This window comes from Chelonia mydas, chromosome 1 (assembly GCF_015237465.2).
Source record: "Chelonia mydas isolate rCheMyd1 chromosome 1, rCheMyd1.pri.v2, whole genome shotgun sequence".
NCBI classification, from domain to species: Eukaryota; Metazoa; Chordata; order Testudines; family Cheloniidae; genus Chelonia; species Chelonia mydas.
Window position 1 is genome coordinate 152379916 of NC_057849.1, and position 144179 is coordinate 152524094.

At 42.3% G+C, this 144179-nt stretch overlaps 2 protein-coding genes and 2 long non-coding RNA genes across 21 annotated transcripts in view; 3 read left to right on the plus strand and 1 right to left on the minus strand.

The window, feature by feature from the left end:
• Nucleotides 1-6555: 6555 nt before the first annotated feature.
• FUNDC1 (FUN14 domain containing 1) lies at nucleotides 6556-20948 on the minus strand. Of its 4 annotated transcripts, none has more exons than XM_037902794.2 (6): nucleotides 19972-20196; nucleotides 18483-18639; nucleotides 16615-16690; nucleotides 16193-16210; nucleotides 9148-9276; nucleotides 6556-7212 (listed from the first exon to the last, which is right to left on the minus strand). In XM_037902794.2, the coding sequence occupies exons 1-6, from the start codon at nucleotides 20000-20002 to the stop codon at nucleotides 7135-7137; spliced, it is 489 nt and encodes a 162-aa protein (XP_037758722.1). In that variant the 5' UTR covers nucleotides 20003-20196; the 3' UTR covers nucleotides 6556-7134. The 4 variants fall into 4 exon arrangements, with proteins under 4 accessions (XP_037758722.1, XP_037758734.1, XP_037758726.1 ...); XM_037902806.2 differs by lacking the exon at nucleotides 19972-20196 and adding an exon at nucleotides 19525-19759; XM_037902798.2 differs by lacking the exon at nucleotides 16193-16210 and having other exon boundaries at nucleotides 19972-20948.
• An 8723-nt stretch (nucleotides 20949-29671) lies between these two features.
• Nucleotides 29672-41177, plus strand: LOC114020524. Its single transcript, XR_006287921.1, has 3 exons — nucleotides 29672-30903; nucleotides 31118-31212; nucleotides 39747-41177. It is a non-coding gene; the product is annotated as an uncharacterized LOC114020524 (long non-coding RNA).
• Nucleotides 41178-83090: 41913 nt separating this feature from the next.
• Nucleotides 83091-144179, plus strand: part of KDM6A (lysine demethylase 6A) — a 269102-nt gene continuing 208013 nt past the window's right edge. For 7 of the 15 annotated variants that reach the window (XM_037902830.2, XM_037902862.2, XM_037902872.2 and 4 more), the window contains exons 1-3: nucleotides 83166-83756; nucleotides 83965-84028; nucleotides 120777-120885. In XM_037902830.2, coding sequence (XP_037758758.1) covers nucleotides 83593-83756; nucleotides 83965-84028; nucleotides 120777-120885 — 337 coding nt within the window. In that variant the 5' untranslated portion in view covers nucleotides 83166-83592. Of the gene's footprint in view, nucleotides 83757-83964; nucleotides 84029-120776; nucleotides 120886-144179 lie in introns of all 15 variants that reach the window. The other 8 variants (XM_037902856.2, XM_037902899.2, XM_037902842.2 and 5 more) reach the window with 7 other exon arrangements.
• On the plus strand, nucleotides 127016-141736 carry LOC122464066. The gene is made up of 2 exons (XR_006287922.1): nucleotides 127016-129339; nucleotides 130389-141736. It is a non-coding gene; the product is annotated as an uncharacterized LOC122464066 (long non-coding RNA).

The following is a 144179-nucleotide window of genomic DNA, read 5'->3' on the forward strand; positions in this document are numbered from 1 at the left end:
TTGTCTCCTCATTGGTCATTTTGGTCAGGTGCCAGTGAGGTTATCTTAGCTTCTTAACCCTTTACAGGTGAAGGGATTTTGCCTCTGGCCAGGAGGGATTTTATAGCACTGTATACAAAAAGGTGGTTACCCTTCCCTTTATATTTATGACACCCTCTTTGACAGTCACTGAATTCTTGGCTTCAATGACTTTCTAGAGCAATGAGTTCCACAATCCAAATATGCACTGCATGAAAATGTATTTCCCTTTTCCAGTTCTGAATTTTTTACATTTCAATTTCTTTGAATATTCCTTTGTTGTTAAATTACATGAGGGAAAACAGAAAATCCTGAAATACCTTCTCTAGACCATGCATTATGTTACATAGTTTTATCCTGTCCCCTGCTATTGTTTCCTTTCTAAGGTGAACAATCCTAAATCTTTTCACTCTCTCTTTATATGAGTTTTCCCATCTCTTAACATTGTCACCTTTCTCTGGAGCCCCTCTAGTTCTGCAATATCCTTTTTGAGATGGGGTGACATATATGCACATTGTATTCTAAATGGTTGTATACTACTGATTTATATAATGACAATATATTTCTACATTATTCTCCATCCTGTTCCTGCAGCATCCTAACACCCTGTTTGCTTTTTCTGACCACAATTGCACATTGAGAGGACTTCGCTGAGCTGTCTACAGCAGTGGTCTCCAACCATTCGACGCACAAGATAACTTTTTGAATTTAAGTGCAACCCAGGATCTACCCAGCCCCTTCCCCACAGCCTTGCCCCACTCACTCCATCCCCCGCTCCTTCTGTCACTCACTCTCCCCTCACTCATTTTCACCAGGCTGGGGAGGGGGCGCGGGCTCGGGGCTGGGGCTGAGGGGTTTGGAGTGTGGGAGGGGGCTCCAGGCTGAGCCTGGGGCAGAGGGTTGCAGTGCAGGAGGGGGTGAGGGGTGCAAGTTCTGGGAGGAAGTTCAGGGTGCAGGAGAGGGTTCAGGGTGCAGGAAGGAGTATGGGGTGCTGGCTCCAGGAAGGGGCTTAGGGCTGGGGTGCGGGCTCCCGCCAGGCAGCACTCACCTCAGGCAGCTCCTGGGGGGCAGTGCAGCATAGCTAAGACAGGCACCCTGCTTGTCCCGCCCCATGCCACTCCCGAAAGGAGCAGACCTTGGGGGGAGTGCAGGGTTCTCTGCACGCTGCTCCTGCCTGCAAGCACTGCCCCTGCAGCTCCCATTTACCAGGAATTGGGAACTGCGGCTAATGGAAGCTGCAGGGGAGGTGCCTGCAGAGAGGGGCAGCTGGCAGAGCCACATGCCCCTTCCTCCCCAGAGCCACACTGGCCGCTTATGGGAGCGGTGTGGGGCCAGCACAGGCAGGGAACCTGCCTTAGTGGCAGCTCTGCTACACCACTGGACTTTTAGTGGCCGGAGATCATGATCGACTGGGAGAATCTCCAGGATCGACCAGTCAATCGCGATCAATGGGTTGGTGACCACTGGTCTACAGTAACGTCTGGATCCCTTTCCTTGGCTGCTACTGTTAATTTAAAATCCTATGTGATATATGAGTAGTTGAAATGTTTGCCTTCAGTGTGCAGTACTTTGTACTTATCAACACTGAACTCCATCTGACCTCATGTTGCCCATTCACCTAACTTTTTAGTCTCTCAAATTCCTCAGTTATCTCTGGACTTGACTAACTTTAGGTTGGTTGGTTGCAAATTTTGCTAACTGATTGATCACTCCCCTTTTCAGATCATTAATACATTAGTGCAAATTGTTGATGTAGCCCACTGTTCACCTTTTCCCATGACAAAATTTATTCTTACTCAGTTTCCTGCATGAGCCAGCTTTTGAGCCATGACAATGTTGCCTCTCATCCCATTGCTAATTAATTTCTGCAGTAGCCTCTTGCAAGGAACCTTGCCAAAGTCAATTTGGAAACCCAAATAACTTATGTCAACCATCTCTCCTTTTGACATTTCTTTATTGACATATTCAAATAATTTTAATAGCTTAGTCAGATACTGAAACTGTGCTGGTTAGACACTAACATATCACTATCTGGCAGGTGTTCTATTTTTAATTATAATTTCAACCACATTACCTAATATAAAACATAAAGCTATGTGGTATGTACTTTCATGACTTGCCCCTCCAGCCCTTTAAAAATATATGTACATTTGCTATCCTCAAAATCTTTCTGTAATGTAGCGATTAACAAAAAAACAAAAAACTCTCAGATGTATACCATCTAGGCCTTGTGACTTATTGCTTTTTAAAATTATCAGTTTGTTCCAATATCTTGTATTCTGACACCTCAGACTCAGATAGCACCTCATCTTTATTACTAGAAAGGAGGTCCAGTAGAGGAATCTTTCTAACGTCCTCTGGCGTGAAGATTAATACAAATAAATCATTTAGGGTCCTTATCCTCCTTAATTGCTCTTTAACCTCTAGTGATACTAAGGACCCACAGATGTTTTCATTCTAACAGAAGCAGGAAGCTAATATATTGTGTTCTATCTTTAGATATTTACTCTTCAAAATAAGAAAAGGAGGACTTGTGGCACCTTAGAGATTAACCAATTTATTTGAGCATGAGCTTTCGTGAGCTACAGCTCACTTCATCGGATGCACACTGTGGAAATTGCAGAAGACATTATATACACAGACACCATGAAACAATACCTCCTCCCACCCCACTCTCCTGCTGGTAATAGCTTATCTAAAATGATCATCAAGTTGGGCCATTTCCAGCACAAATCCAGGTTTTCTCACCCTCCGCCCCCCCACAGACAAACTCACTCTCTTGCTGGTAATAGCCCATCCAAAGTGACCACTGTCTTCACAATGTGCATGATAATCAAGGCGGGCCATTTCCTGCAGAAATCCAGGTTCTCTCACCCCCTCACCCCCCTCCAAAAACCACACACACAAACTCACTCTCCTGCTGGTAATAACCTATCCAAAGTGACCACTCTCCTTACAACCTGCATGAAAATCAAAGTTTGATGTCCTGAGGAAACTACAATCCATTGGTGATCTTCCTGATAACACCATCCTGGCCACAATGGATGTAGAAGCCCTCTACACCAACATTCCACACAAAGATGGACTACAAGCTGTCAAGAACACTATCCCCGATAATGTCACGGCTAACCTGGTGGCTGAACTTTGTGACTTTGTCCTTACCCATAACTATTTTACATTTGGGGACAATGTATACCTTCAGATCAGCGGCACTGCTATGGGTACCCGCATGGCCCCACAGTATGCCAACATTTTTATGGCTGATTTAGAACAACGCTTCCTCAGCTCTCGTCCCCTAACGCCCCTACTCTACTTGCGCTATATTGATGACATCTTCATCATCTGGATCCATGGAAAAGAAGCCCTTGAGGAATTCCACCATGATTTCAACAATTGCCATCCCACCATCAACCTCAGCCTGGTCCAGTCCACACAAGAGATCCACTTCCTGGACACTACAGTGCTAATAAACAATGGTCACATAAATACCACCCTATACCGCAAACCTACTGACCGCTATTCCTAACTACATGCCTCCAGCTTTCATCCTGACCACACCACACGATCCATCGTCTACAGCCAAGCTTTGCGATACAACCGCATTTGCTCCAACCCCTCAGACAGAGACAAACACCTACAAGATCTCTATCAAGCATTCTTACAACTACAATACCCACCTGCGGAAGTGAAGAAACAGATTGATAGAGCCAGAAGAGTTCCCAGAAGTCACCTACTACAGGACAGGCCTAACAAAGAAAATAACAGAACGCCACTAGCCGTCACCTTCAGCCCCCAACTAAAACCCCTCCAACGCATTATTAAGGATCTACAACCTATCCTGAAGGATGACCCAACACTCTCACAAATCTTGGGAGACAGGCCAGTCCTTGCCTACAGACAACCCCCCAACCTGAAGCGAATACTCACCAACAACCACATACCACACAACGGAACCACTAACCCAGGAACCTATCCTTGCAACAAAGCCCGTTGCCAACTGTGCCCACATATCTATTCAGGGGACACCATCACAGGGCCTAATAACATCAGCCACACTATCAGAGGCTCATTCACCTGCACATCCACCAATGTGATATATTCCATCATATGCCAGCAATGCCCCTCTGCCATGTACATTGGTCAAACTGGACAGTCTCTACGTAAAAGAATAAATGGACACAAATCAGATGTCAAGAATTATAACATTTATAAACCAGTCGGAGAACACTTCGATCTCTCTGGTCACGCAATCAGAGACATGAAGGTCGCTATCTTACAACAAAAAAACTTCAAATCCAGAATCCAGCGAGAAACTGCTGAATTGGAATTCATTTGCAAATTGGATACTATTAATTTAGGCTTAAATAGAGACTGGGAGTGGCTAAGTCATTATGCAAGGTAGCCTATTTCCCCTTGTTTTTTCCTTCCCCCCCCCCAGACGTTCTGGTTAAACTTGGATTTATGCTGGAAGTGGCCCACCTTGATTGTCATGCACAGTGTGGGGAGAGTGGTCAGTTTGGATGAGCTATTGCCAGCAGGAGAGTGAGTTTGTGTGTGTGTGTGGGGGGGGGGGGTGAGGTGAGAAAACCTGGATTTGTGCTGGAAATGGCCCACCTTGGATGAGCTATTACCAGCAGGAGAGTGAGTTTGTGTGTGTATGGGGGTGGGGGAGTGAGAAAACCTGGATTTGTGCTGGAAATGGCCCACTTTGATTTTCATGCAGGTTGTAAGGAGAGTGGTCACTTTGGATAGGCTATTACCAGCAGGAGAGTGAGTTTGTGTGTGTGGTTTTTGGAGGGGGGTGAGAGAACCTGGATTTCTGCAGGAAATGGCCCACCTTGATTATCATACACATTGTGAAGACAGTGGTCACTTTGGATGGGCTATTACCAGCAAGAGAGTGAGTTTGTCTGTGGGGGGGGCGGAGGGTGAGAAAACCTGGATTTGTGCTGGAAATGGCCCAACTTGATGATCACTTTAGATAAGCTATTACCAGCAGGAGAGTGGGGTGGGAGGAGGTATTGTTTCATGGTGTCTGTGTATATAATGTCTTCTGCAATTTCCACAGTGTGCATCCGATGAAGTGAGCTGTAGCTCACGAAAACTCATGCTCAAATAAATTGGTTAGTCTCTAAGGTGCCACAAGTCCTCCTTTTCTTTTTGCGAATACAGACTAACACGGCTGTTACTCTGAAACTCTTCAAAATCTATTTTGGCCCTCTTACATATTATCTGCTTTAATTTATGCTTCTAGTGATTGGTTTCTCTATGGTTAGATTTCTGCATTTTGAAGAGTCTCTGGCTCAGATAGCCTTCTAAGCTTGCCATGTAGTCATAGTTTACTTCCTACTTTCCTTGTTCCCTTGTATTCAGAAGCAAGCATACATAGCCCACATATCACACATGCTGTCCTACATGTGGGGTTCCCCACTGTGTATTCTAAAAATATATTGGGCCATTCAACATATTAGCAAAGGAAAATGGGTTACATGTTCAGGGCTGGTTCATCAGACATAAACCAGACACTGTGGCTGAACCTGGATGAGACAGACTCAATCCAAGAAATAAGTGAGGAAATGCTTGTCGGTATGGTAGGAAGCAGAGAGTAATTAGGAGAATTGGTAAATATGACATCTCCGTTGCTTGAAGGGATCTGCCTGCTCTTTGTGACACACGTTCACAAGTTTGAGGGCCAGAGCAGGTCCTGAAGTTGGTAGATCTGTTAGGGATAAAGAGATAACAGCAGACAAATACTTTTTTTTTTTTTTTTTTAAATCTCTGCTTGGGTGGAAGGTTGCAAATTCACTGTCAGATGTAAACCTCCCTCCCTTTAGAACTTGCTTCCTGCTTTGGTCTGACACAGCCTCAAGTGTGCTGACTTATGGAGCATGCTGTAAGACTCATTTTCTTTCCCAGACTTTTGAGATCAGGATGAGTGGGAATTTGGTGCTAATCGACTGGTGGTAAAAAAACAGGGATTCGCCTCCAATTTATAGTTTTTGATTACTTAATATTGGATGAGTACATTTCTACAAATCAAAGTAAGTGACTCGCCTTCTACTAAAAACCTCAGCTAGAACACACCAGCAATATAAGCTTTGTTTAGTTCCAGGGGTTAACATGGAAGTGAAGTGAATAATTATTGCCTACTGAAACTGACTGTGGCAAGTGGTTTTGGATTACTCAAATTACACTGTACTGACATGCTTTAAAGTTCAACTAAACATTTTCAATGTTAAACGGAAACCTCAACACTTGAGATTTCCAACAGGTGGATTAAATGAGCTGTTCTCCCTGGATTACAAAATATAAAAATGTAATTTTAAGTGTCAAAGGTTTAAAGAGTACATATTTACATAATAAATACGTGTATTTCAATTGTAACTATCTGCAAGTTTATGAATGATATGCATTTGATGAAATAATGTGTGGACTGTTTGTACAATACACTAATTTGTATGCAAATACCTGTGCCATATCCCTGAATGTTAAAAGATGTGGGAAGTTTATAGAATAAAGTACAAAAAGACCCCCATCAAGGTTTGATTTTCACCTTTAATATGATCATGATTCTTTGTTACTTCATACTTCTGTAAAAAGTTATTACAGGTTTATAGATTATTGCAGCAATTTCTACGGAAGATTGTCAGCCCTCCAGCTGAAGCTACATATTGTATACATTATTAGTAATTGGCACTATTTACTACAGCATGAAGGACAATACCTTTTAAATAAAGATAAAGCAACATTTATCTGGAAAACATTCAGATTGAAAATGGAGCTTTCCTTCTTACATTACCGTAGCATAGCGATATCCCACAAATTACATTTTAAAAATGCTATTTTCTGAATGGTCACAGAATAAAAAAGTCATGATGAAAATTAACCAGTTTTGTCCAAAAAATGCTATTATGAGCACACTGCAGTTTTTCAGCAAATCTTATGCCAAGCGTCAGAAGGCAAAAGCCTAAAACATGAAAGCTTCCAATTTGTCTGGCTAGTCCATTCTCCTTGCTGTGGAGTGATCAGTGACCCACACTGCTTTAAGACAGTGCACTAATCACTACTACTGTTCTTTGTTGTGGTTGATGCCATCAGGAAGACAAATTCAGGTCCTTAAGATGCAAGTCCTAACAAAAAGCCTCCAACAAATCCACTGGATACTACTATATTCTGTTTGATAAATTCTGTTGACTGAAAAAGAAAATAGTTTTTAGTGATCTGTGTAAAACCATTACACCTAATGGGAACATTTAGTATTTTTATCATGATTAAATAAGAACAGAGGTTTTTACTATTTTTAAAAAACTTCATTTTTCAAAACCTGTTAGTTTAGCAGATATAGCACATGCTGGAATCAGGTATAGTGCACGCTGACTCTGCAGACTTTAACAGCACACTTCATTCTTGACTTGTAGCATAGCTCTTATGCCAATACTGGCCTTCTTCTGTGCAGAAACTCTGCACTGTACACTTCCTTTGTAAAAATGTGAGAGCTAGGGTAACACCACTAAACTCACTTCTGTTTTAACCAGACACAGGGAATTAATTATAATTAGATTAATTATAATCTCAAGGTCACTTCTTTCTGATCCACACTTTTGTAATCTTTAATGCTGTAAATCATATACCAGAGGAAAGCATCGTACTATATCAACAGATGTTTGGATATAAGTAGTAACACAATATAATCTGTGGGTTATGACAGGTATGCAAAATAAATGTGATTTACATCTTTACTATGATGTAATCGGCATTTTGTAAACCAACAACATTAGATATTTCAGGCAACAGAGTAGTGTACAATTTTAAAATCAAAGTCATTTGAAAACTATTTTCAATTCCTCCCTGGTCCACCCCTCAGCCTGTCAAAAGAGACTGATTAAATTACATCTGATTTAGAGAGCTGTATACCAAGTTTCAGACTGGAATTAAAATTATAAAAACAATTTGGCAATGAAGGTATAATTCTATATAGGTTATGTTGGAGATACCAACATCTTTAACTACAGAGACACCAGTGTGGGCATTGCTATGATTCTCTGCAGCATAACAAAAGTCAGACTTCAAGACAAGTAGTCAGAAAAAGCCCATACATCTCCTGGCAAAAAAGACTCACTTTTTCTAATATTCTGTTGGTAAAGGGAAGTCCTCAAATGAGAAACTATTCCTAAAACTAAATGGGCCTCAGCTATATTAGAAAAGCGTTGGTAGTTCCTCTTCAGTGCATCAACATTATGCACACCACAGACACGTTTTGGAGAGGGACACTCGCTAAACTGGTTCAAGGAACGAGGTGGACAACTCCATGCAATCTAAAGCATAATTCCCATTACTTGTACACAGGCAAACGTATTCCTCATTTTAAAGTCAATATGAAAACACTTAGGGGTTAATTACTTTTAGTACAGTACTCCACCAGCAATTAGAGATTCTCTGCGCTTATTTGGTTGAGAGTATAGCAGGGGACAGTAAAGCCTTGTAGATGGATGTTTGCACCACCAGTCCGTTATCCAGATGTGACAAGAAGCTCAAAGATTACGAACACCTAAGGATTCAATACCAGCTCCAAAATGTTTTTACTTCATTCAAAAAGGGGGAAAGGGTAACTTTTTTCAAAATCATAATTTTGAGCTGCAACACCACCACCAAAAAGCAACTTTATTTTACTGAAGTAAAGTGATAAGCAACCAATATACTGGGATGTTAATTGGCCTTACAGTAGGATGCAAATTCCCAGAACTGGCACATGGCTTTTGTACCTCTCTATTTTATGAAGACAAGCTCTGAAGCCTGATCAGCATAAGGCAAGAAGTAATTGTTATGGTCTGGCATGAGAACAAAAAATCTCACCTGGAAGTGACCATTAATATAACAAATAGGTACTGGGCTGTCCTGCAGGACTGCTAACATTTATTAAAACATAGAACTATGTTCTGTTGATAAGATTGTGTAAGTCTTCCCGAAGAAGCGGGACTATGCTCGCGCAAGTTTTCAAATGCTGCCTAGAATTTTAATTATCAGGCATAACTATGATCAGTGGAAGGCCAGAAACCTCAATCAATGTAATCTTAACTGAAATGAAACAGCACACAGTTCAGAACAATTTATTTTTTAAAAACATCTTACCTCTTCAATGAGGGTGCTGATTTCAGGTGCTGCCCTGTTCGCACGTTTTTTTATCTGTCTTTTTGCTTTGTTTACATCTTTTTCAACTCTCTTCCAGTCAACTTGCACATACCCACTATGACTGGCAATCTAGGGCAATTAAAAAAGTATTAAGTAAGAATAATTACACTAACCAACATCCAAAGAGTCAAATCACAAGATGTTTGTGTCTACCCAATTTTAAAAACTGTTTCTCTAGAAAAAGCAAACCTGAAAGACAAACATAGAAGTTCAAGTACTTTAATTACAGATGCTACAGATATTGTGTTTTAACATGCCAGAAATTATTTCTGTAATAAATCAAAAATATACTTTGAAAAAGAACTGGCAAGGTTCAATAGATTCTCGTTTCTTTCCCTCCTTTTCTACTTTTTATTTTATACTATGCTTGAGATTAATTTACAGGTTAATTTATATAGGTCAATTTATATACTCAATATTTATTACTGCTTTACTTGCTGCAAAACAGAAACTGAAAGCACTTTTATCAAAGGACTAAAAGGCAGCTTTGTTTCATTTTAGTTTCTTTCAGCATCCCTGCTGAAATTTTAATTTAGGACAGGGTGGTCAGAGAATCTGTTATCTAAACCTCACACAGAAATAGAGAGAACTATCCTCTTGTCTTTAGTATTATAAACTGTTCAGCATAATAAGAACCTAATACTATAGGATTCTAGCCCTCTCCACATCACTAAGCCCCAAATAAATGGTATAAGTATCAGTGAATAACATGAACCACTTCTACCATAATGCCAACAAGATATTAGGCAACTAATTATGGGCAAATAGAGGAGCAGTTGCAGACAAGTTCATCCTAACTTTAAAAAACAATCCTCGAACAGCCCAAAAAAATCCCACATTTTTTACTATGAATGTTTTATCCCTTTCCCCCATATTTTTGTTATTAGGCACTGAACTGTAAACACTTACGCAGCTGTGTAACTTGACACACACAAATAGTCCCATTGAAGTCAATGGGACTACTCACATGAGTAAAGTAATGCACATTTAAGTGGCTGTAGGATGAGGGCCATAGATTGCAAAATTTTTAGGGCAGAGACTGCATTTTCTTGTAAGAGTGGAGAACACCTAACACATTGTGGACAATGACTTACTACAAATAATTCCTCTTAATTGGATAACACCACAATTAATCAAGAAAGGAAAATCAAGGCTACAAAGATCTGCGACTGTCTTTTAAACGTTGGGTAAGTCAGTCTATATATCCATTAATTATATATATTATCCATAAACTTTGTGGGTAAGTTTTGTTTTTAATATGAACTCAAAATCTGAGATTCATCTAGTGAGAAAGTCATACAATGGAACCCTGTTCACAATCTTAAGTATGGGGCCAGGAATAACTCCTCCATAATGTCTTGAACTTAACCACCACATTTTAATTTGCAGTCACTGGGTTCTGCTGAAGTCATTAACTCAAAAGAATCTTCTTAGCTAGATTACCTCACTGCAGTTACTCACATGGGCTGTGAACACCTTTGCTATGGAATACAATAAAGAAAATACAGAAGCAGATGGAATAGGAAGAGCGGACTAAAGAACCAACTTCTCCAACAGGAAGTTTCACCCACATTAAACCAACCAACATGAGGAAGTGCTTGTTACCATTAAATAGCATGCAGTTAGTTTTACAACAGACAATGCTTAAAGTTTACCCTGTTCCAGATTCATAAATCTGATACTTAAACAGGCAGCATTACCTATCACACACTTGTATACTTTAATAAGGTGTTTAAAGACACTAACTTTATCATACAGGAGTTAACAAATGAACTAAAAGAAACAGAGAAGGTAAATCTTCCTTTTGAAGACTTAAACTCTAGGGATTAGATCCTCAGATAGTGCCATTAAAAAAAAAAAATCACTAGTTTACACACGCTAAGGACCTGACCCAAAATATTTCTACTAAAACTTGTCAGACCTAATGCATTTGCTTAGAGGCAAATTTCCAATATAAAATTCTATTTGCTTTGGCAGTTCTGTTGAATGCCCCTCTCAAACGGTGCACAAAACTGTGAAGTCGGATATTCAACACAAGAATTTGAGAATTTGAGAAACCCTCACCTTTTTATCCCCCCTGTAGCCCTCTCCCAACTTCATTGAGATGTCCCAGCATGCATCATGCCGCAATATCATAGCTACCACAGAACCTCAGTGAAGTACATAGCCAGACCAGAGTAGGCCAGGTAAATCCTAGTGTTATTTTTGCACCTTGTATGATTTTCAAAGGTTCCATTTGTTACCGAATCATTTGAGTGAAAACATGAATCCATCAATGGTGTTTTAAATGGAATGAGTCCAAATATGGAAAAGAAATAATAAATAAATTACTACAGATAAAACCTATGATTAAATAATGGCTAACAAAAGATTGACTCTGACACAGACCTTAGTCTAACAGGAGCAAAGAGCAGTAAAAACATTTTGCCACTGAACTGAACAGATATGACTAATATACAGAAGTAAAGGGGCATGCTCCATCAACATCCTCAGATGCCCCAGGAACCTCTCAGACTCTCACTGCTAGGTGGCAACTTTGCATGATTTATTTACATTTCCATCACCACTACAGTCCCATGTAGCAATATTTTATATACAGTGATTCTCTACCTTTAGCCCTTTCCTGCAGGGCCAGGAAGAAACAGAGGTTTCCCTTCTTTGAGATCTTGGCACACATTGAGCTCAGCTAGTCCTAGTTACTCCCTTTCTATAGTTCCTTCCTATGTCCTCCTTACACCCCTCTATTAGTGGACAAATTGGCTCACCCAGCCTGATCAGCCAATTAGCTGACTGATGCCTAAGTGATCAGAGTGTTGGCTCACTTACTAGCTCCCAGCACTCTGTCTCAAGAAACAGATCTTTCAAGTGACAAAGTGCTTTAAAAAAAACCCCCAAAACAAACAAACAAAAAAACCTAACCCAAAGTCACTTTTCAGAGGGGAAGCACATTTTAAGGATTTGGCATGTTTCTCCATAGTTCTCCCTACTATAAGGAACCAGTTAATCTAAAGGCTATAAAACAGGGGTGGGCAAACTACAGCCCACGGGACCGTCCTGACGAGCCCCTGAGCTCCTGGCCAGGGAGGCTGGTCCCCAGCCTCTCACCTGCTGTCCCCCCTCCCCTGCAGCCATGCCACTGTGCGGGCTGTGCAGCTTGTGCCCACCCACCTCCCAGGCTTTCAAATAAGCCTGTCCTGCCGCTCTGAGTGGCATGGTAAGGGTGGGGGGGGGGGGGGGGCACGGTTGGATGGAGGTGGGGGGGGGGCGCGGTCAGGAGACAGGGAACAGTGGAGGTTGGATGGGAGGGGTCCGGGGAGGGGGAGCAGGGGGGTTGGATGGGGTCCTGGGGGGGGGGGAGGGGGCAGTTAGGGACGGGGGTCCTGGAAGGGGGCAGTCAGGGGACAAGGAGTGGGGGAGGGATGGATGGGTCAGGGGTCCCTGGGGGGCTGTGGATAGGGGGTCGGGGCAGTCAGGGGACATGGGGCAGGGGGTTTTGGATAGGGTGTGGGGTCCCGGGGGGGGGGGGGTTAGGGGTGGGGGGGTGCCAGGAGGGGGCGGTCAGGGGACAAGGAGCAGGGGTGGGGGCGTGGTTGAATGGGTCAGCGGTTTTGAGGGGGGCAGTCAGGGGGCGGGAAGTGGGAGGGGATGGGGCCAGGCTGTTTGGGGAGGCAGAGCCTTCCCTACCTGGCCCTCCATACCGTTTTGCAACCCCGATGTAGCCCTCGGGCCAAAAAGTTTGCCCACCCCTGCTATAAAAGGAAAGATGTTAAGTTTGTTACTGTTTGTTATGAGAAATGAATTATTTTTTATTAGTTGCTTTTATTTTTCCAGTGCCTATATATTACAGTGGACTTGAACTGGCCTTGTATCAGGCACATTAGGAGAATTTACTCTTTCTACAAAAAATGATACACAATCAAATTAAATTGTTCAAAATATCCAACTTCCATGATATTTGATGAGGATAATAAGGTCTTGACTTATAAAAGCCATGCCTATTCCTTAACGGATTCTTTTCCTTCTCTCTCCCCCACCCTACAAGACTACTTTTTAATAGGATCAGTTATAATGTTGCTAATTGAACTAGCCTGTTTTCAGAATTTGACTTACTATCTGCTACCTGCGACAAACCACGTAATATAACCAATATAATAAATTGGTTAGTCTCTAAGGTGCCACAAGTACTCCTTTTCTTTTTGTAATATATTTTGTTTTTAGTTTCCAACAGATCCCTTGAAATCAATTTAATATACACCAAAAGAAAAGTTAGGTTTTTCTCGAATTTCAAAAACTAAACAAATAGGACTCTACTTGAGTACCCTACCCAAGAAACAGGACCCCTTCTTGTTCCAGTGGATTCCTCTGTTACCTGTAACTTCTCAACATTTTGCATTAACAAAACTTGAAACTTCAAGGAAACTTGAAAAAAAGTTAATTTCTAATCACGTGCTGAAAACCCTTGAACCTGTTCGATGAATGCATTCAGCATATATTCCTGAATTAAAGTGAATTTACACTGTGTATTTACAGAGGATTTTTAAATGAAAATACTTTAAAGACTATAGAAATGTAATTAGACCACCATTCAATTTATGATTAATCTTTAATATGCGAAGTACCTAGAATTAAATGACTAAGACATTTACTTCTAGCAGAATCTGATCTGAATCAAAGATGGAGACAACTGAACCTAAATGTACAACTGAAGTATAATAGTTCTACCCTGTCCAACCCTCCCCTCATAAATTTCCTTATCAGATATTTTCCACAGGAAAGGGCAACACACACACAAAAATCAAGATATACATAAATGGATACAATAAGTCCTCACTTAACATTGTAGTTATGTTCCTGAAAAATGCAACTAAGTGAAACGATGTTAAGTGAATCCAATTTCCCCATACGAATTAATGTAAATAGGGGGGTTAGGTTCCAGGGAATTTTTTTTTTTTGCCAGACAAAAGGCATTATATACATTTTAAACAATTTTAAACAAGCCATTTAATACAGTAATTCCCCACTTAACGTCCTCTCACTTAACCTCCACCCCTTCGCCCAAGCCTCCACCCTTAACCCGCTTCTTCTCTACCTCCTCCCCCTTTACTCCGCACGCAGTGTCCTCGCTCCTCCCCCCCCTCCCAGCGGCAATCAGCTGGTTTGCGGCATTCAGGAGGCTGGGGAGGAATGGGGGAGGCTGCGCACTGCGTCCTCGCTCCTCCCCTCAGCCTCCTGAATGCTGCAAGACAGCTGATTGCCTTGGGCAGGAGGAGTAGGGGGAAGGCCCTGATCCGCAAGGTCCGCCAGCGGGTGGGAGGGCATAGGGCAGCTAATAGGGGGGCTGCCAGCTGTGAATAAAGCAGGAGGCCAAACGACATGATAGGAGAGCATTGCACAACTTTAAATGGGCATATTCTGTAATGGAGCAGGGACGTAACATCGAAACAACGTTAGGCGAGAGCACGTTAAGTGGGGAGTTACTGTGCAGCAAACCTGTTTTCCCCATTTGTATACAGGCTCTTTAGTGATTTACAAGCTTTTTGTTTCCTTTTTTAATTCAAAATTTGTGAGACACAAATTGATAAGGCTAGCCAAGTGGTAGAATGTTGTACTGCTAAGCAGGAAAAGCCAGTTCTGAAACCCAAACCCATGCTCTTCTGGACAAATGGAATTTAAATATTGAAGTACAATGAGCACTCCTAAACCCCACAGGTTGTGCCTACACAAAGAATTGAATCATTCCCAACTGATCCAGAGGTTGTACGGCACTGGTTTAAGGCAAAGAATTCAGTGTATCCATGCTAGTCAGATTGATTTGTGCACCATCTCCATATTTGGGTTATTCTAAACCATTTCGGATGCAACGCCCTTGGAATACATGTCCAAGGTACAACTCGCAGCAATAGTCAGTCTTAGATATTTCAAAAGGTCATCAGTAGCGAGAGAGACATTTTTGGGAAAACTATCAGAACCGTTTCAGTTTGACCCATTTCAGTGTTGTCCCCACCGGTGCTAAAATGGATCAGATTGAAACATTTCTCAGACCTGCTGAAAACCCACACCATTTTTGGAACACATATAAACTAACAAGTACCTATGTGTGAGAACACCACAACACTTAACAAGGATCTAGGGGAATCAAGTAAGAAGTAAAAGTTGCTAGTGGATGGAAGTGACCTCACAGCACAACAACATTTTGGCTAATTAAGGAGCAGCACTTACAGGTCCCATACTAATAAAAAAAGAAAAGTGGGAGAGGTTTTTCAGAAACTTCAAGGACTCTGTAAGTGAGAAGACTGTCCAGTCTTTAAAATGGTGGGTATAAATTTTGAATGAACCTACTGGTTCATTACTAGGCTCTCAGTTCACTTCCTCTGAAGTGACCTGGAGAAAATGGATTAGGCCACATGTCATTCTGAGATGGGGCGGGACAGTGACCATAATTAACCACTGGAACAGCTTTCCAAAGCATGTGGTAGATTTTCCACCACTCGAAGTCTTTAACTCAACATTTGAGGTCTTTCTAAAATGTATGTTCTTGTTCAATCCCAAATCATTGGATATAATGCAGGAGGTCAGACTAGGTGATAAAATTATTATTTTGTCCTCAAAAACTTATTAATCTGGCCTACAGTAGAGCTGAGGAGGTGAGAACAGTTGGGCAGGGAGAAAGGTGTGGAGCCAGGAGAGGTCAGAGGAAGCTGCTGCTGAGGAAAAGGTAATATAACTAGCAACACTAGTGCTAAGGGAAAGGCTACTCTCAAAAGTGGGCCAGAGAGCTGAGCTAGCAGCAGATGAAGAAAAGGAAACAAAATGTGGAAGGAGTCTCAAATAAATGCTGGAGGAGGCAACCTGTCCACAGTTATTCTTATATTAAGAACTTCTAATGCAATTATTTGTATCAATTTTTTACATCTTCAACATTACAATAATAATAAACTAGACACCTAGACTATGATTGTCAAAGGAGTCTAATTCACTTAGGTACCTTTGAGATTCCGTCCCCCTGTTAACAGAAAATAAACATTGCTTACATTCCTTGATCTCTGCAGCGGTAATTTTATAATCAATTTGCTAAGTCTGGCAATATCAACTCAAAAATAGTATTTCAATTTCTGCATTACGGTTTTCATTCTTTCAGCTCACTTGAAACTATTTTAAAATATTTGATTATTCCTGTTTGTTATAACATTTCTAATCAATAGCTTTAAAAAACTGAATGTAAAACTAAGTAAAAATATACCAGCACAGCAGCAGTATTTTTCTATTAAGTGCTAAGGCTAATATAAGAAATAGATATGGAACTCACCTTCCCCTTCCCAACCCAAGTATAAGCCAGTTGCTGAGTTTTTTCCATATAATTCAAATATAAAACATTCCCTAAATATTAAAATATGAAATTCTATATACCTGAAGTAGAAGAAATCCACCACCTACTGCAGTTGCTGCAAGTTTTCCAACTTTCTGGAACAAAAATCCTGCACACCTTAGAAAACCCAAAAAAACAATATTCCAATAAAGTTAAGTTTGTCTGGCCCACAGTGCCACTTTTCAGAATTTTCATATTAAACCCTACTAAAATTTTGGATTGCTAGAATGACAGAGTTTCACTTTCCTATTTCTTACTCTGTAGCCTGCAATTTATGAGAAATTATAGATTTATGTAATACAAACACTTTTTGGTGACTTAGATCAAGCACAAGTCTAGATCAGAAAGGGCGTTATCAACTAATGGTTATTTGATGTCCTCTGGAAATTGAGTTGGTGGCTTCAGGCCTTGTCTACACAAAATAATTTAATTAAATTGCACCACTTTAACTGATACAATCAGTTAAAACATTACAACCCCCTTAATGCCAACAATTATATCAGAATAAAGGTGCCTTTATAGATATATCTATTCTGGTAGGGAAGGAGAAATAAGCTATACTGGTTAAAGGGACTTTTGTACCAATATAACTGCATCCACAGTAGGGGCTATACCGATTTAACTATTTCAGTAAAAAAACAAGACCACCACACACACACCCCAACAAAATAGTTAAATCAGCACAAAAATTGCATGCAGACAAGGTCCTAGTCTATTTTCGAGTGGAGAAAAGCTTCCTTTCTATTTAACATTCTTGTTGGCACACTCTGAGATGAGTCTACCACCTTGTCAGTTCTAGCGCTGGCCTGTGTGTGCCGGGACTGAGGTATTTTTGTAGGGCTGTTATAAACAGGTTTCACTGCCACTCCACAAACTGCACCTGTTTTATAGAAAAGATACTTCCATTTCTAGATTCCTCGATTTGGCACTTTTCATGATTTTGGCACTAAACTCCCATTACACTTTGTTCTAAAAGCTCTAAAGGCTATTGTACATTTATCTATTATTTATAAAAACCGTAGGGAGACACAGACAGGTAAAAAATCATATTGAAACACTAATTCCCCAACTCTATTATTAAGCACCTCATATTATTTAAACAATTTTAAAATAATAATTGTCTTTTCACCATTTATGCTCTTTTGTTTGTTTTTACACTTCATTCAGCTTGTACAATAGAGATTCATTTCACTTTCATTTAGCCCATTTTACTTTCAGGTTCTCGTGTATTTGCATTGTCAACATAATAGCATTGTTTAAATCCAAAAATATCTGTTTTCATTAACTTAAAAAGTGTTGTCATATAATATTAATGTTTTACTATTAGAACTTAAGTTAATACTTTGTACCTATGGTTGTAAACTTTTTTTAAAACAGAATACTCAGATGAAATGTCTTTTTTAGCTGAGGTGATATAACAACTTCACATTTCACTATCTGTAAAAACTGCACAGAAGTTGTTCAATTTCAAGTGGCTTTTGCTTTTAAACAAAAAAACACCTTCACCAAAAAAAAAAAAAAAAAAAAAAATGTATCTGGGGCCCTTGACTAAGTCTGCCCCACATTTCTTCTGACCTGTTTTACGTGCAAGTCTTATTCACAGTAACAAAACAAACAGGCCTCATGTCTGTATTATAACAAATAAAATATGCTACTCATTAGTAACACTAGCATTATATACAATAATTTCCCATTTGTTTGTTAAAGAAATGATCTTAAGAGTTCTGTCACTTCTTCAAAGCTCTTTTGCAATAACTGGCAAGTTCTTTCCTTATCTCTTGAATTTACAGTTATTAATTAGGAAACCATGCAAGCTCAAACAGTTTATCACTTCAAATGATACAGAACAGTCAAGAATTTAAGAAAAGTCAAATGCATGGCGCAATAATCAAAAGTGATCCTCTCTCACCAACCAGTCACTCCGCCCATTACAATCTGAGTGGCTACAGAATACTTTTCTACAATTGGCCCAGAATTTCGGCCAAACACACGATTCCACCAATGGTGACGCCTTGCATAGTCTGTTAAATCCAATACTTCATACGAATCATCTTCACTGTCGTGCTCTTTAAAAAAATAAAAATAAAAATTAATATAGGTGATTCTCCTTTTAGTGAGTGTTCAAAGCAAGTTATAAAAGCATTAGTTCTGAGCTTCTTAACTGTAAGTAGTTCAGTACAAAAGTCTCAGCCATCTTTTTAAAATTTTGAGGTAAATACAGGTCAACAGGCTGGTAAATTAAGAAGATACACACATAAAACTATGGTATTATCACATTACTATCAGTTGCAATCAATACTTAATGGTCTTGACTACTTAAAATGGAGGGCAAGTGACTCAAACAACAGAAACAGCAACCCCAACAAGCTAGCACTGAACTTTCCTGTTACCAGGTCACTAGTAGTAAGTAGCTGCAACTACCAACTGTCCACTTTGTTTATTACAGAGGGGACAGAAACATCAAATAAGGATTATTTGTCTTAGGCCTGGTCTACACAGTTTTTGTACTAGTATTATGATGGTTAGGGGTATGATCATTTTTAACCCAAATAGTTATAGTTTTACACCCCCTACCGTGGATACAACTGTACCAGTATAAAGGTGTATAGTTTACTTCCCTTCTTGATCAGGAACACCTATACCAATATAAAGCACCTTTACATCGGTATAACTGTGTCCACACTAGAGAGAACTATATCAGCTAAAAGTTGTACCACCGTTGTGTTTAGACAAGCCTAAAGGGGAAGGAAGCAAGCTATGGAAATTTTTTCACCCTCGCCCCAACACTGCAAAGTACCTTGTAAATTTAATCTCTTGTCTTTAATGGCTTTGAATAAGGCCCTAAATGGCAAGTCTATTCATTCCTCTCCTTTCGTGACTGTGCTAGGATTTCCGGGGGCATTTGTTGAATACTTGACATTTCGGTGGCACACTTTATCTGAAGATCTGACCTTGCATTAAACACCATCATGCCCCGCAGCCCTGATCCTCCCAAGGAGCCGGGCTGCAGGGGACCTAAGGGCTGCTCCCATCCCACAGACGAGGAAGCGACGGGGGCCGCACACTGAGCCCCAGGGACTTCGCGAGCGACTCCGCTGTCGCAGCAAGGACAGAACCCAGGAGTCCCGGCCCCGAGCCCTGCCCGGCACCTTCCACCCCAGGGGCAGCCACTTCCCGGCAGGACGCGGCGGCGGCAGCGCATCCCCCGAGCCGGGCGCTTCCTCCCAACCCGCCCCCGCCCTGCAGCCACCAGGGGCCGCCCCCGCCAAGCCCCTCCCCGGCCGGGGCACGGGGGCGCTCGGGGCAGAGAAGCTCCCACTAGGGGGCCCGGCTGAGGCGGGAACGAGTCTCCCCGCGAGGGGACCAGGCCGGGCCGCGCCCCCGGGAGACTCACTCACCCGAGGCGGAGCGAGGCCTCCGAGCCGCCATGTTAGCGACTGTTTACTGGGGGCGGGCGGGGCGGGTGGAGTGGGGCGGAGCGGCGCCGCTCTGCGCCGCCAGACGCCGCGCTCTATGCTCCTGCCGCTCCGCTCGGCTGAGCGCGAGGCCGACGCAGACCCCTCCACGAATAGCGGCGCCGGGCCCCGGCGCCAGCCGGAGGGGTGCGGGGTGACGTCACCGCCACCTCTGCCCCGGGGGGTTGTGGGGATTGTAGTTCTGCTGGCTGGTCCTGTGCGCCGCTGCGGTGGTGAGGGGAGTTCACGGCTGTGGGCGCCTTGCAAGCCCCGCCCTGCGCGGGGGCGGACAACGCTGCGCCCAGTTCCGAGCCCTCTCGCGCCCTCCCCCAGCAGGGATACCAACAGCTGCGGGGGGTCCCTCCCAGCCGCCATGTCCCCGCGCGGCCAGCCCCAGGCACTCACAAGCGCTGGGGGCGGGCCCGCCCCCCCGCTCCGAGCCATGTCACGCGCCGCGCACGCTCGGGCTGCCTCGGGTGCGCCCGCTGGCGTTTGCTCCCTCGGGGCAGCCAGTCCCACAGGGAGGCGGCAGGGCGAGGTGCCAACTTTCTAACCCCGCGAAACCGAACAGCCCTGTCCCGCCCCTTTCCGGGGGCCCCGACCCCGCTCACGACATTCCCCCACCCGCCCTCGCTTTCACCGGGGTGGGGCTGGGGATAAAGGGGGCAGGAGGGGGCAGTGCGGGCGGGGGTAAGGGCTCTAAGTGAGGGTGTGGGCTCTGGGGTGGGGCCAGAAATGAGGGGTTCAGGGTGCAGGAGGGGGATCAGGCCTGGGGGTTGGGACGTGAGCTTATCTCGGGTGGCTCCCTGTCAGCAGTGCAGCGGGGAGTGGGGGCTAAGGCAGGCTCCATGCCTGTCCTGGCACCACGCTGAGCCCTGGAAACGGCCAGCTGCAAGTCCAGGTCCTAGGCCGGGGAAGTGGGGGCGGGGGGGCAGGAAGCTCCGTGTGCTGTTTCGGCCGCAGGCACTTCCCACTCCCCCCACCCCCATTGGCCGGTTCTCGGTCAATGGAAGGGCAGAGTCGATGCTTGTGGTGGGGGCAGCGCATGGAGCCCCGCGGACCCCCTGCCGTGGAGCCGCACCTACTGGCCGCTTCCACGGCGCAGCGCGTTGCCAGAACAGGTAGCAACTGCCCTGCCTTAGCCCAGCAGCACCACTGACCGGACTTTTAACGGCCCAGTCGGCAGTGCTGACCAGAGCCGCCAGGGTCCCCTTTTGACCAGCACCTGGTCACCCTAGGCAGGGTGGTTCTGGGTGGGTCACGGGCTCACTGCAGAGGGGGGGCCCTGGTGGTGGAGAATCAGCCGGCACCAAGCTGGGATTTGCAGGGCTAGGCTGGAGGGTGCCTGCCTAGGTGATCAGGTGGGCAGCCCCCTGGGTAGGGCAAGAAGGAGGAGGTAGTGGAGGAGAAAGAGGGTGGCCTATGATTTTGGCCTCTCCCCTGAATGAAATTGGACACTAGGTGAGTAATCTAAAAAAAAGACAAAATGCAGTTGATGGATCAAGGTAGTAAATAGTTTGGGACCTGCTGATCTAAGGTGACCGTGATCAGGCTTTCAAGCTTTACACCGTACAGTTGGTTTTTTTTTTAAGATGAAATTGCCTCATCACCAGAGCCCAGGATAAAATTTCCAAAGTTGGATTCTGGCAGCACCAAGGCCCAATCAAAAAAGCAGCATTGCCAACTCTCCCAGTTTTTTCCACAGGTGACAGGATTTTGGCTGGGGCAAAGATGCCAGAAGTTCCAGCACAGCCTTTAGCAAGTTTGAGCCCTGCCTGGGTAAAAACCCATCTGCTTGGCTGGTTCTCCAACCTGCCAGCCTCCTGGGGCAGAGCAACCAATCAGAGCTGCTGCAGGCAGAGTGCTCTGCCTCCCCTCTGCAAGGCCAAGCAAGCCATTCTCACTGGAGAGGAGGGAGCAGAAAGATTACAGTAGGTAGCTCTGCTCCCTCCCCTCCCATGAGCAATGAGACAGCTCTTCTGCTGCACACAGCCTGGGAAGGGGCAGAGGAGGGTGAACAGCCCCTGGAGATCCACCCCAGCCTGGGAAAAAGGGATCCTGCTGCAGCCCTCAAACCTGGGAGATAGGAATGGAGAAACAGAGGTGAGGCTGAATTGAAGGGGTGGGTGTTGGTGGTGTTGGACTGATGGGGTGTGGGAGATGAGCTGAACTGACATGGGGCCGGTTGGGGGGAAGCTCCTGTGGCAGGGGCCAAAATCACTTTCCCCAATACATTTGGAAGCATGGGGAACACTAAATCGTACCCTTACTTGCACAATGGGGATGGGCAGGGGAAATTCAAAACTCAAAAGACAGACCAAAATATCTTTTGATAAAAACCTCATGGTTTTGGGGGGTGGCAACATTTTTTAGCATCTGACTTACGATTTTTAATCTCTTGAGGTTGGCAATACTTATGGATAGTACCATGCCCAGTTGTCTGGGCTCCCGTGGCATAGAGGCCCATACCCCTTGAGTGCAGACAATTAATTTGCTGGTGACTGCCTTTATGATACAGTGCAATGGCTCACCATGGTCCATGCAAGAGGTAGAGACGCAGACACAATCTTAGCAGCTCCAGAAGCAAAACAATTGTGTTAGTTGCTGTTTTGATAAATAACCCTAGGAAGACAAAAATCAAACTTTTCATCTGTTTCTGTTGTTACTAGATTTGGAGGATTCATGCTGGAGGCAGTGTGGCCCAGGGGATAAAGTTGGAACTAAGAGCAGGAGCCCTGGTTTTAATCATGTCTCTGAGACTGACTCACTATATGACCTTGGGCTAATCACTTAACAGTAGGGCTGTCAATCGCAGTTAACTCATGCAATTAACTCAAAGTTAATCGCGATTAACCACAGTTTTAATCACACTGTTAAACAAGAAAATACCAATAGAAATGTATTAAATATTTTGGATGTTTTTCTACATTTTCATATATATCTTGTATTCTGTGTTGTAATTAAAATCAAAGCGTATATTTTGATTACAAATATTTGCACTGTAAAAATGATAAAAAGAAGAAATAGTATAGTTCATTTCACCTCATACAAGCACTGTAGTGCAATTTCTTTGTCCTGAAAGTGCAACTTACAAATGTAGAGGGTTTTTTTTTTTTTGTCACATAACTGCACTCAAAACAATATAAAACTTCAGAGGCTACAAGTCCACTCAGTCCTACTTCTTGTTCAGCCAATCGCTAAGACAAACAAGTTTGTTTACATTTACAGGAGATAATGCTGCCCTCTTCTTATTTATAATGGCACCAGAAAGTGAGAACAGGCATTTGCGTGGCACTTTTGTAGCCAGCATTGCAAGGTATTTAAGTTCCAGATATGCTAAACATTCGTATGCCCTTCATGCTTTGGCCACCATTCCAGAGGACATGCTGATGATGCTCGTTAAAAAAAATAATGCGCTAATTAAATTTGTGACTGAACTCCTTGGGGGAGAATTGTACGTCCCCTGCTCTGTTTTACCTGCATTCTGCCATATATTTCATGTTATGGCAGTCGGCAGTCTCGGATGATGACCCAGCACGTGTTGTTCGTTTTAAGAACACTTTCACTGCAGATTTGACAAAATGCAAAGAAGGTACTAATGTGAGATTTGTAAAGATAGCTACAGAACTCGACCCAAGATTTAAGAATCTGAAGTGCCTTCCAAAATCTGAGAGGGATGAGGAAGGGCTCATGCTTTCAGATGTCTTAAAAGAGCAACACTCCGATGTGGAAACTACAAAACCTGAACCACGAAAAAAGAAAATCAACCTTTTGCTGTTGGCATCTGACTCAGATAATGAAAATGAATATGCATCGGTCCACGCTGCTTTGGATGGTTTTCAAGCAGAAACCGTCATCAACATGGATGCATGTACCTTGGAATGGTGGTTGAAGCATGCACCTCTAGCATGTAAATATCTTGCAATGCCGGCTACAGCAGTGCCATGAGAATATCTGTTCTCACTTTCAGGAGACATTGTAAACAAGAAGCAGACAACATTAACTCCTGCAAATGTAAACAAACTTGTTTGTCTGAGCAATTGGCTGAACAAGAAGTAGGACTGAGTGGACTTGCAAGCTCTAAAATTTTACATTGTTTTATTTTTGAATGCAGTATTTTTGTACATAATTCTGTATATCAACTTTCATGATAAAGAGATTGCATTACAGTACTTGTATTAGGTGAATTGAAAAATACTATTTCTTTTGTCTTTTTACAGTGCAAACACTTGAAATCAAAAATAAATATAAAGTGAGTGCTGCACACTTTGTATTCTGTGTTGTAATTAAATCAATATATTTGAAATTGTAGAAAACATTCAAAATATTTAAATAAATGGTATTCTGTTATTGTTTAACAGTGCGATTAATCACGATTAATTTTTTAATCACCTGATTAATTGTGATTAATTTTAATTGCTTGACAGCCCTACTTAATAGCTCAATTTCCTAACTATAAAATTAGAATAATTAGCATGATGGACATGGAATTACTATGTAATAATCTAACAATATTGAAATATAATAATTTTATGAACAGCTTTACTTTCACCTCAGTGACTTGGTTCCATAATGTATACTAGGTTATAAGACTCTCCTGTATGAATGTATTGTTCTAGCTTAATAGAGAGTGTGGGAAAAACAAGCAAGGAAGCAACACAATAACTGTAGATAAGCAACCTCTGAACAAACACTGGGGAGGCAATTCCAAAATGATGGCTTACTTCCAGGCCCCAGAGCAAATTGACACAGCTTTTCTGCCAGTGCTGGAGCGGAAGAGATCAGGAGACCCCAAAATAGTTTCAAAGCCCTTTTCAGGGGGGGAGGAGGGTCATTTATCATCAGGGAGACAGGTTAATACAGAGAGATACTGTGGAAGGGGTCTAAAGAAGTGGGCCTTCCCCCAGATCCAGGGATTGGTAAGCGTTAGGAAAAGATAGACAAGCATGTGGACTGTTAATTGTTTTAACATCTATTTTCTGTGAAATATTTTAGTTATAAATAAATAATACTTTACTTTAAAAGGCAGGTAACCAGTGACCAAACTATCTCATAGCTATCGATGGAAACAAAGTACAGGTACTGAACAAAAGTCAAGCCTGCTGAGGTAATCATGGTTTATATCAGAGGACTGCAGCCCAAGGCCTTATCTGAGAGCAGGAGAGTTGCATGCTTCCACTCTGAGACAGGTGATGCCTAGAGGATCCAAGAGGCGTTGGGGAGTGCAGTGAGAGTAGTGCAGCCCACGAGTCACATGCATCCCGTCAGGGTAATCCACTGGCAGGCCACAAGACAGTTTGTTTACACTGACCGTCCGCAGGCACACACCGCTTCCCGCAACTCCCATTGGCCAGGAAAGGCGAACCACAGCCACTGGGAGCTGTGGGAGGCTGTGCCTGCGGATGGTCAATATAAACAAATTGTCTTGTGGCCCGCCAGCGGATTACCCTGACGGGCTGCATGCAGCCTGCAGGCCACAGGTTGCCCACCACTGAGTCAGACCAGGGAGATGAGAGAGATGCAGTTAGCCTGAAAACCATGACAACTACATTTATCTGTCTTTGTAAAGTTCTTTGAGAACTACAGATGAAAAGTGCCTGTAACGCGGCCTTTGCTTGCCCTCGCACAAATCAGTCAGAGACCTCCTCCACGTGCAATCACCCGTGCTTTTTTTTTTTTTTTTTTTTTTTAACAGTGTCAGCTCTCACCACCTTCTATTTACAGACAGTTGTAAACCAAAAACCTGGGGGACAGCTAGCTTCTCCAGCCAGCAGGGATGGTTAGGATGCCTCTTAATTGGAGCTGGGCTAACAGGGGCCTGGCTCAGGACCTCCTGGCCTGCACCTTGTTACAGTGCCCTATAAGGTCTAAGAATCATTATGGATCAGAGAGTGACAAATTAATACTGTTTATAATGGGCAACATAACGTTGTTGATTGCCATACATAGCACAGACATTGCACTCTTGTATACTTACACTACCGTTGCAAAATTCACTGCAGCAATTCTTTAAACATTCAGAAAAAGGAAATTCAGAGGCAAAGCTTATTACTCTGTCTTTAACTATCTCCCCCCTGCACCACAAAAGAGGGAGCTTTTTGTGTTGATTTGGTAAATTAAGGCACGCCCTTGATATACCTGATATTATTTTCATTAAGTTTCTCTTTTATTACATGTTTTGACGGTCTCTGTATTGGTAACATGAAAGTAGTTGGCATGACTTTAATATAACATCAGGAGCATTGTGGCAAAATAAACACTGGGAAAGCAAAACAGTTCAGATATGATAACTTTTAAATATTGATTAAACAAAAAAATTGAAACATTAGATCTAAATATTAAGAAGAGTAGAAACTTTTTTATTTTTTTTATTTTTACACTCCTACTTTGGTCTCCAGTGCTGCCAGTTACACAAGACACTTCTCAGAAATAGCAATTTTAATTAAAAAACAACTTTGTATTTCATATCAGTTTTTTATGTAGTGAGAAATACTTTAGCCCATGAAGTAAGCATTTAGAGGTCTCATTATCGCATCACGTATGTGTGCAATTTACACTGACTTCTGCACAGAGACATTTCTTACTGAAGACCTGATAATCAGGATCCAGAATGCCACACTGAGCAAAATGTCTGCAGCTTTTCTTAAGTTCATAAGAACCTAAGAGCAGGAGTGAAAACGTGTCATGGGTCCCCTAACTCATCACATACTTTATAGCTTTTGGTTTGTCTGATCAATACTCCAACCTAAGCCCCATAAAACTCCCCTTGATAAAGGTTGGATTTATTTATGACAGCCCAGGACCTTTTTGATTTTTTTTTCTATTCAGACATAGAGACTTTTTGGAATGTATTTGCCCTCCAGTAATCAAAAATTAGATTTTAAATTAGGAAAAAGCTGTTTTCTAATACATAGCATGTTGTTGGAAGAAAGAGTTTACCATCCTTATGATTAGTTTTTAAACTGATGTGTTCTTAAGGAACAGCGGGTTCCAGCAGCTCTTGAGAAAGCTGCTGTGCAGGCTTTTCCTAAGCAGCCAGTTGTAGGCTACTGATCTGTCTCCCCACTCCAGGAAGGATGGACACCGCAGCCAGAGTCTGGATCAGGCCTTTCTCCTCAAGACTTTATTTATTGGTGGCACCAGCAATCCTCAGCAAAAACCCCAAAATAAATAGTTCAACATAAATCCAACAGATACTGACCCAGTAGCTTCCTTGTCAGTGTCCCTGCTCTAGGCAGCTTCTCCTTAGTCCTCATACAGGACATCTGCTTAGGAGTCTTCCTCCCACTCCAAGGCCTGCTACAGGAGCTACCGTCCCTCATCTGAGGTCTTTCATACTTTATGAGAAACAGGTATTCATCAGGCATTCACCCAGCCCCTTGCAAACTATCAAACTCCAGCAGAGCTGTGCCTCAGAATAAGGCTGGCTGACCCCAGATCCTCTGGCCCTTAAAGAAGCAGATCACCTTGATACACCACAACTTGACACTGACAGTCTGGGTAACTATAATGCAGTATCTGATCTTCCATTTGTGGTTCAGAAGATTGTGGCAAGAAATCTCAGATGATGTAGATGCCTCAGGTCTCCTTGATTCTTGTCAATCTAGGTACAGAGCTGCGTACAGCACAAAGACTTTGGTTCCTTTGGTAGGTGATCTTCTAGTCCTGGGTAAAGATCAGGTGTCTGTGCTAATATTGTTAAGTATATTGGCTGCCTTCAATATCATTGATCGAGAGATGTTGACTTCATTGAGAATCCAGGCAGCAGTAGATGTGTGTACCTGCACTTCATTGGCTTTGTTCCTATCTCAGAGAAAGATCCCAGAGGATAGTTTTTTGTTAGTATTTGCTCTTCTGTCTCAAGGGCTCTTATGTAGGATTTCACAGGACTCCACCTTATCTTCCTTTCTTGTTCTGTGTGTGTGTGTGTGTGTGTGTGTGTGTGTGTGTGGGGTGCTGTTAGGACAGTTGGTAAACAGACAAGGGCTCTGGTGTTTTCAGTATGCTGATGATGTCCCACTCTGTCTGTTTTATCTGTCTCAACCAATGCTTTCAAATGCCTTACACAGTGTTTCATGCATGTAGCTATGTCTGTACCAGAATATTAGCGAGACAAGATGGGTGAGGTAATATCTTTTATTGGACCAACTTCTGCGGGTGAGTTTGGTAGAGATTGGATCATGAATAAGGGCTTCCTGGCTGAAATTTGATCTGGATAAGACAAAAATGATACTCGTAGGATGGGGAAGGCAGCCAGAATAAATAGTCTCTACCCTATTTTCCCCTTAATAGAAGTTGTGTCCCCTTTTTGTTGATCAAGTTCAAAATGGGAGGATGCTGTTACATCCCGGATGCTGTTAGATCAGTGGTTTTCAACCTATGGTCAGCGGACCCCTGGGGGTCATCAGACTATGTTTAAGATAGGGGTCCACTCCAAAGGGGTCCACACCTCCATTTGAAAATATTTAGGGGTCTGTAAATGAAAAAAGGTTGAACACCACTGTGTTAGATGCATGCAGCTGCAGTGTCCTGTCCGGGAAATCATACAGGAAGATTTGGATGACCTTGTAAACTGGAGTAATAGTAATAGGATGAAATTTAGTTGTGAGAAGTGTAAGGTCATGCATTTAGGGATTAATAACAAGAATTTTAGTTGTAAGCTGGGGACGCATCAATTAGAAGTAACGGAGGAGGAGAAGGACCTCAGAGTATTGGTTGATCATAAGATGACTATGAGCCGCCAATGTGATATGACCGTGAAAAAAGCTAATGCGGTCTTGGGATGCATCAGGCGAGGTATTTCCAGTAGAGATAAGGAGGTTTTAGTACCGTTATACGAGGCACTGGTGAGACCTCACCTGGAATACTGTGTGCAGTTCTGGTCTCCTATGTTTAAGAAGGATGAATTCAAACTGGAACAGGTACAGAGAAGGGCTACTAGGATGATCCGAGGAATGGAAAACCTGTCTTATGAAAGGAGACTCAAGGAGCTTGGCTTGTTTAGCCTGACTAAAAGAAGGGTGAGGGGAGATATGATTGCTCTCTATAAATATATCAGAGGGATAAATACCGGAGAGGGAGAGGAATTATTTAAGCTCAATACCAATGTGGACACAAGAACAAATGGATATAAACTGGTCTTTGGGAAGTTTAGACTTGAAATTAGACGAAGGTTTCTAACCATCAGAGGAGTGAAGTTTTGGAATAGCCTTCCAAGGGAAGCAGTGGGGGCAAAAGACCTATCTGGCTTTAAGATTAAACTCGATAAGTTTATGGAGGAGATGGTATGATGGGATAACATGATTTTGATAATTAAGTGATCTTTAAATATTCATGGTAAATAGGCCCAATGGCCTGTGATGTGATGTTAGATGGGGTGGGATCTGAGTTACTACAGAAAATTCTTTCCTGGGTATCTGGCTGGTGAATCTTGCCCATATGCTCAGGGTTTAGCTGATCGCCATATTTGGGGTCGGGAAGGAATTTTCCTCCAGGGCAGATTGGAAGAGGCCATGGAGGTTTTTCGCCTTCCTCTGTAGCATGGGGCACGGGTCACTTGCTGGAGGATTCTCTGCTCCTTGAAGTCTTTAAACCACGATTTGAGGACTTCAGTAGCTCAGACATAGATGAGAGGTTTATTGCAGGAGTGGGTGGGTGAGTTTCTGTGGCCTGTGTTGTGTAGCAGGTCAGACTAGATGATCATAATGGTCCCTTCTGACCTTAATATATATGAATCTATGAATCTGTCTGGCCATAGGGTTGCATCCATTTCCATCAGAAGCAGAAAAATTGCTATGATTCACACCCTTTTTAACACTGAGATTAGACTACTGCAAAGCTCTCTACGTGCAGCTACACCTTCAATCAGTTCAGAATCTGAAGCTAGTGCAGAAGGCAGAGGGTTGCTTCTTAAATGGTGTTTGTCACAAACACGTTGTCCATCACACCAACAACCAGAATTAGACCAAAGTATTACAGCCTGCCTTCACTCCCAGAGTCAGAGCTGAGGGTCTGCTCTCCTTCCCAGCCAGCCAGCAACTCTCCCTCTTTAGCTCCTCCCTCAAAATCTGACATCTGCTGCAGGTGCCATGGGACATGGCTGATTGGGCTCCCCAGCAGCCCATTAACCCTTTCTTGACTTGTGTGGGGTTTGTACACCCCATCACATCCATGCATCATTTATCTAGGCATTAACTGCTTACAAGTTTCAAAGCTACTTTTAGGGGCAGTAGTGTTATTGCAGGACACACCTCATCCACCCAAAACCTTAAAAGCAGGGAAATGAGTGAAGGGAAAGACTTGTGCATTCCTTTCCACCTTCATGCTGCCTCCATCACTCTTGATAATGCAATCCAAAGGGTAAACAGGAAGATGATTACGGTGCAGTGATAGCTTTTACTTCCATCTCCATTGATATACAAATGCAATATACCCCATCTTTGTCAAATTTGCACTCTAATACAAAACTTTAACAGTGACCTCGTGCTTTTATATCAACAGATTTGCATGCCTGACTGTCACATGCTCCATGCATCTGGGAAATTATTTTGGCTTAACACTGCTGAGGTCATTATTAAGAAGTGTGTTGGAGTGCAACTTTGAAGAAGTTGGGAATATGTATAGCTCTGGGGTAACAGTTGGAGATGAAAGTGAAAGCTATCACTGCACCATAATTCGGGGCTGGAAGCAGACTGAAAACTTGCTCGAGTTCTCTGACTCTCTTGGACAACTGAATAGCTTAGTAAAAGTTGGAGTGTTGAGCTCAATTTGAATCTTCCTGAGATTTTGTACACAAATAAAGGAGTAGGCATTGGACATTCTCCAAAGAGTCTAAACAGACAGTGAGGGAACATCTAAGTAAACAAAAGGCTGTTGGTGAGTGTTCTTGTTGAAATAGGTTTGTTCGTGGTTAATAAAATGAGTTCTCTTCTATGTGCAATGTGGTTTTACTTTTATTTTAATCATGTATTTTGTAATGCTTTGTGTTTCAGCTACATACTTAGTTTGTAGCTTTTGTTTGACTTAAAAATAAAACTTGTTTTATCTTTTCCCCCATGATCTGGTGTCTGCTTTATTTTTATTATTTTAGCTGGATTGTGCTGGCACTCATCATGTTCTAAATGGGTTCCAAACATAGAGGAAGACACAGTCCTTACCCTGAAGAATGTAAAAGCAAAGAAACAGGTAACAATTTGTTTTTCCAGTTTTTAGAAAGGATAAACAGATGACCTGGGTAATTATAGGCCTGACATTCATCCTGGGCCAGATAATGGAGTGGCTGAGATGGGACTTGATTCATATAGAATGAAAGAGGATAATGTGATTAATGCAAATTAACATGAATTTATGAAAAATAGATCCTGTCAAACTAACTTTAGCTCTTTTTGATGAGATAACAAGTTTGTTTGATAAAGGTAGTAGTGTAGACTTAATATAGTTAGACTTTGGTAAGGCATTTGACTTGGCATCGCACGACATCTTGATTAAAAAATGGAAAAATATAAAATTAACATGGCACACATTAAATGGATTAATAATTGGCTATTGGATAGGTCTTAAAAAGTAATTGTAAATGTACTACATCATTACAGAGGGGCCACTGAGAGAAGTCTTAGCCCTGAGGAAACATACACAATATTATTTTTGTGGCAGTATATATCCTTGTAGTGGGGCGGCTGCCCCACTCCTGGCAAACAGGGATTGAGAGAAACTGAGGGAGTGGCTGACCACAGGTGTGGCCAGCTCAATTAGGGCCCAGTTGGCCCTGATAAGAGGGCTGTGAGCCAGAAGCTGGGGGAGTCTCACTCTAGCCCTGGAGTGGGAAGGGCTAGCTGCTTGAGAGGGAGGTACCTGAAGTGGAGCAGTGCTGGGGAAGGGCAAAGAAAACTGGGGAGCTCCAGCCTGGTAAACCCCCAGACTGCAGGCCTTGTAGAAGGCTACAAAAGGTACTGGGGCTGCAGAGGGGCAGCCTGAGGATAGGTAAAGGCAGCAGGTCCTAACCCCTTGCCAATGATGAGTGGCCAGTACAGACTGCAGTCTGCCCCAGTGAGAGGGGGCTAGATGATGACTGGCAGTAGCATCTGAGGCAAGGTGGGTTTAGAGGGTTGGGGGTTCCCCTGGGAGGGGAGACCCAGACTGTGGGGGTACTGCTCGGGCACAACTCTGAGGCAAAGGGGCACTGGGGTGCCGGAGGGACACGGGGTCTGAGGCAGGCAAGAGACTGCCCACAGACGGCGCTCCGGGCTGGAATCGAGCTAATTCCCAAGATGACCAGCAGGAGGCGCCACACCAGTGAATCGTCACCGCACTACAGTCCTCTTTAATTTTATCCCTGAAGCTCAAATATCCTATTCCCTTGGTATGTTTGGCCTTTAAGTATGCAGGAGCTATCTCTGACCCTGAAATTTTCAGGTACTAGAGTCATGGGTATAAGAGGAGACCGCTCTCGCTCTCGCTCTCACTCTCGCTTGTAAACAGAATGTAGATAGTTACTTATGTAGAGAAGCAATGATCATAATCACACATACTATTTATACAGTTAACAGATGTTCTCATTAAGTTTATGTAGTATAAGTGCACTCAAACTATTCATCGAAAAAAAGAACAGTTTTGAATAACTTTTTAAACAACAGTAATAATGTAACAAATTGGTAGGGCAGATTTAAATCAGTCCACAGGAAATAAGGAGAAGGTTCTCCAGAAGCCCCTTTGAGAAGCAAAGAGCCAATATCTTATAGTTTTCTACACTCTCAGACACTCATTTTTATTCCTGATACCCTGGATCAGAGATATGTTAAAGAACTACAGTATAATAAAGGGTTTATTCATAATAAGGTTATTTCAGTTTCTCATAAGAAAAGAAAAACAATGCAGAATTCTAATCAGTAACACACTACTGTTAAACAGCATATAAAGGGGAAATTGTTCATCTGAGTCATAGTTGGCAAAGGGAAAACCTTCAATGGCTACAAATACTTAGTCATCGTGAAAATTCACTGCAGCACCTGGCTGTTCTCAGGTCATCTCTAGCTTATGGGAAAGTTCCTGAAAAGCTTCTTCTGTAGCTCCCTTTATATTGGCTGAAATAAAGCTCCACACACTTCCTCCAGGGATCTGAAAACATACACATGGCCAACACAGTCAACCCTGAGACTGTCGGGATTTAGGACTGCTGCCAACAGCCCCATTCCCTGTAGTTGTCTCTCCTTTCCATATGCAGATTTCAAAATAACATTTCTCTGTCCAAAAGACTTACATACCAAAACAGTCCTTGGATTAGTGGAATTGGATCTGTTCTTTGAGGGCAAAGTTCTTGCAGAGATTAAGGCCCCCCTGTAGCTTCAGAGACATTTAGCAAATCAGAAATCCATTTTCTTGCACATTGTTACAGGGCAAGAGTGCTTTAATAACCAGACGCTTATCTAACTTCGAAGCAGCAATATTTAATATGATTATAATATAAAGTAAGTTCTTCAAAAGACAGATTTAATTCACAATATATTCCCAGAAGAATCTGATCTGTGAGCAATCAGTTTATCTTGCTTTAAAAGCTGATTAATAATTAGGTATATTGTATTGTAGCTTTATGGTCTCAAGTAGAGCAGGTATAAATTTTCTGGATTTTAATTTTTGTATGAAATGTTCTTAGCATTTTGATTAAAAACCACATTTTGACTTTTTTTTTTGAGGGGGGTTGAGGGTTAAATAAAGCTGGTGAGAAACAGAAAATGTTTTTTTCTTTTGTTTTTCATCAAAACTTTGCTTCAGTGGGAACTTTTCAGCCAACTGTAGTCTCAAAATTAATAATCTTCAACTCTTATCACTACGTTTTCAAGAGCCTGATGTATCTATCCTCACTGGAGCACTGAAATCAGTGAGAGGTTTGCGTGCGTAAACGTGACTGGACACCAGGTTGTCATCCAAGAGGACAGAGAGAGAGGCTATTCTTCTCTTTCTCAAGCCACTTTGGAAGAAATGTAAAGTTTAAAATTTTTACCAACAGAAAAGTTCAGTTCAATAAAAGCAGGAGGTAGCATGACCAGTGATAAGAACAAGGGACTGTTTGTTTTCCTGACTGTCACTGACTCACTGCGTGACCATGAGCAAGTCACTGTCTGTATCCACACTGGACTTTTCCACGCTTGCTGTCACCAGTTCATCTCCCCTGGCTATTGCAGTGCTGGAAGCAGTAGTGTATACAGGGATCTGGACAGCCACCAGTGTTTCAACCACTTTGTGGTTTCAAGTTACTCAGAGCAGGCCAGCAGATTTTGGGGCTTTGCAGTGGGTCATCTTCCAGGTGGAAGAGAAATTAGTCACATAGGCCCAGCATAGTTTCTTCTAGTCTCTTTTGACTCACAGAATGTACACAAGACCTGTTTTCCCTGCCACAGAGATAGCAAAAAATAACCCCAGAACTGCACACAGACATGCTATTTGTAGAAATCCCACCTAGGACACCACTGTGTTCACTCTGATAGTCAGAAAACATCTTCCTTTCAAACCTCTGGGACCCTCCCACCCCGCAAGGTCCTAGACCCCAGGCTCCAGCCCAAGCCCCGAAGTCCTACACAGCAATGAAACAGCCCCACAAAGCCCTAGTCAGCTGGCATGGGCCAGCCGTAGTTGTCTAGTTGCTGTACAGGCATACCCTTAGTCTCTCTGTGCTACTTTCAGCACACTGGTCTTGTCCACACCAGGGAATCTTACCAAAAGATACTGCTTCCACTGATTCAGCTGTACCGGTGTTGGTGTTGGTGGATGCTATTGTGTAGAAAAGTCTTGGTGGCACTAAACCGTTTTAATTGACATGATAAAAATAGCGGTCTGGAGCCTTGTCTACACTCGGGATTCCACAGGTACTTCCACCAATTCAGCTGAACCAGTAGTAGCTCAGAGAGAATATTTGGAAATATTCCCTAGTGTAGACACGGCCCAACTAGATTCATAGATATTTAGGTCAGAAGGGACCATTATGATCATCTAGTCTGACCTCCTGCACAACGCAGGCCCCAGAATTTCACCCACCACTCCTGCAAAAAACCTCACACCTATATCTGTGCTATTGAAGTCCTCAAATCGTAGTTTAAAGACTTCAAGGAGCAGAGAATCCTCCAGCAAGTGACCCGTGCCCCATGCTACAGAGGAAGGCTCTCATTATATCCAGTAACACCAAAGGCGGCTGTTCAAAGGTAAATTAGTGGGAAACTAGAGCCAAAGATCATTACGTTGGGTATCGGTATCTTGAGTCTTTTGAAACACTGCTTCACTACAAGGAACGCCCACAAGCTATGCTTTATAATCTTCAGTAATATCCAGATTTGTCAGCATACAGCAGATTAGTTTTCTTTTATACATTTTAATGTGTTCAGTGCAGCTTGTACGATTGTTGGGTTGTTTTGTTTTATTTTTTCTCTTTTGATTTATCACTACCACCTAATAATTTGTAGAAGTATATTGTTTGTTCATGTCTTCTTCCTAAATCTGTTTAAGATGAGAGGATGATTTGTTTGTGCTGTCATTAAGAAAACCATATGTTAGTGTGGCCTTATGGGGAAGTGTTTTTATTTTTTTAAGCATTCAAGTAAGGTTGCCTCCAAAGGAGTCTGAGCTGCTCATCCAAGTACAGAGGCTGAACAATGGCTGGGCTGCAAGCAATGCCAAAAATCTGTTCAGCTCAGTCCAATTATTTCCAACATTAAAATCTGTTTTTAAAAAATGTCTTGATTCCACCTCTAAAATGTCTTGATGCACAAAGAAAAGTATGCACTCATAAGTTCTCTGCATCCTGTCAAGTGTCTGGGACTAAGCAAAATACACACTTTCATTTACAAGTCAGCACACGTACAAATATCATGGAATTGCCTTTTCATCCAATGATGGAATGATTAAGAATGGACTAGCAGAGTTTGCAGGATCAAGGTGGGGCTGGAGCCTGCAAACACTTGTGTATATGAGTAACTAACTCAGGTGAGTAGTCCCATTGAGATAAATGGCACTACTCCCTTCAGTAAAGTTCTTAATGTGTGTACTTGGTTGCAAGATCAACACCATGCTTTGTACTGTACATTTAGTGTTTATGGATTATGCAGCTAGCGAGGTTTGAAGTGGACTTAACTCAGCGTAACAAAACTTATTTGCGGCCCACTTGGGTCTTTCCATTGACTTCACTGGGAATTGGAATAGGCCTTTGGCTCTCAGCCTGATGAACCATCTATATTGCAGAATTTGGTTAAAAGAAAAGGATCAAGTCAAATACCAGTGCTTTTTTGCGATAGCATGGAGATAGGCACAGTACAGGAATCTAGACAAAACAGAATAGTGTTGGCTGGGAAATGGTTACCTTCTCCATGATTATTGAAACGGAAGGAACTGCTCTCTCAGCAGTGTATCAGTGACCAAGCAAACAGCCCATGGATACTGATGTGTACTTGGTGAGCTTTCATGAAAATATCTTTAGAGACTGTTGCTTTTGTACTGGAGGTGGGCAGGAGATAGCTGCTAAGGGCCAGACTTTGACACCCTCATTGACACAGAGTAGCAATTTACTCTATAAATGTAACAGACCCATTGAAATTGATGGAACGGTGTGCAGAGTGAGGAATGCATAACGTGAGTAATGGTGGCAGAATTGGGCCTTAAATTGGTTACCCTATGAAGCACTGAATATTGTTATGGATTGGTTTAAACCTCTTTGAAACAGCACTTTAAGAAAGATGTGAAGAAATTGGAGAAAGGCCAGAGGAGAACAAAAATGATGAAACGTTTAGAAAACATGACCTATAAGGAAAGGTTGAAAGAACTGGGCATGTTTCATTTAGAGAAGAGAAGTCTGGGAGGAGACATGATTGTGTCATATCAAAACTCCTTCAGAAGCAGAGATTATATATTAATAGATTAATTATTATTAGAGAGATATTAGATTTTTTCCCTTCAGATTCTACTAAGGTTAAAGAGGAAGGATGGTTTAGTCACATGGTTAGGGTTCAAGGCTTGGGTTCAATTCACTGCTCTGCCACAGACTTTCTGTGTGACCTTAAGCAAGACACTTAGTCTCTCTGTGCCTCAGTTTGCCATCTGCAGAATGGGGACAACAGCACTTCCCTACCTCACAGGGGCGTAGTGAGAATAAATACATTAAAGATTGTAAGGCAGTCAGATACGACAGTGATAGGGGCCATATAAGTACTTAGCATAGATAAGTTTGTGCTAGTGCTTAACTGACCCTGTAATTATTTATGTAGAGAGCTGATCTCATATTCCCCCTCCCCAGCCCTTCCAAAAATGAATTTATGCATTGCTGCTCTGTGACTTTAAGACTATTGTAAAATATTAGAACAATCCGAAAAAAAGATGACCATGAAAAATAGTCTGAGTCAATAATTTCCCTCTTGAGAATGGTGGTCTACTGCCATGAAGGGTTTGGGAGATCATATTCTGAATTTGCATTGGTCTTAATCAAGGAACATTTCAGTCATGTGGGAATGGAACTTGGCAATTAGGACACTTTGTGTTCAAATTTTAGAATATAGAAAGAGTACCAATGTGTCAGACTCACTAAGTTGTGACATGAGCAGAACTTCCAGGAAGGGCCAGGGCAACGCTACTTTCTGTTCTCACAGTGTCATACACCAGTCCCTTCCCAAACTGGTCCCAACATATTTTCCCAGGTTTAGAATTTAAAATAAACAAACAACTTTTCTGTTTCAGAAAATATGCTTTAGTCAGTCCGTTTTCCCTCAGTATTAAACAATATAGCCCCTTACTTAGGGGAATAAACACTATAGTTCCATGTCCATCAGAGAAAATAAGTAAATCTGGGCTCTGGTTTTGGCTGGCTCCATAAATACAAACAATTTCCCTTTTTGGCTTATCTTCAGGACTGAACCTTCCTGGTCCTTGGTTTCAGTGCTTAACAAAGACCTTTCCTAATCAGTGACCAGAGTCGTTGTGTGCTACTATATGGGGAAGGGCCAGCCAAAGATTCTGAGCGAGGTTCCTGGCCCTATTGCAGTCAATGGGAATTTTGCCATTGACTTCAATGGGGCCAGGATTTTACTCTCCCTCTTTTATCCTTGTTCTTTTACAGTTCCCAGCAGGAGGGCCTTCTCCCCAACATTAGCAGCTAAGGCAGTTTCTTCAGGCTTTCCCCATGCAAACTTATTACCTCTTCCTTGATTGGCAGCATGCTGTGGGATAAATTAATTGACATCACTCTCATAACTCCAAATTTCTAAACTGATTATAAGATCAGTGTCCATAGTAATGAATCTAGCAGTAAGAGCAGAAAATTTCTCTCCTAGCTGTCTGTGCCAAAGCAAAAACTGATGTTAAGCTTTTCATGAATATTTTCCTATGTGCTGTACTAGCAAGTGCACCAACTTGAAAGCACGGTAGAGCATCTGCTCACTTGTTTAAAGTAGTGGAGAGTTATGGATGGATTCTTTGTCAAAACTAAGTTGTATTTGCTGCAGACTGTGCATCCAACATGATACGTGGAAAAGCATGGACTGCAACTGTCTTGGCTTTGGGCTATCACAAAGTTTGCTATCTGACACAGTGCCAGTTATTGGCGATTTTGAAGTAGCTATTAGACAGGTGTGAGCTTTTTTGAATGAATGATAAACTGTGTTTTTTTTAAAGGCATTAAAGAACCATGCCTTAAGATTTGATGAGCCCTCATCTTCATTTGGAAGTAGAACAACTCTGGGCAGTACATTATTTGAATTCAGCATGAAGTCAGTGAAGGCCTTTTGGGAGAGCCATTCTGTACTCTGCTAAGGTTTGCATAAGCCACAAAAACAAACAAGAAAGAGGTAGCAGTTGTTGTTGTTTGAGGCAATGTCTCTCTTGGAACACTTTTGTTCCAATTCAGGGTAATGTACAGTAATACTGTCTTTTAGCTAGCACACTTTTATAACTCCAGAAATAATAGCACATCTAATACTCCCAATGTGTTCACATTTTAACAGGCAGAGAAAGGCTCTTGAATGAGTGGCTGGCTAACCTGCACAATTTCTTGAAGAGGTGAGAGTATAAAGCCATTCACTGTAACAAGAATTTCTAGGAACAAAACTGTGTGATGCTAAAACCAACATAAAACCACTCAGGGCCTCTCAATTCCTTTCCACTAGCCCTACTCAGCACAAGAAACAGTTGTTGCAGTCTGTAGGAGTCAAAGTAATAATGCCTTTTTATCTGGGAATTTGCCTTCTTTATTACTGTGACACTCTGTACCCCATGTTCACCACTTTTATATGGTTATGATATGTTTTGTACAAAGCATGCCTTGTGAGGTATCATTTGAAAACTCATAATGTTCTGAACATCATTGTCCTATTAAAATGTGTGTCACATCACTACATGTAAAAATATGAGATTTTGTTATATGATTGTTAGTGAAACATATTGTAGTTCTGGATAACACCCATAAACTAGTTTTTCAGAGATAAATACTCACTGAGGTATCAGCATAACCAAATAAACCATCAGGTACTATTACCTAGATAATTCGATATTCTTCAGCAATGGGGAGGTGTAAACAAAAAATTTACATTTCCTCCTAGATATGGTGTGAATTTCACATACACAGAGGACTGTTTATACTGCAGCAGGGTGAGGGGAGGTAATCCAAAAAGAGAGGTGGCGGGTGTAAAAATAAACGACAGTGACCTCCAGAGGACCCCTCTCTATTCCTTCTATCTCTCTGCTTATGACAGCAACAACTCTCAAAGAACAGAACAAAGGAAGGAGAGGTCACGGACTGGAAAGGGACACAGCCTGTGAAGTATATTGCAGCTCATGGTGAGACAAACCTTTTACTTTTAAGCCTATTAGCCTGATAAAGTTTAGGAATTAGCTTGCATGTTTATCCTTTTATTTCTTTTGCAACCAATTCTGACTTTTATGCCTTACTACTTATAATCACTTAAAATCTGTCTTTCTATAGTTAATAAACTTGTGTCATTGTTTTATCTAAATCAGTGTGTTTGGATTGAAGTGTTCGGGAAACCTCCACTTGAGACAACAAGGCTGGTGCATACAATTATTTCCTTTGTTGAAATGATGGACTATCTATGATCTTGCATTGTTCAGCAGTGCACTGGACAGTACAAGATGAAGATTTCAGGGATGCAAGTCTGGGGATATGCAAGTATCCCCTGTGTATAATTCCTGGATGGCTATGCATAGCATTCATATATTCAGCTGGGGGTGACTTTACATGGTAGGGGCTGTGTGTGAGCAGAGCCTGGAAGGGTTTGCTGTTCACCAGCAAAGCAGTGTGTGATGGGGCGCACTCGCCCTGCACTGGACAGGGAAGGGTTAACCCCTACATTGTGGGTTGAGGAAACCATGCCCCCTTTGCTCTACTGGGCATGCTCCAGGTGCACTGGTATAAAAGGGAGCAGCTCAGGTCAGTTGGGGCTGACCGCCAAGGAGGAAGGATGTGCTCCGCTGGCTCCAGCCAAGGATCAGCCGAAACCCGAGGTCGTGGAGGCCGGAGACACTGTAACTCAGGCAGACGCTAAGGTACCTACAGAGACCCTGCTGTGTCAGGAGTTGCTGGGGACAGTGCAAACCAGGGAACCCGGAGACAGCAGAGATGCCCAGACCATAGCAATGGGAACTATGGTAGGAAGCAGCCCAGGGGAATTAGATACAGGCCCGATTAGTGAACTGGAGTTTTGAGTCAGTGTGTTTCGGTCAGAAACCCCACCCCCATTGACTCAGTGGCATGCGCCCTTGCCACTACCAGGGCCCTGGGCTGGAGTCCAGTGGAGAGGGAGTGCCTGGACCCCTCTACCAGGGCCACCACCCCTCTTCTTGTGTGTGGCGGCCTCCTTCCTGACTGACTTTGGTCACTAAGCCTCACCGCCCTGCAGAGAAGGGTGAATCCATAGACTCTGACTGCTAGGCCTTACTGCCCTGTCTTCCTGGGGCGAATGTACTGATTGTGGTTACTGGGCCTTACTGCCCCGCTAAGAGGGGCGAACATATTGACTTTGGCCATTGGGCTGCATTGCCCTGTCTCATTAGGCCGAAGTTACTGACTGTAGCTGCTGGGACTTACTGCCGACTGGGGCCAATTTATTGACTCTGCCTATTGGGCCTGTCATAAATACAAAGGGAAGGGTAACTACCTTTCTGTATACAGAACTATAAAATCCCTCCTGGCCAGAGGCAAAACCCCTTCACCTGTAAAGGGTTAAGAAGCTAAGATAACCTCGCTGGCACCTGACCAAAATGACCAATGAGGAGACAAGATACTTTCAAAGCTGGAGGGGGGTGGGGAACAAAGGGTCTGTCTGTCTGTGTGATGCTTTTGCCGGGAACAGATCAGGAATGCTCTTCAGAACTCCTGTAAAAAGTTAGTAAGCAATCGAGCTAGAAATGCGTTAGATTTTCTTTTGTTAAATGGCTGGTAAAATAGGTTGTACTGAATGGAATGTATATTCCTGTTTTTGTGTCTTTTTGTAACTTAAGGTTTTGCCTAGAGGGATTCTCTAGGTTTTGAATCTGATTACCCTGTCAGGTATTTACCATCCTGATTTTACGGAGGTGATTCTTTTACTTTTTCTTCTATTAAAATTCTTCTTTTAAGATCCTGATTATTTTTTCATTGTTCTTAAGGTCCAAGGGTTTGGGTCTGTGTTCACCTATGCAAATTGGTGAGGATTTTTATCAAGGCTTCCCCAGGGAAGAGGGGGTAGGGCTTGGGGGGATATTTTGGGGGGAAGACGTCTCCAAGTGGGCTCTTTCCCTGTTCTTTGTTTAACACGCTTGGTGGTGGCAGCATAGGGTTCAAGGACAAGGCAAAGTTTGTACCTTGAGGAAGTTTTTAACCTAAGCTGGTAAGAATAAGCTTAGGGGGTCTTTCATGCAGGTCCTGACATCTGTACCCTAGAGTTCAGAATGGGGAAGGAACCTTGACAGGGCCGCACTCCCCTGCTAAGAAGGGCAAGTATATAGACTGGGGTTAAGAGTGCGACGGGACGCACTCGCCCTGCACTGGACAGGGTTTTCCCCAACCCTGTCACACACTGTAAAAAGCACTCCAGGTTGGAGAACTAAGGGGACACACCAGTCCCCACACTTGGGAGGATAGTTTAAGTTTTTTTATGAAACAGTGTTCAAGGCTTCAGGAAGTTCAAAGATACTTATGGCTCAACCATGACAAATAATGTGGAACAACTTAAGATGGCCACAAGTATTTCTGTTGTTTCTGCTGTAGGTTAGGATAGAGTATTTCGTGCAAGAGGGTCGTTGAACACTAAAACCTGGATCCAGGAAAGCACTTCAGCACATATGTAAATTTAAGCCTCTGAATACTCCCATTGAAGTGAAGTACTTTGAGCCTTCATCACAATACCCTGTCCATGAGTTGTAAGGAAGTGCTCTGCAATGCACAATACTCTGATAATGCACAATACTCTGGCACATTGCATATAGTCTGATTAACTGTTCATCTTGCATAACAATCCTGAATGTAAAATATGCTGATCTGTCATGTCCTCCAGACATTTTAAGATGTAAAGTGTGTGCATTTCTGAAGAGTGGGTATAGTGTTCTGTACTAGTGGATTCCAAGTTATCCACAGCAGGCACCAATTTTTCTTATGTTTTTGCACTGCACCTAACAAAATGGGTTACTGATCCTGACTGGAGCCTGTGGAATCTAACAAAGGGCAGATGGTGACCTATTCTTCGTGTCTGCACAGGGGAACAAGGGAATGTAAGGTCCCCCCTTTTATTCCCCTGCACCAACGATGTATACCACAGTTAGCTGCATAGAGAGGAGAGCAGCCCCCACTACACCCTTATCCCTGCTCATGTGGGTGGAGAGTGGGTGGGAGGGGACAGGGAAGGACTGGAGTCTTCCAATGATCTGACCAGCACAGCAGTGCTGATGCACCAGGAACATACGGTACACCAGGTATAAGGCTGGGATAGGGCACCTCCCTATTAGTGCAAGGGGGAACTGGGAGGCAGACTGTAACTCAGGGAGAGAATCTGGTTCCTGGTCTGCTCTTGGGGCAGCACAGCTCGGCACTGCCCTGTACATGGGACTTGTAGCCAAGCCACGATTTAGACCTAAATAATGAATTATAAGGCCTGATTCTGTCACCCTCACTCATGCTGAGTAGTATCTTATGCCACAGGTAGCCCACGGACTTCAGTTTATGAATGGGGGGGGCGGGGGAAGGGCCACTCACCAATGCCACTTACTATAGGACCCTGTACATCTGACAGTGTCTCACACATTATCAGTTTTTCAAGCACAGTGGTGTTCTTCAGGATGAAAGGGGCTATATAACTGTCATAAATATAAAGGGAAGGGTAAACACCTTTAAAATCTCTCCTGGCCAGAGGAAAAACCCTTTCACCTGTAAAGGGTTAAGAAGCTAGGATAACCTCACTGGCACCTGACCAAAATGACCAATGAGGAGACAAGATACTTTCAAAGCTGGAGGAGGGGGAGAAACAAAGGTTCTGTCGGTCTGTGTGAGGCTTTTGCAGGAACAGAGCAGTAATGGAATCTTAGAACTTAGTAAGTAATCTAGCTAGATATGCGTTAGATTCTGTTTTGTTTAAATGGCTGATAAAATAAGCTGTGCTGAATGGAATGTATATTCCTGTTTTTGTGTCTTTTTGTAACTTAAGGTTTTGCCTAGAGGGATTCTCTGTGTTTTGAATCTGATTACTCTGTAAGGTATTTACCATCCTGATTTTACAGAGGTGATTCTTTTACTTTTTCTTCTATTAAAATTCTTCTTCTAAGAACCTGATTGCTTTTTTCATTGTTCTTAAGGTCCAAGGGTTTGGATCTGTGTTCACCTATGCAAATTGGTGAGGATTTTTATCAAGCCTTACCTCAGGAAAGGGGGTGTAGGGTTTGGGGAGGATTTGGGGGGGGGGGAAGACATTTCCAAGCGGGTTCTTTCCCTGTTATATATCTGTTAGACACTTGGTGGTGGCAGCAATAAAGTCCAAGGGCAAAAGGTAAAATAGTTTGTACCTTGGGGAAGTTTTAAGCTAAGCTGGTAAAAATAAGCTTAGGGGGTTTTCATGCAGGTCCCCACATCTGTATCCTAGAGTTCAGAGTGGGGAAGGAACCTTGACAATAACTATAACTTATATTGTCTAGTATTAGTAAAAATAAAATGCTGTGTTACTCCAATAGGTGCAAAGAGTCAGCAACAGTCAACCTTATTGGCTGACAACAGCCTGAAGTGTTTTTATTTTACACGGGATGGTTTCCTAATTCTCCTGCACTCCAGTAATCTTAGGTCAGTGGTTTTCAACTTATGGTCTGCAGACCCCTGGGGATCCGCAGACTATGTCTAAGATTTCCAAAGGGGTCCGCACTTCCATTTGAAATATTTTAGGGGGCTGCAAATGAAAGAAGGTTGAAAAGCACTGTTAGGGTAGTGTCAGCCACCGCAGCAATCTTGAAACTATTTTAGCTTACGTTATTTGCTTTCCTGATTCTTTACAGCTTGGTGGACCTGGTGCTGTTAGCAGCACTGAAAGAAACTTATTCTTTGAACCATGAAGAGGTAGTAGCCTCTCCATAGTGAAAGTTGCAACTAACTTCTCTTACAAATCTCTGTTTGGGTCCCCCCTCCCCCCAAAAAAATGTTAGCTGGAAAACCAATAGCTGGAAAAGTGGTTTGGCCTGAAAAATTGCCATATTTACTTTGAAGGCCAAGAAGATTGTTTCTTCAAAGTCAGAAGAAAATTCATCATTTTTTGTAGGTTACATATGAAAAATTACCTTGATTTGAAGTTTTAACTTCTCTAATATTTCCCTTGGCCCCAACATAGTTTGTTAATACTTTCACATAAAGTTATATTTCCTTCCAAACTCATGTACTGGCTTATGGAAAGAGGCCATGTTGTCATTAAGGAAATGGATTAACAATTTTTGGTGTAGATAGTTTTGTATTCATTTCTGCTCTCATGAATGTCAGTGGGAGTTCTTACCTGTTGACTTCAGTGGGAGCATTATTGCCAGAATTTTTAAAACCTTGCACAGGAACAAGTGGTACAAGATTCCAGCTGGGAATTAGCACATGCAGAATTTGTAAGCCTGGACACTCTGGTTGCTGTACACTCGCCGCACTCAGGAACGCCACTCCACATTGATTTAAAAAAAAAAACAACCCAAACTCCCAAGGACATCATGAGAGAGACAGACACTCACATAGAGAAAATCAAATAAATATCACTAGTCTGAGAGAGACCAAGAACATAAGCAGTTGCTTTTGGGCTAGGGCAGGACTGGAGCATGGCAGAAGACTAGGAGATTGGTCCAAAGCCCATTTAAGTCAATGGAAAGGCTCTCATTGATCTCAGTGGTCTTTGGACAAGGCCTTAGCAGAGAGAGGACAGGACAGGGGGGGACAGGATATGTCTGAGGGAAGGTGTGCCAAGGTTTTTGCATTTCTGGAAAGAGGGCTGCACCAGTGACCAGCTGGAATACAAAAAAGAAGGCGGTGGGCAAGATTCGCCCTGGCTCTGGGGCAGAAGAATGCCATTAGCGTCCACACACGGCAGGATAGAGTACAAATGATTTTAAAAGCCTGAAATATTTCCTTGGCCTTGCACCTTGTGCAGCCATTTACACCTGTGCAAAGTGGATGTTAAGTGCTACCAAATCCAAAGCTTATGCAAGACCATGGAGACTGGACCCCTGTTGGCAGGGTCTGTCATTGCCCCACAGTGGAATTCCATTAGTTTAGAACTAAATGTTGGGGTTTAGCTGGCCAGTTGAACTACAATTATAATGCTGTTCCCTCTTTTGAGGGGTCAAAGAAGTGTGTTTAATACCCAGCTGGCAGGGACCGAGAGAGGATGCCAAGGTTTCATGGTGCAGGACTGCCTGTCAGGGAGCATTACATGGCTGTGTAGACTTGCTGAGAGGCTAGCTGGGAATGCGCCTGAGCAATGAGGCATCACATAGGGGATTTCCCCAGTTAGCAGGTGACAGGATTGCCAAATCCAAGAGTTCAAATATTAGAAGACAAACCATACTAAACCCAGGAGATTATTTTTCCCAACCTGAAAACCATTAGCACACTTATTTCCAATGCAGATGTCTCTGTCCTGTCCATGTGCATTATGGCAGCAGGTCCTGAAATGGCAGAAAATACACAAGGTAGGTAATGCTGTGCTACGTCTTAGCCAATTGGGGAGTGCTACTGTAACTCACACACCTTCTGGGTATGGTGTTGTGTCCCATCTAGCGGCACCAAGACCACTTAGCGAGAGAGAGTGATGAGTCTGCTCTATAGCCTTAGTTAAAAGGCAGTTGGCTTTTAGCTCATGTGGTAGAGGCTCATGCGCTAAGCTCCAGAGGTCCCAGTTTGATCCCACCCAGGGTCTGTCAGTGTTACACTACTTGGGACTCAAACATTTCACCATCCCCTATTCTGTAGTCCACCTGACCTCAGAGTTCTGTATCACTAGACAACCCAGTCTGCTTTTAGCCTGCCTGTTGGGAATGTGAAATGAGACCGAAATTAAGTTTTGGACTGGAATAAACATGATAATGATGTTCTTACAGTGAAATGTGAAGTGTATTAAAATTGACTCATTCATTAGTACTCCCATTGTGAACTTATTAGCTGTTCTTAGTTAATGCAATGCTTTTAAAGGAGCTTAAGAGGGTTTTTATTTTAATGTGAAATGTCCAATACATCTTGTTTCCATGTTTACAAAGCAAATGGCATTTTTCTTGGAATAAAAAATGACATAGGAATGATTATTTGTTTCCAGCTTAAACATTTAAAAATGTCCTGTGGCACATTACATGTGCTATGATGATTCATTTGTTGTGATTTCCTTATGTTCTCTGAAGGGGTAGTCTCAGATCAAAACTATTGCTAACATATGAAAGCATGTTTTATTCGCCTCTGCTGTATTTTTACATTGCTGCACATTGAAATTATTTGTATAATGTTTTGTAAGATACTGTTCCAGTCCACATCTTAATTCATGCTTTGTTTGCCGTCTGTATTTGGCACTAGCCTGGGACCCAAGTTATCGAAAGGAAAAAAAATGTATACACAGTTATGATGGGGGGATTGTTCATGCTAGTTACTAGAGTTATTCATCAATATTTGAATAGGGCACAGGTATTCTATTTTATTGATTTGGAATATTGGTAGGATCCCATGATTGAATTGGATAGTCCAAAGATATTCTTTTATACCCACAATGGGCCATATGTATTCAGCATTCTTACATACATTTGTAGTCTAATATATTCACTCACTTTTTAAGATTTAACAATAGCATTAAAGGCCATCCAGAACTGATTCTGTATATTTTACCTCTAATATACCACAAAGTCAGCTAAAGACAAAGCACATCTATAATATTTTGAGGTCCCTACTGAAAAATTACTTTATCTTAATGTAATTGGCAAATACAAAAAATGTGATTTACTCCTTGATCAAATAAAATTTCTGACATTGAATATCTAACACAGGAATCCTTGCAGAGCAAGAAATGTTAAATGTTATAACAGGTTTTTACTTTACCATGTAACTAAAGGCCATCCCAAATTTACTAACTTTAAGTGGAATGAGCAGTTCTTTCTGCAGCCCTTAAATACTGGCAAATCCTTTGTTAGAGGGTGATTCTTCAAACAATTTGTTCTTGGTTCAACTTGTAATCTTTATTTAAGCAAACTTCCCATTTATTTCAATGGAAGGTTCACCTGATTTAGGAGTATAGGACTACGTATCATGCTGTGTAGCACTGGTTATCTGTGCCAGTAGTTACATAGAGCTGGGTTGGAATCAGAGCATGGGATCCCACAGCAGACAGTTCTAGAGGAGGAGGAAAGACCTTCAGGACAGATTCCAAATCAACATTTAGAGCTACTCAACCATAGACTGAAGCATGCTAAATTGTTTACAAAGTTATAAAATTAAAAAGCAAAATTCTTTCTGCTCTGCAAGTGAAAAAAATTAAAGTAGGCAGCAAAGTACAGTAAGAGAGCGAGAAAGGCAGTAAAGTAAAGTGTGATGTAATTGATGGAGGCAAGTGCATTCAAAGGCTCAGCTAGGCACTCAGGAAAGTTGTGTGTTGAAAGGTGATTTGTCCATTATGTATACTTGCACGAAACAAGAGTCAGCAGCAAAACCAAACCTGTAAACAGCTGTGTTAAGCCTGGAGATTCCAGCAACTTCTTATTTGTTATTTTAAAAATATGTATTTATTTTTCATAATATAATACAGTATCCCAGAGAAATTGCTAAAAAGCACATGAGGTTGTGCTGGTATAACTGACGACAAATTATGGCCCACTCTGTATTGTTATTCCCATTTTCTCAAGGCATTGTGCTTTGTATTAATTGTTATGATGTAGTGGATAATACATCATTGCTGTATCAAGTCAGTGGGATTGCATGACTGTAAACGAGGGCAGAAGTTGGTCCACTGTGACAAATTAGACCAGCATAAATTATTATAGTGAAACCTGTAGGAGACCGTAGATTTATACCATATATAAATTTGAGGTATTTTATAATATATGGAAGCAAAGAAATAACTTTAAATAGACCTCCTAAAATACATGAATAGTAATTACTGATTATACTGTGGCTTAGCGGTATATAGTTAAAATATCTAGTACAGTTTTAAAGAGCTTTATCCCATGTTTTATAGGACAGTTTTGATCTAATTTACAGCACATTGCTGTTTTTTAATATTCAAGACTTCAGTCAGCATATTTTTCCATGCTGTTGGTACTGTAAATTCCATACAATTTCATTTAGAAAAAATAGCTTTTTTTGTGTAATGTTATGGCCACAGTCACAATTTATTTTGAACTAAATTTAATAATGCTTTCTCAGTATATTTTAAAATAACAAGATTTGTTGTAGGGCAATATTTAAGAATAGTATATTATTAACAGGGTGAAAGATTTGCATCTACTATTTCCCAATAGATGTATATCCTTCCATACTCTTGAGTGTCCCAATCCCATCCCCCATATTTAAATAACTACTTTGTCTTTGATGTAAGGATGAGTAGGCTAAACCTGGCTTCTGTAGGAGGCAACAGTTTGCTAAACCCCACCTTTAAAATACTACAAATGAAAATGTTGTCTGCAAAGGTCTGTGCTTTGAGGACAGTTCATCACAGGGAAGCAACACCTCAGGCCTTGATTTGGGAGAGTTAATTCAGTGTGCCTGGGAACTGATGTGAAGTGGTTGGATGAATCACAGTGAGAGGAAGGCAGCTTACAATATGGTATAGCTTTGGTGTGAGAAATGAGCAGAATGGAGCATCAAAAGAGGGATATTTTGCCTAAAAAAACACACCTCAGATCTGAAATTACACTTCTGTCTCCCCATCCACTTGTAGAATTCTTGTCGATGGGAATATTAACTCTCAGTGCCAAAACTCATGTACTTCTGTACCTTTTTGGAGGATTTGGCAGCTCCAAACCAAGCCCCTCCCTACATCATCAAAACAAGGCAAAATGCTCACATATAGGCCCTAATTTCTTGCTTGCTCTCTAATGAGCCTGCAACATTTTATACAAAGAACTGGCAATGTCCCATGGGCTATCAAATAATAAACAGAATATATTCATGAGTGGGGCAATGCCTAGTTAATAGTGTTACCATTGCTTGCTGTAGGTGTGAGCAGTAAGGTTGGTCTCCAGAGAGAACTGTTTTCTTTCCTGTAAACCTGGATTTTATGGGAATCAAATCCTTAGAGCCAACATGTGGATAAATACAGCCTTAATGCTAAACTCAAATAGATGACATAATTATGGGTGAGATGGGTAAGGTAATTTAGCAGGGTATGATGCTACTAAAATGTTTATTCTTTCCCATTCATCTCAAGTACAGTTTTTGTTTGTAGCCTTCCAGTCTCAAGCAGCACTCAAGCAGAACGTTTTAGTGACTGTTTTGCCAAAATGAAGGCACTGGATTATATCAAGGGTTCATAACATCATAGGGCCAAATTCTGCTCACTCTCTCCCCTTCTCTGCCACTCTTCCCCTGGCCCTCCCTGGGAGTTGTTTATGGATACCTAAGGGCATAATTCAGGTAGAAAGTTGAGATGTTAAAATCCTATTTGATCATTCAGTTGTTCTCCCCTCCACTCACCAATGCAGGATTGGTCACTACACTCCATTTTCTAATGTCTTGTCCAATCTAGTTTTAAATGTCCCAAGAAATCAGACATCCACTAGATTTCACCACTTCCGCAGCCTAATCGAACTTGCTGACTGAAGGTTTTCTGATATGTAACATAAATTTTCTGTTACTTAAATTCATCCTATTAAGTCTTATTTGTTGTACCCTACTTTCCTCCTTGATGTTATCCGCTCCCTCACATTGTTCTTTAGTCAAATGTATATTAATTCTGATTATCCAAAATTCTTGGGGCGGGGGGGTGACACCTAAACATTCTGATAACTTGAGAAGCCAGGATAGGGAGCTTGCATAACTTACAAATTCTGCATGCCCTTTTTTGTTGCATTAATAAGCTCTGGAGACTTCAGAGTTTAAAGAGTTCAGCACATACATTTTCTGTATAAAATACGTCATGTACTGAAGTCAAACCTTGAGTCTGAAATCTTAGGGAACATATTACATAACAGAGACTGAATAAATTAGGGTCTGGCAACATGGTTAAATTTTTTATCTTATCTGTTTTTTAAATCTTGCTTCATAAGGCCGAACCTTTAACTTCTGTCATTTTTCTGCTGTTCTCTGAACTTCCTCCAATTACTCAATAGCTGGAGCACGGGGCAGGGAAGAGCAGAGGGACTGCAGGTGGAAAAGGTGGGGAGGTGTTCCCACTTGCTCTGGCCCAGGGCCCCACAAAACCCTAATCTGCCTCTGGGTGGGGCACGGCTTAGGTGAGTAGGGTAAAGACATGCCAAAAGGGTGAGTATGTACTCAAGTACGTGCCTTATACAACTCTTTACTTACCCAAGCTGAGCCTCCCCAGCTACACTGATATTTTTAGCAGTGTAGTGTCCTGCTGCCTCCCCGCTGCCAGAGTTTTTCCCTAGAAAACACCCCAGCAATGGGGAAAGGCTCTAACAGGGGTGAAGCAGTGGGGAAAGGCTCCATTGCTGGAGCCCTTCCCACCTCAGTGAAAGACTCCAAACAGCAGGGAAAGCTTCAGTCTTTCCCCACTGCTCGAGCCCTTCCCCAGCTGCACGGAAAGACTCTGGCAGCATGGACCAGCTGGCAGAGCCTTTCCTTGCAGATGGAGCCCTTTTCCACTGCAGGGAAAGACTCCAGCAGTGAGGAAAGGCTCTGGCAGTGGGGAGGCAGTGGGGAAAGGTTGCCTCCCCCCTGCCAGAGCTTTTCCTCACTGCAGTGAAAGGCTCTGGCAGTGGGGAGCTGCTGAAGCCTTTCCCTGCTGCCTTACCTCTGCCAGAGTCTTTCCCTGACATGTATAGCTACACATCGCAGCGTGGACGCCGTATGCTTTCCACTGTGAGGATAGCTACATGTACACTACATGCTGCTGAAAGTGGTATGTAGTATAGATGTAGCCTTAGCATGTGGCAGGTTAGTGTGCTGTAGATTCACACCCTGGCTTGCCAGGCACTAACTTGCTGTGTAGACAAGCCCTAATACATTATCATCTATCATAACCTTTTGTTTATGGTTCTCCATCTGACAATGTCAGCGTTCCAGATCATCTTAGCTCTGAGTGTAAAATAGAAAAACTGTGCGAAATCCTTTACTAAAATCCAATTGTCTTATGTCTGCCATCTTCCCTTTAGCTACTAATTGAAATCAGTATAAAAAACAGTCACATGACTAGCAAGATTTATTGAAGGTTTCCAGGGTTTTTTTTAAATTCTTTCAAAATGATTACAAACAAATTAGTCAAAAGATAAGTAGCTGGGATTATGAAATTACATAAAAAAGCTGTTTAAACAATTAAATAAATAAATCTCTGTGAGAAGTCCATAAAAAGATGCCAAAGAGATAGCCAGATAAAAACATAACAAATGTGTCAACAACAAAAGATTTCTGAGCGAAATAAAACGTTGGGCTTCTTGGCATATAAAATGAAGACACCAAGGAGCGTATAAAACAGAAAAGGAGAAAACCAGTACAGCATTTGTTATAAAAATGTTTGAAGTAAAGAAATTTGGGAAATATCAGAATCTGAGTTTTAGCCTTCAGCCTAGATGATGTCTGTTTTTTATCACATAGCTGAGATAGCAAAAAAGACTTACCTTGTAATTAAATGAGATCTCTATGAATTTGGATACTTTGTTAGTCTGTATTTGGTTGGAAATAACACAGAGGTCTGGAAATGCAAGAAAGCAAATTCAGAAGATCACGTTAATACATTTGTATGACTGTTGTGAGTTTTCAGGGAATTTCTGGAAAAAACAAGCTTTTATTCTAATCACAAAACTGAGAAGTGCCATACTGACACAGGTGGGGCAGCTCTATGCCACTCCCAAGCACAGTACTGCAGGTGCTTCCTGCCTTAGTCCACAAGCATGGGCCTCCTGCTTGGAGTAGGATGGCCTGTTCCGTAAACTCAGCAGCAGTCTCTACAGTTAAATAAAAATAACAAACTCAGAATCTTACTGTTTGTGCCTTTCAGTAAACAAACAAAACCGCAAAGGCAAATGCTTTGTTGCAGTGCTTGAAGGCAAGGCCCTCACCTGGCCCCTGGGTTCTGGACTGGCACTGCGGAGCTCCGCCTCCTCCTCTCAGTCAGAGTCTCTGACCCTGAGAAGAAGCAGGCAAGCCTTCTTAACTGGCCTGCTGGCTCCAAACTGGTCCGTGTCACCTCCTGGCCCTTTTAGGCTTCTGGAGGACTAAATCTTGTTGGTATCCTGGCCTTTAGCAGAGGGGGTGTCAGGATGCTGATGCCTGCAGCATGGGGCAGAGAAAGCCTGCTACACCCCATTACACATATCTTTTGAAATGTCATTAATCAGCTCAAGACTTTGTCATATGGAGCTGCACCAGATTCCACAGTAACAAGTGATGGGATGTTAGATGGGGTGGGATCTGAGTTAGCCAAGAAAGAATTTTCTGTAGTATCTGGCTGGTGAATCTTGCCCATATGCTCAGGGTTTATCTGATCGCTATATTTGGGGTCGGGAAGGAATTTTCCTCCAGGGCAGATTGGAAGAGGCCCTGGAGGTTTTTCGCCTTCCTCTGTAGCATGGGGCACGGGTCACTTGCTGGAGGATTCTCTGCTCCTTGAAGTCTTTAAACCACGATTTGAGGACTTCAGTAGCTCAGACATAGGTGAGAGGTTTATTGCAGGAGTGGGTGAGTAAGATTCTGTGGCCTGCGTTGTGCAGGAGGTCGGACTAGATGATCATAATGGTCCTTCTGACCTTAGTATCCAGGAATCTATAAAACCTAGATATATGGACCTAGAAATGTGACAGTGTTAAATTCTATTAGCAGTCATAGTGGAACAATGAAAAATTTTAAAGTGTACACAATACTTTATTATATTAAGAGGACTGGAAATAAAGATGACATGAAATCTTACCAAACAAATCTTCAGAAATTACTGCTTTGTTTAGAATCAAAATACTAATGTTTATGGGGTTTAGAACGTGTTATAAAATCCAATTTATGCTGCATTAACATGGTGGACAAGATCCTCAACTCTATGCTGGACCCTTTGTAGTGTAATGCTTGTTTAAACAGACTTCCGTCCCAAAAACACATCTTGTTCTTTGCATTTCTCCTCCCCCACCCCCACTTCCCCATTGTCTGATGTGACCTCATTATGGCATCTTTTAGAATTTTCCAGTTTCCTTCCTAGATTTTCAAGGTTTCTGCCATTACATCTTATCCACAAGGTTCTCCAAAATGTGCTTTTCTGAAATCAGATACCCTTGTGCCACTGCATTTTGAGATCCCTCTTCTTGCTATGGTGATTGTAAGTATTTTTTGGATACTGATTCACCCCCTGGGATCCACACCATAGGAATGACAGGGACTGGAACAACAGCAGACAACAAAACTTTCAGAACCGCAAGTGAAATAAAAAAGCATCTGTCTGCCCTGGTATTTCTCACAAAATGCTAGTTTCTCGGTGAGGGGCCAATCAATGCTTCAATTAAAATCAGTGGCAAAATTTCCATTGACTTCAGTGGGATCAGGATTCGGCCCTTATAGAATACAACTATGTGGTATGGAAAAGATATCTTTCAATTTTGTTGGAAGTCAAAGACACAAAACATCCATGTCAGTTTTTAAAAATCACTTTGATGGGAAGACTGGTCTGTAGTAAAATATTTTAATCTCACATCATATTTATTTTGAAGCATACCATATTGGAGTAGGAACTTAGGCGATTCGTAGTATATATCACTGTGAAATGACTATATGTTTTGTGATCTAGCAAACAAACTTATTTTGATGGTTTTATTTGAAAATGTATATAGAATGAAAACCAAATAATAAATAGATGGTTCTCTGTGTCTCATTTCACACTATCAAATGTGAAGTATGCAGTATCAACATTATATTTTTGTTACAAGTTTTCATGTGGAAAAGAAGATTATTGAGACAGTAGTGTCCAGTATGTATTTGGCATGTAGGAAGTTTGATTTGCGAGACTGAAGACAATGGCCTGTGTTTGTTTTGTATTAAACAGGAAATTCACTTTGGTTGCAAATAAAATTGTGCAAAATATTCAAACAAAATTCAAAATAAGTTTTGAAAGTTCTGTTGCAAATTAGAAATTGGTTGTGGATTGTTTTTTGCTAAAATGGGACAAAATCATCACTTATTTATCATTTGTACAAAAATTAAATGTGCTGGTTGCTTTACAGAAGAAAAAGAAAGACCCTACAGCCTAATTGTAGGTGTGATGCAATAAATGTGGCTAAAAAGCACTAGGGAAGAGATAAGGTGAAGAAAGACAGGGCTACAGCCACATGAGCACTTGGTGACTCAGACAGCGTCTGAACATCTGCATGGTTCAGCTGAGGTAATTTAACTATATCAATTATGGGCCAGATTCACATCTGTGATAAATTTGCATAGCTTCATTGACCTCAGTTGACTTCAATGGAGTTACATTGATTTACTTTTGAACAGGTAGATTTTTTTTTTTAATTTTAAACTTGTTTTCATTCCATGGGTTTTGAAAAGGATCAATTTTTGTTTATTTAAACTTTTGTATGACAATATAGAAGTGTTTTGCTTTTAAAAAATTTTTCTTTTAATTTTTCTTTGTTTGCTTTTTGTTTTCCTTCCCTCCCCTTCCTTCTTTAACACTTCTCTCTCCCTCCTTTTTACTTTTTTCTTCTTCCCCCCCAAAAAGGAGAAAGGGGAAAGTTAGAAGGGGACAAAAAGGAAAAGAAGAAAATCAGTATACCAAAAATTAAAACAAATATTTTTTCATTTTCTAGTTTCATTACAAAAACCCTGAAAATTAAAAACAAAAAGGCTGTTACCATAATTTCCAGTTTCAGAAAAAGGTAATTTTTCAAACAAAAAAGATCTGGCCCTAGAATTTTTATACTTTCACTTCTTGTAGAGGATGCAGAAGACGTTAACCTTAGGAGGGATGTGAATAAAATGAGGCTAATGGCTTGGCACTGCAGAATGGAAAGGCATTCCATGCATTGGGAGGAGCATTGGAAAAAAACCAGACAGGGTTTGGGGAGAAGCAGACAAATGGAACACTGATGTTGGAATAATTAGTAATGCAAAGAAGGAGGAGGTATATGTGATGAGTCTAGGTTGATTATGTAAACAGGGTGAATGGGGCTTTGTAGATGAGGTGTTTTTTTTAATTGAGGCCAGAGTCAGGAACCCCATTTCCTGCAGCACCGAATAGTCCTTGGAATTCCCCGATCCAAGTCCTGATGTGACCTGATGCTGCTGACCTGATCCTGCTGAGTTTGGGAGGGACAGCTCCAGGAAACACCAAATAACAGATTTTTCATTACTAATTACATGATACAGTGTGTGAAATGAGTGTCCAGCTAAACTCGTTTTTTTCTTAGAAGTGCTTAGAAGTCCTTAAAGAAGATTTTAGAAAGTTGAACATTAATTTTCTGGAAGCTATCATTATAAAATTAACTTCGATGTGAGTCAGCATGTTGCATTCTGTATTACACTGGACTAAAATTTGTCACATTGTGTGCCATCAGACTGACATGATGTAACAGAAATCTGCAAGCTGACATGGCCCTGGTCATTGCCCTTTGAATGTTCTGAAAACAAATAAAATTTATGTTTAACCCTAGTGCTCGAAAAGAATATTTTATTCAGGCATTTCTTTAAGGAAAAACTAATTGCAAAAATACTTGAGATCAAATATTTGGTAGAGTAGAGATTGGATGGGAATCAAATCATTTACTGCCCACGGGTAACAAGCAAACCACCTGCATAACTGACAGCAGCAGATGTTCTAAAAAGTGGAGCAATGGCATCATTCCAGGATACACCTCCATCAGAAAGTGGTCCAGTACTTCCAGACATAACACCATGGCATTCTCCAAAAAGCTTGTCCAATTCTGTAACCTCACAAGTGGAAATATTTCATCCAAGGCAAAAAAACAAGGAGGCATTTGTTGCATATCCCCTTCTTCATGCCTCATTGGCCTCTTTTGATAGGTGGTGCCATTCCAGATGCCCCTTTGCTTTTCTCTGTGCTTCTACTCAGTTAATGTTGACTTCCTTCAGAGTTGTGATAGTGGGGCTGTTTAAATGCATTTGAATGTACCGTTATTTGTAAGTACACACGTTTTTCTGATGTTGTCTGGCCCACTCTTGTTTTCTATGATTTTGTTGCCAGAGAATGAGCCAGGTACTAAAGCTAACACTTCTGCTGCTAACAGACTGATGTTTGGGAAGCAAACTTCTCCAGTATCCAGCAAGATTTTTCCAGTAAATTACTCTAGAAAGTTACCATTTCTCTCACTGAATGGCATAACTGTTACTGACAGATTATATGACAGCCTAGATGTCAAAATGTTTTCCTTAAATGTGTACTTGCAGATGTTACAGCTGACAGTCAAGATTTTGAGCTCGGAATAAGTTTGCTTGATTTCTGAAAAATCATTGATCATTTAAGATTAGATTCAGTTATCTTTGAGCAAAAATTGAATCCGAAACAAAGGAAAAGCAAGGCTGTTTACATACATATTGTGCACCCCTTCTTTACATGGAAGACTTTTGAACAATATTTTATTTAAAAAAATAGCAACAAGCAGTCACAGAATAGGCTGTCCCCTTAATGGCAAGTCTGAGTCCAACCTATCCCTGCTACAAATTCTGACTCTTTATGCAAGTTGTAATCCCTAGAGGGGTCACATGACTGAGAGGTTCATGTGATAGAAGGAGTTTATAAGGCTCCTCCTGCTCAGAGAGAAGAGAGATGCAGGATGTGCTTTGGAGACTCCCCAGAGTGGGTCAGGAAGGCGGTCCAGAGGGACAGCTGAAGAGCTGGAAAATGCCCTCCAAGGAGGGAGTGATATTTGGGCTGGAAAGCCAAAGGCTGGGAGGGAGAACTAGAACTATCTGAAGGTCTCCACCAGGGGGCTGTGGAAGAAGCCCAGGAATTACTTGTGAGCACCAGGACCAAGAAGGAGCAAGTTCTTCATTGGGAGGTGAAGGATTATTTCGCTAAATATTTATAGCTGTGAGGAGCAGAGTTAGCACTCATTAGCTACAAGGCACTGTCTTGGGACAGCTGGAGTGGTGTTGGCTTGTGGCCTGGTCTATAACTGTGCTTCTTTTAGAAGACCCAGGCTGAACATTTCTTGAGAGGGTGGCAGGAAGCTCCCGCTTAGCCCAGTGAGGGCTGAAGGACCATTTGTTTTGGACTGTGCTTACCACAGAAGGGGAGGACTCTTGTTTTGTGTAATAATCTTACACAAAAACGGTTGGGCCACAGATGCACACACAAATGTATATAGGTGTGACTGTGCTCTTCAGGGTCCAAGACAAACTACAAAGCAGACTCAAGTGGGGTGAAAAGGTCCACAGAGTTTACTGAAGCAGTTCCCCGTATCCAATACCCCCTCCCAGTCAGGAGTTCCCTCCAACAGTCTCATTAAGCCCCTCAGGCCTGTCCCAGGCAGCTCAGACAGACCAATAGTCTTTAGGCACCACAGGCCTGTCCCAAACGGCCCAATAGTCTTTTTGGAGTAAAGCAAAGAAATAGTCCCAAAAACAAAATCAGTAGTCTCCTGTGCCAGGCTAACCTTCCTCCAGAGGAGCTATGGCAGTCAGCCGTCCTTGCAGAAGTTCTAGGCTGGACTTTTCCTCACAAAGCAAGGGATAAGCAGTCTGGTTAGCCAGGTACTGAGCTGTCTTCTTCCTTTTTCAACTGTCCCTTCATTACATGATATCAAGGGCAGGAATAGCTGGGTGAGGCTGACTGGGCCTACAGCAGCTCATTAACCCTTGCTGGCTCTGTGTGGGCGTTGGCATACCCCATAACAGTAAGGTATCCAATTTATAGATAGTGCGGGCATAGGCAACTCCAGAGAATTGGACTCAACATCGGTGTTACATGGTGCCAAAGTTTTGATTGACTATATTGGCTGTGTCTGCAGTTCAGGGTCTTGAGTATGTTCTAGACTTTGCTGTATCCACAACAGAAGTTATCAAGAGATGTACCAAGAACACTTGAATGATCTACTGTAAAAACGGACTGAACATAGCTTGACAGCGCTGATGTCTCTTCACAACTCAACATTTTTTTGTAATTGTTGGAGTCTCTCCTGACTAGCTTTGACTTGCTAGAGAATTGTTTTTGTGAGCTGTTTGGTTAAAATATGTTGTTCTGCTCTGTTGACTTTCAGGTGTTCTATGGCTAACATTGTTATTAAGTTTACTTTTTGTTGTTTGTTCAGCATGCTATTTCCATGGTGTTGATTCAAATAAGTCATAGCTAATATAAACATACAATCAAAATGTCCACATCATTGAAGATAGATTACAACAGGGAGTAATGTTAAAAACATCTTCAACTGACAGTCTCTAAATAACATGCAAATTATTTCTAAAAAACTGTGAAACAAATTCAACCCTGGTGTAAGCAACCACACATCCCCTAATTTCAAAAGAGAGCTGCATTTGGCTCTGTACAGCAGGGCTCCATTTGTTTCTAAATCTTTTCACTTACCCTCTTTAGAAGATCTCTTCAATTCACAAGAGTTTTACTATAAATTATAGCTAGTATATTATAACCTTCTGAGATCACACGCACACAGAAAAAAGTACAAAATTCTGATCTTCTGTTGATCTGGAATTTTCTGATTTTTTTTGTAATGAAATGTTGAAATCCATTATGCTAAACTTCACACCTTTAAGATAAAGACTTTATTTTAACAATGATGTTGTCATGATGGAGAGTGGGTGAAACCTTATTGAAGATGGTGAGCATGTTAGCGCCCTTCACTCAGGATAAATGTAAGAGGCAGTTAAGCCCCTTTTGGAATAAAATAGCTGAAACACTAGGATTGATCATTCAAAGCACAGGCCATATGCAAGGTTGGTCAGAAGAGGAGCTATATGGGTAGAGGGGTGTTCACTGATGACTGAATGCAAATGCAGGGAACTGGGTATTGTTTGGTGGAGGTGTGTGTGTGTGAGAGAGCAGAAGCAGGCAGAGAAGGCAGCCAGAAAAGCATAGGGAGCCAAAGAGACAGCCAGAAAAGCACAGAGTGCATGCCCCTCAGAGAAAGCCAAGAGAGTGAGCTTTTGAGGTCGTGTGCTGTTTGGAAGGAGGCATGGAACTGTGAGCAAAGAAATTGCCTCTTGTTGTTTGATTCCTGCTGTGTTCAGGGAAACAAGACTTTGTGATATTATTTGTAAATAAACAAGATTGCATTTAAAAAGGGAAGAAGGAGGATCCTGGGAACTACAGGCCAGTCAGCCTCACCTCAGTCCCTGGAAAAATCATGGAGCAGGTCCTCAAGGAATCAATCCTGAAGCACTTACACGAGAGGAAAGTGATCGGGAACAGTCAGCATGGATTCACCAAGGGTAGGTCATGCCTGACTAATCTAATAGCCTTCTATGATGAGATTACTGATTCTGTGGATGAAGGGAAAGCAGTGGATGTATTGTTTCTTGACTTTAGCAAAGCTTTTGACACGGTCTCCCACAGTATTCTTGTCAGCAAGTTAAGGAAGTATGGGCTGGATGAATGCACTATAAGGTGGGTAGAAAGTTGGCTAGATTGTCGGGCTCAACGGGTAGTGATCAATGGCTCCATGTCTAGTTGGCAGCCGGTGTCAAGTGGAGTGCCCCAGGGGTCGGTCCTGGGGCCGGTTTTGTTTAATATCTTCATAAATGATCTGGAGGATGGTGTGGATTGCACTCTCAGCAAATTTGCGGATGATACTAAACTGGGAGGAGTGGTAGATACGCTGGAGGGCAGGGATAGGATACAGAGGGACCTAGACAAATTGGAGGATTGGGCCAAAAGAAACCTGATGCGGTTCAATAAGGATAAGTGCAGGGTCCTGCACTTAGGATGGAAGAACCCAATGCACAGCTACAGACTAGGGACCGAATGGCTAGGCAGCAGTTCTGCGGAAAAGGACCTAGCGGTTACAGTGGACGAGAAGCTGGATATGAGTCAGCAGTGTGCCCTTGTTGCCAAGAAGGCCAATGGCATTTTGGGATGCATAAGTAGGGGCATAGCGAGCAGATCGAGGGACGTGATCGTTCCCCTCTATTCGACATTGGTGAGGCCTCATCTGGAGTACTGTGTCCAGTTTTGGGCCCCACACTACAAGAAGGACGTGGATAAATTGGAGAGAGTCCAGCGAAGGGCAACAAAAATGATTAGGGGTCTGGAACACATGACTTATGAGGAGAGGCTGAGGGAACTGGGATTGTTTAGTCTGCGGAAGAGAAGAATGAGGGGGGATTTGATAGCTGCTTTCAACTACCTGAGAGGTGGTTCCAGAGAGGATGGTTCTAGACTATTCTCAGTGGTAGAAGAGGACAGGACAAGGAGTAATGGTCTCAAGTTGCAGTGGGGGAGGTTTAGGTTGGATATTAGGAAAAACTTTTTCACTAGGAGGGTGGTGAAACACTGGAATGCGTTACCTAGGGAGGTGGTAGAATCTCCTTCCTTGGAAGTTTTTGAGGTCAGGCTTGACAAAGCCTTGGCTGGGATGATTTGATTGGGGATTGGTCCTGCTTTGAGCAGGGGGTTGGACTAGATGACCTCCTGAGGTCCCTTCCAACCCTGATATTCTATGATTCTATGAAAAAAAAACAGACAAACAAAAACAACCCTGATTCCACCATCAATTTTTGTCTCCTAATGGAAACAATGCACAAGACCCCTGAGGCTAGCTACTCAGGTGAAAAGGGATAAAAAGTATGTTACGAAAAAAGATCAGATGTTTTCATAAACAAAACTTAGTTCATGCTAAAAAAATCTCAAATAAAAACAGTTCACCAACCTCTACAACTTTGAAACCGATTTCCCTTTCCATTTTTGTAAGCAGGATGTGAATGAGCTCTCTCCGGACATCTAGTGATGAGCTAGGGGGAAAGACTTCAAGAACAAGCTTCAGAGGGCAAGACGTTTTAGTCTGGATCTGTAAAAGCAGCAAAGAGTCCAAGACTCTTTGCCACTTCAAGAACAGACTGTGTTTGCATAGACACACCTACTCGGCCTAGGTGCACAGCATGATGGAGCTGCTTTGCCATAATGATTGCTTTTGGCTGGTGTAGGGTTACAAATCTCTTTATCTGAGTGCAGGGATAATGAAATATTGTTATCCTTCCTGTGTGAATACAGGGCAGAAGAACTGTATTTATCCTGCCCTGATAGAGGGGGTCACCCTAATCTGAACCTTACTCACTAAACGGGGTAGGGATGCCAAATCCCAGTAAAAGAAAGCAGAGGTGGGGAAAGATGTTCCTACGTGGTGCTGTGAATTCTGTCCAAAGACCTTCCTTTCTCCAGTGTTTAAAGACAGTTAATTAGTCAGTTAAGAGTCATTGTTTCTGTTTAGGGACTGCTAGAGCAGAATGGCTGATAAGCAGGTCTAAGGGCTATGCCTTAGACCTGGAGTCAGGACACTAGTGGAAAAAAAAGAGAGAATGCAGAGGCGGTACTGGCAGTGAGGTTCTCTGCTGCCCCATGAAATCACTAAAAGCTGAAATTACTGAAGACCTGGGTTAAGCGGTGGAACCTCCGAACTTGGCATTGCAGAAGTGGCAGAGAGCATCTAATAGTGGCAATAGCGTATTGCCAGCAACAGCAGAGAAAATCAGCAGCAGTACGCAACCAGTGGGTGGCAGAAAAAACCAGTGGAGGCCGTGGCAAACGGCCAGTTTCAGAAGCGCAAAGTGACCACAGAGACATTGCTCAACACCTGTCCTCCCTCTCTTTCTGGGGTGGGAGGTGAAGGCCTGTGAGCGCACCTCTGAACTCTGGGTCTCTGCTAGCCAACTGTGAGTGGGGTGCAGCAGAGGGAGAGGGGACTGATGTGTTAAAGGGACATTCATTTGTCGGACTTTCCCTCTGCAAGGTGGGAAACAGGCAAAGGACACTGCCCAACGCACTGTGGGGTTGGGTTTGCTTATGGTTGCATGCTTTTGAATGTGGTTGTGGTATCTCCCCAAACTAATGCTTGGTTCCCTTTCCCTTGTATTAAAAGTTCTCTTTTGTTACACACAAACTCAGTGCTTGCGAGAGGGGAAGTACTGCCTCTTAGGAGTGCACAGAGGTGTTGTTAAATTTTCCCAGATAAATTGGTGTGGGCTCAAGGTGGTTCTGTTTTGTATTGTTAAGAGGAACCTCTAGATATTGAACCCAGACCCTTGTTGCTGCCAACTCCACCTGGGACAAGGGTTATCTTTTTATTTCCTGAACTTATTTAGTTTCATTTTATTTAGTGACTTGCAAGATATTAAGTAATATATTATTCATATCAATCTAAATTTGGCCAATCTAGGAAACCTTAAATGTTTTCCCAGATGTAATTCCACTGATTACCTATGAGGCATTAGATTGTATTCTCCTTTTATTTTATATATCGTTGGGGCTGATTCTGATCCCCAAACAGAGTTAATCAGAAGTAATATTGCTAATGTGAACTGAGTTACTCTAGTTTAAGGCTGTGCCTGCACTTAAACCATTACAGTGGCACAGCTGCCCCTCTGCAGGTAACATTTCAGTGTAGATATTCACTATAGCGACATGAGGGGTTCTCCCATCACTGTAGTTAGTCCACTTTCCTGAGAGGTAGTAGCAAGGTCGACAGAACATTTCTTCCATCAGCCTAGCACTGTCTAAACTGGGGGTTAGGTCGGTTTAATTGTAGCACTCAGAGGGTGTAGATTTTTCACACTCTTGAGTTATGTAGCTGGGTCGACCTAACGTTTTAGTGTAGAACTGGCCTAGAACTGTTGTCACATCTTAGTGTAGGGTGGAAATCACAATCTACTTACTACGGTAGTATAGGAAAATAGAAAGTTATCTATGTAATGAGAGTTTACGGTTTTAAGCTCCTGATAGTTACTATCTGTACACTTTTGAATATTTGAACTAATGACCTTTAGAACACAGTAAATAATACAGAAAAGTTGTTAATTTGGGTGACTTCTGAGCGAGATGAAAATGTTTTTAGGGGGTGAAGCCAAAAAAAAAGTAACCTCACACTTCAGGAGAGCAGTAAGGAAACCATAAAATGATGGATAAGGGATGGCCTCCAGGAAACTTGCAGTTTTCAGCACTTTGCCCCCAGTTCAGGAAAGCACTTAAGTATATATGCAAGTGTTTTCCTGAGGTGGGACCTTTGCCAGTATGTTCCCAGGACTGTGAACAGGCACAGTGGAAGTGTTTCAGTTGTGTTCAGGAGGGAATGGCTTGTTAGACATGTACTTCTGAACACAAGAATGAAGGGAAGACTGACTTTTCCCCTAGTTTTCTTTGGAAGAGTTGTTAGATGCCAACTGTTCGGGCATAAACAGGATTTAAATGTGAGGGCGAGACCTGAGTAGTATAAGCACTTTTTAAAAGATATAGTGAAGGTGAGTCTTCTAAATAGTACAAAAGTATACACTTTAAGTGGCATTGCCTAATTCCACTCTAAGTACTCTCCATCAAAAAAGTGCCATTTATATGAATAATGTAGTATATCAACATTTTATTTTACAAAAGAAAATGGTGCTCCTACACATCTATGGCTAAGGGGTTTGGAACCCTACCACCAACTGCAGCATCAGGATGGGAGCAGAACCTCAGCGTGGAGCTTGATTCTGCAAAGTGCTAAGCACTCTTGCTTGGAACCAGTGAAGCACTTAACGGCGTGTTTCACTATAAACAGATCATATGCTTAAAATGAAGCATGTGCTTAAATGCTTTTCCGGATCAGAGAGACAAGGTGGATGAGGTAATATCTTTTTATTGGACCGACTTCTGTTGGTTAACAAAACTAGCTTGCGAGCTACACGGAACTCTTCTTCAGGTCTGGATGGAAACAAAGAAGCTAGAAGTATCATTTCCCTTGAGGAAGAGTGTGATCACGGTGCTCTTGAAGCCATACACTAAGTTGGAGTCGCACAATGTCCACTTCAGAGAGATGTCAAAATTTCCCCCAGAGAAAGAAAGACACATACAAAAGCTGGAGCTAATTATAAAACAGCAATAGCAACTCAGCCAATTTTAATGATCTAACCACAGAATCCTGACTAATTGGTGCACAAATCAATGATAATTATTTAACAGGGAGTAGGGGGCCAGGTATAGCTAATTCTCAGGGTTCATGTGCTTTCAAAGGCTTCAGGCTCCCATAAGAACATTATTTAAAAGAAAAAAAGATCTTGTGCTAGGAAGTCCTCCCCAATCTGGCAGCAATGTAGGGTGCGATCTTCATGTTATTCTCTGCAACCGTGCCTCAGCTCTGGAGGCACTCTTTATAGTGAAGCTTGACTTACACCTTACAAAAAGATCCTGACATTTGGGGGTATTTCTACACTGCAGCTCGGAGGTGTAATTTCCAGTCTGGGTAGATAGACTCATGCTAGCTTTGCTCTAGTTAGCATGCTCAAAAGAGCAGTGTGGTCTTGCAGCATGAGCATGGGCAATGGCTCAGGCTGCCCACCTGAGTCCAATCCCATCCAACCCCATGGGTCTGAGGTTGAGTGGCTAGCCTGAACTGCTGCCCATATCACAATGTCCACACTCCTATTTTTAGTGTACTAGCTCCAGCAGAGCTAGTGCCAGTCTTTCTACCTGTGCTGGGAATCACACCTCCCAGCTGCAATGTAGACACCCAACGCTGAGTTCTTCCAGTGCAGCACAGTGGTGACTCTGCAGCAGTTTCAGATCAATTTTAAAAAGGGAGGCTTATACTGAATAAAATATGCTAATGAATAGTACAATCAGTACAACATCTCTAGTGTTATTTAATTTTATGTTAAATTCAAATTATTTTACACTACCCCAAACTTGCAATTGTGAGGCAGAAAAATGAAGTGAATAACTATTAGAGAAGTTGCCCAAGGAAGATGCAGTTTTTGCACTTGAGCACTGGGACAGTTGAGGTTTTTGACATCTGAGGAGGTTGGGGAGGAAATTTGAGTTTGTGGAAGAAGCATATTAGATGGGTGTTAAAATAATCAGCAGTGAAATAGTTTACAATGTATAAGCAGGGTCTGAAAGAGCTCTCCCCTGACATCTAGTGATGAGCTGGGGGAGAAGACTTCAGGAACTGCCCCCTTGATTTGCATAGACCCCCCAGTATGCCTAGGTGTGCAGCATGTTGGAGCTGCTTTGCCCAAATGATCACTTTTGGGTGGTGTTGGATTGCAAGTCAGTTTGTTATTGGGGGGCAGCAGTAATAAAGTATTGTTACACTTGCTGTGTGAATAAAGGGCAACGGAACTGTGCTTGGTATGCCCTGATTGAGGGATTCATCCTCAACTGAACTGCACTCACTAGGCAGGGGTGCCAAAGCCCAGTGGAAAGGAGAGAGGGTGGGGACAGGTGTTTGTACCTGCTAGTGGGAGCTCTGCCTAAGGGTCCTAGACACCATTTGACCCTTCTCCTCCTCTCCACTATGTCATGACAGAGCTGATTAAGACCCAGATGAGAGTCTTTTGTTGCAGATGAATACAGCTAATATCATCAATGTCTCTGGTGAAAGAGACTGTCCATCCTGCACTAGCAGTGGGGCTTTCCCACTAGCAGCTGAAATCACTGAAACCTGTATTAAGTGCTGGGACCTCAAGACATACCAGAGGTTGCAGTAGAGCGAGTGGCTGACCAGTGGGACGAGCATCTGACTGCAGAGTGGCCAACTGGTGTGGCAAGTTGCAGATGACAGAGTTAGTGGCCAATAGAACAGCTGGTGAAGCGAGCAGGCAGTGGTGAGGATCAAAGAGGAGTGAGCAGGCGGTGGAGCAGCCGACAGTGGAGCGAGTGGCTGATAGGCCGAGTGGCAGACCGGTTGGGTGAGCAGCCAACCAATGGAGGAAGCAAGGTGCCTTCCGCTCTCGGGGTGGGAGGTGAACTCACACGAATGCAACTCTGAACTCTGGGTCTTCACTGACCGAGGACCACAATTGTGAGTGGGGTGTGGGAGAGGGCGAGGGGAGGGGCATGTTATAGGAACTTTTGGTTGTTGGACTTTCTCATCAGAAGGTGAGAACCTGGGGAAGAGGACACTGCCCAAAGTACTCTGGGATGGGTCTTTTGCTCATGGTCTTACGATTATGAATTGTGCTTGAGTCATTTTCCCAAGTTACTGCCAGGTTACTTTCCCCTTTTTATTAAAAGTTTATTTTCTACACCCAGACTTAGGGCTTGTGAGAGGGGAAGTATTGCCTCTTAGATGCACCCAGCGGTGTAATTTTCCAAAGTTACTGAGTGGGGGCTTAAGCCAGTTTTGTGTTGTGTTGTCAAAAAGGAACCCCTAGATGTTGAATCTGGCCCTTGTTGCCAACTCCGCCTGGCAGAAGGGTTACAATGTTGACAATAAAGTCTACAGTATTACATTTTGAAGTTAGAATCATAGAACTGGAAGGGAGCATGAGAGGTCATCTAGTCCAGTCCCCTGCACTCAAGACAGGACTAACTATTATCTAGATCATCCTGGCAGGTGTTTGTCCAACCTGCTCTTAAGAATCCCCAATGATGGATATTCCACAATCTCCCTAGGCAATTTATTCCAGTGCTTAACCACACTGACAGTGAGGACGTTTTTCCTAATGTCCAACCTAAACCGCCCTTGCTGCAATTTAAGCCCATTGCTTCTTGTCCTATCCTCAGAAGTTAGGAAGAACAATTTTTCTCCCTCCTCCTTGTAGCAACCTTTTATGTACTTGAAAACTGTTATCATGTCCCCTCTGTCTTCTCTTCTCCAGACTAAACAAATCCAGTGTTTTCAATCTTCCCTCGTAGGTCATGGTTTCTAGACCTTTAATCATTTTTGTTGCTCTTCTCTGGACTTTCTCCAATTTATCCACATCTTTCCTGAAATGTGGCGCCCACAACTAGACACAATACTGCAGTTGAGACCTAATCAGCGCAGAGTAGAGCAGAAGAATTACTTCTTGTGTCTTGCTTACAATACTCCTGCTAATACATCCCAGAATGATGTTTGCTTTTTTTGCAACAGCGTTACACTGTTGACTCATATTTAGCTTGTGATCCACTATGACCCCCCAGATCCCTTTCCACAGTACTCCTTCCTAGGCAGTCATTTCCCATTTTGTACCTGTGCAACTGGTTGTTCCTTCCTAAGTAGAGTACTTTGCATTTGTCCTTATTGAATTTCATCCTATTTACTTCAGACCATTTCTCCAGTTTGTCCAGATCATTTTGAATTTTAATCTTATCCTCCAAAGCACTTGCAACCGCTCCCATCTTGGTATCGTCCGCAAACTTTATAAGTGTACTCTCTATGCCATTATCTAAATCATTGATGAAGATATTGAACAGAACCAGACCCAGAACCGATCCCTGCAGGACCCCACTCATTATGCCCTTCCTGCATGACTGTGACATGATAAACAACAAAGATGAATAGGACAGTTTGCAATTCTCTGAGCTATTGCTTCATCTTTGGACGTTCATCTTCCCCAGGCCCACCCCTGTTTCACCCAGGGTCCTCCCCATTCTGTGGCCCCCACTGCAGCCCTGCAATCTCTTTTGCTCCTTTCTGCCCTCGCCACTGTGGCCCCAAGATCAGAGAAGCTCTGTCTGCACCACAGCCCCGGGCCGCAACAGAGAGGTTGAGGTCCTCCAGTCTCAGGGTTGCAGCCAGAGTTTGGGCACTGGGGCTTCCCCCGCCAACCCCCGCGCTTCTGCAGTGGACCAGGGTCGGGGTGCTGGAGCGTCTCCTGCTCACCCGGTGCTTCTGCTGGAGAGCAGGGTCGGGCATGGGGACTTCCCTTGCTGCCTCATGGCTTTTTCTGGGGACGGGGTGTGTGTGTGCTGGGGCTTCTCCCGCATGGCAGCTTCTGCCAGGGATGGGGTCCGCTGGAGAGCTGCTGGGGGCGGGTACCCCATCCAGCAGCTGCTACCATGGAGTGGCGTTGGGGCACAGGGGCTCTGGGCTTCTGCCTCAGCTGTGGATTTTTTCCAGTGCTTCTCCAGTTGGCTTGGGCCCCTGGGCGCAGGCCCTGTCAGCCCAGTGGCTATTCCGCCACTGGCAATTTATTCCGCCACCTAGCTATTTAAAAAACAGGAATTAAATCCTCAACTGACTCCAGTGATATTTTTGATTTTGTAATGAGTTTGGTACTTTGTCCTCTGTTTATCCACAGAACACATACATGAACAGTGGCAGTGTAAACTTCTCCATGCTGACTGCTAATATGCCTTGGTCTTTTTGTAGATGCACCAACTATAGGAAAGGAGGAACAGTTCAGTATCCATACCCACTCAAATCTCAGACGTTTCTACTTACCCCACTGACAATGGTGCCAGATGTACCCATGGTTTTTGTGATGTCGATACTTATCTATTAAGGCCCCAGTCCAGCAAAGCAGCTAAGCACATGCTTAACTTTAAGCACATGAAGTCAGTGGGACTAGCATAAGTGATTTCCTGGATCAGGTGTTAAAACATCAGATTGGGACCTTCAACACATTTCATTATATACTACCAAATAGCCATTAGTTAATAACAAACTTTAGTTCTAGTGACCTGAGGTGGATTCAGACTACTGACTGAGAAGTGAAAAGCTCTCTACTCCCTTTACAAATACCATACCCTACTGGTCTCTTGACTCAGATAAGAAATCAGTGAAGAAACTGCTCCCTTCAACATTTAAGTCATGGCTGAGGGAGCTCTGGAAAATTCTGACCACTTCTTGGGAAGCAGCTTCCCAAAATTTTCTCCCAGAGTCCTAGTGCTAATTTGCCATCATATAGCTTTCAATTTGGGACTACATTTCCACAGAAGTATTGCACTTGATCTTCCCTCAACCATGTAAAAAAGCATGAGGGCTTCTCTTTTGAATGAAGGAAATTGCTAAAAAAGAAATATCTGCATACTAACTTTGTGTATTAGTGAATTTATATTCAAACAAATTAACAAAACTAAATCCCATAAACAGTCAAATAGAATACAAATCATACCCAGAGGCCTTGAAAACATAAGGGAGAGAAGTTTTAACACTGGAAGCTTTCCCAGTCACTCCCAAATTAGTTTCCCCCTGGTGAAAGTCCCAACTGTTAACTGAAAAGTGGCTGGCCAGCCTTCAAAGAAAAGAGACAAAATAGGAGAGGAAAAAAATTGTTTATTTCATACACATTAAAGTGGAGAAAAGAACGAGTTCGATTGCATCATCCCTGTCAAGCCCAGGAATTAGTTGGGAGAAAAGATTTCTCCTAGTAAATATCGACACTGGCATATATTCAGTTCCATTAGGGGCTGATCCAGCTCTCATTAATGTCAAAAGAGAGGCAGTGGAGTACAGCCAGTTGAGTTCCATAGTAGAATCCATCTTCTCATAGTAGCAATTTTATGAAGGAAATAACCAGATGCTGGTTCAGTCTTTTTACAGGATTTACGTCATTTCTTAATCTTTTCCTCTTTCAGACATTCACATACAATGAACAAACTCACACATTTTGGTATGACCCCATCCTTATTCATTTTGACTCACACTTTATAACTGATGGGATGCCACCCCGTTCTGGCAAATTTGTGAAATGAAGGATGCTAAAATATAGTAGGAGACATTGTAACTACTTTTAATTACAGCAACATTCCCTGCAGCAATAATCTCAAAATCTAAGCATATACTCTAAGCATCATGTTTTATTCTATTTGAAATACCCTCAATCTTATTGATTGCTGTAAGGGAATCTTGAGCTGTATTGAGACCTGGACGGAGAAGACTCAACCTCTTTGGCAAAAAAATCCATACAAGCAACATAGGACTGCCTTTGTATTATCCAACTTAAAAACCTTTAGAAGGATTATACATGCCTACTTCTGTACATGATAAAAACATACTCAATGCTGTATCACTTACAGATTTAAAAGGGAACTGGAAAGAAAGATCTAGCTATTCCATTCTAGAATTTGAATTGTTAGCCCCTTCAACCAGATCAACTTTTAAAGTGAAGATTCCGTTGTTTGATATGCCTGTGAAGATAGTTATCTAACAAAACAGGAAGCACACACAACAAGTTTATGTAGGAGTTTTTAAGAACAGTAACACATTTCTAGGGTATTTTCATGAAAAGATGTCATTAGAGCACTAAATTAGGCATGAGCTTAAAAAGATAGCATTTAAAAGACTTGTTCTATGTAACAACAACAACAGATAATGCTGTACCCTAGATAACATTGCAATTATAGCCTTGCACTTATAAAAATTACATAAATGAGCTACCCAGCACATAATCTGTGAGTGCCACATAACACTCCTCTTTTCAAACATTTCAAAGAAATAGATCCAAACGCCTGTTGCCGATTCATTTCTGAAGCAGTGTGGGTTATAGGGGAGCTTGAACAGTTGCTGCCCTTTTGTACCTGTGATGTGGAAACATAGCAAGCTGCAGCACTATTTTAATTTTGTTTAAACAAAATACACACAGTGCTAACTTTTTTATCCTAGAAGAAGGCCTGGCAAGTTTCCTAAAATGATGGGCAAGAGAGCTAGTTTTTACCACAAAGATGATTAAGATAATGTCCCTCAGATCACGTGAGAAAGCTCTTTAAATATATCACATACAGAAATATCTGTGGTGCAACCATTTTTGAAAAATCATGTCCATATTTTTAACAGAAAAAAAATGTGAAACCAAAGCACACCATAGCCACACTAGTTTGTGCCTACTTTGTAGAGATACTTGTGCAGGAATAATTACTTGTTCACTGTTTTTCCCCACCAAATAGGTGTCTTCTTTCAGAAAGCGATTTATGATTAATGGCTTCATTCAGCTGTGCCTCCTGGGTTGGGGGTGGGGCCTGGCCCCCAGGATCAACTTCCCTATATCTAACTGAAAACAGTCCCACACTGGATATGCTCGCCAATCTAGCCAGCCAAAAACATGATGGAAAAATGAATCTGTGGAAGTGCTGGGAAGGGCCACTTCTAGGGACAAGAAGGTTCTTCCATTTTCATTCTTATTCACTTTTTGGCTTCTTTGCTGCCAAGTATTGTTCTTTCACTGTTCTTCGGAATGCAGAAAACTATCCACTACGACAGCAGTTCTCAAACTTTTGTACTGATGACCCCTTTCACACAGCAGGCCTCTGAGTGTGACCCCCTTTATAAATTAAAACCCTTTTTTAATATTTAACATTATTATAAATGCTGCAGGCAAAATGTGGTTTGGGGGTTGAGGCTGACAGCTCAGGATCCCCCACATAATAATCTTGTGACCCTATGAGGGGTCACAATCCCCAGTTTGAGAACTCCTACACTAAGAAGTGAACTGAGATCACCAACTAATTTCACACAGGTTACTGAATAGACATCAGGACTAGAAAGACTTTTGGTCAACACAGATGTTGCTCAAGCAAATTAGGCAGGTGAAAGTCTCTTCATCCTATCCAATAAAAAATCAGTCCTCCTGTAGGTAGCATGTCTAAGAAACAATTGATAAAACTCTTTATCTCTGAAATTTCACAAAATGCATAAGATACAACTCTTCTGAATAATTTGCCGTACCAGAATCCTTGGTTTTATATGCTTACTTGAAATTATGAGCATGGGTTTCAATATTTTTCATAAAAAAGGCCATTTTATTTGAAATTTCTATTGCTTAAGTAGCTTTTGCATAATTTCTATTGACAAGTAGCATAATGATGGAAACTATTGATTAACTTATAATATGTGCACAATTTTCAAAACTATGAATGATCATAATTCATATCTGAGTTTCTTTAGCACTAAACAAAATATTTCAGATCCCACCCAGTTTTAAATCAAGCAGACTAGAAAAAAATAACAACATATAGACTATATGATTCTGTTAGCCATCTAAATAACTGAGTTGTTATTCTAATTCTATAATTGAAGCATTCAGTATATTTTCAGGATATAAATTAAAAGTATATAAATATATTACTTTCAGGAAGATTTAAGTTGTTTTTTATTCTGATCCTATTAATTATTTCATGGGATAAAAAAGGACATACTATCTATTACAGCTGATCAGAAAACAGATTTTCTGTCCCACAAAAAAATTCAAGATTCATACAAACAAACAAATCCCAAATCAGGATGAAAAGCCAAAAGTTTACAATATTTCACAAAACAAAATTCTGAAACAAATTTTGTTTTGGGTCAATTGAAACATTTTATTTTGATGTTGACCCTTTTTTAACGCACACACGCATGCACACACACAAAGTAAATTTTTAAATAAAAAGTTGTTATGGATAGAAAAATCAAAATGTATTGTTCCAAAAATGTTAAATGGGATGATTGGACATTTTCCAAACATTTTTTTCCAAAACAAAATTTCATCAACATTGATGTAATTTTGTGAAAATTTTTGATTTTGTCAAAATAGCACTTTCCAACGAAATACTGTTTTGACAATTTTCTGACCAGCTCTACTATCTACATAGTTTCAGTCTGATGACTGAAAAATCTAACCTTCACAGATGGTCTAAATTAGCATTATGTTGATAAGCAAGAATTAGTTTACTTCAGACAAACATCTTTCAGTTTTTTTGTAATTACTTCTGCATATCTGTTATAAATATTTCCTCTACTATAAGCAAATCAGAATATTGTTTGAACTCTTTTAAAGTGTTCTGGAAAGGACAACAAAAATCTTGGATGTACAGTAAGTTATTGAAATGAATTTAGTGTGGGGTTTTATTTTGAGAGAGAGAAAAAGAAGAATGTAACTCTATAATTTTAAGCATAAGTGTCATTCCATCTTGGATTGACTTAAGTCACCAATGACCTAGGAAAAGAGATGCTGAATCAATTCCCAGACAAGTGGATAGACAACCTTTCTCCAACTAATCTGCTCTCCAGTTGTATTAATTTACACATCACACTTTTAAGTGTCCTATTAGTCACACTAGATATGGGAAACTATATAGTTAATTGTATTTACTCTTTTTCAGGAATTCAAACAGCATTACAAAGTAATACAAAAAAAAAGGAGTACTTGTGGCACCTTAGAGACTAACCAATTTATTTGAGCATAAGCTTTCGTGAGCTACAGCTCACTTCATTGGATGCATACTGTGGAAAATACAGAAGATGTTCTTATACATACAAACCATGAAAAAATGGGTGTTTACCACTACAAAAGGTTTTCTCTCCCCCCACCCCACTCTCCTGCTGGTAATAGCTTATCTAAAGTGATCACTCTCCTTATAATGTGTATGATAATCAAGTTGGGCCATTTCCAGCACAAATCCAGGTTTTCTCCCCCCCCACCCCCACAAACCCACTCTCCTGTTGGTAATAGCTTATCTAAAGTGATCACTCTCCTTACAATGTGTATGATAATCAAGGTGGGCCATTTCCAGCACAAATCCAGGTTTCCCCCCTCCCCCTTTTTCCACACACACAAACCCACTCTCCTGTTGGTAATAGCTTATCTAAAGTGATCACTCTCCTTACAATGTGTATGATAATCAAGGTGGGCCATTCTCTCCCCCCCCCCACTTTTTCACACACACAAACCCACTCTCCTGTTGGTAATAGCTTATCTAGATAAGCTATTACCAACAGGAGAGTGGGTTTGTGTGTGTGGAAAGGGGGGGTGGGGAGAAAACCTGGATTTGTGCTGGAAATGGCCCACCTTGATTATCATACACATTGTAAGGAGAGTGATCACTTTAGATAAGCTATTACCAGCAGGAGAGTGGGGTCGGGGGAGAGAAAACCTTTTGTAGTGGTAAACACCCACTTTTTCATGGTTTGTATGTATAAGAACATCTTCTGTATTTTCCACAATATGCATCCGATGAAGTGAGCTGTAGCTCACGAAAGCTTATGCTCAAATAAATTGGTTAGTCTCTAAGGTGCCACAAGTACTCCTTTTCTTTTTGCGAATACAGACTAACACGGCTGTTACTCTGAAAGTAATACAGAGTACTTTTCTGCCCTTTTATAACAAATTACGGAAAAAAGTATATTGTAGAAATATATCATTAATTTGGGATATTGAAACTAAAAGTATTGACAATCCATTACTATAATATACTAGGTATAGTCATGAACTCTATTGGGTTATTATTTCAAACTTCTGGGTGTCCACTGTTTTGAGGCCGGGGGAAAGAAAAATATTCTTTATCAGGTCTATTAGAAAAAAGAATGTGCAGAACTGTGGCATATGATTGGATGAGATGAGTAAAAGTCAAACTCACAATAACATCATCAGCATTTTCTAATGTCCACCTCCCACCCCCAGCTTTCTAGGCATGTAGACTGCTGAAGCGTGTACATACAGGAACATAAGAAGTTAACTGTTAGCCCAATATTTGTAAAAGATCACAGAGTTTGCACCCCAGTTTGGCATTTAGCTGATGACCACATATTTTAAATCAAGCTGACAATTGTGTCTTTTCACTATTTTCAGAAATCAAGATTATGGTAATCCAAAGAAACAGTATGATTTTAAAAAACAGACTAACTAAAGAAAAGACTCCTCTTTCCTCCGTTAGAATCCTTGTCCACATTTCTGGAGAAATTTTCCCATGAAACACTTGCCAAAAAATACTTAGAGTTAAATTTTGTCTTGAGCTTTGCAAGGCATGAACTGGCATCTTCTGTTTCCTCACTGAGGGAACTAGCTTTATCTTTACCCTCCACAGCAGGTCTCAAGTTGACAGAGTCAAATTTTTGCTCTTTTAGTTGTGTCTTTTTTTGCCTTGCTATTGTCAAGATCTGTTCCTCATTACACAAATCCAACATTTTAAAGATAACCATAGTTCGGTTATCTTGTTGTCCCACATTTTTCCTTGGGAACTACAAAACACATTTTACCCTGATACAGCTATCCTCTGTCAAGTCCCAACATATCTGGGGTCCAATTTTCTAGACCTCAGATCCAGTTTTCTCCAGGTGCCTGATTATCATCTGTCGAAATATAAAGGAAAGGGTAAACACCTTTAAAATCCCTCCTGGCCAGACGAAAAACCCTTTCACCTGTAAAGGGTTAAGAAGCTAGGATAACCTCGCTGGCACCTGACCAAAATGACCAATGAGGAGACAAGATACTTTCAAAGCTGGAGGAGGGGGAGAAACAAAGGGGTCTCTGTCTGTGTGTTGTTTTGCCAGGAACAGAACAGGAATGGAGTCTTAGAACTTAGTAAGCAATCTAGTTAGATATGCGTTAGATTCTGTTTTGTTTAAATGGCTGAGAAAATAAGCCGTGCTGAATGGAATGTAGATTCCTGCTTTTGTGTCTTTTTGTAACTTAAGGTTTTGCCTAGAGGGATTCTCTAGGTTTTGAATCTGATTATCCTGTCAGGTATTTACCATCCTGATTTTACAGAGGTGATTCTTTTACTTTTTCTTCTATTAAAATTCTTCTTTTAAGAACCTGATTGCTTTTTCATTGTTCTTAAGATCCAAGGGTTTGGGTCTGTGTTCACCTATGCAAATTGGTGAGGATCTTTATCGAGCCTTCCCCAGGAAAGGGGGTGCAGGCTTTGGGGAGGATTTGGGGGGGGGAAAGACGTTTCCAAGCGGGCTCTTTCCCTGTTATATATTTGTTAGACGCTTGGTGGTGGCAGCAATAAAGTCCAAGGGCAAAAGGTAAAATAGTTTGTACCTTAGGGAAGTTTTAAGCTAAGCTGGTAAAAATAAGCTTAGGGGGTTTTTCATGCAGGTCCCCACATCTGTACCCTAGAGTTCAGAGTGGGGAAGGAACCTTGACATCATCTCACTCCAGTGTAAAAAAAAAAAAAAAAAAGTGATTTCACTGAAGTCAGTGGAGTTACATCAATATAAAACTAGTATGAGAAGAGAATCAGTCTCTGCAAGATTCTAAGAACTTGCTTTTGCAGCTGTTATTCACATGAATAGTTCTACTGACTTTAGTGAAACTACTCACATAGAAAGAGGTCATAAGACTAGGCCTCATATTTGTGCTCATTTTTGGTGTTTCAACTTAACAACTGTAATAGCCTGTACTATGAAAGTGTGCATATGGTTAGAAAAGTGATTATGTAAAAATGGCACCTTCTTACTCAACAGATCTGCGCTCTTTGGCCCCAATTCAGCTAAACACTTAAGAACATGCTTAACCTTAAGCACATGTCCTTTAATTGACTTTGGTGGGACTACTAATGTGCTAAAGGTTAAGCATGTGCTTAAATGCTTTGCTGAATTCGGGCCATGGAGAACAGAAGTACTTTGCTGAATCAGGGCTTAAATGTTCCAGGTAACATTTGCTTTCTCTACTGACAAATTTAATTTTACTACTTTTTACTCCACTTAGTACTGCAGAATCAGTATGATTATGGAAGAGTGAGTTGTATTCTATTCTCTCATGCATCAACAACAGAATTTTTTACTATGCTCTGATGGCATAATTTCCATTATGGTGTTGAGGTACGAGCTAAAAAAGTACTGTACAGTTTGACGTTCAGATCTCAAGGTGTTTGCAGAGCAGTTAGTAAAAAAAACACTTTAAACTGAGTAAATTTAGGTCTACGCTATTTAAGAGACAAAAAACCCCCAAAACATAAACCCCCATGATGCCACTTTTACAGAGTCCCCTTTCAGAGTATACCTGCACTTTAAAATGAGGACTCCAGCTGGGTGTTCTTTCTTTTCTGTATTTTTAGCCACATAGTTTCAGCCATGTTAGTTATGTCCATACATCCTTCCAGATTATTCACATGCAAGGTACATTGGTCAAAATATATATATTTGATGCTGCTGCTGCTGAAGTCTCTAACTTCTTGATTTCTTGGCGGAATAATGGCAAGGGATCCAGGGATTCATCCAGGTTAGCAGAAGGTACTGGAATTCAAGGGTAAAATCCTGGTCCCACTGAAGTCGATGACAAAACTCCTATTGATTTCAGTAAGGTCAGGATTTCACTGTAAGTTGCTTCAGTATTAGATCGCAAAGGTGATACACTCAACTTCTATTACCAAACTCTCACGCTAAATAAAACTAGTAGATCTGGTTTTTGATGCCTAATTCACCATTGATCTAGGTGATGTAAGTAGTCTGCTCTTCCAGTTAAAAGAGATGGGCCCAAACCCAAATGTTGAACAACCTTGAACTGTGGGAAAGTTTTAATCTAGATCTACACTTTGCAGCTTGTGCCAACCTCTGTTAGCTAATACTTGTATTGTGCTGCTTAAAGCTATTTAGATAGTTTTTATTAAAAAGATTTTCAGGGATGACATGTGATTCCAAATGGGAGGGAAGACTGGTCTGAGTGTGAAGAGAGGTGTCCATGAGATCATCTTTGTATTAAGATGTGGTCCACACTATGGAAAGTTTGAGAATCACTTAAGAGAAAAACAACAACAATTTTTCAAATATTGCATCACAGAACTTATCTGAGGTGAAGTATCCTTATTACATAAGGTTCCTTATTAACGTGCTAGTTATTACTCTGTCTTTTTTTTGGCAGTGTGGTCTAGTGGTTTAAGCATTGGGTTATATTTTATTTGATACACATAGAAAGTAGACTTTTGAACAAATCTCAAGTTTCTGAAGTCATGGCTACCTGCCACGAATGGGCCTAACACATCCAATGATCTTGCACTCCTTTAAATTGATGGGAGTTTCGTTATTGACTTCCATGGGTGTGAGAGCAGGCTCTAAGTTTGAGTTTAATTGTTTCCATTCAAATACTCATTTAAAATAACATATATATTAAGCCATTTGACGGTAAAGGTGGAAGAGGAAAATGAGCCCCCAAAGATCTTACTTGTAAAGTTAGAGGCTAAATTTAAGTCACAACAATAAAAATCTTGGTTTCCCCCCCCCCCCCCAATTTCGTTAACTACACTTTTTCATAGTCAGATGCTACAACAGAAATCCATTTCCTCCAGGTGACAGGTTAATGAGTTTATCTGGTGGAAAGGATCTTAGGTCATGTAATTTTCCAAGAGAGAAGATGAAACAGTCTGAAAATAGAGAAAGTAGTATTTAAAATAATTATATTGTAATATAAATCAGTTACAAAATTTGAGATTTTGCTCTAACTTTTGAAAGTAAATTAGCAGTGACCTAAAGATTTGGGGAACAGAGATTAGGGGACATTTTCATATGGGTAAACAACAACTGTGCCTGCAAAAATAAATATGCACCTGTTACAAACTGCATTCCCTGGTAATAATATGCATGATACAAAGGAATATCTTGGGGGAGACAACTGATGGAAGGGTGTGTAGTGTGTGTTGGAGAATTGATGGGGAAGAGAGGGATTATATGCAAATTTGTATCTGAATGTAAATATACTTTCTTTTTTTCTCTGGTGTTTGGGGGGCTTCTGTAGGCAGGTCTGCTCAGAGCTGGGTGGTGAGGAAAGCGCAGAGATAGGATTTGAGCTGGGTCAGTAGAGCATATGGACACTGGGTTCAGGCTGTCACTTTGTTCTTCAGGATCTCAGCTTTTATTAAAAAAAAAAAAGTGTTAGCCCTTATATTTGCAATGAAAATCTTCAGAATGTGAACAGATTCCATGTTAACCACAGAAAACTTGAAAGTATATCTCTGAGATTTATGAACTACTCCTGTCATTCCCATGAGGAGTTAATGAGATGCTAAATGATACTTTAAATGTCAACATTAATTATTTCACAGATGATGAAAGCATGAAAGAAAAGGAGGATAACATTATGGAGATCTGCTAAATCTACTACATTTTGACATTTGATTTTGCCATCCAGCTGTTGAAAGTAGTTGTGCGAATACCACTTTTTTTTTTTTTAAACTAGCAAATAAGGAGCAAAGTCAAAGGAGGCTAGCTACTACATTTTGACATTTGATTTTGCCATCCAGCTGTTGAAAGTAGTTGTGCGAATACCACTTTTTTTTTTTTTAAACTAGCAAATAAGGAGCAAAGTCAAAGGAGGCTAGCAGAGCCCAGCAGGGCACCAGAACCTCACTGAGAAGCCAAGGAGAGCATGCATTATTATAGTTTGAACATTTGTATAATCTACAGTGAGTACGGTGAGGTTAAGGCAATTGAGTGTCCTAAATATACCATGACATAGGATTCCCTGAATCTCTGCCCCTGCACTATGACCAGCACAGGCCCCGCTTGGAGTGGCAGGGAATTTTCCTACCCTGCCAGATTTTTAGAGGTAGGGGAGTGGCATAGGGCCCTCTTCTCTTCCTCAGGAAAGTAGGGGTGGGAATGGGTTTAGGCCCTATCTCCCAGGAGACAACTAGGCTAGGATGCATCTGCTTGGGAGGTATGGGGAAACCTGGTACACTCTTTTTCCAGAGTCCTCTGTTGGGGTAATGTCCTGTCAGAGCAATTGTTTCAGACTGTTTGGAGACTCAGGCAGACACTGCTACTTGGTAACACTCACTTCACATTGTCAAGCTTTTCTTCACAATCATGAGGGCTAGAAATGAAAGATAAGATTCTGATATAATCATATGACTCCAGGAGCAGGGGCTCTAAGCACAGGCCTCTCTAGTTCCTATGCCTTAAAACCTAAAAGTGAGGGATTGCAACTGGAGCAATGCTTATGCCATGCATAGAGCTTGGAAGAATTTCTCTTTTTTCCTCAGTTTGACCCCCTAAGTCAGGGGTTCTCAAACTGGGGGTTGGGACCCCTCAGGGGGTCGTGAGGTTATTACATGGGAGGTCACGAGCTGTCAGCCTCCACCCCAAGCCCTGCTTTGCCTCCAGCATTTATAATGGTGTTAAATACAGAAACAAGTGTTTTTAATTTATAAGGGGGGTCACACTCAGAGGCTTGCTATGTGAAAGGGGTCACCAGTACAATAGTTTGAGAATCACTGCCCTAAGTGAAGATGGAAGGTGAGGGTTGAGTGAAGTAGGAGGAAGGGGAGTATAGTTGCATGAAGTGGCTGATGGAGAGACACCTGGAAAGCTGGATGAGGTGGCATGTCAGCCTGGATGGAGGGGAGGGAATGAGTTTTAAGCAGAAGATTGCCTAGAACAGTAAGAGGTGGCCTGAAAAGGGTGGATTGATAACTGGTGAACAAAGGTATTAAGCTGGAATTAAGGTATTAAGCTCCCTGGTGCTAATGGAGATACTGAAACATCCAGTGAAGTGGGTTTTAGCCCACAAAAGCTTATGCTCAAATAAATTTGTTTCGTCTCTAAGGTGCCACAAGTACTCCTCGTTCTTTTTGCTGAAACAAGAGAGGTCATTCCTCTCCTGAATATCTCTGCTGATGATATGCTTTCTGCCACCCTTATTCACACTGAGCAGTACGTTACCCCACAAGTACCCCCACTGACATCAGTGAGAAGATTTGCAGACTAAGTAACTACCCACTGTATGGGGCAGAATGAGACTCCCCCAGTGACTGAACGCCAATCTGAGATAGAACATCTCCAGCATGTCCCTTTAAAAACCCTTGTATAGAAGAGGTTGGAGATCAAAAGGGAGCTGTAGGGCTCTGCCAAAATATCCTTGCCTCCCCCTGCTGGTCCAAGGCAGGGGTTGGCCTTTGATCCTGTCACCATCCTGACTGCCACTTCAGAATATGCAAAAAGAAAAGGAGTACTTGTGGCACCTTAGAGACTAACATATTTATCTGAGCATAAGCTTTCGTGAGCTACAGGTCACTTCATCGGATGCATGCATCACGAAAGCTTATACTCAAATAAATTTGTTTGTCTCTAAGGTGCCACAAGTACTCCTTTTCTTTTTGCAGATACAGACTAACAAGGCTACTACTCTGAAACTTCACAATACGTGTCTGAAGTCATGCTCCCTCAGAGCAGAGGAAATCTGACTGCCAGAGAGAGAAGATAGGCAGCCTTTCCAGCCACTCGAATCTCTAGTGGGGTGGGGGGGCGGAAAGAAGAGTGGTGTGGTATGACAGGAGTTTGAGAATATTGTCCTTCGCCCCTTTTAGAGGGAGGGTGCAAGCAGTGAGCTGTGCAAAGGTACAACAGCGGAGGGTCGACTCCCTAATAAATTTAACAGGCTAGCATGATTTAATCACATGGAAAACCTTGGAATTTCCTGGCTCTCCCAATCAGTTTAAATATGTGTAAATTAACTGAATTATAAAATAGATGTGTTTGAATTTCTGGGTAATTTGGGCAGGAGGCAGGAATTAAATAATTCCCAACGCAAATACTCAAGTGCAAAAACTGTGTACAGGCCAGGCCTTATTCAAGAGCAAATAAACAACACAAGTAGTTATCCATTTTATATTTTAAATCATGTAGTGTCTTTCCAAAAAATTCTGGCACAGGTAATCCAGTTGCACAGGTTCCAGGAAGCTCAATGCTGAGGTGAAGCATTAATAGGCTGCGCCACACTTCTTCAAAAAAAGTAAATTCCCCTATTCCTTATCTCCACCGCACAGATTAAAGAAAAAATAAACGTGAGAGGGCGATGGGGGTGACTCCCGCCGCCCGGGGATTTTCTCTCTCTCATCTTTTGCACTTTCCCTCTGTACCCCCACGGGCTGCGCTCATTCCCACCGCTCAGCAAGGTGGGCTGGAGACTGCCCGCTCCTGCCGGGACACCCGCGCTCTAGGAGCTTTCTAGAGGGGAGCTGTGCGGCCTGCCCCACCCGGTGTGTGCGCAGAGCCACGTGGCTACACCCGGGAGCCCCAGCGCCTGCATGAGGCGCCGGCGAGCCCGCCTGGCAGGGGCGGCGGGGAGCGGGGGTCCCGGGTCACTCGTCGCAACCCAGCGCCGGGGCCGCGCGGCCCGACTCCGGCCCCCGCTTGCAGTGACGCGGCGGGCGCCCGGGCACAGCCCCGCGGCTTTCACCGCCCGCGGCCCGGCGGGGAGGGGGCCGGGGGCAATAGCGAGTCTCCCTCGGGCAGCCCAGCTGCTGCTCCCGCGGCTGAGAGCGGGCCGGGCGGAGCTTGCTGCCGGGGGGAACTTCTCGCATCGCAAGCGGCGGCCAGCGCGCGGGGCCGCGGAGGGGGGACGCACCGCTCCCGCGGAGGGAGCCATGATTATCCGGCGGTGCCAGGGGGGCAGCCACGCCCTGCGCCCAGCCCCGCGGGGGGGGGGGGGGTGGCTCTTCGCCAACCGCTACCCCCCGCCCCCGCATCGCCGCCGGAAGGAGGCGGAGAGTCGCCGGAGCGGGGCCCAGGCACCTTAGCGGGAGGTGGAGGGGGACGGATCCCGCCCCCCCGCCAGGGGGCCTAGTGGCCGCTCTACCCGGCGAGCTAGAAACGCTCCCAGCTCCAAAGGAGCGGAACCCCCCGCCCCCCAACCTGCCGCTCCCCGCAAGCCCCCTCCGTTATTATTTAATGAGTGCACACAAACGTCCTGTGCCTGAGTAACTGACAAAGCGCTCCGACTGACGAGACATTGTACCAATAGCCAGCAGAGTCCCCACCAAGTCCCGCCCCCTGGACATCCCCTTGACCAATGACGTGATGGCAGCTATGGGGCGGGCACAGAGAGCGCCAACCAAGCTGGAGCGCAGCGGTGGAAGAGCGCTATGACTGACGTAAGTCAACAAAGGTCACGTGTAGCGCTGGGGAGGCGGTGATTGGCTGGCCGAGCCCGGGCGGGCGGGGGGGCAAGGGGGGTCACGGTGGCGGCGTGGGGTTCGCTGTGTGACACAATTACAACAACTTTGTGCAGCTGCTGGGGAAGTTTGTACAGGCAACAAATACACCCTGCGCGGGCAGGCGGGGGGACCCTGTCACCCCGACTCCACTCACCCCGCGCGGCCGGGGCCAGCAGCGCAGCAGCGATGTAAACACGGCTCCGCCGCCATCGCCGCCTGCAGCCGCCGCAGCCTCCTCCTCTTCCTCCTCCCCCCGAGCCTCCAGCGCTGGGGCGCTCTTCCCCCTCCCTCCTCCTCCTCCTCCTCCTCCGAGCCGCGGGGCTTCCCCCCGCCTCCCTCCCCCTCCCTCCCTGCCGGCTGTTGTTGTTGTAATAAAAGTTGTGGTGTGTGCGTAGGGCGCCCCGCCCCGCCCGGCACTGGGGGGCGTTGGGGGCGCGCCGGGGGGGCGGTTGTGATTGTGAGTTAATTACGCTGCGTTTCCATGAAATCGTGCGGAGTGTCGCTCGCCGCCGCTGCCGCCGCCTCTGCTGCTCCTTTCGGTGATGAGGAAAAGAAAATGGCGGCGGGGAAAGCGAACGGCCAGAGCGAGGAGGACTTCGCCAGCCTGACAGCCGAGGAGAGAGCAGCCCTCTCCGGCCTCGACAGGTACCCGCGGCCCCCCCCCGCGCCCGCCCGCCTCCCCGTCCCGCCGCTCTCCCCTCCCCGCCGCGGCGCCCCGCTCGGGCTGGGCCAGGGCGCCCGTCTCCGTGCGGGGCTTGTGCGGGCTCCCGGCTGGCCCCGCTCTGTCAGCGAGCCCGAGCGGGGGCTTCTCCCTGACTAACGCTGCGCCTTGTGCTTCTCTCTCCCTCCCCAGCCGAGTCTTCGGGTTTCTGAGGCTTCATGAAGATGGCGCCAGAACGAAGGCCTTGCTGTTAAAGGTAAGAGGATGGGGGGGAGGAGGGAGCCAGCCCAGCCCCGCCACCTTTCCCCCCTCCCCCCCCGAGCCAGCACGCCGTGTGTGTGTGTGTGTGTGTGTGTGCGCGTGGGGTGGCACCGCCACGGCCCGGGGGAGAGACGCGCCGGGGCACTGGGTCCCCCCCCACCCCCCAGGCGTACGGGCTCGCCCCTCGCCTCTCTGCTGGGGCTCCGTGTGTGTTAGGAGCTTTCCCCCGCCCCACCGGGCACATACAGCCCGCAGCTGCCCCCCGAGCGCACGTACAGCTCGGGGAGCGGGCACGGAGCGCGGCCTGCGGCTTCTCTCAGGCACTTTCTGGGGTTTGTTCAGAACTGGGACGGAAAGTGTCTGCGCGTCAGGCCGGAGTCTCCGGCTCTGGAGCAAGCGGCGAGGAGCGCGGGGTGGCCCAGCAGGGTGGGTGTGAGGCGCTGCTGACGCTGGATTCCCTCGGACCCTCCCTAGTGATTTTAACCCCGTTTGTATTGGGCTCAGGTTGCGCGCTCCCTGCCAGATCCCAGCGCCCCCCCCCGCCTGCGCCCCTCACCCCGCTGCTGGCTGGAGCGGCGGAAACGCGGCCTCTTGGGTTGGGATCGCTCTAGTGCGGGAGTTGTGTGTCGCTTCGGAGTCAGTCGTTAAGTGACTTGTTTGTTCGCTGGGTCCAGCTGCCTCAAATGTGTAACTTCTAGCGGAGTGACTCCCCTTCTGCCCCGGCCGCCCCGGTCCTGCGCTGCTCGCAGGGAATGGCACAGTCTGAAACCTGCCTGGGCTTTATACGCACACGTTTGTTTCTGTGAAAAGTTGTTGGCCCTGTCATTTAGTTAAGTAATGGCTGCTCCTGTCGGCCCAAGATGGCCGGACAGGGAGGAGAAAGAGAAAGGGGAGGGGGAGGTAAACAGGGAAATAAATAGTAGGAACGAATATACACATCGGCTTAAATGTGTAGCCCCCCACTGTGGTTCAGGCAAACTCTCTTGCGCATTGCAAGATTTTTCTCGTTGCTTTCCTAACGTAGAATACAGCGTTTGCAGAGCTAGCATAATCCTTATCAACCTGTAGCACATTTAGCTTCCCATCCACAAGCTAGTGACAAAGGCTGTGCAGCTGGAGTATCTGTCAGTTTGTATCTTAAGACTGAAGACAGGAGGAAAACATTTGTGTACAAAATAATTCGAACCCATTAATAGATAGCTCAATATCTATTGCTGCAACTGGGCTATTTGATATTCCTCTGGTTTCTACTTTGGATTTAGTAGCTTTGCATTTGACACTTCTCTCATGCTATTGTGTCCATGCTGGATATGAATGTTTTTATATGAATGTGTCCTTTCCATTATTCTAGTCTGATTTTGAAACCATACCCCCAAGTGTGTTGAATTCAGTATTTTTAGGCCTGAATATGGGATTAATTTCTTTCTGGCATAACGGCAAAGCTTAATATTAGAATTTTTTCAAAAACATTTTTCTTCGGGCTTATGTTTTACAAAATAAGGTTTTGCTTGTTGCTTATGAGTTTTAAAGTTATTTACAAACTTTTCAATATATCTATAAGATGGGAGCATGACATCAAATCACTTATATTTTTATTATTTTTAATTGACATCTAATATGTAGATGTTATAATAGGCACCTTTAAATAGTACTGAGAATCACTAGAAACTGACTTTGAGGTGGAGTTTGAGAACACTTAAAAATCCTACTTTTTTTTTTTATGCTATTCCTTGCAGGTCTCTTGCCACTTCAGTACGTTACCTTGTCTGTGTTTTGTGAAATCAAGTAGTAAAGCAAATTCAGTTCTAAATGCTAAGCTTTGATTCTTGCCATTCTGTGTACTTGTATTTTAATTTAAATATATTAATTTAATGTTTAGTGTTTATTGTATCAGACATATTGCTATATAATATGGTATATTTTGTGACTTTTGAAGCAGACTTCTACAGATGCATTAATGTTACCTTTTTATTATGTGAAAACACGCAGTCTGTAAAATTATTGTAAATAGGCAAATATCCTAACTTTCTAACTGAATTTTCCTTGTAACATTTTCTGGCTCTGCATATTGGAAATACGTAAGATGCAGGTTACCTTGTGAAATGATCTCTGACTAAAATTTGTCATTTAGAAATGAGAAATCAAGAGAATTATTTGGAGAGTAAAAGAATGAGACTGTTACTATTTGATATAAAGTATTTGGCAAGAAATTCATGCAAAAAACAATTTCATTCTATGTACAAATTTAGCTTGGTGTTACTTCTAGATTGTTTTTGTTTAAGTTGCTGTCCTAGCATGATTCAAAGTTAATATAATTTAAAATGCACCTCTTATGCTTTGGTCACTTCTCGTGCCTACGTATATACTGTTAGATCTAGTCCTGCACTGGGAGGGATTTAGGCTGGATGATGGAACAGGTCATCAACATTTGATACGTCACTTCTAGCAATAAAAAATTGCCCAACAGCCATATATTATTTTGTTGTAACCTCGAATTCTGCTGTACTGTTCTTGGAGTTAGAATAATTTTAATTAAGTCTGTGCATGAAAGAACAGTAGCAAACAAAACTCCTGGACTCTCTAGTTATGAAATCCTATCTTCATAATTCAGAATTCACTAGTAAAACATTAAGGACTCTGTTGTGCTGTTTACTCACAGTTGCAAATTGGGAGAAGCGTGGAATCATGCTGTTGCAGGAGGAATTGTCTTAGAGTATGTCTACATTGCATTTAAAAACCCACAGCTGGCCTCTGCCAGCTAACGCGAGCTTGGGCTAAGGGGCTGTTTAATTGTGGTGTAGACGTTCGGGCTTGCCCTGGAGTCCGGGTTCTAGGACCCCTGTGAGGTGGGAGGTTCTCAGAGCACAGGCTGCTGAGCCTGAACTTTACACTGCAATTAAACAGCCCCTTAGCCCGAGTCACCTGGCACAGTCTGGCTGCGGGTGTCGAATTGCAGTGTAGACATACCCTTAGAGGCAGAATTCTTACTGATGTTCCCATTCATAGATGGTGGTTGCAATGTGATTACCCCTTCTATGTCTGGCAAGCTTTACTTGCTAGAGTGCGAAGAAGGTAGGTCCTGCTTATTTCTGATAGCCTCTCTGAGACTAAAAAACTTCTCAAAGGGGAGGGGGAAGACAGTCCTGTGCTCCACCTAGGAGGGAGTTTATTCCTTTCTCCTTCTGAGCACTTGCTGAGAATAAGGATTATAGTCTGACCCTAAGGCTCCTGTCTCGTAAGGTGGTAATGCTCTGTAGGATGTCATTGTAGAATGAATTTCATTGGGTGCTGCCCTCACACTTAGCACATCAGAATGGTGTGTATAATATTGGTCCGGCACACCTTGTGTTCTGTGGCATATTGAAAGTCTAGAGTAGATGCATGTTATGTCACTGAACAATGTATTGCATGCATTGTAGGCTAGACAAAATTGAAACTTTGTATTATGTAATTGTGTATGTTGGCATTATTGTGTGGTGATATAAAACTGAAGAATTACTGTTTTCAAAACTTTCAACTTTATTTTGCAACAGTGAATCCTGAAAATATTAGTTTGGAAGGTGTGCTTTCAATCTCTGCGATTAGTATGGCTTTTTGTGGGGTGGGGAGAGCCTGGGGATGGGATGGAAGGCTCTTATATCCTTATTGAAATGCTGAGATCCTCGTTATTGGTGTGCTGCAACCACTTTTATAGGAAATATCTCTCAGATGTTCACTAGAAGGTTATACCTGAAGGTGCAAAAGACACTCTATGGTATCTTGATGTCTCCCGGAGTTTGAATATATCTGATACTTTCCTTCCCTTGTTCCTGCTTTTCTCAGGCAGTGAAGGCTTCAAAAAAATACTTGGAGAGGGGAATAATTACAATATTGGAACTAGATTGCGAGGGAAGCCCTTTTTAATGTTCTTGTGGTATTTAGTCAAAGTTGATGTTTATTCCTTGTGACAAACCTTTATTTAATAAGATGTAATTTTTTGGTTTTTGTGTTAGAATGCTGCAGCTTATGTAATATATTGGGTTCAGGACTGTTACTAACTCCCCAATTCATTGAGTCTAATCAATTTGGAATATACTGTTCAAAATAAAGCATCTTATTATTTAAAGATAAGCAACTTGAAGTCTAATTTATTTAAAAAATAAAATAAAAGTAGTTTCATATACTACATCTGTGCTTCAGTCTCCCTCACAAGTTTTATACAGTTTCTTTTATGAAAGAGTTTGCATCTACCCTGTTGTGAAGACGCCCCACACAAACAGGGAAAAATAATTAAGTAGGTATGTGGAGTGCTATCAAATACACAAAATAGCACAAGGAAAGAATATTGTGATCTTTCCATTATTCTTATGTTAGGTGTTACAGTACTTGTAGCAGTGGTGTTTACAAATATTTTACTGCCAGTGTGAATTAAGTTGACTGTATCCCTTTAGTGCTGGCTGTCAATTTTCTGCTAACATATAATTCAGCATCCTTATTTTTAATTATATCAGAGTGCTTGAAAAGTAGTTACGGAAAATATTTTAGAAAAATCTAAGTGTAGTACAGTGACTTATTTTTGAGCCTTTTGAAAAATCTTTTGGATTAATTTGTTTTCATCAGAATAGAAGAGAAACAATGCTTTAAAATAATTACACTGCTTATCTAATATAATGGTAGTGCTGGGAGCTGGGGAACTTGGGTATTGGTACCATGAGACTCGTGTAAAAGTGCTCTAAAGAGGGGGTGGTGTAATCACGTTCTGTAAATTATTACTGAGCTGTTGCTTCATAGACATGTTAATAAATTCCAAATTTGTCAAAATCAGTTGTCTAACATGCGTCTATATGAACGTGAAGGAAGGTGAAGTAAGTTACAATTTTGCAAGCAGTACCATACCTGGAAACTTGAGTTGCTGATCTTGTTTTAAAGTATCTTGAAGTGGAGCAGTTTGAAGTAAATTTCTTAGCTATTGGAGGCTGGTGTATGGATTTCCGATTGGTTGGTTGTCTTTCTGTATTCCATGTCTGCTTGAGCTTAAAGGCATAGATTTAAAAAAAGGCCCCACTGGAAGAAATGGTTGAATACATTCCATTATTCCTGGTTGTACAGTATTCTATTTTAAAACATCTTTTAAAATGTGTGTTACGAAATATTTACTTCAACAAATCAATGTTGTTTGCTCTCAAGGTTTGTGTGCATGTTAAAAAAGTTTTAGTACTTGCTGTAGCATAACTAGTGTTTGAATTTCAGCCAGCTTTGTTGTCATATATTGAGAGAGATGTTGTGGACATTAGTATGGAATAGTTTCAGTAAGATACTCTAGCTCATTTTTGTAGCTTTCCAAATGTCATATGGTATGAGTATTGCTGTTACAGTAGTGCATAGAGGCTGCAACAGATTTTGGGGGTGGGGAGGGGGCATTGTGCTAGTTGATATGCATATACTACTCCTTGGAGGCATTCTGCGCCAAAAAATTAAATTCTGTGCACAATATTTTAAAATTCTGCAAATTTTATTTGTCAAAATAACACTACATAATCACACCAGATTCAATTATTTTGGTAATTTATTTCAAAATACTTGACATCAAATATGTTATAACAATACAGACACTTACTCCTGGGAAAATTTTCCCAGGAGTAGAGTTAAAGAAACCCCTAGGATAGGGGCGGGCAAACTTTTTGGCCTGAGAGCCACATCAGATTCGGAAATTTGTATGGAGGGCCAGTTAAGGGAGGCTGTGCCTCCGCCCCCCTAGGACCTCCCACCGCCCCATCCAACCTCCCACCCCCTCCTTCGTGACTGCCCTCCTGGGACCCCTGCCCCGTTCAACCCCTCCTGTTCCCCTGCCTCTGACTGCTCCGACCCCATCCACACCCTCCCCCCCGACCACCACCTGAACTCCCCTGCCCACTATCCAACCCTCCCTGCCCCCTTACTGCGCAGCACAGAGCACCGGTGGCTGGCGGCATTAACAGCGGCACCGCCCAGACTGTTGCCCGGCCGCCCAGACAGTTGCGCTGGTGTAGTGTAGTAAATTTGCTCCGAAACTGCTACCAGTAGCACATTCCTATGTGGAGCAGTTTAATACGCTACACCAGCAGCATGGCACACTGAGGCTGTGGGGGAGGGGGAACAGCGGGGGAGGGGCCGGGGGCTAGCCTCCTGGGTCAGGAGCTCAGGGGCCGGGCTGTAGTTTGCCCACTTCTGCCCTAGGACAACCTGCCCCCTTCTATCCTTCAGAGCCCTGCCGGGGTGCCAGACCGTCTCACCCCCTCCCCAGGCATTTACTCCCTCTCCCGCTCCAGAGGCCAGTTGCGGGGCCCCACCCTGGCCCAGACACTCTCACTCTGTACCCGCACAGGCCAGCTGTGGCCACCACTCCCCAGACACTCGCACCCTCTGACCCCCAGGACCAGGAATCCAGAGGGAGAAACAGCCTGATGGGTCCCGGGCTTACACAGAGTTTACTGTGCCCTGCTGCCTCCTTACTTCAGGCCGTGTTGGGAACCCTCCAGCTCCTGACCCATGTCTTCGATTTGTGAGCTGGGCTCTGCCAGGTCCAGTGGCCCCTAGTGGCGGGCAACACTTCTGCAGCCCATTTCTGGGGGCGGGAAAGGAAATTCTGTGCGCACAACATGAATTTCTGCAAAATTCTGCTTTGCGCAGTGGTGCAGAATTCCCCCAGGAGTAACATACATAATAAGGCAGTACTTACCCTTAAATGTTTTTCTACAAGAGATGCTCTGGTTCAAATAGGAATTATTTTGAGGAAGTTCTACAGCTTGTTATGCAGGAGGTCAGCCTAGATCAGTGGTTCTCAAGCTGCGGACTGCTTGCGGCCCAATCAGCACGTAGCTGTGTCCCATGTGATATCTTCAGGGCCATACAGGTAGTACATATATTGTGTGGATGTGGGCCATATAACACAGAGAGAGCTGCATACATGGCCCACAGTGGTAAATAGGTTGAGAATCACTGGACTAGAAGATCATATTGGTATCTTCTGGCCTTAAAATCTATGAAAATTTTACAGTGAAAATAGATGTGCCAGGCAAGGATTGGGGGGGGGGGAGGGGAATCGAAGTAGTATCCACATTTAACAGATGGTGAGTTAAAATACAGCAAGAGTGAGTAACTTTCCTGAGGTCACACAGGAAATGTGTGGCAAAGATGGGAATAAAACCCAGGTATGTCGAATTCCAGCCCAATATCCTAACCCTAAGACATCCTTCCTTTGAGCTGTATATAGGTGTATTCATGATACTAATGGAGTCTGGCTTTAAAGGAGGAGAAATACAAAATTGTCCAAGTAAAATCTCAGAAATATTTCTGAAATTCTTTAAATACTATATATATAATAGTCAAATGGTGCAGAGTTTCTGTCCAGTCTCACCTTGGATGATGTTTTTAATTCACTTGTGTCTTTGCCATTTGTGGCTAAATGTGGTGACCTGAGACTCCTGTGAGCCTTTGTCTGATCCTGTTATTGATGTGAATCTGTTAGGCATATTACTTTTCAATAGCAAGGTTACATGTAGGTGTTATGCATGTCTTCTGAAATGAGTGCTGATAGTATGGTCTGAAAAGTTCATTCATATATTCAGAATATGACACTTATTAAATAAAAAAATATTCTAGACATGTTGGGATTATCCTTTGTATCCCTCTGCTTGTAAAGCCATTTGCTTTACTTAATCAGTTCAATTGTACAAAGATTTGGGGAAGCCATAAAAACATAGATCCCCCCCCCCCCCCCCCCCCCCCCCCCCCCGTTATGATTTTAAGGTCTGATATTTCAGGACCTTCCAGGACTATAAGCATGTGCTGTAATCCACTGGCAGCCTGTATCCCATTGGAAATTTAGGAATCTTACATGACTGAAAAGGTTAAATGCCCATTTCCAGCCCTAAAGAGTGTCAAGGTATCCACCTTTAAACCGATCATAGGTTCATTGCTGATTGTTACTGGTCCTAGGCAACAAGTAGATGCAACTTTGTTGGGAAATTCTGCAGTTGTGAGGCTAAAGGGAAAAGGAAATGCTTATCTGGCAGATTGTGAACAGTTCTAAAACAACCATTTTATTTTTAACAGACTTGGGGCATTACACTAAGTCCTGAGGAGATGAATTATTGGATAGAGGGCAGGTGAGGCTATCAAAGGTGTTAAAGTTGTTGAACCAGGTGACACCTTTTTCTCCCTCTTTTTTTTCCAAAATATGTCAGTGGCCCTACCATTATCACATAGATTCATACTCACAGTATTTATCCCCCATATATTGTATCTGCATGGTTCCTGTCCTCTCCCACCTATCAAATTTCGATTGTGTTTCCTCCCTAAACTACAATAAATATTACCCTTCTTTTGTTTAGGTTCTGGAATTGTGGTGTTTTGATCAGAAATATTGGACTATCATGTGTAATTTCTTTCTTTAAATATTTAAATGACACTTGTTCAATGACCCTTAGCATGCTGCTGGTGTTTTTCAGGCCAGCTAGTCAAATGATCCAAAGGACACACTTTTATAAATGTAGATTAATAGTGCCCTCCTATTTAGCAGAATACGTATTTGAATCTTTTAGAATAATTGAAATACTGTCCTTGGTTACATGTGTGTAGCCCGAAGAAGGGTGGTGGGGTTGTATCGGTGTCACTGTGTGCATAAATTGACCTGCAGAATCTTTACTGTTACCGTGAGAGAGCAAGAGAGAGATGCTATACTCTGAGCCCAGTTTTACTTTGTAGGCCTCAGACGTTTGGGGTGGTGGGAGGAAGTATATAAATTCTTATTTTTTTAATAAAAGGAACAAATGATCTAGAACTAAACACAATAAACAAGGAACAATACAATGTCATTTTAAAATCAGTTTTTGAATAGAGGCCTTAACCTAGAAAATTTTGAAGGCTCATTCTGCTTGAAGATGTAAATATATCAAATATTTGTTTAAGGCCCTATCAGCAAGTGTTACTTTTATGTGAGACTTTAAGTTTTATGCCTCTGTCTCCATAGTGGACTGATGTTTTTCATATTGGATACTATTTTCTCTCTTTAAAAGGAATGATATGAGAAAGTCTCCACTTATAAACAGGCTACTGAATTAATGAACAGGAAAAGCCCCTAAGCATACCTTGGGGTGTTAAACAATATTCTTGCACTGATAATAGTGCATAACATTTTCTGTTCTCATTTTTGCATTAGTGGATAACAGAACTGTTTTGACTAAATATTTTTCTCTATAATTCTTGTATCTGTAACAAGATCATAGGGGACATCTTGTGCATTTGATATGTGGAATTAAGAGCTAATGTATATAGTTGCAAGAAAAATGACTTGGTTTTTATGAACTAATATGTCTAGAATGATGTGTATCAGCATTTTGGTTTTCTTTATGGTCAAGTGTTAAGAACTATTGTTGAAGTGGCTCTACGTATAAGACCAAATGCCTTCTCCAAGAACTTTGTTTGCAAGACTGAATTACTACCCAAAATAAGTTTAATATTCCATTCTAGATCAGATTAAACAGTGAATACATTTTTCATGGAATTTCAGATAGTATTTTGGGAATTGAGGTGCTCTTTAGGTTTTTTTATAATATTGTTTAAAATTGGTCAGAAGATGCATAATGACATCCATTATAGAAACACTGGACATTTTCTGTAGTCACACAGACCTGCATCTCTTAAACTGAAAAAGTTAGTCAAGGTGGTTACTAAAAGCTCTATATTTTATAGTCTGTCAGGCTTGAAAAGCTCACTTGCTCAAGAATTTGGATCAGGTTAGTGAGTTGGGACTAATGAGCAGAGCTTCTGGCTCACTCCCCTCTGAAGGAAGGGGACGTGCCTGGGAACACAAGCAGTTCAGGTGCTACTGCACATTGAAGAGGAGTGCCACTGCCCTTTTCTAAGGACAAGAAGGGGGAACTGGGATATTTGGGCTGTCCTGGGAGGCATGGGAGAGATGCAGAGCTTGAACAAGTTTATTTTAAAAAAAAAAAAGTGTACAGCAAAAGGTGGCAAATGACTTTCAGTACAAACTCCTCAGTGTCTGTCTTGTGTACCTGCCTGTGTTTCATACTGCAGTGGAGAATATCTGGCTCTAGAGGGGGAGGAACACACATGGAAGTGCCTAAGCTGAATGCAGCATGGCCTGCATTTGGAGCCACTGTTAGCTGAACCTAGGCCTCCCTCTGCTTTGTGCGAAGGAAGAGGGGAGTGGATAGTCTCTGCCTCCCAGGAAGGAATCCGGGGAGAAGATCCTGCTGAGGAAAGGAAGAAATCCCCCAATGAGAGGTATCAACAGACGAGAGAGGCTGAAATGGAGTTACTTTGCGGAGTGGATGGGGGTCAGGAGTGGTGTCATGGGGAGGGGAAGAAAGCATGGGAGAGATTGGTGCTGTACACCTTTCCAGCAGCTCCCTGAAACCTGTTGCTGGCCCCCTGCCTTCTTGCTGTCTGAGTTAGTTAACTTGCGTGCAGTTTTGTTCCCTACCTCAGTAGGTGCACTGGCAAGATGAATAAGAACAAAGTATACATACATAACAAGATTAGGAAGGATAGAAGAAAAGATGGATGGGAAATAGTGGAGTTGTGTGTGGAACACCCCGAAGGGGGAGGGAGGGAAGTCATTCATTTTGTCCGAACCCTATAAATCCTGAATATAGCATGGCTGATGTCATTTTCTCCTGCCCCTGAGGCAAGAGAGCAAGCCTAAGAGCAGAGCAACTGAGGGACAACTGCTCTTAAGAGGAAAGGATGGAGGCAAAAATAAAGCAGGCTAAATGCTGCTGCTGTTTAGGAGTGAAGTTGGAGCAGAGCAGCCCAGGTGTTGCTGCTTTTTCTTCGTGGTGAAAGGGAAAGCCAAGGAAAAGAAAAGGTCAGGCTCTTTTGTTAAACTTGGAGGGTGGGGGAAAAGTCAGTATAGGGGTTGTAGGTGGTTATGATATGAGGTGGGTGAAAGAGGAAAGGATTGAGAAGATTTTAAATGTGCAGTTGGGATTTTTGTAGGGGAGAAGGAATGAGAGCCAGAAAATACAAGGGAATAGATTAATAGGTGGGAAACAGATCACAATGGAGAAGTGGGGAGAAGAGATGGAAAACCGGGAATACCAGACACACAGCAATGCTGAAAGATGCCACATGATCTGCAATAGGACAGAAAAGAACAGGGAAGAAATTGTAACAGTACAGTAGTTAGCTACATTTGTTGAAGGTTTGTTAAATAGAAGTGCTGCAATTAAATGAATATATTAAATATAGTAGAGAGTAAACAGTATGCAACTTCTGTTCTTAACAGTTCATGGTTTTGGGCTTTGGTATGAAAGGAGTCATCTAGGTAGTTTTCATCTGTATAGTAGGCTGTCCTCAGACTCATGAGGGTTGGAAATATTTCAAGCATGAAACTTTTTGTATTTCTGAAATCTTAATGTTTGAATGTTGAATTTCCCAAAGGAAAGGGAATATATGATTGATAAAGAGTAGCTACTCACGTTTTAAAGATGACTTGCAAAGGAGAAGAAAAAATTTGATTTCTGTCCTTTTGTGCTACATTAGGATGCACAAAGAAAGCCTGACATTTTTTAAAAATTGCGTGTTTTTATAATTGAAGTTCAAGTCTTTTAGTTACAAGAGTGAATAAATGAAAAAATGCATATAATTTTACACTTGCAAGTTTCTGAAAAATTTCTGCATAAGCAGCTGATGTTGAAACTTGGTTGTCAGAGTGAAGGTTACTGTCCTGAGCCATGAATTCAAAACAGATTGAGAAGTCAGAGCAGGAATAAGTTACCTATTCTTTGTTTAAGAATTGCTTTAAAAATCTGAAATCTGAGAAATTTTATGTATACATGCAAACTTCAAACACTGGACAGTATGGAAATTTATGTGTAAAGTGACCTCCTCTGAGGTCTTAAACAGAACCCCCACAATGCACCTTTGGTACAGGAGTACACAATTTTTAGTCAGATGGTTATAGGTCTGGTGACATTAGTCTGGGGGGGGAAAGGGAGAGGTGTACCAAAACTGGGCTCATAATGGAAACCTAGTCCCTAACTTAACTACAGAGATGACCTGGCAGAGGAGGTTAATAGTAAAAATTTGAATTCTTATTTTGCTTATTCATGGGTAATAGGGATTGTGAGGCATTTCAGGAAGCTCTGACACATGCATGATGTAACGGCTACAATTATACTGGATCGCATAATTAGATTATCAGTATCCATAAGTAAAAGTGGCAGGCACAAGTAAGGATATGTGTTCAACTTTAAAAGGGCCACTTAAAAAATAACTTTCAGGTAGTAAACGTGTCCACGTCCCCTGCTCGTTTTTGTGGTTTAAGTTGACACTGTCCCTTTTTACACTTTGCATTTCTTGCTTCCAGTGCAGACAACCAAGATCTTCTAGGGAAAGCCCAGATGTGATGGACTGAGCTGAATTCACTCTGTCCTCATCTTTCTAATAGCAAAGCCAGAGAAACCCTGCCCCCAGTCCACTAGGATTTACTTCTGTTGGGGAATCCCCATAACAGATGAGTAGGAATTTTCCAGCACTGAGAAACCACAGCTATTGTAGGGTGTGAGTAAGCTAATGTGCAGACTCGCCAGCTGGGGAAAGAAAAATAAATCCCACCTATAGGACATTTCACATCCTTTCCTCGGGGCTTGCTTTTTTTTCTTAAAAACAACTCAAAACCAGAACACATCAATTCACATTACTGGGTAATAATTACCAGAGGCCTTTCCAGCTTCAACCAGTTGGGAAGAGAGGACATACCCTTCCCCTATTGCAGTGGTTTTCAGCCTGTTTTTCATTTGCGGACCAATAAAACATGGCAGTATGGACCCTTTTTGAAATCTTAGACATAGTCTATGGACCTCGAGGATCCACGGACCACAGGTTGAAAACCACGGCCCTATCACAACCTCTTTTGCACCAGGGAGAGGCGTCTCTCACCTGGCCCTGAGCTGCTGCAGCAAGAGAGGGCTGGTGGGGAGAAGAGTCCTCTCTCCCTACTGCAGCCCTGCGGTAGCCTGCACCCTCCCTCTCCTCCCTCCCCCCCGCACCTCAACCCTCTGCCCCAGTCCTGAGCCCCCTCCCAAGCCCCTCATCCCTGGCCCCACCCCAGAGCCTTCACCCATAGCAGGAGCCCTCACCCCCTACACCCAGCCCCAAGCCCCCTCCCGCACCCTGAACCCCTCCTCCCCACCCCAGTCTGCACCCCCTAGCCAGAACCCTCATCCCCCCCACACGCCAACCCTCTGCCCTAGCCCTGAGCTCCCTCCCATGCCCCAATCCCATCATCCCCAGCCCCACCCCAGAGCTCTCACCCCCCGCACCTCTATCTTCTGCCTCAGCACTGAGCCCCATCTCACACTCCAAACCCCTTGTCCCCATCCCCACCACATGAATCTTGTTATGTGCACCAATATGAAGGTGATGTGTCACATATCACCTCCATATTGATGCACATAACAAAATTCATTCCGCACATGGACGTAAAAAATTAGAGGGAACATTGCTCATAACTTCCCCTTGCTTCTATACCCTCTACAGCATAGCATTCCGTGTTGCCTGTTTCCCCTACTCCCTATGTCCTGTTACCCTCTTTGCCAAACACTGCTCTCCTACTTCATTTTTTTTTATTTATAAGAAAATCCTAACTTTTACAAAGCAGTTTCGTTAACTTACGGATAAAGCTGATCAGACGTGCAACATACTACTTCACCTATCTTTTTAGAAGAAGAATCCTAAATGAATTTTTAAAAATATGTAACCCATTTAAAAATCAAGGAAATTTAAATTGAGGTGCCCAAGGAAGGCATGTTATAGTGCAGTTCAGGCATTGGATTGGGACTCAGATCTCCAGTGTTGTGTTGGGCAATGTACTTAATCTTTGTTTCTTATTTCCACTTTGGAAAATGGGGTACTTCTTTTTTTCTTAACCTTTTATATGTCATATGCTGTTAGATTATAAATTCTTCTGTATAGTGACTGCTTCTTCCTCTGTGTATGTACTGTGCCTGGCACAGTGGGGCCTTGATCATGGCTGTAGCCTCTAGTTGCTATTGTGATACAAATTATAAAGTTTGATTTTTAGCACAAATAACTCCTCCATGCATTTCAGAAATGCACATAATCATTGGTGAGTTCACCCAGACAACCTTAAATCTGGTCTCGTAATGTAATCCAGAAACCAAGGCGGCCTTATATCTGTCAATCACTCATTCATCTCAAATGACCACAAAAACTATATAATATTGAACTCCTACTTATGCATTGATTGCACAGAATATAGTTGTGGTTATGACCAAATACTCTCCATAGAAAAGCACATCCTTGAAATGATGTCTTTTAAGGGAAGTAGTGTATTGAGTGCTATTATTTGCTACCATTCACAAAGGGCTTATCTGTCACCAATTATATAAGTGTTACAGATACCGTATCTAAAATTCCTAGATCAAAGGATCATGACATGAAAAATTACTTGAGGGGAAAAATAATCTGTATTGATAAAGCATCGTGCTTAACAGACTACATTTGAAGCTTTTCTAAAATATATCCTACAGTCTACAAAATTCCACTTGTAAAACTATACAGTATCTTCTCATATCTAAAAATTACAACACAATATAGAAGTATGGTGGAGTACAAGGCCAGAGCTAGTTGTTTGACCGTATCTGTAGTTTGCTGTAATTCAGAGTACTTGGAGTTTTTTTAATTTAAAAGTAGAACCTTAAATTTTAATTTCCTGCTTTTTAGAGCTTGAGCTTTACAAAAATTCAGTTCTTAAATGCTTTTCTAAAATATTGGTGCTAAGAAAAACTGCTGTGCCTGCTCAGTTTTTAACTAACTATAAGCTAATGTTTTTTTCCATTTTTAAATTATACTGGAAAAAGCACTAGGAAATGAACTGCCCTGGTATAATCCTGCAGTGTGAATGGGATCAGCTGCATGATGTGGTCAATTTTTCCATTTTCAGTGTTAGTAAATAACCGTTTAAAAATGATGTAGCGGTTATTTATGCAATTTTATCCTTTGTTTACTAAATACATACATCTTTAAAGTAAAATGTGAATTAACATTCAGTTTATAGAAAGAAATGGATACTTCAAGATTAGGTCAGGCTCCAGTGTTTAGGTTACCTCTCCTTCTACGCACACTAATTTTTTTAAATGTGAGGGTTTCTAAATATTTAGGTAAAAAGAAAAGGAATACTAGTGGCACCTTAGAGACTAACCAATTTATTTGAGCATAAGCTTTCGTGAGCTACAGCTCACTTCATCGGATGCATCTGTAGCTCACGAAAGCTTATGCTCAAAATAAATTGGTTAGTCTCTAAGGTGCCACTAGTACTCCTTTTCTTTTTGCGAATACAGACTAACACGGCTGCTACTCTGAAACCTAAATATTTAGGTTTCACTTTTGGTTCCCAATGTAATGATGACAAAGTATCGTAATAATTGAAATACCTCATCACCATAATAAAACTAAGCAGTTTCTGTTTCTCATATTTTGGTAATTTGGAGGTTAACTACTCTTTTTCCATTAGACCTCCCCTTTGCCTTACACTGAATCTCTTACAAAATTTTGCTACCGTAGGTGAAGAAATAGCTCCCATGCTTCTCTGCAATTCAGCAGTTGCTGAAATGGAGGGATCTGGAGTATGGTTGAGTCTTGGAGAAAAGGAAGCCGTCTCTTTGCTGCATGACCGTGGGAGGTGGCAGTGCATGAGGTTGCACTCCCGGTACCGTAATGAAAGTTGCTAAGTGAGGGTTGATCTGAGGTGGTGTAGTTAATATTATTCATGCTCTTCCTTTTGGAGTGGCTGGGTAATAGCAATTAGGTGAGGAGTTCTGTAGGTTCTTACTCCCCTAGATTAGTGTAAAGCTAGAATCCTAACCTCACCCCCAAGTTCATTGATCCATTCTCCTTGTAGTATTCTTTCACTTGAGCAGAGCTAGGATTGCAGGGTCCTTTAATTTGTATACCTAACTGTGGCTGTCTTTCATGAAGCAATCATCACACGTGAGCTGTGGGTCATAGACTCAAATGCAGTGAAGGGAAAGGAGCAAAAAAATGTAGGAACAAATTGGTTTCAAACAGTAGTTTGTAATATTGCTAGCCTTTTTATTTTCCTCCCTTCACAAGTGAGAATTTATTAATATGGCAATTAAATATTTCACAAGGACCTAATGAAGACAACTGAATATTGAAATATTGTTTTTTGCCGTTTTTAAAATACAGGCCTATTTAGATGCCTGCAATGTTCCAAAAGTGTTTTACCAGAAACTTGTAAACACTCTCACTATTCTGTAAACATTTAGTGTTTTTCATTTACATCACACCTACATGCACTTCAGAATGGCTGTCTGCATTTTCATATTCATTCTTGATCTGTTTCTTAATTTGTAAAACTATTTTAAAAATTAATCTTTTACAAAACTTAAAATGATTTTTGGCTCAAAATTTATAAAACATTAGTCCAGTAAAAATGTTTCTTCACTTATTTAAATTCTAAAGAAAACAGTTTTAAAACTAACATTTGCCTGCAGTGATATGAAACAAGTGTCAAGCATGTTTTTTAAAATTTAATTAAATATTGTCTGTAGCCTTTCTGGCAGGTGTTATCAGCAGTAAAAAGTCTGGGTTCAATTTTCTAGTTTTTTTTTTTTTTTTTTTTCTTTTTTCTGAAGCCCTAATACTTCCTCACTTGCAGACACTGAGTACAGGGGTTAAAACAGAGAATTTATTTTGTGTGTGTGTGGGGGAGGCAACAGAAAGAATGAAGTTAGGATAACCAATAATAAATTAACTTTGCAAGGGGGGGGCTGTCTTTCCTCATAGACTGCCCCTTACCTGCTCCTCCTCCTCCCCCCCTCCCCCTCGGATGTCTTAACAGTTGATACAACTCCATCCTCCAACAGTTGTGAGTAGCGTATGTTTTCTGGCAACTTCCTTCCTTCCTAGCTTCCTACACACAATTAGTCGAGCCCTGCAAATCGGCGGATGTCCACTTCATATCCACGGATAGTGGATCGGATGCAGATACAACTGCACAGAGCCCTACTCACTGGTGGCATGGGCAGCAATAGTTGGGGCTGGGTGGCAGGTCGGAGTTGGGGCTGTCCAGCACCTGCTCGCTGCATCGCTTCCTGTCCAGCAGCTTGGGCCACTAGGGCAGTACTAGCATCCCCACCATGGCCTGGCCTGGCAGCACTGGCTGTGCTCCCAGTCCTGGGCCTGACCCGCCGGCTCCAGGGCAGCAGGGCCCATACTCGGCCAAAGGGATTGGAGCGGGCGAGGCCCCAGCATCCCGCCCCTCTGCCCCACTGTGATGCAACACACATTGCTGCTGCCATGTGCCATTGCTTGCGAGCCCCTGGGCGCAGGATGCGATGCGATGCCCCTTCTCCTCGAGACCCACCCTTGCGCTGCCCCTTACCCCCTGCCCCTTCCTCCCCTCCCTCCCCCGTCGCTAGCCCTGTGAGATGGCTTGCTGCTGCAGGTGTGGATGTGGTTATCGGTAAGAGATGGCTAAGCAGATCATGGGTGCGGATCCATGTTTTTGTATCTGTGCAGGGCTCTAACAATTAGCTGTCCTAGGTTGGAGAAAGGTGAGAATTCCAGCAGTCCATTGCTGCCTGGGGTGCTCTGGAGGCTCTACTATTTGATTGCAGCTTAAATTGCAGAGTAGGGAGGCTCGCACCATAGTTCCTTAGGTAGTCTGCTGTTCTTCATGTGGCTTTGGCCTAAGCTGCCTATCTCTACCTCAAAGCTGCTGCTCTGTACTATCCCTTGCCTCAAAGCTGCTAGCGCTCTGCAATGTCCACTGATTTGTAATAGTCTGCTCATTTCTTAGAGAGGGATCAGTGGTATCTAGAACCTCTGACAGACTCCTCAGCACCAGGGAGGCACTTGTCCTACCTTCTGCCGGCTTCTTTTCACTCTCATAGCCCTGTACAGGCTCCCTTACCCAACTGTACTTGACTGCAGTCTTGGTCAGGGTGACCCCAACCATAGCTGGTGTAGAGTGCTTGCATCTTTCTCCCAGCAAGATTAATTGCATATTATTTCCTTTAAAATCAAAACTTACTTGTATTTAACCCAAATGGCCCAAACATCACAGAAAACTGAAGCACAGATTGAGGCCTCACCCATTGTCAGTATCCCTTACTCTCCAACAGATGCTGGCAGAAAGTTCCCTGTCAGCAGAGCCCCGCCCATCTCCAGGTCTTAAGTAACTGTGTCGCTCTTCGTCCATTTCACCAACAGGTGAGAGTAGTGAGCTCCCTTCTCTTTAAAACTTCAGGCCACATCGCTTGCGTGTCTAAGATGTTACCTGTAACATAAATATTTGTTTACTGTGAATTTCTTTAAGTTAATCGTATCCCTTTCCATGGTGTGCTAACCTTGAAGCTACAACTTCTGTTTGAACATTAAGTGAAAACATTTGACTGTTGTTCAAACTGTGACAATGAGAGCAAGTATTAAAAATTTTATTAAAGTTAATGTTTAAAGTCAAATTTACACAAGGTAATGGGGTCAGGCTTGGGTTATTAGGGATTACAAGTTATCGGTTATAAGGTTCACGAGATACATACATAGCACATAACCAGCACGGACCCAGATTGGGGTGCACGAGTTTTTAAAACGTCAGTGGATAAGCGGTCTCGGGTATGCCACCCGTAGAATGTATTTAGAGTCCAAGTCAGTACTGGTGTAGTGAATAAGTACATGGAGTACCATTAATAGTACATTAGTACCAACGACAATTAAGAAATCTTCAGGATTTTAAGATAATGTGACTAGGTGGTCTGTTACAGAGTCAGATGTATGGAGGTCACATTGTTACTAGTTACCCCATTTAAATGTGTGTGTGGAGGGGATGGCGGAGGGATGACTGATGGGCCAACATTTATTAGGGGTGGAGTTAAGGACCTATAAAGTCTGCTCCAGCTCTGAGGGATTTATTCCAGTCTGGGAGCTGAGTTTACGTAGAAGCATGCTCTTGTATATATTATGGAGCAGTCACTGGAATTTTTCGTAATATACATTTAAAATGATATGTTATCTAATTCTCTATCTTCCAAAATTTATATTTGGTCCAATATATTATGTTTACATAGGAACATTTCGTTTTTTACAACACTGATTTTATGGTGTTTCCTGTGACATTTTAAAAATTGGGGTTTATATGTACTTTGCAAAGAAGAGTAAGAAGAGGTTAGAAGCAAGTAATCTAAATTAGCAATGTAGCAGAAAGCTAATCAGGTATTCCTGCTTACCCATTTATAAGGATAAAGAGGGAATTTGAAACAAAATAAATGCATAACAGTGAATATTTAATATGGAATTTGCAGCTGTAGGATAATTGAGGTTGGTAGCTTAGTTTTTAGAAAGGATTAGAAGTTCATTTTAAAATAACAGTAACTGCAGTTATATTAGCTAAAATAAAATTGATAAAGGATATCAGTCTTTGTACTTCAGAGTATAATTTGATCATCTCCTAGAGCCACAAAGACCCCTCAGTTCATAGTATTCCATGGTTAGGGACATACATTAGTTATAAGAGATCTTAGGCATTTGTTATTGCCAGACTAGATCTGGTCTGGGTTCACTGTTCTCAATTCCTGTGCTATGCTTTGATGGTTCTCTGTGGCTCCCTACCTTTTGTAAGTTGTCCACTCCAATCCCCGCAAATATCAAGCTTGGCTCATGTTTTTCTGTTACTCATTATCTTCACTGGATACCTCTTATAAAGATTTGTTGTTGGTATGTTAGAGAATACAAAGATAAAATTGGCCATTACAAAATTTTGATTTTTGAAGAGGAACTCTGAATTTTTGCATAGTCTTAAAATTTGACATCTTGAAGAAACCTTCGATTTGTGTCTCAGAAAATGAAGTGAGGGGCCTCTCTGTAAATACTACTACTACTTTTATTTTCTCATTCCACTATTTTTGGCAGGTGGCTTCTGAATTTTGAAATGTCAATGAAAACTTCTGTTCATCTTTAGGAGGAAGTATTTTCATGTGTTAAGATGCTTTGGTGAGCTACTCAATGTTGCAGTAGCCAAAGCTAGTTTGTATTTGGTTGGTCATGTGAAGTTTCAGTTCGCTCCTCAGGTATTTTACCTGTCACCATTAGTGTATATGTATATTTTATAAGCAGTGAGGTGAAGAAACCTAAAGTATGGTGACATATAGCATTGATTTTTGCCCTTTCTAACTTTCAGTAGGCTTAAAATGTTTTTAAAACTTTTTTTAATATAAAATAATACAAGGAACTATTTTAAACTTGTTTTAAATCTAGAACAAATTGTTATGGCCAGAACACAAGCTTCTGAAGTAATGTTTGCAACAGGAATGTAAATACTCAATTTTAGTGGCGTTAATTCTTGCTGCAACAATCTGCATTTTTTGCTGCTTAGTTTTGTGGCTGATCTAAAAACCTTTTTCAGTCTTTATTATATTCACTGCCTTTGTAGGCTGACTTTTCATTATTGATCTCAGCTTAAGGATGACTTCTTTTTTGGAAGTTAAATAAACTGCTGTGGAGGTTCTGTTCTACTTCACTTGTTAAAAAACACATGGTGTATGTGTAATTAATCCTGAAAAGCACAAAATCTTAGGAAATGGATGGCTAGGATGGGGTGGCAGAAGAAATGTGGCTAGGCCTTCTGGGATCTTGAATACCTCTTTTAAATGTTACTTTGTGGCTTTCGTCCCAAGATGTGCACATCTTGATTTGAATTTTGACCTAATGATTGTAAACTTGATGTAAATGCTCGTTCTTCCTACCTTTGTATTTCTCAAAATGCTTTCCCTGTTTACATGTACTCTTAACCTTTCTACACTACTATGTCTAGTCCAGGATATCAAGTGTTCTTTAAGAAAAGTCTTAGCTAGCATGTTTTAACATTTAAATATTCTATTGTAGACAGGGCAGATTGTATTTTAATTTGTTTTAGCTGGTCAAGGTGAACCCTAGGCTCCCTCCAAGGTTGACTGTAACCAGCTAACTGGTATTAAAATACAACATTCCCTTTCTAGGTTAGGAATTAAAAATGTTATAACATTCTTAAAGTCTAGTGTAGGCAAGGCGGTGTATACTTTAATTTAACCATTTTCGCATGTGCTAAACCCTAGGGGGAAACCTAGGCTTTATTTTAACATGTAACATATAATGTGACACTGTTTTCTGCTGCCAAACCTTTCCTATCCCAGAGTAATAAAATACAAATCTGTCATATCAGCTTCCTAGTTGCAGAAACCCTCCTGACCTCTCACTTCCAGAGCAAGGCCTCTAATTAGACACATGTAAATGTTTGCAGATGGCAAATGTAAGCAAGAGTATACATTTCATTGTCTGATCAAGCATGTTTAAATACATGGATTTGTGGATTTTGGTATGGTAGGGTACATGACCATAGCAGGAGGTGGAAAGTTTTGTGTAGCTGGGCAGCAAGGTAATGTTCTATCATTGATTAGAAAGGGGTTGGAGGTTTTAAATGTGAGTTTTCAAACACTGGAACACAATGCATTCGACAGTGGTGAGTAGGAAACTTGTGAAGAATGATGTAAATTGCAGTCTCTTGCTGCTTGGAAAAAATGCACTGCAGCAAAAGGAACTATTGAAGATATTAATGGAGGATGATCCAAAAGTAGTGTAGCTTGTATAGCATCTAAACAGAACCAGAATTGGCAGGATGGGGGATTTCACATTTATTAGAAATCCCTAGGTGCTGAAAGTTGAGGACCTCCACTCCTGGAAAAAGCATTTTGGTAGGAATATCAGCAGCTGGTTCTGGATGTAGGGTATGCATTCCTCAGTCCTGTCCCCATATTTTTTTTGTCAGTTTCTTGCCCAGTGATGATTACACTAAGCGTCTATAGATTTCGTCCTCTAGCTAGTAGTCTGGTTAACTTTTCCTATGTGAGACTTATTTTTTCTTAAAGGGAAACTAAATGTAAAAAGAAAGGTTAATGTAATATTAAGGTAGACTACTTTATTCCCCAAGTCAGAAAATCAAAACAAAAAATGAAGCCTCACAAAGCAATATTAATTGCGAGAATTATTGATGTTTAATATGCTTAAATGCATATGTACATTATAGCCAACTTAATATTGCTTTAAGTTTAACCTTCAAATTTCCTGATTTTTGAGACCATGACACCAAATTAGAAATTACTCCTGAAAATAGGAAAAATAATAACACACAAGGTTAGTATAATGGGAAAATTAGACAATATATTTTACTTTATGCAGCTTACTTTCTACATAGTAAATTGCACTATAACTAGTTTATTCCTTTTTGTATGTATATTATGTAGGAACAGGGTCATGAAAGCTACTTTTAGAAAATAAGGAATGCGATTGTAAAATTATAAATATTTGTGTGGGAAGTTGGAAAGGTAGTACCTGAAATTAGTTTTACATGTTTTAAAAATTGATAGCTTGAAGTTTTCAGATTTCTTTAAAAGTCTTTTATATCAACTTTCTGTACTTAAAGGGACGCATTTGCAAACAGGCTTAATCTGTTACTAATAAGTTTCGATTATTAAAAATTAGTTTTACAAATCCATTTTGCTTATTGTTTTCTTGTGTTGTCCTTCTCTCATCTTGCACACTTGGTTCAATTACATTTTCTTTGTTTTTATGTTTTCACTGTCGGGTTTTTAAATGCTGCAGATGGAAAATGTTTAAGGCAACTTTCCATAGGATATTTGTGAAAACATTTTTATTGATGTTTTGTATTAACTTGCTTTTACAAAAATTTGGGACCATATTTAAATTGACAGTTCACTTTTATGTTTTGGATAGAACAGAGGGGAGAAAGAGTTGGAGCAGGTTAAAGTAGATGAAGCATATAAATACCGGAGAACGTTGGCAGATTGTAGACTTGAAATTGTTCAGTTCTTGCAATAACATTTTCAAACTAACCCGGATATAGGGTTTTTTTAGTAATAACACATTAGCAGCAAAGATGCCTTTGCTTTTTTTTTTTTTTTTTTTTTTTTTTTTTAAAGCTTACATTGCTGTAGTTAAACATTTTATCCATTCTAGTGAAATGTCAGCTGGACTACAGGGCTCCTGTCTGGGCTACAGAGGGCTCCTATGACTAGTCCCAATCCAGTGGATGTTAGAGAATAGAAGTGAGTACTTGACAACCCCCCAGTGCCTGGCTGATTGATTGATGTTTTTGTTTCATGACCAGGTAGAAAGAGCTGTTGTTTGTTGTGACTAATTGTATTTGTGGTGGGGTTGTTTTTTTTTTTTTAATAGTTTGGTAGTGAAGATCATGACTCCTTCATTTTGAGGCAACATCTGGTTTTATGGTTAATGGCTGCAATTGTTTTTATAACTACTTTGCATTACTAGGGTTTGTGTGTTTGAGGATTTAGTGAATTGTTTTGGGGGGACTCATAAATAATGTCTCCATTTGAAGTAAATTAGCTGGTATTTATTTTGAGGTGATTGACTCTAAAAAGTTTGTGCTATCCTTTGGGGACTTGTTTTGGTGGAGAAAAATTGTTTTTAATAGCTCCTCAAATGAGAGAATCAATAAGTCCTGCAATCACTCTTGGATTCTGATTTTACAGTGTGGATTGGGTAGATGTGGTGGGGTCACGGTAGAATGAGAGTTGTCATCTAAATTTATTCTCTCTCCCATATGCTGTTAATAGGTTACAGAAATGTAGCCAGGGTTGAATTTGAATAAGACGTTGCTCATGTTATATTACAAATTTATTTTAAAAAGCGTTGTTCCAAGAATTGCTAAGGTGGAGACATCTTGTGAATATATACATAAGGAATGGTCCCCAGGGGCTAATCAGAAATTTGAATGAGACTTTATTTTCTATATAGCAGTGTATTTTCTTTAAAAAGCTGTATACATATTTAAAAAGTGTTTTTAGAAAATAAATCTTGAGCTAGAAACTTAAGAATTTTAGTAGTTGAAGGTTGTAAGAGTATACCAGAGAGAAACTGAACCGTTGTACATTTAGTTATTTTTTTGTGTTCTGAGGGGCAGGGACTTGTTAGTATTTTATTATTGCTTTGCTTAAAGTTACAATGATTATTTCTCAAGGGAACTGTATTAACATGTGCCCAGATTATCAAGTTTGTAACTAAACTGAAAAATCACAGATTTGAGTTTTAAAACTTTCTATTAGGGACATAATTTTTACCTGCTACATTAAGATTAATTATGGGTGAATCAGGGATGTTGTGTTAGTTTATGGTGATATGACCCTTCACAATTTCTCTGGATTCATGAGACCTTAAAATACAATGAACCTGATTCACACCCCCAGTTGTCACAAACTAATAGTTCGTGTAGACAGGTCCCAGCAAGAGAGAGCTTATGAAAGACTGAAAGCTGAAGTAATTGGAGAGGAGAAAAGGAATCCTGATGAATCTACCCTGTACTAGCCTGCCATGGACTGTCTTGGTTGACTCTGCTGAAGTGCATTAACAGTTTATTTGTACATTTTGATCTCGTCCTGTTTCAAAGAGTACTAGATCAAAATACATTAAGGAACTGCTAATGTGTCTGCAGGGTGCACCCAGACCGTTAGTCTGTGGCAGGGTAGTGTGAGGCAGTTTCACACGCCAGCTTGCCGCAAACTGTTTGTGTGAAGAAGCTCTTGGTTTTGTTGAGCCATTTGGACATTAGTCTCCATAGGCTCCAGGCTAATAAACATTATACCTCTTTCTCCATGGAATTTACCCTGTAATTCTATGTAGAAGGATTTTTCAAAAAGGTTGGTGAAGGAGCTACTAAGGTTTAAATTGCACTGTGGTCTTCACCCTGCCCTGGTTGCTAAAGTCTGATATCTCTCAATTTGTAATTATGGCTCATAATTGTCGGCTCATAAGGTAACCAGGGACCCAGAGATTTCATTAAAGCCACTTTCAAACAGTCCATGTTCTCTGTTCTGACTCTAGATATTTTTTTTCTCATTCCTTCATCTTCAGAGGAATGTTAAATGAACATTGTTGCTTCTGTTTTATTTGTAGAACCTTGTCTTGAATATTAGTTTTTTTTATACAAAAAAGATGCACCTATCCAAGGTGCTAGGTGCCCCAGCATAAATTACAAAATCAAAATAGGATCACCTGTTGAACACTAAATTCCCATCTCCCCCATACATCTGATTTCACCGAGGCCCTCTGCAGCAGCCCACTTGAATAGATTTGCCGTGTAGTAGCCTCTGCAGGTCAGTAGACTTAAGTTTTCCCCAAGCTGAAAAAGCCCCTTTCAGAGTTGAGGGTACATCACAAAGGATGCTCTACTGCCAACCCCTAACCCACTGAATCAAGAGAAAACCAGCCTGAATACTTTTGCTGATTGCAATTGTAGCAGTATGACTCTGAGAGGTGGCTTTTCAAGTGACAAGGTCACCAACCCATTTGTGACTTTATAGATCAAAATTGGTACCGATCATAGAGCACCAATGACATGCTGCCAAGGAGAAACACAGCTTGAAAGATAGCTGCATTGTGCATCAGTTTACATTTCTCAGTTAATCTAGAATATAGCCTCATTTAGAATACATTGCAATAATCCAGTCTTGAAATGTGACAAAGGCACCTCACTACCATGATCCATGCCTATCTGAAAAAAATGGTCGTGGTCTCCAGACCGGGTGCAGGTAGTAGCAGGCATTCCTGGACACAGCTGCCATACGATCCTCCAGCAGCAGTTGGAGATCGAATATAGTCCTATATTGTGAACACAGGTAATATGGTAGAAATATACCCTCAGTGGGGAGATATCAGCCTTACCCCTCATCTACTGGCATGATCTTGATCTTACTCAGATTGGGGCATGGATGAGAGCTAGCTGTCTGAAACGCAGTCTCCCTCAGATATTTGGGCAAGACTATCAACAGCCCTGGCTGGATCGGGGGAGACAGGGATATTGAGCTGAATGTCATCAGCATATTAAAAATACCAAAGTCCATATCCTCTCACTCTCCTAAAAGCCTTATATACACATTGTCTCCTCTTCAGGATAGAAAAGTCCACATGTAGTGCCCTAAGGGAAGAGAGAGCTTTCTGGGAACATTTTGCCAGGAAAGAACGGAGCCACCCAAGAGCAGTTTACTGTCCACTATTGCTGAGGGGTGCAGGTGAGGTAACAAAATCTTGTGATCAGCAATCCTGAAGGCTGCTGACAGATTTAACGGTATCTGCATGGACCCCGATCTTCATCCATTGCTAGGAGGAGATTGTCTACCAGTGCAACTGGTGCAATTTCAATTCCATGTTCAGGTTTGTAACCAGATTGAAAAGTATCAAGGAGATCTGAGGCAACTAGACACTCAAGTTGTTTTGTGACCATTCTCTCTATGAACTTAATTACAAATTGGATACAGGTCGACAGCCATGTTGTTATCATCAAGTGTTGGTTTTTGAAAAACGTTTTGTGCTGTTCTCAGTTTGAGATGCTGGCATCTGGTCCTTCTGAATTGGAAGCATTGATAATTTCCACCTTTTCTGGGTCCAGTACTTTATCACTGGCATTTATTATCCTTGAATGACTTGGATCCAAAGGAGAGATGTGGGATAAAGTAGCATGCAATACAGTAACTCCTCACTTAATGTTGTCCTGGTTAATGTTGTTTCGTTCTTACATTCCTGATCTATTAGAGAATATACTCGTTTAAAGTTGTGCAATGTTTGCTTATCACGTTTGGCTGCCACCTGCTAGTACAGTACTTTGTCCACTACTTGCTGGATTCTCTGGAAGAGCAGCCCGTTGGAGCTAGCAGGTGGGGGCTTGGACCCAGGTTTGTCCGGCAGCACCGCATCAGTTCCCCTCCACCCCCCCAGCACCTACTGCCCACCAGCAGGCCCCACAGATCAGTGCCTCCCTCGTTCTTCCTCCCACCCACAGCAGTCAGCTGTTTTGCTGTGTTCATGCGGCTCTGGGGGGGAGGAGTGAGGATGCGGTTACTTGGTGGAGCAGGGGCGGGAAGGGGTGGGGTGGGGTGGGGACAGGCCTGGGCCAGAGCCGGGGGGGGTTAAGCACCCCCGGGCACTTTGGAAAGAACAGTAAGAGGAGCAGCCAGACGATCTACCCTCTGACTCCACTACCTCAATCAAGCTTCACAATCATCGTTGTGGAGTATAGTATTAAATTGTTTAAAATTGTTTACATCTTATACATGTATTACATTGTTTAAAATTGTTAGCTTATACTGTATATGTATATAATATCTTTGGTGACAAAAATTTCCCTGGGACCCCCCCACCCCCCAATTTACATTAATTCTTATGGGGAAATTGGATTCCCTGAACATTGTTTCGCTTAGTTGCATTTTTCAAGAACCATAACTACAACGTTAAGTGAGGAGTTACTGTACCTCTAGAACATCAGTCATTATCCATGGCCTAAACTCAACCAAGGAAGAGCTACTGCTTGTTCCCTCAAAATTCCTCTCTGCAATCAAGGCAGTAGACAGCTCAGCCTGAATCCAAGCATTTTATCTACAAGATAATCTGAAATTTCCTCTTTCGCTAGGATGATCTGCATACCAGCCCAGGATTGTGCTCAATTTAATACAGAGCTCCACCTAAAGCCATCAATTTATTTTTCCCTTTTTCAGTCAGAAAACCTTGCGACTACTTAAATATATTTTCATTTTCAGGAAGTGGTGTGAAAAACAAGGTTTTATGTAAACCATTTTAATCTGTGGAGGAAATTTAATGCTTTTCTTGTGGTGTTTGGCAGTCTTAGATAGGGGCTACATTATCCTCCAAATCCTATTTTGTTGGACAGATTAAAAATGATTCCATTTTATAGGCAGATAAATCGGCAGTTCAAGCGCCTCGTTTAAGACTTTTAGGCTTGTTTTGCTGGATGTATGACATGGGTGGGCGGGGCGGGGGGAATCTGCATGAGAATTTGGGAAATCTGTGCAGTTGATGAATTCCATGTGAGATTATGGACTCTCTGCAGTTTTACCAAGCTGCTAATTCCATTTTGAAGATGCAGTTTTGTCTTCTCTGTGGTTTTTACCTCCATGTTGAACTGAAATTCCAAGGACAGTGAAACAGAACTGACAGTAGAGGGTTATTTAAATCACGATGGTCTTGTGTTTAAATAGGAACATCCTATAGTAGGCTGACTCCCAATGAGAACTGATTTGTGGGGGGAGAGGGTGCCTGGCAACAAATTCCCCCTAGGAAGGGTCTGGGGCTAGAAGGTTATAAAAGTGCAAGAGCTGGTCTGTTTGGGGTGTTTGGTCATTTTCACCAGCTCAAGCAAAGGAAAGCTGCTGCAGGAGTCTGAGGTGGGGGGACCTTCTCACTCTGAATTTAAGCATCCCCCCCCTCCCCCCCCCAAGAACTCACTAGGGAAGGTCAGCTGGAGTGAGAAGTTGTGTTAAGGATGTTTTTATTTTCTATATCATCTGTACTCTCTGGATTTCTTGTGCAATGGAAAGGGCAATGGTGTTAGAATCCTGTGCAAAGTGCGTGCATGATGCTCCATATACCACTGCCCCTTTTGTAGGTAAACTGTGGACTCAGAACATCCTCATGTTAAGAGTTCTGTGGGATGATGTGTTTAAGCTATGAGGGGAGTCTGAGGAATCACTGCTGATTCCAGGTACAGGAGAGTGGGCTGCTTGGTTGCAGCTCTCAGGAGGGATGCTAGACAGAGCAGTATGCCAAGGGATCCAGTGACAGTGGTAGTATCTGGATGCTGTTCAGACTCTAGACACTTAAAGCATGCTGGGATTTAATGTCTGGATCTCTTCACAGCACTCTGAGTGTCCAGTGAGGAGGACCTTGTTTAGAGGTGTGAAAGGCTACAAGACTACTGTCTCGTCAGTACATCTGATTTTCCTGTGCATTACAAATCTGAATTGTTGCTGTGTTCCTCAGATACAGTTTTTGAGCAACAGAGCGTTGTCTGCTCTGAATGTACTTGTGGTTAAAGATGTGTATTAAATCACTAAAGATGTGTTTCTGTATCTTCTTGTCATAGAGGCATGGTAGCTAGGATTGCATTCAGTTTTGAACTTCAAGCAGGGGTGAAATTTGTGTATCCTCACAAAGGGCTAGACTGTCAGTTTGTGATATAGCTCATGGCAAAGGGAAATGTGTGTAGGGTTGCCTTTGGAGCAGCCCATGAGGGAGAATCAAATCTCCTTTCTGGTCTGAGGGCAAACTGCAACAGCAGTATATGTGTTGCAAGTGCATGCTCCCCAACATGCCAGTGTAATTAATTATACTTCTGGGTGTTTTGCGACCAGGGAGTTGGAGTGGAGGCTCCATGTCGTCTTGCCCATATGCGTAAGGGAGGACGTACTAGCTTTTATGGATCATCATTTCCCCTGTATGCAGGGATTGGTAGTATGGTACACTGGTGCAAGAGAATAAACATCATGTCTATTTTGCTCCCTTGTGCAGGACAGGCCATGACTGGCCCAGAACTTATAGTCTTTATTGTTTGAATACAGAATTAATTTTCTGGGAAATTGCAAGGAAATCTGTTACTTTGCAAAGCAAAAAAAAAAAAAACCAACCCCCAAAAGAAAACAAAAATCCTGACTTTTGACTTTAACACACTCTCAAATTTTAGCAGAATCTAAAGTATAGTATTCAATTTTTATATGATTTTTGATTTATTGATTCCTGACAAATGACATCTGTATCAGTGTTCCATGTTGAATATATTTGATGTGGTATTGATGTCTCAGTCTCAATTGCCCTTGTGATTGTGAGGAAAACTTCCGAAATGTGAACAGGGTAAGTGAAGATCATTTTAAGATTTTTGTGTCTTCCCCAACTGCCACCACTACCTATGGCCAGTCACCAGCTTCTCCAGAGGGATTGGCATCAGTTGGAGAAGCAGTTATGGTGGTTGAATGCCATGTGTTAGGTGAACATTAGGGGAAAAGTGTGGGTTGCTAGGAGGGTGAGATTTGGGGAGGGTAGAATGGTGCTGTTCATGGTTCCTTCCACTTTTTTTAATGTACTTCAGTATATTAGCCGTTTTTGCAACTGCATCACATTGTTGACTTGTATGCAATGTGCAATCCACTACAACCCTCAGATACTGTTCTGTGCTAATGCCTAGTCAGTTAGTTATTCCTTGTTTTGTAGTTGTACATTTGATTTTTTTTTTCCCCCTTGTCTTTATTGAATTTCATCTTGTTGTTTTCAGACCAATTGTCCAGTTTGTCAGGGTTGTTTTGAATTCTAATCCTGTCCTCCAAAATGTTAGCAATTGCTCCCAGCTTGGAATCCTCTACTAAAAAGTTAAGTTGAAGATCTGCCTTTTGAAGATCAGTGAAGCTGTTTAGCTGCAAGAATGATGAAGCATTCCACTCTTTGAAAGAGGTTTTTAGAGATGCACTTTGGTTCCAAGGTCTCTACACTTCAGTCCGTAAGAGGAGGCAAGTTAAGCTTCAGATCTTCTCTGAAGACCAACCTCCTAATTTTCTTAACAGCAAAAGGCCTTGGATCCTCCCTAGAAGAGACCTTTGTATCAGAATTGTACAATTCATGCAACACCTGGTTCAAGAAAACAAGTTTGACTCCATGGTCAGAAGTCCTGGACTGATCTACAAGGATTTATACACTTTCCCTCACCATTTGGCAGCTGCTTTCCTTTCATTTTGGACTTGGAATGACTATGGACTGCTGAGTCCAAGAAGTAGTCCATAAGGTCTATTCAGTCCAGTTTCAGTCCTTTGCCCTTCAACCCAGTCTTTCTTCAGGGACCCATCTCATGAGATACTGCTAAAGCAAAAGGTGGGGACTCCCTTCTACAACTAGGTGCATTGGAGAAGTTTCCTCTTGAGTTCTGGGATGAAGGTTTTATTCCTATCACTTTCTTGTCCCAAAGAAGAAAGCAGGATGCATCCTATTCTAGACCTCAGGCAACTCAACAGATTAGGTCATCACTTCAGGTTCAGGATGGTCAGCTGATCTTCTGAAATTCCCTCCCTAGATTGGTTTGCGGCTCTACTTTTGATGGATATTGCCTCTGCTTGAAAGGTGAGAGAGATTCAAGAGTTAATAGCAGGACCATCATATACAGTATTTCATGAAGTCTAGGTTAATTTCAGGCCTTGTCTTATACTACAACATTAAGTCGACGTATGTTGGGTCAACATACAGCTACCGTGGTAATTACTGCGGTTTTTCATGTCCCCACAACCCTCCTTCTGCCAGTGGATGTGCGTCCTCACCTGGAGCGCTTGCACTGATTTAAGTGGGGCAGTGTCGGAGCCTGCATGGGGCTCACAGCTGGAGTTTCCCATGCCCACAGAACAAAGCCATTCCAAAAATCATCTCATGTTTTTGTAGTGTCCCTATATCAGAAACTTACAAGGCAGCCGCTTGGCGCTTCTAGTTGTAGCCATGAAATTTGGTGCTTGGTTTAGCTGAGCAGTGCTACAGTTTTTAAGGCGGACTCCTGACGCCCACCTCTTTAGAGAATTACCGGTTAGCCATGCATCTACAGTGGAATCCACATGACAAGCACTCAGAGAACAATCACAGTAACTGTGGCTCTTAGATATGTAAGATATTTGGTCCATGTGGATCCTGCAACCTAGCCTTCCTTTCCCTGCCACTGGAGAGTCTTTTACATAGGATTCTGTATTGACGAAGGACCTGAACGGAGATTGGGCCTGCTCTGCCACTTAATGGCCTATATGATGGGGGCACAAGGACATACAGGATGCATGCATGGTCCCAGCGAATACTACTGAACAAAACAATCTGTTCTCATGTGTATGGGGCACATTTGCATCTACAGTTGAATCCAGGTGGAAAAAACAACCAAGAGCCACATTTATTGTACAGTAACTTGAGTAGTGTCCGTAGAGGTTCTCCACTCCTAGGTTACTCCTGAAGGACTTCTGCACCAAAAAATTAAGAATTCTGCACACGTTTTAAAATTCTGCATATTTTATTTGTCAAAATAACACAATATAGTCACACTATTTTCAATTATTTGGGTAGTTTATTTCAAAATACTTGTCAGCAAGTCTCTGTAACAGTACAGACAACAAAAAAGATTAAGGAAATGTTTTTTGACAAATAGATGCCTTACTATTTATATACCTCCACAGTGAGCGAGAGGGACAGAGTCTTGCACGCACACCCAGCCCTGCCCTCCCATCCCAATCCAGGTGTGAGGCAAGTAGGTTCAGCCTAGCAGGATCCAAGTATGGAGGGGCTTTAGTGTGGGGCAATCCAGGTGTGGGGTGAGAGGGTTCTGTGTGGGGCAATGCGCGTGGCACGGGAGGGGGGTCCAGGTGAGGGGAGGGCGGATCGGGGTGCACAGAGGCTCGTTGGGAGGTTCTGGATGCAGGTGGAATGGGACTGGGGGCGGAGGGAAGGTCTTAGGTCAGAAGATGTCAACCATTTTTTTTCCTGAGTTTTCAGCTTCAGGCAGACTTACCCAAACTCTTCCTGTGCAGAGCAGAAACTGAAACAAAAACAAAAGGATGTTTGTTTTTACTTCAGCTGTTTGGCTTATTGGCATCTTAGTGTTTTGCTGGGCTCTATTGTTTAGTCTTGTGCGGGCTCTGACTTTTAGAAATCCCTTTTTTGATATTGAAGTAACTGGCTGTGGTAGTTTCCAACACAGGTTTGGACATGCCTCTTGGGGAACTGTACTCCACAGGTGGCTGTTGCTGTCCTTCTGCTTCTCTCGTAACTTTTCTTGTGGCCATTTCTTCAGTATGTAGGTCAGTGGTGGGCAACCTGCGGGCCGCATGCTGGCGGGCTGTGAGACAGTTTGTTTACATTGGCAGTCCACTTCTTGCAGCTCCCCTTGGCCGGGATTGGTGAACCACAGCCACTGGGAGTTGCAGGCGGTCGTGCCTGCGGACGGTCAATGTAAACAAACTGTCTCACGGCCCGCCCGCCAGAGGATTACCCTGATGGGCTGTGTGCGGGCCGCAGGTTGCCCACCACTGATCTAGGTTGTCCAAACTCAATGCTATCTACATAACCACAATATTGTACTCACCATAAGGATAAAACGTTGAGGACTTATTCTCCCTTTATTTCCCAAGGTGGAATAGAATATTTCATATGTCAAAGGACTATCCAAAGCAGCAGCTGAAAATGTCGTGGACAGTACCCATTTTCAATCATATGGAAGGTTTTCCATTTTCTGGTTCTTGTTGCCTGTCTGTGAACCCCTTCCACTTCTGCTGTATTGTTTTTGAGGTAGATTGATCAGACCTGAAAATGGTATTCAAGGTGAGGACATAAGATTTGTATAAATATTGGACATACCACAAACCCAGACAATGTGGAGTAATGTCAAACCTGGCATGAGCCTGACTCCCAGGCTCCTTTTTAGCAATTACTTTCCTCTCCCTCAGCCACTCCATTATCCCTGACTCCCTGAAGCCTTTGCAACGCTTCTGAGGGGTGCAGGAAATACATTTCTGTATTGTAGTTTAAATGAATTATTACTCCAAGTTCTGTATTAGTATTCCTAGTAAGGAATGTATTTGTCAAAAAAAAAATTCCTCCATGTCTTTTGTTGTCTGCATTGTTACATGCTGACAGGTATTTTGAAATAAATTACCACAATAATTGAAACTGGTGTGATTATATTGTATTATTTTGACAAAATATTCAGAATTTTGCTGAATTTTAAAATATTGTGTGCGGAATTTTTAATTTTTTGGTGCAAAATTCCCTCAGGAGTACATAGAAGTTTTTACACTTGATGTATCCCAGTGGCTGTCGATCTATGTAGTTACAAATCCTTTTGGGTCTGATTCCTTGAGATTCCCACCCAAGAAAATCCATGTTGGTGTCACCTCCTTTTTTCAAAATGCTTTTTAATGTCTTGCTTCTAGGGGAAGACTTGCTTCTTCCTCTGAGGCATTGGTGGGCAAACTTTTTGGCCCGAGGGCCACATCTGGGTGGGGAAATTGTACACAGAGGCATGAATGTAGGGCTGGGGCAGGGGGTTGGGGTGTGGGGTGTGTGTGGGGGGGGCGGGGTGTGCGGGAAGGGGCTCAGGGTAAGGGGTGGGAGTGTAGAAGAGGTGCGGTATGTAGGAAGGGGCGAGGGGTGGGGGAGCAGGAGGAAGTGCGGAGTGTGGGAGGGGGCTCAGGGCAGGGGGTTGGGGTGCAAGCTGTGGCCTGGCACCGCTTACTTTGAGCAGCTCCGGGGTGGCAGCAGTGCTGAGCGGGACTAAGGCAGGCTCCCTGGCCCCGTGCCGCTCCCGGAAGTGGCCAGCATGTCTGGCAGTGGCTCCTGGGGGTGGGATGGAGCAGGCGGCTCCTCAGCGTGCTGCCCTTGCCTGTGAGTACCACCCCCGAAGCTCCCATTGGCCACAGTTCCCCGTTTCCAGCCAATGGGAGCTAGGGGGGCGGTGCCTGCAGATGAGGGTGGTGCACGGAGACCTCTGCTGCCCCACAAGGGGCACAGCAACGTGGTGCTGGCCGCTTCTGGGAGCGGCCTGCTGCCAGGGCAGGTAGGGAGCCTCCCTTCGTCCCGCTGCGCCATGGGGCTGGCCATTCCATGGGCCAGATTGAAAGCCCTGACGGGCTGTATCCGGCCTGTGGGCTGTAGTTTGCCCTCCCCTGCTTGAAGTGGAAAAGTATTGACTCCTTTCCAGGGATGTCTTCAGAGGTGTTTGGTGGGAAGAAGAGATGGTTTTTGAACCAAAATCTGTACTAGAGTATGCATATTTGTGTGTGTGAGGACTTGGGATACTGGGTTTAAAAAAAAAAAAAAAAAGTTGTGCAGACTTAATTCTCCGGAAGGAAAAAGAGATTATCTTGGTGTTTCCTATTCTCCCTTGAGAATGAAAAGCAAGGAAAACACTTTTGCTTTTTATTACTCTGTTGCCTCCAATCTGAACTTCCAAGAAGAGCTTTAGAAGTTAAAATGAATTATGTCACATGATATCCCTGTGAATGTAGGTGAACATCCTAAATATTGCTGGCTGAGGGGTTGGAGACAAAGACGTAGTGAAAATCTGACTTACTGAAGGTCATACAAGATGTGTGTGAAATAGCCAAAAATAGACCCAGGTATCCCGACTCCCACCCTTATACTCTAACCACAAAGTGTGTTTTCTCCTAAGTGTGGTTTGATAAAATTTGATGGAATCACTGTAGGGTCCCAGATGTTAAACTGTTTAAGCATGTCTGATTTATAACCTTGAACAGTTCAGGGAAGTCAGGCTCATGCCTGGTTAGAGGGATCCTACTGTGTCAGTGTTCTCCAGAAATTGAGATTTTCTCTTAGTCTTTGGTCATCTTTGCAAAGTTGTCTTCCTCATCTGATTACTTGTCCAAGAGATTTTATGGGTCACCGAATTCTTGTTTGGAGTTTATCCATGTCGCAAGCTGTGATGTGAGTAGTAGAAAACCAAATTGTATTTTACCTGCTCTGTATCAGAAAATGTTAATTGTATTCCAGCCAGGTCTCGGCAAAAAATAAGAATTCCATTTTACAAAAAAATTTGAGCTTTCATTATTTTTGTTTTTGTTCTGCCCTGAAACAAAAACTAGACCTTATGAACTTTTTTCTCCATAGAACAGGAGAAATGGACCACCACCCCCTAGAATAGCCAGAGAGCCTGGTGGGTGGGTCACTCATCTGGAATGTGAAAGACTACTTTCAGGTCCCATTCCAAGTTTAGAAATTGACTAGGAGTTGAAAAGCCAGGCCTTTAAGGCGCCACCGGACTCCTCGATGTTTTGCTAAACTAAGGCATGTCTATGGTAGCGAACTTACAGCAGCACAGCTGTACCAATGCAGCTGCGCTGCTGTAAGATCACCCATATAGCCGCTCTATGCCGACAGGAGAGAGCTCTCCTGTCGACATGATGATACCACCTCAAAAAGTGCCGGTAGCTATGTTGGCAGGAGGAGTTCCCCCGCTGATATAATGCTGTGCACACTACCATTTATGCCAGTGAAATTTATGTCACTCGGGGGTGGGGGGTTGTGTGTGTTCTTTTCACATCTCTGAGTGACATAAGTTTTGCTGACATAAGTGGTAGTGTAGACGTGATCTTCGTGTTCAAACAATTTTAAATGCTTTTTTATATTAAAAAAGCATTTTAATTGAATTCCCATTCCATAAAAATTCATCTTGACACAGATTATGAGAAAAAAAATGATCTAGTAAATAAGAAATGGTAAATTAAGAATTAGAGTAGTTATAAGTTGTATAATATAATTATTTAAGTATGTATAGATAGTGTATCCTCCCTGGTTACCAAAAAGTATCAAATGACAGCAGCCAACCAGACTCAAATGTTCTTTGGGAAAATAACTAAAGCACAAATGCAAAACAAGATTAAAATTGATGATTTTAATCAGTTTCCTACTTGCTGATTTAAATCAAAATTACATTCAGTGATTTATATCACTTCAGTTTAAATCAATCCCCTGATGTATTGTATCAATTTGTTTTGCCTTAAGGAAATGAAGTGTGTGTCAAGTTCACAAGTAAAGAAAAAAAGATTTTGTTTTTTCTGTATTATAGATATTAGTATTGCTAGATATTTGTGTTTGAATCTGACACTTTTTCAGTATGTGCTCTCCCTCTTTTTCTTGCTTTAAAACCAAGGATGACATAATTCTGAAAGAGCTCTGGTTGTTGCAGAAAACTGCAGAGTTTTTAGTTTTGCACAATAACATTAGGTTTGGTAACAGGTTTATATTTGTATTAGAAAGAAGATGCATTTATAAAATGTGCTTTGTTCAGTACAATACAGCATTGTGAAAATATCTGTACTTCTCTTTTACAGGCTGTTCGCTGCTATGAATCTCTGATATTGAAAGCTGAAGGAAAGGTCGAGTCTGATTTCTTTTGTCAGTTAGGTCACTTCAACCTCTTATTGGAAGATTATCCAAAAGGTAAGGCTTTTTATCACATTTTTATAGCAGTTTTAATAACCGTAGTGTCTTTAATGACCCAGATTTGATTATGACACCATAATATAACCATAAATATTGGGTAGATCAACATCGGCAGTTTCTGTTGGCTTGCACCATGCTTCAAAGTCCGTAACAAAATAAGTAATATGTCGCCGTACTGAGGAATACTTTTGTTCTTCCCTTCCCCCAGAGAAACCTTGTGGGCAAGTGTTTTAGTAGAACATGTTTAATGGTTCACAAACAGATGTCAGTAATATACAAACATAGTACCTAATTGTTCCCCACATTTCTTTTGTTGCTGAAAATATTCAAAAATAAAGTAAACCGACTACAGCATAACCATAAGTGTATATCGGATGTAGGCATGGATATGACAACTAGAATAAGAGTTGGTATTAGAAATGAAAAGGAGACCTAAATGTATACCAGGAATATTGTCCAGATACCTGATCTGTGCTTGGCACAAGCCCGAGGAAAAGGGGTCAGGTATTAAGCAGCATTTGTGCTCTCCCAAGTCTGTGAACAGCCAGAGACTGATGTTTGGCCCTGATGTAAGTTACAGCAATCTGAAGGTTGTTCTAATTTATGTGGGCTGAAAAAACCGTGATGCAAGTTGTTCCATCAGGCTAGCATAGCACTTTGGCCCGTGCCACTGCTGCTTCTTTCCCACTTGGTCATTCCCTAGGTAAGGCGTTCCAATGCACCAAAGGAGCCAACCAATGCAGACTAAATAGAGTAGGGGTTCTCAAATTAGGGGTCGGGACCCCTCAGGGTGTAACAAGGTTATTACATGGTGGGTCGTGAGCTGTCAGCCTTGACCCCAAACCCTGCTTTGCCTCCAGCATTTGTAACGATGTTAAATATATAAAAAAGTGCTTTTAATTTATAAGGGGGGTCGCACGCAGAGGATTGCTGTGTGAAAGGGGTCACCACTACAGAAATTTCAGAACCACTGAAATACAGCATTTTCAAGACATCTACCTCATGCTAATGGAATCATGGTCAGCAGTCACCCTTCTTTACCACCACAAACTCGTCAGCTGTGGGCTACCTAACGTGGTCTGCGTCACTGAAACATGGTTGGCTGACAAGACCAGCCCAGTGCTAGCTCACCTTGCGGTATTAAGCTACTCTGAACACTTAGACATGGAGAATGGTAGAATAGTGATTTTATTCTCCTCCAGGTTCAAGTGCAGAAGAGACTAGTTTAACATCAAAGAGGGTATCCTCTTAATCTGAGAGTGCTGATAAATCGATTATGGGCATCCTGCTAATCTACAGAGCTAGGGACACCAAAGACTTCCTAACCCTCCCTCCCTCCCCCCAAGACATTACCTAACGTGGTTCTGAGGTTCACACGACTTAGCTTGTGGGAGACTTCGTCCATGTAGAATGACACTTCAGGCGACAGCAGCAAAAAGCGCTCCTCTTCACCTTTGGCTGCATGCAGATAATATTCCTCCCCTCCCCTGTACGCTTTGGACTGGATCCTTGCGCTGGACATTAGAAACACACAAGCTAATCTGTGTCCTTATCTCACCACCAGCTCCTTCAGGTAAAAATTCCGCTCCCCCATCACAAGACAAGAAAAAGCAACCACGAAAGTTCACCCTAGAAGATTACCAGCTCCAACAAATGCTAAAACTTTACTGATAGAAACGCTACTAAACTTAGTATTGTGACAGTGAAAAACTACCATCGCTCCCAGGTTGCTGCCGTAGACCCTCTGGCACTGAAGTGCCTTCTCCTACACCATTGCTCTCGCAGATCCCCTTGGCATTTGGATGACCTGTGATTGGAAAAAGTAGAAAGGAAGAAAGCTAGTGGCATTTGACACTGAGCAGCATCAAGCGTTCTTGGAGGAAAACACTGTCTGATGCAGATAGGTTTAAGTATGAAGAATTTTTCTCAATCTGTGCCACTGTAGTGTTGGAGGCTCACGTTGTCTTCGCTGCCAGAATAGGTGTGTGTTTAAATGAGATTGGTAACTCAAGTTAGCCATCTTGCTGTACAAACACATACCTTTTTGGCAGTGAAAAGACCTAGACTAAGAGCTTTTCTTGTCAATGAGAGGCAGAAACTTTTTGGTTGGTAAATAACTTTATAAATCCAAAATGTCTTGATTCCGTCATGGTTTTTACTAAAACTATCAGCAGTGAAATAGTTAACAATCCAGACATAAATTGTTTGCCTGTTTGTTAGAGTTTTAATGCCTCATTTAGCTCAATGGAGAGATTATGCATCTCTGAGCTTATTATTTCAGGCTGTCCGCAGGTGCAAAACAACACTAAACTGGTTAATACTGGGTGCATCTTGTCATGATTTTCTCCACAACCTCAACAGCTAGAATTTCATTTTTTTTTAAGCGAAAGCTTAAATTCTGGAACAAACTGCCCCAAGAGGATTTAGCGACAAATTCTGTCTAAAATGGAGAGAGGAAACATGGGTTTGGGTTATTTTCATCCAAGGCTTTTGTTGATATCGATGTTGAAATTCTCCAAACTGAGAATTTTAACCACTATCACATACAGTGGATTAGAACGTCATGTGTGCCTGAGCACTGTTTGATTCCATGGATAAAGGGTGAGGGGTGGGAAGCATATTTTATGCTATTTTTCTGCTTACTTTCCTAATCTTGGAGGCTGTGGATTCCTAGCAGAAGTCCTGTAATGGTGCTGACTAAGACATGGGCTAGTTCCTCCGCTCCAACTGTGTCCTCTGTGCTATGCTGAGGATTTGGATGAGTTTCTGTTACCACTCTCCTTTCTGGTAATTGGGAATCTACATAGAAAGTCTGTGTTGGTTTCAACTCTTTTTTTCACATGTGAAGTGGAAGAGTTCGAAGGATTTGGGTGTTTCCTGGATTTGTTGTATTTAAGTTTTAAAAGAATACTGTTCTGTATGTGCTCTTGATCACTTTTTGGCCTGTGGTGTGCTAAGTAACTTTGAAGGAGAAGGAGCCAGAGGATTGTGTTGGACCGATGTAGTCTGCAGTACTGTAGAACCTTGGAGTTATGAACACCAGAGTTATGAACTTATCGGTCAACCACACAGCTCATTTGGAACCACAAATATGCAATCAGTCAGCAGCAGAGACAACAAAAAAGCAAGTACAGTACTGTGTTAAACGTAAACCCCTAAAATAAGGGAAAGCAGCATTTTTCTTCTGCATAGTAAAGTTTCAAAGCTGTATCAAGTCAATGTTCAGTTGAATACCTTTGAAAGAACAACCATAACGTTTTGTTCAGTGATGCGAACAGCCTCCATTCATGAGGTGTTCGAGTGACTCTGAGTTTCTACTGTTTTATCCAGATGTTTTGGTAATGCAGGCTACATCATACTTCTGGAACTTCTTTCACAATGAAGCCATAAATGGTTGTCTTGTTGACCACTGATCTACATTAAACAGTGTCAGTTTGAGTTCCTGGGAGTTTTTTGCATCTCTTTAGTTCTTGTGTGTACATGCTGTTTGTGTGCTATGATTATATTGTACACACTTGACACAACATTTTTGGGTCTTTTGTCTATTCTTGAAGTTGATTCCAATTAAAACTGAGGTAGGGGAGATGAGCTGAACGGTGAAGCAAGGTCCCTTTGCTCCCTATATGTTTTGACCTTAGCTGGCACTGTGACGATTGTAGTGAAAGTGTGCAGAGCTGACAGTCTGACTCCAGTATGTTGAAAAATGTGGTAGTGGGAAGGTGGCAGCATGATCTGCCACGAAATGGTCTGTAGTAGGTTAGTGTCATCTCTTGCTCATTTCTGCAGCAATTTGTCACACCTGTAAATGCGACTCCTGTTGCTCCTGTGTGTGGAGGAAGAGGGAATTGTTGATAGTTGCATCCTGCCTCTTAAATGCATGCCATTCAGAACCGGCTTCTGTTTCTCTTAGAGGTGCTGCTGCTGCTCCTGTGTAGAGAGGAAAGAGCAACAGCCTCGGGAGAAGCTCAGCCCCTATCATCAACTGCCAGTGTCAGGAAAGGGTACTGGGATTATGTATGCTATCCTCCTTCCTCCTTAGGGGCTCAGTCTTTTGTATCTGTCTCTGACCTGACTGGCAGAAATGAAATGGGGAAGCCTGCTCTTCACTTAAGAGCCTCCAGAGTCTTAGGCTACGTCTACACTTATGGGCATGTAGAATACAGACATTGCATGCCCAGTTAGCATGTATATAAATAGCAGTGTAGACAGTGAGGCACTGCTTAGGTAAGTACAATACAGACACATGAGAGCCTTTAGGTATATACCCTACATGGCTCTCTACATGCCCACATAGTGCCTCCTACATGTACACTGCTCTTTTTACTGATGTAGTGTCCTGCTGCAAGAGCCTTTCTCTGCCTCAGTGAAAGTCTCTGGAAGTGGTAAAAGGCTCCAGCAGCTTCCCACTTCTGAAGCCTTTCCAGGCTGCAGGGAAAGACTCTAGAGAAAGGGGGTTGGGGGGCCCTGGGAGGGAGCTGTTAGTGCCTTTCTCTGCTACATTGCCCCTGCCAGAACCGTTCTTTGCCATATGTAGCTACACATCACAGACGGATGCAGCGTGCTTTTCACTGCAGTGTGTAGCTACACGTGCCGTAGACTTTGCTGCAAGTATAGACAAGACCTTAGCAGTGTCCAGATTTTTCCGTTTTTGAGGGAATCTCCCTCCCCTGTGGAAATCTCCATTTTTTTTATTACATAGACAATAAGAATTACAATAGGAATAGTGAGAATAAACAAAGAATTAGAAAATAAATTTGATATGATTGGGATTATGCAACACATCAGGTTTCAATCACATGACTGATGTTAAAATCACGGGATATGCTGTGTTTAGGAAAGATACAATGGGAGGTATGGTACATAGGGTGGCACTCTCCGTTAAAGATACCACTACCTGCTCTAGAGTTATTGACAGTTCTGAAGGAGAGGACTGGGATGCTTATAGATCAAAGGATTAACTGATAAATCACAGGTGGTAGTGGGGTGGGGAGTTGGGGGGGGGGGTGGAGTCTGCTATAGACCACCAAATCAGACAAAGGAAGAGGAGGAGCAGCTCCTTAAATTTCTGTCTATAGTGTGTAGATGGAAATATTGCATTATTGGGAATTTCAGTCTGGGGGACATATGCCGGAGATCTCTTGCTGCCACTTGGTAAAATATCTTTGGAGGTTCTAAAAATATATATAACTTTTTAAAACAAATTACTGAAACCAACTTGCGGTAATTGTACATTAGACCTAATTTAGACAGATGAAGATGAATTGATCACTGAACTAAAAATTTATGGTTGCTCAGGTGTGAGTGATAAGAACATAAGAATGGGCATACTGGGTCGGACCAATGGTCCATCTAGCCCAGTATACTGTCTTCAGACAGTTGCCAGTGCCAGATTCTTCAGCGGGAATGAACAGAACAGGGCTGTTTGGAGTGATCCATCACCTGTTGTCCAATCGTAGCTTTGGGCAGTTGGAGGTTTAGGGACACCTAGACCATGGGGTTGCATCCCTAACCATCTTGGCTAATAGCTGTTGATAGGTAAATTCCCAGAGAACAGGTCCAAGTATTTTTTTGAACCCGGTTATGTTTTTGGCCTTCACAACATTCCCTGGCAATGAGCTGCACATGTTGACTGTGTGTTCTGTGAAGTACTTCCTTATGTTTGTTTTAAACTTGCTGCTTATGAATTTAATTGGATGACCCCTAGTTCTTGTATTATGTGAAAGAGGTAAATAACACTTCCCTATTCACTTTCTCCATACTATTCATGACTGTCATATCCCCCACTTCAGTCATTTCTCTTCCAGGCTGAACAGTCGCACTCGTCTGGATCTCTCCTCCTATGGAAGCTGTTCCATATCCCTAATCATTTTTGTTGCCCATCTCTGTATCTTTTCTAATTCTAATGTGTCTTTTTGGGGATGAGGTGACCTGAACTGTACGCAGTATTCAAGGTGTGGGTATACCATGGATTTATATAATGGCATTATGATATTTTCTGTGTGATCTATCCCTTTTCTAATGGTTCTTAACATTCTGTTTGCTTTTTTGACTGCTGCTGCACACTGAGCAGATGATTTCAGGGAACTATCCATGATGACTCCCAAGATCTTTTTTGAGTGGTAACAGCTAATTCAAAACCCATCATTTTGTATGTGTAGCTGGGATTATTTTTTCCATTGTGCATTATTATCAACTACACTGAATTTCATCTGCCATTTTGTTGCCCAGTCACCTAGTCTTGTGAGATCCCTTAGTTAATTCTAAAGCTGAAGGCAAAGAGTTACAATCTTGAGTAATTTTGCATCGTGTGTGAATTTTATCACCTCACTATTCACCCCTTTTTCCAGATCGTTTATGAAAATTTGTCTGTTTTCATTTGCTGTGTGCAGATAGAACATCAAGTAGTGGGTATACTTGGTGCTTTAAGAAGGCCAGTTTCCAAAGGTGAAAGCCATCACGTGCTAAAATTGAGTGGGAGGAAGTACTTAAATATAATTCCCATTTTTATGTTTAAGAACTCTTTATTAGATGCTTCAAAACACATAATTCCGCAGTCAAGAAAGAAGGCTTATTTGATTTTAAAAAATCCTGTTTTGGAGGGGAGGTGAAAGTAATAAAAATTAGTAATATATAACAAAACATTAGGGAAGCTGAAAGCAAGGAGTACCTGTCAGCACACCAGTTAGGAATTTTAGACAGTTAAGAGAAGCTAAAGATGCAAGTGGAAAAAAATCTATGGCCAGTAGGGTCAAGGACAAAGAGTTCTTTAAATATATTGGGAACAAGCAAAATTCTAGCAATAGGTCTGATGCTAGACAAAGATGATAAATCATCAATCATAAGGCAGAAAAGGCAGAAGTATTTAAATATTTCTATTCAGTATTTGAAAGAAAACAGGATAGTGTATTCTTATCTTAGTGATAATGAAATACATTCTGTTCAGTCAGTAAATAAGGAGTATGTTAAACAGGAACAGTTTTTAACATTTTAAAATCTGCAGGACTGGATAACTTGCACCACAAATATCAAAAGAATTGATGGAAAAGCTCTGATCCATTAATGTTGATTTTTAACATCTTAGAACACTGGAATTTCCAGAGGACTAGGAGAAAGCTAATATTGTGCCAGTATTTGAAAAGGGTAAATGGCAAGATCCAGGAAGCTATAGGCTGATTAGCCTGACATTAATCACAGGCAAAGTCATGGAAAGAATGGTATGGGACAAAATCAGTAAACAATTATGAGGTTGTAGCATAATTAATACTAATCAACATGGCTTAATGGAAAATCTGTCTTGTCAAAATCAGTGTCTTTTGATCTAATCAAATAATACTAATTTTGACAAGTTTGGTTAATAAATTGTTGACATAATATACTTAGACTTTTTTAAGGCATTTGACTTAGTCCTACATGTCATTTTAATTTTGGGAGGAAAAAGTACTATATAAAACTAATATAGCTCATATTAAATGGATTAAAAGCTAAATTACAGAATACAAAAAGTAATTGTAAATTGATGTGTTTTTGTTGGGGTCTGGCAGGTCTCTGTTCATGGTCCAGTGCTATTTAATATGTTTATCAATGATCTGGAAGAAAATATAAGTGCTGGTAAAGTTTGCAGATGCCACAAAAACTGGAGTGATAAATAAAGATGGGGAGAGGTCAGTCTACAGGCCAATGTGGATCACTTGGTGGTAAGGTTGACTTATTCGAACATGCTTTAATACAGCCACTGCAAGTTCTAAATCTAGGAACAAAGAACATAGATTACATTTATAAGAAGGTGCACTGTATTCTGAGAAGCAGCAACTGTGTAAAGGGCTTAAGGGGTCAGGATAGATAAGCAATTGAACATGCCACACAGCATTGTGGTGTGAAAGAGAGCAAAGTACTACTGAAGTAGGAGTAGGGAGGTGGTATTACCCTTTTGTATAGGGCATAAGTGAATTGGGAGCTGAAGGTAAACAAATTCAGACTAGAAATAAAATGCAAACTTTTAAGTGAAGGTAATAATCCTAATAGTTAGTTTTACCTTGGGAAGTAGTAGATTCCCCATTTGAAATCTTTGAGATCAAGACTGAACCCCTTTCTAAAAAATAGGGTATAGGTCAAATAGGTATGAGCTTGATGCAGAAATTATTGGATGAGGTTCTTTGGCTTGTGTTATGGAGGAGATCAGACTAGATTATAATACAGTCCTAGTTTTTTATCTCTCTGCTGTTTATACTTTTCCCAAGATGCACTACAATAGAATTGACGTGATGTTGTCTAAACAATTCTGATTATCAGCAGTGCAGTTCACCAGTCTTGTTAATCTTACTCTGATGTTGTTTAGGAATCAGGAATACAGAACTGCATTGGTTTGCATTTGGAAGGTTGGATTCTGTATAAATGGATGAGTTTAGACTTTCCTTCTTCCAGGAAGGCTTCCCACTTGTCATTGATAGATAGGTGAGTGTGTACTTGAAGCTGTTGTCCAAAGCTTAACCACAGAGCTGTGTAAACAGGGCATCCAGTATTTGTGTATAAAAACTGATACAATTCAGTGATAAAGAAAACGTCAAGATATTTGCAAAAGTGTGGATTGCTCACCTGGTCACACCTAAATTTCTAGTCATTTTAACAGATGATACTAAGCGAAGTAAAGGTTTACTGCACTCAAGTATTTTAAACCTGGTACACTGAACATTGATGCAGTCTTGATGAAATGTCATTGCTGTATGCTTATCAAAGTTGTGTTGATGTCCCTGTGGATTTTATAACAGGCTATTTTATTCAGTGCAATGAACAGAAAAATCATTCTATTTGGTCACTAGATAAAATGTCTGAAATTATCTGATAATGCAGATACTTAAAGAGCATAAATCATGTATGTGACTGAAGTATAATAAATATTACAGTGAATAAATTGTTAATAAAATTGTTCCTACATAGTTGATGGGCCACAGCAGTGCTTATATCTTGTTTGCAAATACTGAGTGCATGGTGGTGAGCAGTGCACAAACATTTGTAGCAAAATTGTGCACTTGTTTTAAAACTTCTATAAAACTGTTAATGAAATTGTGCCTCTTTTAAAGTGGTATATTTTAAGACAGTCTTGGGGTTATCGCTGAAAAATTGAGCTAATTGTAAAAATCTTGGCTTTTGAAGAGTTCCTGGTTTGTTTACTAAGAATTTTTGAAAAAGTAAACAGTCTTTGACTACATATTCTGTGAAAGAAATAGATATTTTAATTGTGTAAATTTAATAGTCAGTACAGTTTCTTGTAGTGATAGACAATAGCTCAATCTCTAGAGAACTTTTAGTTTGGTCACTGTTTTGATAGACCGTTACAGCCTCAAAGAAGTATTGTAATTGGGGACTACTCTATTGCTCTGTGTGGACAGCTTTGAACTAAAAAAAACATTTTTAATCTTAATTAAAAAAATTGCACATGTGTGATAAAATCAGTACTTTTGCTGCTACTGTAGATATCCCCATCTTTTTTTCCCTCTGTTCAGGAGTGATATTTTGCGGTCCATGGAGTCTGCTGGAGGTTCTTAACTCCGGTTAATTGTCAGTGGAAAACTTGATTCTTCTTCGAGTGCTGTCCCTGTGGGTGCTCCACTCTAGGTGATGCTGCGTCCCGGCACCGTTGATCGGAGATCTGTAGTAGCCGTGTCTGGTTGGGACACACGCGCTCAGTTGGTATCTCCCGTCTCATTAGAATCTTCCTGAGCGCTTGCATCCTGCACCCTCCTCAGTTCCTTCTCAACCGTCCTCGGCTGAAGATGGGGCTCGGGGCACTGCTGATCCTCTTCCCTGGTTTCTGAAGGAAACAATTACAAAGAACATAAAAATAGTTAGTAACATCCCAGTTGTTTCCCTTCCTTTAGAATAGTTACTTAGTTTAAAAAAAAAACAAAAACAAAAACAAAAAACCCCCCACAACTTTTTTCTTCAAGTTTGTCTCCCGCTGAGACACTCTCCCCTGGCATTACTAGCGCAATAATGCCAGGGGCTTCAGGATTCAGGAAATGTGCTTCCTGTCAGGACTTTATGCCAAGGTCCAGTGGACACTTGCATTGTGTGAAGTGCCTCAGCGAGACACATGTCCCTGCCAAGTGTGTCCACTGCACGAACCTCAAAAGCAGGGCTTGTGACAGGGACCTGTGGCTGAAAATGCGTCTCATGCAGAAATCTCTGGAAATGGGCAATGGCAAACCCTCTCCCTCAGGCTCCCCGGCCAGGTCCCAACTGACCGGGAGCCCAGCTTCACCCTCTCTGGAGCACAGGCAAAAAGCTCTGCAGCTGCCTATGGTGAAGGGCAGTAAACCCTCTCCCTCAGACTCCCCTGTCAGGTCAGAACTGACCGGGAGCCCGGCTTCACCCTCTCACATGAAGAGGCAAGAAGCCCTAATGTCTCCTCTCAGAGACACTCAAGAGGGTAAAGGGTCTCCCGCAGGGTCTTTACCCTGGGTGTTGTCAGCGCCGAGAGCAGGCAACTCTGACCACCCCTGCACTTCACAAGCAACTCGCAGGGGGCTCAAAAGCGGGGACCCAACTTCCCCCAGTGGGAAGCTCTCCTTGGCACCGGTTCCCCTGGCACTGATAATTGACCCAGTGCTGACAATGCGTTCCACCCTGGTGCCATGTTGGCACCAAGCCTGCCTGCCCCCCCCTTCCCCCCCCCCCCCCAGCAGATTCAGACCCCCTGTGGGGCTCTCACAAACAGCTGTTGGCTCCTGCAAAAGTGAAACTAAAATTACTCTGGGCTGCCGCTCACACTTCAGGCTTTGCAGCACACCAGCCTAGGGAGCAGCAAAAATTCCTGCATCAGCAGGATATCTCTGTGGCCCCTAAACCTGACTCTCTGCTCCTAGACATGGAGCACTCATTGATTGAACGGCAACTCTCACTACCTGACCTGGATACTTTCACTGATAGTGAGAATGGCACACAGCAGCAGGCACAGTTCTCCCTGTCTTAGTCTTCCCCTTGACTGGAGCCATACATACCCCAAGACATGAGGCATCATAAGAATCAGCCTCAGTTCCCCTACTTTGTTCCCCAGTGGCTGGGACCCAACTTTTTCCTACCCGGTGCCTTGGCCTCAGTGGTACCCATGGTCGGCTCCTGCCACTGCTCCTCCTTGCGCCCTTTCTACTGGACCACAAGCTCGTACTACACCTAGATCCCCAGCTCTGTCAACATCTAGAGCTCCTGAACCCCCTCCTGAAGACATGGGATATGAACCCTTCCCGGATTTACCGGCTCCTGTCTTGCTATCAGTCGCAGAAGTCGCCCTCATGCCTCCACCTCCACAGAATGTGGACGCCTTTAAGCAATTCCAGGAACTTTTCAAGAGACTGGCACTCATCCAGGACATCCCTTTGGAGGTAGTCCAGGAGACACAACATAGGCTTCTCAAAATTCTCCAACTCTCTGCACCTTCGAAGATCGCACTACCCATAAACGAAGCTCTCCTAGAACCAGCTGGTACTCTCTGGTGGACCCCTGCCTCCATTCTACCAATATGCAAGAAAGCTGAACATAAATACTACGTGCCCGTGAGGGACGTCGATTTTCTTATTTTCCCAGCCACAATTCTATTGTGGTAGATGGAGCAACGCAGAGAACAAAGCAGCCACACTATCGGCCCACTCCGCAGGACAAGGACCTCAAATGCCTTGACCTTCTGGACCACAAGGTTTATACCTCTTCTACTTTACAATTTAGAATTACAAATTATTCCGCCCTTCTTGCAAGCTAGGACCGTGACAACTACAACAAGCTCTTTGATTTGCCTCCCGTATACTGGAGGACAGGAGAGCGGACTTCAAGTTAGTCCTCGTCAAAGGTCAGTTGGTGTCTAGGATGGCACTACAAGCATCCATGGACATGGCTGATCCAGCAGCCTGCACCACTGCAGTGGTGATGCGCCGCTCTTCCTGGCTCTCGGCATCCGGTATCCCCAAAGATTTGCAGTCCAAAGTGGAGGATCTCCCCTTTGACAAAGATAAACTCTTTAAAAAAACAAACCAAACAAAAAAAACCAAACGATGAAGTCCTTCACACTGTGAAAGACTCTAGAGCCACTTTGTGCACATTGGGCATATACCTATTCATCCCCAGGAGACCATGGTATCAGCCTTATCAGAGGCCCAGCGCACAACAATATCACCGACCCCAGTCCAGACTGGATGACACTGGGAAAAACCGCAACAGACCTCCTAGGTGCAGGCAAAACCAGGCACAACGGACTACTTCCCACCATCAGGTAAAAAACAATTTTGAAGTGCTGGTCGGGGGTCTGCACGACCACCCCTTGACTCTGCCACCTATTTGCCCATTTGGCTACCGCCTTCAAGCTTTCCACCATGTCTGGCAACAGATGACGCAGGACCGCTGGGTCCTGGAAATAGCTCAGTCAGATTACTCCATCCCTTTCCTATCTTCCCCGCCCACCCTTTCCCCTTCCCAGTCCCTCTTTGGGACCCCTCTCACGAGCACCTTCTCTGTGTGGAGATAGCTCATCTTCTCGACCTTGGTGCAGTCGAACACGTACCGACGCAACATCAGGGAAAAGGATTCTACTCCCACTACTTTCTAACCCAAAAGAAAGGTGGGGGGTGGAGACCTATATTGGACCTACACCGACTCCACTCCTAAGACTTACCTGCAAAAGTGGAAATTCTTCCCCATCTGGTGCTTCCCACAGATGCCTAATACTCCAGACTGCAACCCTCTCTGACATCTTAGACTATCTTTTTTGGACTAAAACAGGACAGGCTTTCGCTCAGTTCTATCAGAGTACACCTCCTGGCCCTTACCACCTTTCATGACACTCTGGACGGCTATTCACTTTCACCCACCCCACCATGAAACGCTTCCTCACAGTCCTGCAAAATCTCTACACTGAGATTCATTCACCAGTAGCCTCCTGGAGTGTCAACCTAGTTCTCCGCGCTCTTATGAAACCCCATTTCGAGCCCCTGGCCACCTCATCCCTGCACCACATGTCCATGAAAGTGGCTTTCTTGGTTGCGATAACGTCAACAAGAAGGGTTGGTGAAATAAGCACCCTGATGGCCTACCCTCCCTACACCATTTTCTCTAAATACAAGCTTACTATACAAACCTGCTCCAAATTCCTCCCCAAGGTGGTGTCTACCTTCCACCTTAACCAGTCAATACACTTACCTGTATCCCATCCCAAGCCTTACATGACTCCACAGGAAGCTGCATTACATACCCTCGATTTCTGACGGGCTCTTGCATTCTATCTTGACAGAACTACACCATTTCATGAATCCCCTAGGCTATTTGTTTCTACTACCAAGAGCTCAAAGGGTGACGCTATCTCTAAGCAAAGACTCTCCAAGTGAATCTCGGTCTGCATCAGATCCTGCTATCGGACCCAAAATGTTCAACACCAGAGGGTGTTAGGACTCATTTTACTAGAGCAATGTCAATATCTAGCCTTCCTCCACAACGTGCGTGTTACAGACACATGCAAGGCGGCCACGTGGACATCTGACCACACATTTGCCAAACATTATGCTATCACATGGGATACCATGGCAGACACCATAGTCGGCCATATGGTACTGTCTACCATTGTCCCTCACACAACTCCAAAATCCCACCAACCATAGTGGGTACTGCTTCACATTCATCTAGAGTGGAGCACCCACAGGGACAGCACTCGAAGAAGAAGAGAAAGTTACTCACCTTGCAGTAACTCAGGCTCTTCGAGATGTGTGTCCCTCTGAGTGCTCCACTCCCCGCCCTCCTCCCCTCTACTTTGGAGTACTAGTATGGTTTCTCCATGGTACAGAAGGAACTGAGGTGGGTGCGGGACGCACGCGCTCAGGAAGATTCCAACGAGACGGGAGATGCCAACTGAGCACGTGCGTCCCGACCAGGCACTGCTACCGAAGATCTCTGATCAACAGCGCCAGGACGCACCGTCACCTAGAGTGGAGCACCCACAGGGGGACACATCTGGAAGAACCTCAGTTACTGCAAGGTGAGTAACTTTCTCTTGTGGCTATCATCCATTATGGGGAGCTTACCAAACTGCCATATTGTGTGTGTTACTTTGAGATAGTGTATTTGGAACTTTTAAGAGGGATGTAGTTATAATGTGGTCATTTTACTTGCATAGTAAAACTCACTGCAAGGATAATTTTTTTTAATTATAAAATTTTGGTGTTCTGGAGCTTTTGTGATTGTAGTCCTGTGGCGTTTTTATATATATTTTTTAAGTAGCAAGAAGGATTAAAATCTTTGGCATGAGCAACCCAGTTGTGTTTTGGTGGATTTTTATTGTTTAGCCCAGGCTGTTTAAGATGCCTCTGAGCAATAATGAAAAATAAGCAATTCTAGAGAATTAAATAACCAGGCTTTAATGGATCATTAGCTCTCTGCCTACACCCCTCTCCTTTGTGCTGTCTCTCCCTCCTCCCCCCCCAAAAATAACCCTTCTCGATGAAATCCCTTCAAGGGAGAATGGTATGTTGGGGACACTAGGAAATGTATCTGTGTATTTGTATTCTGAAAATATATAACCACCACAAACCTGAGATCTCTAGATCTCTTGTATCAGCTTTGAGTGTGGCCCTTAAGAAGATAGAGAAATCTTGGGAAATAATCTTAGGATAAAAAATTGATATAATGTAAGCAATATCTACTTGAAGAAATAGGTAATTAATTACATTGTTAATCAGTTGCTTGAGACAGTGTTGCATTTTATATTACAATATGCATTTTAATATTCCTAATAGCATTTTTGAGAGGTAGATATATAGTATATCCTTTGAAGGATTTCTGAGCTAAATGTGATCCAGCTGTGCTCCTCAGGGGATGTCGTCTTCATCTCAGAAATGTATTATAGAATGGATGTATCAACTTTAGGCTCTCTTGTTGTGTATTATCTAAAGAGTGCTTATAATACTGATAACTTTCATTGCTGTTGTGGTACTTAGTTTAGTTAACTCTTTTATGTTTACTGTTAATCTTGCGTCTTCTAATGGTGGCCATAGTTAGCTGGTTATAACCATTGTTGGGTGAAAACTAAGCTTATGACCATTCACTCTCAGGTGTCCCATTTCTCTGGGGACTAATTAGATGTTGTCTTGTCTTTCAAGATAGCTTGGGCAACAAGACTGATTTTCCCTAAAGTAATCACACATTTGTCATCCTCCCAGCTTAGAGCATCTGTGAGAGAGTCGTCTTATACCTCAGATCCACAGTTCTGTTAATAGATCCCTTGTTAAGCTTACAGAGACCCACTTGTAGGATATGGCACTCCTGGTGTTGAGCTGTGGAACTGCCTTGAAAAGCTGTCTTGTATGCACAAGAGAGCTTGTGCGAGGTGAAATCATTGCACTACTTTCTATAAGGGAGTGACCCCCACCCCTCAGTTCCTTCGCCAGTAGTGCAGTGTTAACAGAATTCACCTTTCTGCCCTCAGGGTAGACTTTTCCATAGTCTATCTTATTTTCTTCAGTTAGCTTGTAAACAGTAGCATAGAATAGTTTAACTTACATAGCCCGCCCTTCTCCAGAGAGCCTTTGGCCTCACTGCGATCATGTTGAGCCCTGTAGGGGCTTTAAGAGATGTGCCTGTTATCCATGAATCATACCAAAGACCAACTCCCATGTTCAGTGCCTTCTGTGTCTGGATGAGACCCACTTGGTAACCCATTGTGCAATTCTGTTCTATATAGGTCTTATACCATGCTCATCATGATAGTACACCTCTACCCCGATATAACGCGACCCGATATAACGCAGGTTCGCATACAAAGCGGTAAAGATCCGACACGCTGCTCTGAGCAGTGTGTTAAGGGTGCCGAGCTGGGCCGGGGCTGAGGGGTTGGATAAGGGGCTGAGGGTCTCAGGGGCGGTCAAGGGCTCTCCGACCCCCCCCCCAAGGTCTGGGAAGCAGGAGCTGTGGGGGGGCACTTTTGGGGGCCCCGCAATCCCTAATCCTGGGGGATTAGCAGGGTGCTGGGAGCAGCCCACTCCTCTTCCCTCGCCCTGGCCCCAGCCGTGTCGCTTGGGGGAAGGGATCCCTCCCGCACTCACTGGCAGCGGCGGAAATGAAGCAGCCCAGCACACTCCACCAGCTCCCAGCCGCGACACTCCGCTTCCTGCCACAGGTGAGTGCGGGGGGCGTCCTTTCCCCAACCTCCCTGCACTCACCGGTGGCGGGAAGCGGAGTGCCATGGCTGGGAGGTGGTGGAGTGGAGTGGGCTGGGCCGCGTTGCTCCGCTTCCTGCCGCTACTGGTGATTGCCTGTCGGGGGGCGAGGGGTGTGGATAGGGGTTGGAGCAATCAGGGGACAGGGGGTAGGGGGTGAGGTCCTGGGGGTGATTAGGGACGGGGGACTCTGGAGGGGGCAGTCAGGGAACAAGGAACGGGGGGGGGGGCAAAGCAAGTTCGATATAACGCGGTTTCACCTATAAAGCGGTGAGATTTTGTCTCCCGAGGACCACGTTATATCGGGGTAGAGGTGTATCTGAGTGATATCCAGTAATATATTAAGTATTGTGACTAACGTCTGTCACATGTTTGTTCTCCCATTCTCTCCTTAGGGGGAGCAGTGTATGCAATGGAGTGTCTTTGTTTTGGTAGTGTTTTGCTGTGCCTTCACTCCCCGCACTAGAAAGGAGAGACACTTGAGGCTCTTGGCTCTGTATCTTGGCAGACTCTAGGCCTGTTGAGAATACCAAGATTAGCCTCTGTGCCAAGGTCCTCTGACCCAAAAGGAGGTGGTCTGCTCTGGCCTCAGCACTGCCTTCTATCATGTGCACAAGACTGAACTCTCATCTCCCTTACACTGGGAGCAAATCCTTTGCCGAGCACGACGGGCCCTGGCTACATCTAAAGCAGTACTGAATACCAAACTGACATCACCCATTTAAGTGTTCACATAATCATGTTACATCTGACCTTGGTGGTAAATAAACATTTAGGCAGTCTAAGGAATCTGTCAAATTTAAAATGAAGGATATAGCTTAATTCCCTCCTTTGTAAAGCTCTCCAGCTAAATTCCTTTCTCTCCTCCTTCCTGTCAGGGTAGTTGAGTGCTAAGAATTTGCTCCCAGTTCACTTGTCTGTAAATTCCCTGGTGATAAATTTGTGACTGTTTCTAATGCCTTCAAATTATAAGCTACCTACAGTCCTTTTGCAGATACTTCCTGGAGAATGCTCCCTCATTTGTATTTCCATACAAGAAATCAAATAAGTCAATAAAGTAATGTTTTTTCTTGAGATACCCTACAGATTTTCTTTTATCTGGGATATGTGATCAAATGCAGTCCTGTCCTTACCAGTCTCCACCATAGTTGAATTTTGAACTGGAATTAGAAATTCGAGGCCAAAAATCTGTTGTCTTTTAGCCTCATAGTACACCACTAGATGGTGCCAGTATCTAGCCATCTAGTTATTTTTTTTCCAAGTGAACCATGGAGATTCAAGGTGCTCAATAGGAGGTATCTTTTTGAAGACCCTCCTAAATTTAAGTAGTCATAGAAGTTAAAGTGGACATATTGGAATAGGTCACAAAGTCCATCATTCTACCAATATTCAGTTAACTACAGTATGTTTTCTAGTGCTTTCTCTAGTCTAGTTTTAGATGTCTCTTTGGATGGTACCATCCACATTTTATCCTGAGGAGAATATTTCACAATCTAATAGACCTTGTTGGAAGGCAGATTTTCCTGACATTCATACTAAAACTTGCCCTTTCTTAATGTAAGCGTACTTAATATATTGTTGAAGGCTATTTTCCATAGTAAAAGAGGAAGTTGTCTTATTTTTTACCTGTGCCAACAAAATATTTTATAATGCTAGGAATTTCAATGATTAGCTTTAGTATTAGTGACTTAATATTTAAGGATACTAAATCTGACTATTGTTTACAGGCTGTAACTCTGTCCTGTTGACATCATACAACCATATGATTAAGTATTTGAGTATTTGTAGTCTCAGGTTAGATTAAACTGATTTTTAAAACATGTTAGATTTCTCTTTCCCTCCCCTGAATGGTATTGCTATATGGCACAGTTCTGAAAGTACACTTCCATGCTTCAGCATATTTGGATTTCTTTAAAGTTTAACCTTATCTCTGTATTTCCTGTGTTTATGCTGTTTGGTTTTGGAAAAAGTACAATACCTGCATTTATTCTTAATTACTGATATGTACTCTCAATGTAATTTTTGTGTGAAAATTCCCTTTTTTTTTTTAAATTAAAATGTTTTAATAGCCATTAAATGTAGAGAATGTTTGTATATTTATAATGCTTTAAAGAGAATATAGTATCCATGTTAAACCATTTTTTGTAAATTAATTTATGACCAGATTCACTGGTATGCTTTAGCTTATTTGTGCTATGCTGTCAAGAACCACGGTTTTCCCTGGAGACAGCTTGGCTTTGCTCCCCTAGGAAACAGTGAGAAGTGGTGGCATCTTTAATGAAAACACATCTACAGTCTCACTGAGAGCAATAGAAGATGATGATTATTTAGAAAGAGGGCAGTTCTTTGTGGAATTCTCTATAACAGCACATTTTCTCCATCAGCAGTGGCTTATGAGTACTTTCTGTTATGAAGAATGAAAGCAAAAAGTGATTAATCTTTTAAAAAAAATTTCAGATGTAGCTCATGCATGAGATACGAATGAGTTTTGACTATATGGGAAGTTTGAGTGTGCAATGTTCTGTTATTAGGGACAAAACAGTGGCCTGACACAGATCCTAAATTTCTTAGAGGACCAGTTTTCAATTAGAATTTTGTTTAAACTAATGGATTGACTTGTAAATTCTCATAGGATTTATTCTGTACTCAGAGTAAATGTTATTTTGTGTAGGATATCCTGTGTGTTTCATATATAATAAAGGTATTGAATCTCTTCTTTAAGTGTAAAACTCAGCTCATTCTTAACTATGGAACCATAAGCGGCGCTTTCTTAATGTTTGCTAGATATATAACAAACATTATGAATTTATCTCTGTGGTATAGAAATATACTTAATTTGTTTCATTGCTATGGTGTAGATGCTGATCAATGACTAACCCAAAGAACAGAGAAAGGGTATTCAAGTTAAAGTTCTGCTGTATGATTGTTTTTTTTTAACCTAGTAGACTTATTCCTTAATGTTAATCTTTCAGAAATGTAGCTTTCATCATTCTCAAGACTTCTAGTCTGCCTTTGTAAGTTCACTGGGTTTCTTTGTATTGTTTCTCTTTCCTCACTGCTGTACTTTCCGGCATACCTACTGTGTGATTGGAGCTTGATTGAGCCCTTCCATCAGAACGGTCTGGCCATCCCTCCCAACCCTTCTCAGCTGACACTGCCCACTTGAGGGAGAGTGCACTTAATGCACACACACAAGGGTGTAGAGTTAAGGTTTCACAGCTAACTGTAAATCTGGTATTTCTGAGTGTTTGTTTGAATTTGTAATCTCAATAACATACTTAATATTTTTGCATGTAATTTCCTACTTTTTAAAAGGAGAAAAAGGTAAAAACAAATTGTACTGTGTGCAATTGTAACAATCCCTCTGTCATGCATCATCAATGGAGTTTAAACCCTGAACCTTCAGCACTGTAATAGACTTCAACCACTTCATTTAAGGGAGTAACTATATTAACTGGAAGCAGGAGAAGGCTGCATCCTAGAAAGGAGGAATGGGCCACTGCGACTAGGATGTGCTTAGGGGGAGCTTGGGGTGGTTCTGTTCCCCCTCTCTCCAACATGACATCTGCTCCACCAGTCCCCTAGGTGTTCCTAGTACATTGTGTTCTGTTGCTTTGATGCCAGCATGAACGAAGCACTTTAGAACGTTCGTGTTCAGCTGTTAGTCTGGTGAGCTGCCAAAGTTCTCCTGAAGAACACAAGTGAAGGAAGAGAAATGGTGATTTTCATAAGTTTATATCTCAGCAAAATCTGAATGGAATTTCAGGGGACAAAGAACAGCACTTCTCTAGCCAAAGGGCTTCCCCGCATGCTGAATTTCAAAGGTCTAATGCAAACGAGAGAGTTGCTAGAGGGCAGGATCAGACAAAACGGTACCGTCAGGAGGTAGAAGCAATGATAAGCGCAGATCCTCAAAGACAGCATCGGCCCAACTGCTTAGATACAGTGTACCAAGCATCTAAATTACTCCCATTGTGCTGCCCCCCATTTCTCTAGTGAGGAGGAGGAGGAAAAGGACATTTATTCAGTTTCCCCACAGACCCCCCCGCCTCCCTCTCTTCACATAGGGAGCTACACAAGTCGACCTTTTTGCTTGGACAGGGCATTATGAAGCTAGAGGTGACCAACAGGCTTGGTACAGACACCCATGGGTGCCTCATCCATGTCTTTTCCATTGCCTTGGCCCTACTGGGACCCATGGACTGCATACAGGCAGCAATTTTCCAGGTCCTCCAGCTCCCAGAGAGAGAGGCATTCCCCGTCATCCTTAATAGTCAGACCCCCTGAGCCTGAAAGAGAATCTTTTAAGGAATAGGAAGAGAGACAGGATAAAGAAACTATGCCTGCAACCAATATCTCTTCTTCTTCATCAGACAAAGCAGTCATGCCTTCCCCACCAACAACAGCAGATGATTTCCAGGATGCAATTCTAGGAGCTGTTCAGGAGAATAGCAAATTCTCTTTAAATTCCATTGGAGGAATTGAAAGAATCCCAGCATAAATTACTTGATATACAGTAGAACCTCAGAGTTACAAACACCAGAGTTATGAACTGACTAGTCAACCGCACACCTCATTTGAAACTGCAAGTACTCAATCAGGCAGTAGCAGAGACCAAAAAACCAGAAATGAAGTACAGTACGTTGTTATATGTAAACTACTACTAAAAAAAAGAAAGCAGCATTTTTCTTCTGCATAGTAAAGTTTCAAAGCTGTATTAAGGTAGTGTTCAGTTGTAAACTTTTGAAAGAACAACCCATAATATTTTGTTGAGAGTTACGAACATTTCAGAGTTACAAACAATCTCCATTCTTGAGGTGTTTGTAACTCTGAGGTTCTACTGTACTTCAGACATCAACGTTGGCAAAAATAACTCTACCTATCAATGAAGCACTGTTAGACCCAATTATCTGGCAGACTCTGGCCACAATGCCCCCTACCTGTAAGAAGGTGGACAAGAAATATGTGCCCTGTAAGGACATGGACTTTTTATTTTTGCACCCTACACTGAATTCATTGGTTGTCAACGCTGTAAATGAACATGGAAGATAGCACCATGCTAAAATGATGGCCATATGATAGACTGGAAGAGATTAGATCTATTTGGACACAAAGCATATTCCTCAGCAACTCTGTCAGTTATAAAGCACTTCTGACAAAATATAATCACACAAGTTACTTCAAATTTGAGTGAATTTGAGTATATTCCAGAAGACAAAAAGGAGCAATTTCAGGCAATTGCAAATAAGTGTCAGCTTCTAGTGTGGACTGCATTGCCAGCTACCTTGGATGCGGCTGACACAGCTGCTCATTGGATATTGACAGCGGTGGTCATGCAAAGGGCATCATGGCTGCATCTTTCTGGGCTCCCAAAGGAGTTGGAGGCCAGAGTGGAAGATCTCGCCTTTGAAGGCTCAAAACTATTCCCTGACCAAACTGATGAATCTCTCCACTCCCTAAAAGATTTGAGGGCAACATTTTAAGATCTCTAGGTATTTACACACTGGTACAAAAGAGAAGACCCAGTAAATATCCACACTACACAAAGGTCTTAACCTCCTTCATTTGTCCCACCTCAAAGACATTATGACCCAGCAACGAAAAGACAGAAACCTTCTAAACGTAGACCTCCCCCATCACAACCCTGAACATCTCAACCTATGTATCAAAGCAACAATTTAGAAAATTTGGTCGAAGCTCCAACATGCTACCCCTGCAGACACGTGCTGCAACAGCCTGAATGTTTCCATCAGTTTGACCACCTTGCCTCTTTCTACCCAATGTGGCAGAGTATCACCATGGATGGGTGGGTGTTAGAAATAATCAAGAATAGATGTTCAATCCATTTTACCTCCCTCCCCGTTCTGCTTCAAGGACCTCTCTCATGAGTACCTTTTATGTGAGGAAACGAACCACCTCCTACAAGTAGGTGCTATACAACTAGTTCTGATCCAACACAGAGGGAAGGCTTTTTATTCCAAATATTTCCTAGTGCAGAAAAAGAACAGCTGTTGGAGACCCATTCTAGACCTAAGAGTGCTCAATAAGTTTGTGAAAGTACAACAATTCAAGATGGTTACATTAGCAGCAATAATCCCAGCACTGAACTGGGGGACTGGTTATTGGCCCTCTACTTTCAAGATGCCTGCTTTCATATTACCATTCACCAATCCCACAGGAGATTCATCAGATTCACACCAGGGCAGAATCACTTCCAATACAGAGTACGCCCATTTGGCCTGTCTTTGGCATCCAGGGTATTCTCCAAAGTCCTTGCAGTGTTAGCGGCACACCTCCAAAAACAAGGAATTATGATATTCCCATACATGAACAGTTTCCTACTCAAAGCCCCATCTTGAGATGATGCAGTAATAGCTACACAAAAGACTATGGGCCTTTTCTTATGACTAGGCCTACAAATAAATACTCAGAAATCCTAGTTCACAGGGGCCTATCTCTCTGGAGTGGAGGCCAAAGCCTCCCTTCCAACACACATTCACCACTCTAGTCAGGTTGATCTCCACAGTTCAAACCAGCCTGCAGGTATCAGCCAGAGCCTGTATACAACTACTGGAACACATGGCGGCTGCCACCTTTATCATAAAACATGCCAGACTCCATATGCATTGCATTCAAGGTTGGCTCAGAACAGTTTATGCTTCACGCAGACACCATTTTAAACCATCTCTCAATGCCCTCCACAGTCAAAAGCTCACTTGACCGGTGGACAAACCCCTACAATGTGTGCTAGAGTTCGCTTTGCCCAACCACCTCCTCCACTGATATTGACGATGGACACATCCCTATTGGGAGTGGAGCCCACTTGGGCGACTACACAGTACATGGCAAATGGTCCCCTTCAGAGTCGACATAACACGTCAACCTGGGGGAGCTCAGAGCAGTCAGAAATGCATATTCTCACTTTTTACCACTAATCAAAGACAGACAGACAGACACAAAATAATGACAGACGACATCACTTATATGTTTTACATAAACAGCCAAGGGCACGATCACCCTCCCTGTGCACTGATGCAGTGAAATTATGGAATTGGTGCATTCACCACAGGGTCAATATCTTGGCTACTTATCAACCAGGACTTC

Coding starts and splice junctions, on each gene's coding strand:
- FUNDC1 (XM_037902794.2), bottom strand. CDS start 20,002: ATGGCGGCTCGGAGGCCTCGCTCCGCCTCGG. Junction 18,640..19,971: donor GAGGCCTCGCTCCGCCTCGG/GTGAGTGAGTCT, acceptor ATTTTTTTAAAG/AGCACGACAGTGAAGATGAT. Junction 16,691..18,482: donor ATGGGCGGAGTGACTGGTTG/GTGAGAGAGGAT, acceptor GGGTTTTCTAAG/GTGTGCAGGATTTTTGTTCC.